The 144,179-nt window shown below is 42.6% G+C and overlaps 1 long non-coding RNA gene across 2 annotated transcripts; it reads right to left on the bottom strand.

The window, feature by feature from the left end:
- Positions 1 to 63,636: 63,636 nt before the first annotated feature.
- LOC138989245 (uncharacterized) lies at positions 63,637 to 84,822 on the bottom strand. Of its 2 annotated transcripts, none has more exons than XR_011465489.1 (5): positions 84,657 to 84,822; positions 75,012 to 76,224; positions 73,029 to 73,105; positions 72,220 to 72,332; positions 63,637 to 65,135 (listed from the first exon to the last, which is right to left on the bottom strand). It is a non-coding gene; the product is annotated as an uncharacterized lncRNA (long non-coding RNA). The 2 variants fall into 2 exon arrangements; XR_011465490.1 differs by having other exon boundaries at positions 75,241 to 76,224.
- Positions 84,823 to 144,179: the final 59,357 nt, after the last annotated feature.

Raw genomic sequence — 144,179 nt, 5'->3', positions numbered from 1 at the left:
TCCCAACCCAAGGATCAAACCCACATCTCTTATATCTCCTGCATCAGTAGGTGGGTTCTTTACCACTAGCATCACGTGGGAAGCCCTAAATTGTGAATAAGCATATTTAATTCAAAGAGTTGTTGCTGAGGATAAACACTATAATGAACGGAAGGCATCTAAAACAGTGCCTGGCACAAATAAATCATTCAATAAATAATAGTGTGTTTGTGTGCATGCTCAGTCTTGCCTAACTCTTTGGGACCCCATTGACTATAGCCCATCAGGCTCCTCTGTCCATGGAATTTTCCTGGTAGGAATATTGGAGTGGGTTGCCATTTCCTTCTCCAGGGGATCTTCCAGACCCAGGGACTGAATCCACATCTCTTGCATCTCCTACATTGGCAGGTGGGTTCTTTACCACTGAGCCACCTGGGAAATGATATTAGATGGTATACTTATTATCATTAGGTTAGACCCAACTAGAGCTGTTCCTCCTCCAGAAAGAATTCTCTGTATGTCTCTAAATCTCTCCTCAAGCCCTAACCTACCATTCCATGGGAGGAATTAAGAGTTCTTCCAAGTACAGAGGTTCTTCATTGACTGAGCTGTGGCACAGTCTTATAGGCTGAGCTCTTTCCAGGCAAGAAAAGGAAGTTTCTTCTTTCTAAAAACTAAGATCCTGGCATCCGGTCCCATCACTTCATGGCAAATAGATGGGGAAACAATGAAAACAATGACAGACTTTATTTGGGGGGGCTCCAAAATCACTGCAGATGGTGATTGCAGCCAAGAAATTAAAAGACACTTGCTCCTTGGAAGAAAAGCTCTGACCAGTCTAGACAGCATATTAAAAAGCAGAGACATTACTTAGCTAACAAAGGTCCATCTAGTCAAAGCTATGGTTTTGCCAGTAGTCATGTATGGATGTGAGTTGGAGTATAAAAAAAGCTGAGTGCCGAAGAATTGATGCTTTTCAACTGTGGTGTTGGAGAAGACTTGAAAGTTCCTTGGACTGCAAGGAGATCCAACCACTCCATCCTAAGGGAAATCAGTCCTGAATATTCATTGGAAGGACTGATGCTGAAACTGAAACTCCAATACTTTAGCCACCGGATGGGAAGAACTGACTCTTTGGAAAAGACCCTGATGCTGGGAAAGATTAAGGGCAGGAGGAGAAGGGGACAATAGAGGATGAGATGGTTGGATGTCATCACTGACTCGATGGACATGAGTTTGAGCAAGCTCCATGAGTTGGTGATAGACAGGGAAGCCTGGCGTGCTGCAGTCCATGGGTTCGCACAGAGTCAGACACGACTGAGGGACTGAATGGAACTGAACTGAACTGAACTGAACTGCTGTCAGCATAGGGCCTGAGAGCCCTCCCCGCCTTCCTTAGCCTCCTGACTATCTTTTATTGACCTTTCTGTGTATCTCTTTTGCAATGTGCGTGCCCACACTGAGAAATATATTGCTACATTTTTTTTCTTGAAATATAATTTAAAGTTTTTATTCTTATTTTTTATTGTATTATAGTTGTTTTACCATGCTGTGTTAGTTTCTGCTGTACAACAAAGTGAATCAGCTATGTGTATACATATGTCCCCTCCCTCTTGCACCTCCCTCCCACCACTCCCCATCCTACCCATTATTTGTAGAGATGTGGATGGAACCTCTCCCTTCTCCAGGGGATCTTCCTGACCCAGGGATCGAACCAAGTTTGCTGCATTGCAGGCGGATTCTTTAACCTCTGAGCTACCAGGAAAGCCAATGGATGGCACTAGAGCCTGTCATACAGAGTGAAGTATGCCACAATTTTTAACATATTATTTTAAACACATTTCTAAAAGGCCATACCTTTCCATCAAGTTTTTGTTTGTTTGTTTGTTTGTTTTTGCCTTAATGCTACATTTTTCAAGTTGTTGTTGCTGTTCAGTCACTCATTTGTGTCCAACTCTGCAAACCCATGGACTGTAGCACGCCAGGCTTCCTTGTCTTTCACCATCTCCCAGAGCTTGCTCAAACTCATGTCCATTGAGTCAGTGCTGCTATCCAACCACCTCATCCTCTGTTGCCCTCTTCTCCTCCTGCCCTCAGTCTTTCCAGCATCAGGGTCATTTTGAGGTAAGGCTCAGCAAAAATCACATTCACAAGACTTAGAGTAAGTATTTGAATTGTTCAATTTTCTGCCATTTATTGGCATTAGTTGCATTTATTTCTTCTCTTCTTATTTGCTTGCAAATTCCCAGGAAACAGCAACCAAGTTTTCATACAACTCTATATCCTTCACAATTTCCTGCACATTATAGTCCTTAGTTAAATATATGCTAAGTGACTTATTGACACATTAAATAAGAGACAAATGATTGAAGTGTTATATATTAGAAAAATATAGTGTTTATCTACATTCAGCTGATAAGTAAGTAGCAGCATTCACTTATCTCTTGGAAAAATCTCTGAAACATTTTGCAAAAAAAAAAAAAACAGAACTTGCATATTTTTTTTTCCTGCCTACAGAATGAACAGCAAACTACCCTGTTCTTTTACCATAAAAAATATAGCGTTAACTGCAGGAATAGACTCTTTTGTCTTTTCAGGATCTCCAGTACATAGGTTGCATGCTGGAAATTATTTTTCTTGATTTCTATCATGGCTTTCTTGTTAGGCACCAGGAGGAATCTTTATAGACACAGCATTTGGTTTCTGTTCTTTGAGAACATGTCTGCAGCAGCTATTCTTAGAAACCTTTGTGGGAGGCCAAGTTCCACCTCTGTGGAGAGTGAGTCACCACTGCCTCACTAATTATGCATTATTCCCACTGAAGATTATGGGTCTAAATAACTACAAAACCAAATCCAAGGAACCTGGAGGCTAATTGGGCTGAAAACATCCCTTTGCTCAAGCCGGAAGGCGGGAGATATGCAGTCAATTAAGCTCTAATGGGCAAACCCAGGAACCACTGCTCCCCTCTCCCTGCAACCGCCAGGCTCAACTTGCAGGCTTCAAAACAGTGTGCATGCATTGTATGCCCCCTTAATTCCCTGAAGCAATTTCCTGGTAAGTTCTGCTGCTCTAGTGTTCGGATTTCCTTTTTAAAAATATTAGTTAACAGTGTTTCTTTCGAGAAATCCTGTTTGTGAAGCACCATGAAGGCTCCTGAGCTTCCCTGGTAGCTCATCCAGGAAAGAATCCACCTGCAGTGTGGGAGACCTGGGTTCAATCCCTGGGCTGGGAAGATCCCCTGGAGGAGGGCATGGCAATCCACTCCAATACCCTTGCCTGGAGAATCTCCATGGACAGAGGAGCCTGGCTGGCTACAGTCCATGGGGTTGGAAAGAGTCAGACATGACTGAGAAACTAAGTATGATGGCTCCTGGGGTGACTAAGAGCATTTGCCGCCCAGAAAACGACCTTCTAGTGAGGAGAAACAGACTTAGACACAAAATTTAAAAGAGCTTCTGATGAAGGATGGGAGGCAAAACAGGGACACATTCAGAACTGGCTAAGCCTTCAACTCCAAATTGTAGCTCTGGGGTCATGGCAAGGGTCCTTTAATTTTTATTCAGGGTCTTAAATTGGTCATAGAGCAATAGGAAACTTCAGACAGACAGTTCTATTCTGCCCCTTTCACCTGAGGTATTGGTAAGGTCCAGAGGTATAAAAAAGCCACAGGATAGATAAGACACAGAACATTAACTTTACATGATGGGTATTTTAAACAGTCTTGCATAGAGACCAACAAGTGTATCTGCCCAACACACACTTGCAGTGTGGTTGCAGGGTTCCATGTAGTCTTCCAGTCACTGAGCATTGAACTCAATCAGCAATGGCCCTGTTCTCATTGAGTATCATTTATAGGGAAATGGGAAGGGACAATTAATGAATAAGTAAGGGAGCATACAGTACTTCAGAAGGTGAGAGTCATGAAATGCAACAGAGAAGATGTAGGATGTGATAAGGTGACCAACTGTGTGCTCTTCCTGGTGCTGAGAGGCTTCCAGGACTTGGGACTGTCAGGGCTAAAACTGGAGAGTCCTAGCCAACCAGAACAAGTTTTTCATCCTAGGCATGGGAGGCATGGAGGAATCAAAGGTGACTCTAAGGATCTGGGCCAATATGAGGACGGACTTGCCACTGAACACAAATAGAGAGCAGAGGGTTACAGAAACAGTGGATGAAGGAGCACAGAACCAGGAGGACTGTTGCGACGTATTAAGTTTAAGATGTTCATTAAACATCCCAGTGGGTGTGCTGGGTTAGTAATTAGATACAAGTCTGAATTTCAGGGGGAAAACCAAGGTAAAAGAAATAAATCTGGCTGTCATTAGAATGTAAATACGTTTACTGCATTAAAGCCATTGGGCTGGATGCAATCATTAAGGGGGGTGTAGTTACAATGGTGATGGAATGATCCAGAAAAGGAGGAAATTTGATGAAAAGAGAAATCATGACTTACAAAAGAGAAATAATGATTTGCAAAAGAGATGGTCATGAATGAGTCAGAGGGGATAGGAAGCACTGCACAAAAGGAGAGATGATTCTAGATGGGAGAAGGAAGAGTTTCGCTTGGTTATAGTGGGAGGGGTGATAGTCTAGATGGCACAGGGAACTTGGAGACAGAAGTTTTGATGTAAATTAAGTGAGTACTAAAAATATTCTTTGAACTAGGAGAGAGAGTAAGAATAGAAGAGAATAGGAAATACAGGAGTTCATTGCACCTAATATGAATAAGATTTTTTTTTTCTGAAATGCATGTGCATATGTATCTTAGTCATGATATATTATTACTTACTGATTGCTCATGGGGGTGATACTTATTGCATACTTCAGTGATATTTCAGAGCTATTTTTCTGTGTGATTATCAAAATAACCATAATTTTAAAAATAATCATAATAATGGTAGCAGCAGTACTGAGAAAAGCATCAATGATTGGAAGTCATAAACTTCAAGGAATGATGGAGAGTGACCCAGGGTTCTGGCTGACTATACCAAGAAAAGGTTCTATATCATGGAGCTGCAGATGGAGGAGGAAACATGACCCAGAGTTGGCAGTGATGACTAAGCAGAATTTCTTCCTCCACTCCAAGCACAGTGGGGCACAGTGTGGGAGAGAAAGCAGCTGTTACTAAAGCAGGCTGCAAGAGAAGCCACACCCTTAGAACAGCGCTGGGATTATGCAGGGAATTGCAAATGCACATGTCTTTTCAAGATAAATATAAGTGGCATCAAAGAAATTTGTCACTTCTAGGTGGAGAAATCTGCAGGATCCCCACTTGGACTGAGAATTACATGTGCTCTCTTTCCCCTGCTCTTGGGGCATGTTTCATGTTCCTTGAATCACTGTGAGAAACGCTGACCTTATGGGAAGCAGGCTAATATGTTTTGAGTGTCTGCTAAGTACTTTATAGTCGTTATTTTATTCTCAGGAAAGCAATATGTGCTAAGATTACCCTAATTTGAGAGATAAAGAGACTGAGACACAGCACTTTTGTAAGACTGTAGAGTAGTAGCAGAGGCACAATTAGAACACGCCTCTCCCTGACTTCAGAGCCTAGGCTCTTTTTAATCATGCCACCTTGTAGGTGTGGAATGTCTCGTGCATGCCCACCAGTTATACTAGATGATTAAGACTGAGAGCTTTTCATTCAAGGTCAGGAACAAGATGGGGTGTCAACTCTCACCACTCTCACCTAACATGATACTAGAAGTCCTAGCCATAGCAATCAGGCAAGAGAAAGAAACAAAAGACATTCAGATCAGAAAATAAGTAAAACTGTCTTTGCCTATATCAGTAATATGATCTTATATGTAGAAAATTATAAAGCTCCATTAAAGAACTGTTAAAAACAATCAACAGATTTGGAAAGCTGCAGAACCCAAAATCAACATGCAGGAATTAGTTGTGTTTCTATACACTAAAAAGGAAATATCTGAAAAATACATAAATGGAACAAGCCTGTTTACAATGACATAATGAAGAAGAAATGCTTAGGAATAAATTTAAGGAGTTGGAAGAAGTTGGAAAACCTGCAGACTGAAAACTATAGGACACTCGGAGCAATTTAACAAAGAAATAACCAGCAAAATATTCCATGTTTATTAGTCAGAAGAATTAGTACTGTTAAAAGGCCCATACTACCCAAAGATAAAGACATCTACAGATTCTACGCAATCTCTATTAAAATTTCCAATGAGATATTTCACAGAAATTTTAAAAATAATATTTGTGTGGAATCACAAATAACCCCAAATAGCCAAAGAAAGTCTGATTAAAAGCAAAGTCGGATCCATGATATTCCCTGATTTAAAACTATACTATAAAGCTATTGTAATCAAACCAGTATGGTATCGGCATAAAAATAGACAAACAGACCAAAGGAACAGAAACAAGAGCCCAGAAATAAATCCTAGGATATGTGGTCAACTTGTAGTTGACAAGAGAGCCAAGGATACTCAGTGGGGAAAGGACAGTCTCTTCAGTAAATGGTGCTGGGAACACTGGATACCCCCACGCAGAGAAATAAAGTTGAAACCCCATCTTACATCACTCATAGAAATTAACTAAAAAATGTTTTAAAGACTTAAACATAAGACCTGAAACTGTAAAGCTTCTACAAAAAACAAACAAATATTGGGTGAGTGCTCTGACAGATTATCTGTAAAACTGTTCTAACTGATGTTCTTGAATGCAAGTTCTTCAGTGGTCCCTTTTCATTTTGACTCTATGCTTGAAAAATAGAACATTTGCAGAGATTATGTAAACAGATTTGAAAAGTGCTTTCATAATTGCATATAAGGACAGAACTCTGCATGTTCTTTGGAACCCCCCCTACCATAGCCCCCCTGAGGAAAACACAGCCGACTTGCATCTAAGAGATGCCTGACACTGCAACTAACGTCTAAGTGTTTTCCAACACCCTAGCTTACACTGAGCCAAGCTCCACACTAGAGTGATGTACTGGCTCACAATAGAAATCAGTCAAGTGATCCCAGACCAGAAAAAACAACTCATCTTAATTGGAAAAGTGGCAGATACGTAAATGTTTATGATTCTAACCCACTGATTTTGCATTAAAAACCTAATAGATACAACAATGTGTGGGGCAAACAGAAGATTATACACAGTTAAAGAGAAAATTCAGACCTAGAAGATCTGAAATCTCCAAAATGTATCAAATAGAGACTAAGAGATGGAAAAGATTAAAGATGGATATCTGCAGGATACATTGAAAATGTGGCAGTTTGATCTCTGGTTCCTCTGCCTTTTCTAAATCTAGCTTGAACATCTGGAACATCATGGTTCATGTACTGTTTAACTCTGGCTTTGAGAATTTTGAGCATTACTTTGCCAGCATGTGCTGCTGCTGCTGCTGCTAAGCCAGCATGTGAGATGAGTGCAATTGTGAAGTCGTTTGAGCATTTTTTGGCATTGCCTTTCTTAGGGATTGGAATGAAAACTGACTTTTTCCAGTCTTGTGGCCACTGCTGAGTTTTCCAAATTTGCTGGCATATTGAGTGCAGCACTTTCACAGCATCATCTTTTAGGATTTGAAATAGCGCAACTGGAATTTCATCACCTTCACTAGCTTTGTTCATAGTGATGCTTCCTAAGGCCCACTTGATATCGGACTCTGGGATGTCTGGCTCTAGGTGACTGTTCACACCATCGTGGTTATCTGGGTCATGAAGATCTTTTTTGTATGGTTCTTTTGTGTATCCTTGCCACCCCCTCTTAATATCATCTACTTCTGTTAGGTCCATACCATTTCTGTCCTTTGTTGAGCTCATCTTTGCATGAAATGTTCCCTTGGTATCTCTAATTTTCTTGAAGAGATCTCTAGTCTTTCCAAGTCTATTGTTTTCCTCTATTTCTTTGCATTGCTCACTGAGGAAGACTTTCTTATCTTTTCTTGCTATTCTTTGGAACTCTGCATTCAAATGGGTATCTTTCCTTTCCTCCTTTGCTTTTCGCTTCTCTTCTTCTCACAGCTATTTATAAGGCCTCCTCAGACAGCCAGTTTGCTTTTTTGCATTTCTTTTCCTTGAGGACAGTCTTGCTCCCTGTCTCTTGTACAATGTCACAAACCTCAGTCCATAGTTCTTTAGGCACTCTATTTATCAGATCTAATCCCTTGAATCTATTTGTCACTTCCACTGTATAATCGTAAGGGATTTGATTTAGGTCATACCTGAATGGTCTACTGGTTTTCACTACTTTCTTCAATTTAAGTCTGAATTTGGCAATAAGGAGTTCATGATCTGAGCCACAATCAGCTCCTGGTCTTGTTTTTGCTGATTGCATAGAGTTGCTCCATCTTTGGCTGCAAAGAATATAATCAATCTGATTTCTGTGTTGACCATCTGGTGATGTCTATGTATAGAGTCTTCTCTTGTGTTGTTGGAAGAGGGTGTTTGCTATGACCAGTGCATCCTCTTGGCAAAACTGTTAGCCTTTGACCTGCTTCATTTTTTACCCCAAGGCCCAATTTGCCTGTTGGGCAAATCTCTTGACTGTCTACTTTTGCATTCCAGTCCCCTATAATGAAAAGGATATCTTTTGGGGGTGTTAGTTCTAGAAGGTCTTGTAGGTATTCAAATAACTGCTCAACTTCAGCTTCTTCAGAATTACTGGTTGGGGCATAGACTTGGATTATTGTGATATTGAATGGTTTGCCTTGGAAACGAACAGAGATCATTCTGTCATTTTTGAGGATTGTATCCAAATCTGTATGCAGGTCAAGAAGCAACAGTTAGAACTGGACATGGAACAACAGACTGGTTCCAAATAGGAAAAGGAATACATCAAGGCTGTATATTGTCACCCTGCTTATTTAACTTATATGCAGAGTACATCATGTTTTGAAATGCTGGGCTGGATGAAGCACAAGCTGGAATCAAGATTGCCGGGAGAAATACCAATAACCTCAGATTTGCAGATGATACCACTCTTATGGCAGAAAGTGAAGAGGAACTAAAAAGCCTCTTGATGAAAGTGAAAGTGGAGAGTGAAAAAGTGGGCTTAAAGCTCAACATTCAGAAAATGAAGATCATGGCATCCGGTCCCATCACTTCATAGGAAATAGATGGGGAAACAGTGGAAACAGTGTCAGACTTTATTTCTGGGGACTCCAAAATCACTGCAGATGGTGATTGCAGCCATGAAATTAAAAGATGCTTACTCCCTGGAAGGAAAGTTATGACCAACCTAGATAGCATATTCGAAAGCAGAGATGTTACTTTGCCAATAAAGGTCCGTCTCGTCAAGGCTATGGTTTTCCCAGTAGTCATGTATGGATGTGAGAGTTGGACTGTGAAGAAAACTGAGCACCGAAGAATTGATGCTTTTGAACTGTGGTGTTGGAGAAGACTCGTGAGAGTCCCTTGGACTGCAAGGAGATCCAACCAGTCCATTCTGAAGGAGATCAGCCCTGACTGTTCTTCCGAAGGAATGATGCTAAAGCTGAAACTCCAGTACTTTGGCCACTTCATTAGAAGAGTTGACTCATTGGAAAAGACTCTGATGCTGGGAGGGGTTGGGGGCAGGAGGAGAAAGGGACGACAGAGGATGAGATGGCTGGATGGCATCACTGACTTGATGGACGTGAGTCTGAGTGAACTCCAGGAGTTGGTGATGGACAGGGAGGCCTGGTGTGCTGTGATTCATGGGGTCGCAAAGAGTTGGACATGACTGAGTGACTGAACTGAACTGAACTGAACTGCATTTTTGACTCTTTTGTTGACCATGATGGCTACTCCATTTCTTCTAAGGGATTCCTGCCCATAGTAGTAGATATAATGGTCATCTGAGTTAAATTCACCCATTCCAATCCATTTTAGTTTGCTGATTCCTAAAATGTCAAATGTTCATTCTTGCCATCTCCCATTTGACCACGTCTAATTTGCCTTGATTCATGGATATAACATTCCAGGTTCCTATGCAGTATTGCTCTTTACAGCATCAGACTTTACTTCCATCACCAGTCACATCCCCAGCTGGGTGTTGTTTTTGCTTTGGCCCCATCTTTTCATTCTCTCTGTAGTTAGTTTTCCACTGATCTCCAGTAGCATATTGGGAGTAGCATCCCAGCAGATAGCAGTAGCTATCTCCAGTAGCATATGAACCTGGGGAGTTCATCTTTCAATGTGCTATCTTTTTGCCTTTTCATACTGTTCTTGGGGTTCTCAAGGCAAGAATGCTGAAGTGGTTTGCCATTCCCTTCTCCAGTGGACCACATTTTGAAGGTATAATGACTGAAAGTTTTCCAAAATTGTTGAAAACATCAATCTTCGATTAATATCCAGTTCAGAATGACTGTGAATCCCAACAAATAAGAAGTAGAACAATGTTAGATCTAGACACACACCAAGTTAAAATGTAGAACACAAAAAGAGAAAAAAAAAAAGATTGTAACAAAGTACAAATTGAGGGGCAATTTACAAAATATCTAGGCTTTACTCTTCAAAAGTATGAAGGTTATGAAAGATAGAGAAAGACTGAGGAGCTCTTATAGGCTAAAGAAGACTGAGGACATAATTAAAAGCTAAAAATATTTACAGCGAAATGATAATAACAATGCTAATTAAAACTCATGAGATGCAGCTAATAAGATACTTAAATTCTCATCATGTTTAATGCTCTTATTTGAAGGTAGAAAGACTGAAACAAATGAACTAAGTATCCAATTTAACTTGTTAAAAATAATAAATAAAAAATAGAAATAGGCAATAAGGGCACAAATGAATGAAATGAAAGTGAAACATAACATTAGAGAGAATCAGCAGAAATCAAAGACTGATTATTTAAAATAACTACTAGGAATGACAAATCTTTGAAAATATTAATCAAGAATAACAAAAGTTAAATTAAAATACTGTTAAAATCAATAAAAGTATTATTTTAATAAAAATTTTAGTATTTTAATAAATTAAATTTTTTATTTTTAATAATTTTTATAAATTAAATTTTTAATTAAAAGTGTTAAGTATTTTAATTAAAAAATTAAAATACTGTTAAGACAAAATTAACAGTATTAAGAATATTAAAGAGAAACATATCTGCAGATATAGCTGAGATAAAACAGTTGTAAGCAAAACTACAAAAATTCAGATTGATATATTTGAAAATTTATGTAAAATGGGTAAATTCTAGAACATTTCAAATTACTAAATCTAACTTAAGAGGAGAAAGAAAATCTTACCATTAAAGAAACTGAATCAGCATGTAAAAATCTTCTCCAGAAATCATTTTCAGACCCAGAGAGTTTTTACCACTAAGTTTTAACAAACATTCAAGAAACAATTATTTCCAAACCTTACCAAGTTCTTTCAGAGAATAGAAAAATAAGTGTTGCCTCTAAGGGTCATTGCAGTCTCGAGGTTTTTTTTTTTTTTTTTTTTTAAAAAGCATAAATGAGGGATGGCAATGAAGAAAATTATAGCCTATTCTTACTTACAAGAAAAATATTAAACAAAATAACATCCAGATTTCTGATGTATAATCTAACGTACCATCACCACACTTCATTTAGTCCACAATACAAAGTTGCTTCAGTATTTGGAAAATATCATAATATAAGCCTTTTATTAAAGAATAAAAGAAACAGCAGAGGAAGAATATTTCTGGGAATAAATTGCAAATGATAATTAAAAAAAAGAAAAAGAAAAGGATTTCCTCAAGTTTAAAAGTTATTGAGTCAGGGGCAGAGAGGTCAGAACTTTAAGAGAATGAGGTATGGGAGTGTGGTTGTCTCCGTTTTCTTTTTTTTTTTTTTTCCCATTTTAGAGTATCACCAGAAAATGAGGCATGAAGAATGTAATTATTCTCAAGTTTCCTAAAAGAGCTCAGGCTGGGGGCTTATCTCATCATAGTCATTGTTGGAGGGGTGTTGACAGCAGCAACTCACGGTGGGCTGCCTGGTCTATAGACCCTGAAAAAACTGCCAGTTAAAAGAAATTCCCTTGAAACCAACTTTTACCCCTAAGATTCCTATTTAAGATTATGTATATCAATTGTTTCCAAAAGTTCTTTTTTTTTCCTTGTATGTGATTATACACCATGTTTTTAGGTATTGTGATAAGCTTTATACAATGAAATGGTGATGTTAGTAAGTGGTGGGTTTTATGTAAGGACTTTCTGAACCAAATAAATAATGGCAGCTGTGTGTTATATTACACTTCTAATTTTATGGGTCCCTGAAACTGAAAAATTTGGGAACCAAAAATATGTACTTTTAATCATAACTCTTAGCACAGTCTTATTTATTTTACTCTTTGTCTTCCCCAAGGAGTTATGGAGCCCCTTGAAGATGCAAACTGTGGCCTGTTTATGCAAGATCTGAGTGGATGCTTGCACACTGGAAAAGCAAAATAACATACTTTCCTAAGGGGTGATACCACATGTTTTCTTTTGTTGTCTCTTTCAGGAAATTTTGATCCATCTAATGAGGAATACTGGGTGATTAGGGAAAGGACATGTTATAAATAATTGGAGTCAAGAGTTTTGCATTGGCTCAGATAAATGAAACGCTGAAGAATGGCTGGCACTATACTTCAGACTCCACAGCAGAATCAAGCCTTAGCCAAAACGTGAAGCACATCCCTCCTGTCTTGTTTGAGAGCGCGTCTCCCAAGGCTGTCCCGAGTACACCTCCCGGGACACCCCTGCCGCTGCTTCTCCAGATCATCCTTCCAGCTTTCTCCCAGGAAAGCAGGCAGGGTTGCATCAGCTGATGACACCGGGGTGGGGAGTATGCTGACATCTCCTGAGGGCTGTGCTCCTGTCACAGTGAACCTATAAAAATCATTGACAACCTCCCTCACGCTGGATTCCTGGTGCTTCTCAGTCTTTATAGGCAACGTTTTTTGAAGATAAAGATGAAACCTCCCTTGGACATCATCCCATGTAGGTACTAGGCAGCCATCTCCTCCTCTGCCATCTCTCCATCTCCTTGTGGTTGCTGTTTAGTTGATAAGTTGTGTCAGACTCTTTGTGACCCGTGAACTGCAGCATGCCAGACTTCCCTGTCCTTCTCTACCTCCTGGAGTTTGCTCAAGTTCTTGCCCATTGAGTCAATGATGCCCTAGAACCATCTCATCCTCTGTTGCCCCCTTCTCCTCTTGCCCTCAATCTTTCCCAGCATCAGTCTTTTCCAGCGAGTTGGCCCTTTGCATCAGGTGGCCCAAGTATTGGAGCTTCAGTTTTAGCATCAGTCCTTCCAATGAACACTCAGGACTGATCTCCTTTAGGATTGACTGGTTTGATCTCCTTGTTGTGCAAGGGACTCTCAAGAGCCTTCTCGAGCACCACAGTTTGAAGGCATCAATTCTTCGGTGCCCAGCCTTCTTTATAGTCCAACTCTTACATCCATACATGACTACTGGAAAAACCATAGCTTTGACTACTTGGATCTAACTTTCATCCCCTACTGTCTCTGCAGATATCCTTCATTGCCTGAATCCATAACTGGATGCCACAAGGAGTATTTACTTGTCCAGAGACATCAGTGTTCCATTCTCTGTGGTGAAAACTCTCCAATCCACCGAGGTCAATAAGAAATATATATTTACTGAAAAGAACTATGAAAATACACCTGCCTTACTTATGTATATTTCACAGACTGTATGAAGTGAGATAGTCCCTGTATGAGCTTCTGTCTCCTCTCTCAGAAAAGAAAAGTAGGTTTCCTATAATGACATCAGTTCTGGTACATCTTCGCCTACACTTCGCTCACAGCCTTCAAGACCGCAGTTCCTGACGGGGCTCCCAGATGGCCTTGCACACTCCCACGCTGCTGGTGGGATGTGCAGGCCCTGAGCCAGATGGGTCGACAGCATGTCTGGAAGTCATACTTCTTACCTTCCTTCTGCCTAGATTGGTACAGCAGTCCATCATCTTCCTAGTTCTTATTTTTTTCTGTATAAGTAATTCCATTCATGTGTTAGCATATCAAAAGTATATAAAGGTATATAATGAAGTTTCCTTTCTGTCTCCTCTCCTATTTGCTAATTCCCCAAACTCCTTCCATAGGTAACCATGGTAACTAATTGTTTTTCAAGACATGTAATAATACAAATATACATTCCCCCTTCTCTTTAGATGCCTAGTGACACAGATACTGTGCACCTTGCTTTTTTCTAGTAGGGATATGTAAATGAGATGATGGCAGAGAAACCTACAAGTCCACAAAGTACATTCTCCCATTTCAGGGTAAGTAGTTATAGCTCAGAGCAGCTGCTCAGGCAGGAACGGGCATTTTACAACCTTTGTTTGATTGAGCTATGGCTGTGGGTCCAGCTCTTTCAGATACAATGTGTTAAGATCAAGAGTTAAGAAGCAGGGATGCGGTCACCATTTCACTGGCTGGACGCAGACGATGATGAAGCTTTGGAGGGAAGTAGGACCAGATGAGGAAAGGAAAAACATGATGGTCTTCACGCAATCTCAGTTAAAGAAAACAAAATGATCCTTTGGAGTTAAGGTCCCAGAATCACCTCGTGGAGGAGAACCCCTTTCCAAAAATGAGAGTGAGAAATAAACTCCAATTGTGCTGATGCATGTGGGCTTATTTTTTTTACAGCTCTCTAGACTACCTTTAGACTTCTCTGGTGGCTCAGATGGTAAAGCGTCTGCCTACAATGTGGAAGACCCAGGTTTGATCCCTGGTTTGGGAAGATCCTATAGAGAAGGAAATGGCAACCTACTCCCGTACTCTTGCCTGGAAAATCCCATGGGTGGAGGAGCCTGGTAGGCTACAGTCCTTGGGGTCTCAAAGAGTCAGCAACAACTGAGCAACTTCACTTTCACTTAGACTACCTTTGGGGACTTCCCTGGAGGCTCAGTGGTAAATAATCCAGCTGCAACGCAGGAGATGCAAGAGACATAGCTTCAATCTTTGAGTCAGGAAGACCCCCTGGAGAAGGAAGTGGAACCCCACTCCAGTTTTCTTGCCTGGAGAATCCCATGGCAGAGGAGCCTGGTGGGTTACAGTCCAGGGGGTCGCGTGAGAGTTGGACGTGATTTAGCGACTGAACAACAACAGCTAGACAACCTTTTACAGCACAGAAATCACACCATGTTGATACACAAAGAACTTCCCTTCTTTCTGTTTTTACAGCCTTTCACTGTTCTATCACTTTAGACTTTCTCCTATTGTAATTGTTCCCAGCTTTTTGCTATTAAACATTATGCTACTGTGGATAGAGGTACACAGGGGTCATCCCACATGGGAAACACCTTTTATACAAATACTTCCTTCTGGAATCAGAAATCTTGTGTCAGTAGATCATTTAGTGTTTATTTTCAGTATACACATGCATATATGTATATACAAACATATGTACATATATCAAGACCTATGCCCTACTAAAATTAATGCAAAATATATACATGCATTCAGTCCCCTTTCAGAAGGGATTATTCCAACAACTGGAACACCGAGAGGCAACCTTACCCAGCCCCTTCTCACTTAAACCAGCAGCCTCAACGATTTGGATTAAAAATGAACCATCTTTTAAGACGGATAACATGGAAAGTCTTGTGTTTTATTATAATCAATTTCACCTGTGCTCACTCAGGACTCTAATTCACTCTCTCTTTATGAACACTCTGAAAATATTTGATCATGTGACACATTTAAAAATTGAAAGTGGCAAAGAATAGAAGCAAGGAGGAAATTGTGGTAAGCAGAAAGAGAGATGGTGGCGAGAAACCAGAACACCATGAAAACCAGACAGAATGTTTCAGAGGCTTAGAATAAGGCCACTTCAAACCAGGTCTCATGTGGCACCATTATATGAAAGCACAGGGAAATAGCTGATACTCAAAGTGAGGACCTTCAGATATCAAGGAACCAGTGAACCATCTTCTGTAGGCTATTAAAAGCGAAATATGTAAAAGTGTAGTATTTTAATTAACATTCCCAATCTAAGTAGTGAGCTCTGGTGGCAGCTCAGAAAGCACGCATGTATAAACCTGTTCATTCTCTACCAGTTCTGGTAAGGTGGACCAGAATATTTTAGGTCCTAGTAATTCAGAACTCTAATAAGTATGGCAAGAGGTGAACTACTAAACTTATCAGGAAATGACATTTGAGAAAGTTCACTTTTAATGGAAAAAAGAGTATGAGTTCAGTTCAGTTCAGTCGCTCAGTCGTGTCTGACTCTTTGCAAGCCCATGGACTGTCCCGCATCAGGCCTCCCTGTCCATCACCAACTCCCGGAGCTTGCTCAAACTCAGTTTCATTGAGTCGGTGATGCCATCCAGCCATCTCATTCTCTGTCGTCCCCTTCTCCTCCCACCTTCAAACCTTCCCAGCATCAGGGTCTTTTCCAATGAGTCAGTTCTTCACATCAGGTGGCCAAAGTATTGGAGTTTCAGCTTCAGCATCAGTCCTTCCAATGAATATTCAGGACTGATTTCCATTAGGATGGAATGGCTGGATCTCCTTGCAGTCCAAGGCACTCTCAAGAGTTCAAAAGAAGTTTCTAGTAAAAAGCAAATGACTTTCTGACATTTGTATTCCATGTGCCTTGTTGTGTGTGACCTGTGTAATATTCTTAAATATGCCCCCTGGCTTCCACCTGAAATAAATGATGTCCCCTGTGTGGAACTATCCTGGCTCATTCATTAAGAATAGTATTTAGCTGGAAAAATAGGTCCAGCAGAGGAGACTCATTAAAGCCATCACAGGTTAGAAATTCAGGCGCAGAGCTGTGGGCTTATCCATAGGTTGCTATGGTCCTTGACTTGCCAGTTCTTTTCCTACACCTCCAACCTCCCAGCTCCTGCACCAAGCACAGACTCAGCGCCTTCCCTGCTTGGAGAGGAGAACTTGAAGGAAGATCCATCAATGCTACTGGTAATCAGGGGTGGGTGCTCATTCTCCAGGGTCACTGCCAAGTGGACATCCAGTTTGGCAGCCTGCAAGGGCTCCTGGAGAAAAGCTGTCTGGATCTAAAACACAGTAAAGGTGAGTTCCAAAATCACTGCAGATGGTGATTGCAGCCATGAAATTAAAAGACACTTACTCCTTGGAAGGAAAGTTATGACCAACCTAAACAGCATATTAAAAAGCAGAGACATTACTTTGTCAACAAAGGTCTGTCTAGTCAAGGCTATGGTTTTTCCAGTAGTCATGTATGGATGTGAGAGTTGGACTGTGAAGGCTGAGCACCAAAGAATTGATGCTTTTGAACTGTGGTGTTGGAGAAGACTCTTGAGAGTCCCTTGGACTGCAAGGAGATTCAACCAGTCCATCCTAAAGGAGATCAGACCTGGGTGTTCACTGGAAGGACTGATGTTGAAGCTGAAACTCCAATACTTTGGCCACCTGATGGGAAGAACTGACTCATTTGAAAAGACCCTGATACTGGGAAAGAGGAGGAGAAGGAGGGCAGGAGGAGAAGGGGACAACAAAGGGTGAGATGGCTGGATGGCATCACCAACTCGATGGACATGGGTTTGGGTGGACTCCGGGAGTTGGTGATGAACAGGGAGGCCTGGTGTGCTGCAGTTCATGGGGTCGCCAAGAGTCGGACGCAACTGAGCGACTGAACTGAACTGAAAGGTGCCCAGCTACTCTGTACACAAGTGAGGCATTTGTTTTCGTTCTGTTTCATTCACGGCAACTGTGTGCTTTATTTCCTCAACACTGTTATGTGAATGCAATATCCTTCTCTATTTTGGATCCCAAATTGCTCTTTAATATTGCATGGGGAACAGCTGCCTCATTGCTCCCCCTGCCCACCAAGTGGGTTATGGAGACGCTGACTGTCTGCAGCGAAGTGAGGAGACTTCGGGGTGAGTGGTGCTCCATAAAGGACAAAACATTAACATGGCAATAAACACCAAGTTCTGTTCTCACTGAGACTGTAATAGGTCCTCACATTTTACAAAGAAACAGATGGGCTAGAACTCCTTCCTTGATCTGGAATTAGCAAATTCGACTTTCTGATTATGCTAATCTGAGGAGAGTTTAGCATAGAGCATATGTGTTTGGATTCAGAATATTTCTTATTTACAAGCAGAACTAAATTTAATTTCTTCTTCCCACTTTCTGAGGCCGTTTTTGCAGGTTTTAAACACTTGTTTGGGGACCTTGAGAAACCATCCACCTCTGTCTCAAATGCCAGGATTGGGCCCACGATTGCTTCACACCATTATCAAATTTGTACAAACACACGTCTTGAAGTTATTCCTTTAAGAATCTCACCAGAGAATCAAATCGGCTGCCCCCAAACATCAACCTTACTCTTTGTAGGTCTGAAACCTACAAAATAATATTTTGTCTAACACCACCCTCAACATGAAAACAGTAGTCTTTTCTTTGCATGATGCTTTATGGTTTATGAAGCATTTTCTCTTTTTTTTAAGACTTTATTTTTGGAATTGACATTGACAAGTCACTCAGTCATGTCCGACTCTTTGCGATCCTATGGGCTGTAGCCTACCAGGCTCCTCTGTCCATGGGATTTTCCAGGCAAGAGTACTGGAATGGGTTGCCATTTCCTTCTCCAGGGGATCTTCCTGACCCAGGGACTGAACCCAGGCCTCCCGCATTGTAGGCAGACACTTTACCGTCTGAGCCACGACAGAATCTAGTCTAAATATTTCTTTGAGCCCCCTTTTTGTTGGGGGGCAGGGCAAGAATACTGGAGCGGGTTGCCATTCCCTCTCCAGGAGATCTTTCCAACTCAGGGATTGAACCCAGGTCTCCCATTTTTAGAATACTTCAAGGTTTACACGTGTGAAAGGAAGCTACAGAGATTATTCCCACCTTCTGTATGCATAGCCTCCCCAGTTATCAATATCACTCATAAGAAAGGTACATTTTTATCAGGAATGAACCTGCTTTAATATCTCTTAACCACCCAATAGCCATAGCTTATCTCAGGAGTCACCTAGGTGTTATGTATTCTATCAGTTCAGTTCAGTCGCTCAGTCTTGTCTGACTCTGCAACTCCATGGGCTGCAGCACACCAGGCTTCCCTGTTCATCACCAAGTCCTGGAGCTTGCTCAAACTCATGTCCATTGAGTTGATGATGCTGTCCCACCATCTCACCCTCTGTCATCCCCTTCTCCTCCTGCCCTCAATCTTTCCCAGCATCAGGGCTTTTCTAATGAGTCAGTGGGCTTGTACAAAAGTATAATGATATATAGCCAACATTGTAATCTCATACAGAATATTTTCATTGCCCTAAAGTCCTCTGTGCTTTGTCTAATCATTTATGTTGTTCAGTTGCTCAGTCGTGTCCAACTGTTTCCGAACCCATGGACTGCAACACACCAGGCTTCCCTGTCCTTCACCTTCTCTTGGAGTTTGCTCAAATTCATATCCATTGAGTTGGTGATACCATCCAACCATTTTGTCCTGTGTCATCCCCTTCTCCTGCTGCCTTCAATCTTTACCAGCATCAGGGTCTTTTCCAGTGAGTGGTCTCTTCCCCTCAGGTGGCCAAAGTATTGGAGCTTTAGCTTTAGCTTCAGTCCTTCCAATGAAATTCAGGGATGATTTCCTTCAGCATTGACTAGTTTGATCTCTTTGTAGTACGGGGACTCTTAAACTCTTCTCCAGAACCACAGTTCAAAAGCATCAATTCTTCCGACCTCAGTCTTCTTTATGGTCTATCTCTCACATCCATACATGACAACTAAAAAAAATCATACCGTTGACTATATGGCAAAGTAATATCTCTGCTTTTTAATACTCTGTCTAGGTTGGTCATAGCTTTTCTTCCAATGAGCACACATCTTTAATTTCATGGTGCAGTCACCGTCCACAGTGATTTTGGAGCCTAAGAAAATAGTCTCACTATTTCCCCTGTTTCCCCATCTATTTGCCATGAAGTGATGGGACTGGATGCCATGATCATAGTCTTTTGAATGCTGAGTTTTAAGCTAGCTTTTCACTCTCCTATTTCACCTTCATCAAGAGGCTCTTTAGTGTCTCTTCACTTTCTGCCATAAGGGTGGTGTCATCTGCATATCTGAGGTTATTGATATTTCTCCCGGCAATCTTGATTCCAGCTTGTGCTTCATCCAGACCAGCATTTCACATGATGTACTCTGCATAGAAGTTAAATAAGCAGAGTGACAATATACAGCCTTGACGTACTCCTTTCCCTATATGGAGCCAGTCTGTTGTTCCATGTCCGGTTCTAATTGTTGCTTCTTGACCTGCATACAGATTTCTCAGGAGGCAGGTATGGTAGTCTCGTATTCCATCTCTTTAAGAATTTTCCACAATTTGTTGTGATCCACACAGCTAAAAGCTTTGGCACAGTCAATAAAGCAGGAGTAGATGTCTTTCTGGAATTCCCTTGCTTTTTCTATGATCCAACAATGTTGGCAATTTGATCACTGACTCTTCTGCTTTTCCTAAATCAAGCTTGAACATCCGGAAGTTCTTGACTTACATACTGTGGAAGCCTAGATGGAAGGACTTTGAGCATGATCCTGCTAGCATGTGAGATGAGTGCAATTGTGCGGTAGTTTGAGCATTCTTTGGCATTGCCTTTCTTTGGAACTGGAATGAAAGCTGACCTTTTCCAGTCCTGTGGCCACTGCTGAGTTTTCCAAATTTTCTGACATATGGAGTGCAGCACTTTCACAGCCTCATCGTCTAAGATTTGAAAGTGCTCACTGGAATTCCATTGCCTCCACCAATTTTGTTTGTATTCATGCTTCCTAAGACCCACTTGACTTCATACTCCAGGATGTCTGGCTCTACGTGAGTGATCACACCACTGTGGTTATCCAGGTCATGAAGACCTTCTTTGTGTAGTTCTTCTGTGCACTCTTGCCACCTCTTCTCAATATCATCGTCTTCTGTTAATTCCATACCATTTTGTCTTTTGTTGTGTCCATCTTTGCATGAAATGTTCCCTAAGTATTTCTAATTTTCTTGAGATCTCTAGTCTTTCCCATTCTATTGTTTTTCTCTGTTTCTTTGCATTGTTCACTTAGGAAGGCTTTCTTACCACTCCTTGCTATTCTTTGGAATTCTGCATTCAGTTGGGTGTATCTTTCCTTTCCTCCTTTTCCTAACTATTCTCCTTTTCCTAATCATTTATATCTTCCCCTAATTCATTGCAAGTACAGATTATTTTACTGTCTCCCTGCTTTTGCCTTTTCCAAAATGTATATTTGGAATCATACAATATATAGACTTTTCAGGTGGTAATGTTTCACTTAATAATGTGTATTTAACTTTCCTCCACATCTTTTTGTGGCTTAATAGCTCATTTCCTTTTGTGTGCATGCTAAGTCCCTTCAGTCATGTCTGTTTCTTTGTAACCCTATAGACTGTAGCCCACCAGGGTCCTCTGTCCATGGGATTCTCCAAGCAAGAATACTGTAGTGGGTTGCCATTTCCCTCTCCAGGAGATCTTCATGACCCAGGGATGGAACCCACATCTCTTATGTCTCCTGCCTTGGCAGGTGGGTTCTTTACAACTAGTGCCCCCTGGAAGCCCTCATTTCCTTTAGTACCTAAAAGCATTCTATTGTCTGGTTGTACCACAGTTTATCCATTCACCAACTGAAGATCATCTTGGTTTACCCCGGATTTGGAAATTATGAATAAAGCAGCTATAAACATGCATTTGCAGGATTTTGTATAAGCATAAGTTTTAAACTCCTTTGGGTAAATATCAATTCCAAGTAGTGTGATTGCTGGATTGTATGGTAAGAATGCTTAGTTCTGTGAGAAACCACCTCATTCATTGTCGTCCAAAGCGGCCGGACCTTTGTGCATTCCCACCAGCAATGAAATACAATTCACATTGCTTCATGCCCTTGCCAGGATTCTGTGTTGTTATTGTTCTGGATTTTGGACATTCTAACAAGTGTGTACATTAACTTCATACCTGCAACCTTGCTATAATCTTTTATTAGTTTCATTAGTTAGATTGATTTTTTTAAGATTTTTTACATGGATAACCACATCATTAGAAAAGACCCTGATGCTAGGAAAGATTGAAGGCAGGAGGAGAAGGGGACGACAGAGGATGAGATGGTTGGATGGCATCACCGAGTCACTGGACATGAGTTTGAGCAAACTCTGGAGACGGCAAAAGCCAGGGAAGCCTGGTGTCCTGCAGTCGATGGGGTCACAAGGAGTCGGACACAACTGAGCGACTGAACAACAGCAAACCATATCATCAGCAAAGACAGTTTTGTGTCTTCCTTCCCAATCTAATAGACCTTCTTTTCTTATGTTGTCGCATCAGAAAAGACTTCCCGTACAATACTGAAGGAGTGGTCACAAAGGACAGCCTTGATTTGTGCCTCACGCTCATGTAAAAGCTTTGGGTTTCTCGCCAGTTAATGTTTGTAGGTCATCTTTATCCAGTCACAAAAGCTCCCCTCTATTCCTAGCTTACTAAGTTTTTATCATAAATGGATGTTGGATTTTGTCAATCTATTAACATGATCATATGAGTTTTATTTTTTAGTTTGTTGATATGATGGAGCGCAATGGTTGACTTGCAGTTGTTGAGCCAGCTTTACATAATTGGGATAAATCCCCTTTGGTCATGGTATATAATTAATTTTATGCTTTTTTGGAATCAGTATGTTAATATTTTGTTGAGGATGCTTATCTATGTTTATGAGAGACATTGGTCTGTAATTTTCTTTTCTTATAATGTCATTCTCTGGTTTTTAAATTAGGATAGCACCAGCCTCAGAGATGAGTTTGGAAGTATTTCCTTTCCTTCTATCATCTGAAAGAGATTATAGACAATTGATATAATTTCTCTCTTACACCTTTGTATAATTCGCCAGAGAACTCATACATCATTATACTTTTGAGTAATTCCAGAAGTGGAATTGCTGGATCATATGGTAGTTCTATTTTTAATTTTTTTAAGACTCACAGTGTGGTAAAGTTCTTTAGTGTGATTTTTTTTTTTCTCCTACATTGAAAAGCTGCAAGAATCAAACCTGAAGAAATGAAGACATGGACAGTATTTTAACTTCTGGGATTTATTATATAATGGAGGTTTTGGGAATTTCAAACTTATTATGTTAAATAACTTTTGTTGCATCTGAATTTATATGAATGAAACTTTTTGAAATTAAAGTTTAACAGTATTATTTGATCAGCTCTTAATGAAGATAAATGAACAAATCTGGTTTTAGTCTCTGTTGAACATGAACTTACAGAGAATACCAATTTGATAATCATTGACAAATTGGCAAGGTAATGTTAAAAAACAGAAATTGTCATTTTATAATTCTTTTCTGTGACAAACAAATATGCCTGTTATTTCCTGCATTACCCCACTTCTGTATATTCCTGAGCAATATCCAATATTGTTTTGAATATTTTAAAGCTTCCTATAAATTGTATCACACTAAAGATATCCTTCTAAACCTGTTTATTCCCGTAATGTTGCCTTTCTGAGTCATCAGCATTGATCTGCATAATCTTAGTTCAGTTATTCTCAATGCCCTATCATGCTCCATGGCAGATTTCTGCCATGGAATGCGTCCTTTCTTGCATCTTCCCGTGGGTGAATATTTATGTTGTCTCCCATTTGCTACCACCGTTTCCCTAGGTTCAACTCATGGCTATGAGTAGGGCAACTCAATGAGAGGATGCGCATTTCTTAAACTTTACTAGACATGCCACATTGTTCTTCAGCATACTTATATAGAAATACATTCTCATGAGCGATGAGTCAAAGTTCCCAAAGTTCCTTTTAAACTTTTTCAAATTTGTGTGCAAAATGTTTTACCACTGTGGTTATAATTGATTTCTCTGATTACCAGTGAGATTGAACATCTTTTCATAGTTTTTTTTGAATTCAGGTTTTAAGACTTTGATCTCTAAATCTCACTGCTGCTTCCGCATATCCCCTAACAACCATTATACTCTTGATATTGTAACTGTAGAAGCTGACATTTATTTATTTGATGACCGTTCTGCTCATCAACAGCCAGTAACACTTAAAAATAGAATAACTTATTGAAATTAATTATGTTAGTTAACCAGGAAGATACTGGTTATGCAGCCACAAAATTAAAAGATGCTTGCTCCTTGGAAGAAAAGCTATGACAAACCTAGACAGCATACTAAAAAGCAGAGACATTACTTTGCCGACAAAGGTCCATCTAGTCAAAGCTATGGTTTTTCCAGTAGTCATGTACAGATGTGAGAGTTGGACCATAAAGAAGGCTGAGCACCAAAGAATTGATGTTTTTGAACTATGATGCTAGAGAAAATCCTTAAGAGTCACATGGACTGCAAGAAGATCAAACCAGTCAATCTTAAAAGAAATGAACCCTGAATATTCATTGGAAGGACTGATGCTGAAGCTTAAGCTCCAGTTCTTTGGCCCTCTGATGCGAAGAACTGATTCATTGGAAAAGACTGATGCTGGGAAATATTGAGGGCAAGAATAGAGGGCGATGACAGAGGATGAGATGATTGGATGGCATCATTGACACAGTGGACATGATTCTGAGCAAACTCCAGGAGATAGTGAATGACAGGGAAGCCTGGCATGATGCAGTCCATGGGATCACAAAGAGTCGGACATGACTGAGAGACTGAACAACAATTATTCCTACAGATATTTACTATTATATTGCACATATATCTCTGCTTTTTCTCTATTTAGAATGATTTAATATGTTACAGTTTCTTGTTAAAGAAAAAATATTGAGAAATACTTATTTTTTGCCACATTCTTCAGTGATACACAGGAACACTTTTAATGTCCCTTGGGACATTAAAATAATTTGACAGAAACTCTAGACAATTTAAACACACATGAAAACTTGTGGAAAAATACAAGTTAATGTGCAGATCTGTGTTCTGTGTTCTGTGAAATCCAAACTTGTTGCTGTTGGCTAACAAGTCTCATTCTCCTGACCTCATGTCCTTCCAAGCTCCCCTTCCTCCCTTGGGGGAAGCTGTCACTTGGAGCAGTCCCTCTCCTGAAAACTGCCCAGCTTGTGTCTCCCCCAGGACACAAAATAGGGGGCGTCCCTGTTCTTGAAATCCCCGCCTGAGATATTCCCAAGGCCCAATTTCTCAACCAGATTAACCTCAAACTGTCTAATCTCTATCACATTCTTTTTATTTTCTTCATATTATTAATACTTTTTCACCATCAGATGTGGCCCCTTTTTACTTTTTACTCTGTTTCATTAGGCAAGAACACAGCTCCAAGAGAGGGCCCTGTGTATCCCAGTACCTGGAACTCCGCCTGGTGGACCAGCGTGCTGGAGAAGTCCTTTGAGGGCTTACCTAGTCAAGGTCATATTAGAGGTCGTGCCCTTCTCACGTTAACACATTAAAACCCATCCACAGCTAGGAAAGTGTGTTAGTGACAACGGCAGTGCTGTATGGTGTCCTGTGTGACAAATGGAATGCTATTCAATGTACTTCCTGTATTTCAAGTGCCAGACCTTGGCTTCTAAGTTGAAGAATGATTCTATGAGACTAAACTAATTGAAAGACATTTGAATTACAAACACTCGACTGTGGTTTTTGTATATGGAGGGGAAACGTGTGAAAATGAAGCCGGCAGGCCATTTCAGAGGTCTTCTTATCTGATAATGATGCTCCTGGAATAGCTGCTCGTGTGCTGCCGGCAGGAAAGAGCCCAAAGTCACAATTATTCAACAAATGATACTCAATTCATCATTCTAGCTCAGTCTAAAATGCAGATGACACAGAAATTCCAGATACAAAATCATCTTCAAGGCTGATTTGTATTCACATTGATGAAGAAACTACTTCACCCTGGATTGGGGCTTCACAGGTACTTTTGAGTGTGAAAAATAAATAAAGCAAAAAGTATCATTAGATGTTGCATATTTATTTGGGTACTTTTTAGAATATGAAAGCAAATGGCCTCTAGTTTTAAATGGCACACATTTATGCGTTAATAACACGAATGTCATAGGCTATGGTGTCAAACCACATTTTTCAGATTATTAGTTTCAAAAAGAAAAAATCACACTCATGATTCGGAGAGCTGTGTGTCGATTCTTTGCGAACATTTTATTCCAGATGTGACTAATTAGTAGTATAAACAAATTTGCTCAGGGACTATTTATATTACTTAGGAAAAAAAGCCTAATTAGGAAAGAAGCTACACAGAACATGTCTCTGGGAAAAGTTACTGATTTGGGTGATTAGCATCTTATTCTGTACATTCTCTAAAGACCCTTTGTGGGGATCATTTGTTATTACTATTTTTTTGCATTCTTTGCATTAATATATAAGCATTTCCATGTATTATTCTTATATGTACATAGTAATTATAATATTTGCTTAATATCACCAGTAACACCACACAGTTGTCAGTGAGGAGCTGAATCTTTGCAAAGAAACTGAGCTTTTTTCTTTTTTTTTTTTTTTCCTTTTAGACTGACTAGAAATTGTAACTTCTTTTTAAATATTTTAAAACATTTTTTATTTTTTGTCGAGGTTTAGCCAGTTAACAATGTTGTGATAGTCTCAGTTGACACTGAAAGGACTCAGCCATACATAGACATGTATCCATGTCCCCCCAAACTCCCCTCCCATCCAGGCTGCCACATGACACTGAGCAGAGTTCCCTGTGCTTATAGCAGGACCACGTTGGTTACCCACTTTAAATATAGCAGTGTGTACACGTCCATCCGAAACTCCCCAACTATCCCTTCCCATCATCCCTTCCCCCGGCAATCACTGAAGTCATAATTTCTAACTCCAAAGCTTGAAGAATTTTTCTACAGGTTTCTGGAGGCCTTTGTCTGCATGTATATTTTGTTGTCCACTTAAACTCATGAGAATTTGGAATCTTTTTATGTTTCTGATATTAATATTTTAAAAGCATAAGAATAGCAATTAGCTTCCCAGGTGGCACTAGTGGTAAAGAATCTGCCTGTCAATGCCAGGCACATAAGAGATGTGGGCTCGATCCCTGGGTCAGCAAGATGCCCTGGAGAAGGAAATGGCAACCCACTCCAGTATTCTTGCCTGGAGAACTCCATGGGCCAGAGGAGCCTGGTGGACTGTGGCCCATAGAGTCACAAAGAGTCAGACACGACTGAAGTGACTTAGGAAAGGAAAGTGAAGTGGCTCAGTTGTGTCCAACTCTTTGCGACCCCATGGACTGTAGACTACCAGGCTCCTCCATCCATGGGGTTTTCCAGGCAAGAATACTGGAGTGGGTTGCCATTGCCTTCTCCAGAGGATCTTCCCAACCCAGGGATCAAACCCAGGGCTCCCATATCTCAGGCAGATGCTTTACCGGCTGAGGCCAGAGAAGCCACTTAGCATGCCCACACGTTTAAAATCCTAGGAAGAGTAATTAATCAGGCCAACTTAGGGGATGCAAGTTGAGTGCAGAGACATTCACTTTCCGTATCTAATTAAAGAATTACTCAGACTGAGTGATTCTCCTTGGCTGACAGCATCCTATCTATGTTTCATGCAGTCAGTTTTGTGCTTATAAACTGGAGATACTAATCTGATGGAGCCAAGCTCATCCGTAAGTCGACTCCTGGTAGATATGTCTTCTAAACGGAGGTTGTTAGGGTTTTCTTTTGACCTGTGAACCTGTCTCAGGCCATTGAACTAGAGCTGATAGAGTCATTGAGGGAATGAATGGATAAAATTTTCAGTACACAATTACAAACTGACCTTTCACCAAAGAAAGTATTGTTGACCAAACCCTAGAGAAGTTGACCAAACTTAAGAGAACAAGTTTAAGTATATAATTAAGGCAAACTTTGCTTCTAATTAAAGCTAAAAGATATTTGGATTATGCACAGAAATCACACACACACAAAAACTCCACCATATCTTACATACCTCTCCCCAAAGACAAGTATATTCCACATGCAATCCTTATCTTTTTAGCCAAGGCGGTAGAGGTTTTGTTTCAGTTCAACGTCACTTTCATTTGACATGCTGGTGCTTTAGTAAAATTCTGTATAAGTCAGACTGGTTATCTATTCTAAAACTTCCAAGTAATAAACTAAAAGCATTTAATATGTTGTTTTAGCCAATTGTGTTTTTGAAAGAAAAAAATAATAAAGCTTCTACATGCAGACAATTATAGTAAAATTAAGGGAAACAGATATTATATTACTTAAATGTGCAGTTTAAAGCTACATATTGAAAGTTACGGCCCATTAATGTAAGTTATTTTGTGGTGGAAATATCTAATTATCTCTTGCAGATAACAAATATAAATGTAAATGTTTCAACCTAGTCATAATCACCTGCCGGGAGAAAAGCTGCACAATTAAGGATTCAGATGCGCCCCAAAGATGAATCGCTTATGAAACTCACCCTTGGTGTCTCCGCTGTGCCATTTCTGGGTGTCTCTTTCATAGATCAATCGAAGGAAATATATTCAGTTTTTGTGTGTTGAAATTACATTTTTATAAGGGTAATTATTTGGGGTGATTAATAATGGCAGTGATTTTTTTAAACTTGCAACTAACATGGTTCTCAGCAAAATGCATCGCCAATAGTGAATGCGTATAAATTAATTTCAAGGATTTTTTTCACCCGCTGATTTCACGCCAGAATTGTTAACCTTTCAGTAGTTATAGGCAAATAAACTATCACAAGCTTCAGACCTAAAATATATGCTGAAGCAGATAATTTTGTAAAACAACTAGGAATTTGGGTACCCTTTAGACAGCAGTCCTGAACCTTTTTTAGTACCAGGGACAAGTTTCACGGAAGACAGTTTTTCCATGGACACTGAAGGAGATGATTTCAGGATGATTCAAGGACGTTGCATTTATTGTGCAGGTTATTTCTAATATTATTGCATCAGCACCATCTCTGATCATCAAGCATTAGATCCCAGAGGCTAGGGACCCCTACTTTAGGAGTTATGACTTGCCCATGCTTCATTTATAGGCATTTTCAGCCTAGGTGCTATATATTTTCTATTTAGACATGTCTGAGCTGACCTCTGTTGTTACAGCAGCAAACCCAAATATCAGGAATACTAAAGTCCTGGATATGTAGCCATGATCCCCAAAGCACCACTTGTTTATGAACATTTCTGACCATTTAGCAAGTCAGGAGCCTGAAAATAAGGGCTTCTGTTAGAATGAGAGTAGAAAATTTTTCCATATAAGTGAAAGAAATAAAATATTTGGTTTACCTTCCTGTCCACCTGCCCTCATTTTTAAGATACACTCTTTTGTTTCAATTAATTGAAAAACACAAAGCTAACATGTATTTTCACAATATCATGCTTCAGAATTTTTCCAATGTCTTCATGTTAACTGAGAAGAAATATTGATCAATCAATACTTTTTGTTCTCTTAGCCACGTGTTTGGATCAATAGTGGATATATGTCCCAAGAACTCACAATCATCTGTGACCATTGTATGAAAGAAGTTTTATTTTTGTTTGTTTGTATAAAGTTGATTAAATGGTAAAGTTCAAGTTTGGAGTTTCTAATGCCAACATTTGTTGCCACACAGGGATAACCAATGTATGGGAACGCCAACACAAGTGTAATTGGAGGTGAGAGAAGGAAAGAAGAATCTGGTAACATTACTGGAGCACCTGGATCAAACCGTAACTGAATGTATACTACTGGGATTTTCCTTTGTGTATGACAATAAATTTCTCTCTCTTTCTCTCTTTTTTGGCTCAAATGAGCATTTTACTACCTGCAATATAAAAAGACCTAACTACAAGTTGTTTAAGCTTCGTGCCTCTTATAACACTTATGCTGTATCACGTATTTTTCCTTCACTAGACTGTTAACTCATGGAAGGCTGGAACCATGTCTCATCTTCATGAGCCAATGACTGATGAACTGTATGTTATACTGTGTTGCTGTTGTTATTTAGTTGCTAAGTCATGTCCTACTCTTGTGACCCCATGGACTGTAGCCCTCCAGGCTCCTCTGTCCGTGGGATTTCAAAGGAAAGAATACTGGAGAGGGTTGTCATTTCCTTCTCCAAAGTATCTTCCTGACTCAGGGATTGAGGGTGCATCTCCTGCATTGGCAGGTAGATTCCTTACCACTGAGCCACCTGGGAAGCCCTAGGGTACCTCAGTGATATATACATGTGCAATGATATATATGAGATTCCCTGGTGGCTCAGCTGGTAAAGAATCCGCCTGCAATGCGGGAGACCTGGGTTTGATCCCTGGGTTGGGAAGATCCCCTGGAGAAGGGAACGGCTACCCACTCCAGTATTCTGGCCTGGAGAATTCCATGGACTATAGTCCATGGGATCACAAAGAGTTGGACATGACTGAGTGACTTTCACTTTCACTTTCAATGATATATACATGATACATACATTTGTCCAAACTCATATTATACATTTATTAAATACTTACTGGACAAATGAAATGAAGATGGATAAACTTTTTTGCTGTTCAGTAGCAGTATTTTCTAAATTGCCAAATGTGTTATTTTGGTTAAAAAAATACCAAATTTGCATTACAACAAGTAACATTTTGTTTTTTAATCAAATTTAGGACTTTTCTCTCTTCAACGTTTTCATACAAAGAATAAAATCCAGTTGAATTTTCACTGTGTTTTCTCAGTGGAAGAGAAGTATCATTTTTCAAGCTTCAGTCTATAGATCCCATTTCAGTGGTTCAACAACAGTGAACAATTTAATAGAGAGAGAAATGAGGTTGATGAGGGAATCAAAGTCCGGATCATGGAGGGTCTCAATTTCTATGCAAAGCAGTTTGGATTTTATTGTGGTTGGCAATTTGGAGCCATTGAGGAGTAACCACCCAAGATTCACACTTTGGAAAGATCATTGGGCAGATTCAGAGAGCAGGGAAAGAGCCAAAAGATCCTTTGATCTAGAAAAGACCCAGCCCGACTGAGTGTAACTGTCCAAACTGCAGAGCAGGCAGTGAGGAGAGACGTGTAAGACAGCAGATGCTGAAATCAGGGGTTGCACGTAGGGGAAGAGGAAACAGATTAAAGATGATGTCAGATTTCTGGCTCAGATGGCAGCCATGCATGAAAATATTTTAAAAGGTAAAATAAGTAGACCCAGAACAGAAATTAATTTGGTTTTTGGACAAATCAATTAAAAAGAGGGAGAGAGAAATAATTTACCAAAAATAATCTTGTGGGCTTCACTTGCCTTTGCCTTTTACCGGCAATAACCCTTTACCATGGGCTTCCTAGGTGGTGCTAGTGTAAAGAACCTGCCTGCCAATGCCGGAGACTTTAGAGACACAGGTTCAATCTCTGGGTCAGGAAAATCCCCAGGAGAAGGAAATGGCAACCCACTCCAGTATTCTTGCCTGGAGAATCCCATGGACAGAGGAGCCTGGCAGGCTACATACAGTCCATGGGGGTCACAATGAGTCGGACACCACTGAGCAGACTGAGCACCTCTCTTTATTCGGCACCTGGAGCCGGGCAGCTGGTTCTTCTGTCATGAAGACGTTCTGTCCACATGCTCTGCCCAGAGGAGTGATCCTTCCGGGCCTGGATCACCTCTGCTGACCTGAGCTTACAGCAATCTTCTGAGCAGGGTGCTTGTGGCAAGCTTCCTGATGCTTCTCCCATGCCCACGCTTATCTGGCACACACAGAATGCTGAAATTGGGCATGGTAACCCACATTCCACTTTATGATCTTCATGTATTTTTTTTTAAGGTGGAAGAATGTTCAAAAGTGCTTTATTTATGAAGTTTACTTAATTTCCAATGAGTCTCTATCATGGTGACTTTTTCCCTCTGCTGCAGAGCACGGGATTGGGAATGCCGCAGTCAGACAGACTGAAGGAGAGCCTTCCTCGCTGTGGGCGGTGGGCCAGGTAGAAATCCCAAGTCGTATCTCATCACTTGTATCTGATTTCTTCCCCTTTGGCCAATAGGTGTCCCTGTAGCAAATGAAAGAATTTTGAAAGGAGTCCAGGGGTGTAATTAAGTGAGACAATACAGATGCCAGGATTTAAACACTGCCAGTTTTATGTAATTTAATTAATACTGTGGAGAGGAAGAAATGCTTGCCTGTGCAGTATTTTGTGAAGTAAAGAGCTTCTGACTGTAGGGCATCATTCTGACAGAATCCAGAGAAATAAAGACTTGATCCATAGATGGCTCTATTCGCTTAGAAAGAACAACCACATGCAGAGTCCTGTTTATTATTTTATGTCTGACATTTTAGGAGTCTGTGTAATGTCATTATCTGGAGAAATTCCAACAGCATGCCAATTGTCCGTTACAGGTGTCCCTGTCTTTTCAGACAATCTTCTCAGACATCTCTTACTCATAGCACCTGTTCCCTTCACGGGAGGACTGGACCCTATGAGGGGCTTTTCCTTACAGATGAGAAGGGAAGGAAGACATTTTGAACTGAAAGGACGGTTCTTCTGCTTAAAAATACACATATGCTGGCATTGGTGTTACCAGCTTTTACTTAGCTTTATTCAGCTGGGACATTTTGATAAATATATATTCCATCTTCCTCAGAGAAGCAGTGGATAATGCTTCAGATGCAGACTCAAAATCAATTTTGGTAATAATGGGGGGAATAGCTCATAGCTCCCTAAATGAAAATCAGGCAACTTGAAAGGAGAAAGCAAGCCTGTGATTTGCTTTCACAGCAAAACACTCAATGAGATCCCACTGTCTCTGGTGGCTCCTCATTTATGGCTTATGGATTTTGAATGAGGGAAAACTATTTGAAATTTCAAAGAGTTTGGGGTTTTAAATTTGTCTTTGTTTAAAATGTTCCTTTTTTCTCTCTGTACTTCATAGTTCTTCTCAAAACTTTCATCCTCAGCACATAGCACACAGTAACACTGTGTTCTGGAAATAAAAACAGAAGATGATAAATGAAAACAAGGAAAAATAAAAGGATATGCTGACAATGAAGGGCAGAGGGCTCCTACGACATGAAGCTCGGTTCTTCACTCTGGACACACCATCCCAAGACTGATTCTGTCTGTCTACTTTCATCAAATATGATTGTACTTAAATGAAGTGGATTAATAATTCTGCTTAGAATATAGATTCAGTAGAATCAAGATAAAATATTGAGGCAATCGATTAGCTTTTGATAGTTTAATAAATGTATGCCAAATAATTCAAGTGTAATCACAGTAAGACATGGCCCTTCTATTTTAATTAAGTATATTTAAAATGCTCATTCAATCATGTTTAGTGTAGCTGAAATTTCAGAAAATTTGATCACTGGCCAAGAACAGTGACCAAGGCATGAACAAAGCTGCTGGATACTGCCTGCTCTTGGTGGGTGATTTATTTCTCCTGGGTAACTACTCCCAAAATTCTGTGGCTTAAAATGACAATCATTTCATCTGTTTGTGTGCCTGTAAATAAAGAATTTAGACTCTGGGCTCTGCTGGGCACTTCTTTTGTCCCCAGAGACCCAGGCTGGGATCACAGGGTTGCAGTCAGGCTGCTTCATTCCCAGGTGTCGCGCTGGAGGCGAGGCTCAGAGCAGGAACTTCCTGTCTCAACTCAGCCAGCTTGGGCCTCTTGACACAGCTGCCAGATCCCAGGAGAGGGTTTCCAGAGGAGCCAAGCAGGAAGCTTCAGATGCAGGCCCAGCTGTGGATGTTCTATCACATCCTTCCACTGCACTGCCTCAGCCAAGTTCAGGCAAGAGGCCAGGTCAGATGCAAAGGGGGGAGCACAGACCCTGTGTGTCCATTATAGGCAAGAATTTGAAGTCACCTGTGTGCGTGTGTTAGTTGCTTAGTCGTGTCCGACTCTTTGCAACCCCATAGACTGCAGCCCACCAGGTCCCTCCATCCATGGGATTCTCCAGGCAAGAACACTGGAGTGGGTTGCATTTCCTTCTCCAAAAGAAACTATAGAAAGAAAGGGAAGTCCCTCAGTCGTGTCTGACTCTTTGCGACCCCATGGACTTTAGCCTACCAGGCTTCTCCATCCATGGAATGTTCCAGGCAAGAGTACTGGAGTGGGTTGCCATTTCCTTCTCCAGAAGTCACCTGCAGTCTATTGGAAACCATCCTCTGGCCATGAATTACTTGCGTTCTCTGAGATGCAAAATACACATTTTCCTCCCAAGAAGCTGTAACTCTCATCACATTGTGGCATCAGGCATTAACACAATTCAGTTCAGTTCAATTCAGTCATTCAGTTATGTCCCGTGTCCAACTCTATGAGACACCATGGACTGCAACATGCCAGGCTTCCATGTTCATTACCAACTCCCAGAGTTTGCTCAAACTCATGTCCATCAAGTCGGTGATGCCATCCAACCATCTCATCCTCTGTTGTCCCCTTATCCTCCCACCTTTAATCTTGCCCAGCATCAGGGTCTTTTCCAATGAGTCAGTTCTTCACATCAAGTGGCCAAAGTATTGGAGTTTCATCTTCAACATCAGTCCTTCTAATGAATATTCAGGACTGGTTTCCTTTAGGATGGACTGGTTGGATGTCCTTGCACTCCAAGGGACTCTCAAGAGCCTTCTCCAACAGTTCAAAAGCATCAATTTTGAACCACATTTCAAAAGCATCAATTCTTTGGCCCTTGGCTTTCTTTATGGCCCAACTCTCACATCCATACATGACTACTATTCCCAGGATCTAATTCTCTGTCAGACACAGATATTGATAAACCTCCTCCCATGAGGCTCCTCAGGTTGGAAGATCCTTGAATTAAAAAACAAAAAAATCTAGTCACTTACAAGACAAAATATGCATGGAGAGACAGGCACAGAATGCCTGAAGTTGACACTCCAATTCAAAGAGGGAAAATGGGAAGCATAGACAGAGTGATTGTGAAACCTAGCCATGAAGGTCCTCAGTGTCTTGTGCTCATTTAGGAAGACCTAGGCCTTCTCACTTTGGCCACATGAAAGCAAAGAACTGACTCATTAGAAAAGATCCTGATTCTGGGAAAGATTGAAGGCAGGAGGAGAGGGGAATGACAGAGGATGAGATGGTTGGAAGGCATCACCGACTCAATGGGCATGAGTTTGAGCAAGCTCTGGGAGATGATGAAGGACAGAGAAGACTGGCATGCTGCAGTCCATGGGGACGCAAAGAGTCAGACACGACTGAGTGACTGAACAACAGCAAAGACCTTCTCAAGGGGAGGAGAACTGGTCAGCATGTGGCTTCTCCCTTTGGACTGTGGGCTTATTCGCCTGACTCTTCCTTGCTTTGCTATAAGAAATGGACCATGTTCATGACACTGGGGAGAAAAAAAGAATCTTCTTTCTGTCTTGTACTTTGGGGACAAAATGATACAGTTTCCTAAATTAAGGTGGGGTGTGCTCAGTCATGTCCAATTCTTTGAGACCCCATGAACTGTAGGCCACCAGGCTCCTCTGTCCACAGGATTTCCCAGGTAAGAATGCTGGAGTGGGTTGCCGTTTCCTACTCCAGGGGATCTTCCTGACCCAGGGATTGAACCCAGGTCTCCTGCGTCACCTGCCTTGGCTAGCAGGTTCTCTACCACTAGCCACCTGAGAAGCCCAGCTTAGTGGGATGCCAGAGTATAAAACCTTTAATCCAGTCCATTGGACAGATGCCATGCCCAGATTTTTCTTTGACACAGGCTTCTCTCTACTTGGGCTATGAGTTGGGGAGTTATGAGAAACCACCGTTAAGTTTCCTAGAGATTGTCATAATTGTCATACTGAGTGAATTTTGAGTAAGACAAAGAGAAATATCATATGATATAATTTATATTCAGAATAAAAAAATCACGTTATACAAATGAACCTGTGAAACAGAAACACGGTTAGGAGGATAGGATGGTTAGGGAGTCTGGGATGGGCATGTACACACTGCTGTATTTAAAATGGAGAACCAGCCAAGACCCGAAGTACAGCACAGGGAACTGCTCACTATTTTGAAACAATCTAAATGGGAAAAGCGTTTGAAAAAGAAGATACATGTACAAGTGAGTCACTTTGCTCTACACCTGAAACTATCACAATATTCTTAATCAATAATATTCCAGTATACAAGAAAAAATTAAAAAAGAAAGATGCTTAGAAGAAATTGTGTCCAGAGTAGGGGAATAACAAGCACCTCTTAAAACTCTGAGATCTTAACAAAGCATGGTGTTCCCACACTCCTGACTTGACTTTAACCCCAGGCCTTGTGTTCCTGGCAACATCTGTCTTTGATCTTTGCCCGAGTCACCTTTTACCTTGAGAAATGTTTGCCCAGTGAAGAGGCATGCAGTGAGAAATAGTTTTATTTTCCAACTTAGCAAGTCCAAAGTTGGAATATTTCCTTTGAATTCTGCTTTAAAAAAAGCAAACCGTTTCTTTTCAAATCCGTCTCTCTCTCAGCGCTTTATCATCGAGAGCTGAAAGAAGCACAACCGTGCTTTCGACATCCTGCCTGGAGATCTCCGCTAGATCCACAAGTTTACCAGACTCGCATTCTATCTTGTGTTCCCACAAGGATGAGTTTGCAAATGTTCTTCCGCTTCCGGTCACAGGTCACCGCTCTTCCAGGCTTGAATGAGAATTTGCTCCATGCATTCCGAGTTTGCAGCAGCATTCTTCTCCCTATTCCTCACCAAAGCTGACACTACCTTGGTTTAGGTTTTTGCGGCTGAAGGATCCCACTTCTAATACTGCTCTTGCATGCTAGGTTGCTTCAGTCGGGTCCGACTCTTTGCAACCCTATGAACTTTAGCCCACCAGGCCTTGTCCATGGGACTCTCCAGGCAAGAATACTGGAGTGGGTTGCTACGCCCTCCTCCAGGGGATCTTCCCAACTCAGGGATCAAACCTTTGTCTCCCATATCTCTTGCATTGGCAGGTGGGGTCTTTACCACTAGCACCACCTGGGAAGCCTGTACTCTGTTTGAATTTTTCTATTGCTGTTTAACAAAACACCTTAAAACAACAACAGTTTATCATAAGTTATAATTGTGTGTCCAGAGAGTTATTCTGCCTTACTGGTGTCATATGAAGTGCTGGGATGACAGAAGTTTCCAGAATGTCCTCACATGGTTGGCAGTGGTACGGATCACTGGCTCCATCCAGCAAAGGCTGGGGGCTGGGGCTTTTCCATCAGAGTTTCTCCACATGGCAGCTTGAGCTTCATCATAACATGGCAGCAGGGTCCCAGCGAAAGACATTCCAGGAGTGGAAGGCAGAAGCTCCAGACCTCACAAGGGCAGCCTCAGAATTTCACAGCGTCATTCCCACCATGTTCTGTTGGCAAAAAGAGTCCAGGAGCAGCCTAGACTCAAAGGAGGTAGAAAGAGTCTGCCTCTTAATGTGGAAACGATGAGGTCAAACTGCAAAATCGTCTATGGAATGGGAGATGTGATTCATCAACCATCTCTGCAAATACTTAGGGATGTTGGGATGGGGAGAATGTGTTTTGTGTGTGAGGAGAACATGGATTTGGGGGAGGCTAGAGGAGAGGGAGTGAACTGGTGTGTCTCCCCAGGCTTACATGCTGAAGTTCTAACCCCCAGTGCCTCAGAATGAAACCTTATTTGGAAACACGGTCACTGCAGATATAATTAGTTAAGAGGGGCCCCCTGCTCCAGTAGCGGTGTCCTTATGAAAAAGAGAAACTTGGACACAGATGGGTACACGGGGAAAAACTCTCTCTTAGGAGAGAAAGGCAGAGATCTGAGTGAAGAGGCAAAATCCAAAGAATGTCAAAGACCACGAGCAAACCCACAGGACTGAGGCAAGAGGCCTGAGACAGACTGTCCTTCAAAGCTCTCAGAAGGAACCAGTGGTCCAGACCGCTAGAGCACATGTCTGCTGTGTAAGCCAGCCGGCCTGTGGTGCATTGCGAAGGAGCCCTGGGAAACTCTTACCAGTAGCCCTGGGAACTTTGTTGAGCACCAAGCCTGGTGGGTAAAACAAGAACAGCAAAATTCCCTTCCCTTCAGTGATTCAGGTTCATAGAAGGACCAGGGTCTTCACAGAAATACAAATATTCAAATAATTTCTAATGCGGATTCATCCACCTTTTGGCACGAGATCTCATGTTGTGCTATAATCAGCAACAAGGCATATCTGTTTGTGACATGTGTGTGTGTGTGTGCGCTGTGATTTCCAATCACAAAATACGGGCATTCTCAGTGACCTGCGTCGGAAAGGCTGTTTTTCCTGGCACCACTGGCGCTTTAACTTTGAGGCTATATACAGAGTTTTTTTGTTCAGTTGCTAAGTCATGTCTGACTCTTCGTGACCCCATGAACTGCAGCATGCCAGACCCCTCTGTCCTCCAGTATCTCCCGGGGTTTTCTCAAACTCGTGTCCATCAAGTTGGTGATGCCATCCAACCATCTCATCCTCTGTCGACCCCTTCTCCTCCTGCCTTCAATCTTTCCCAGCATCAGGGCCTTTTCCAGTGAGTCAGCTCTTCACATCAGGTGGCCAAAGTAGTGGAGCTTCAGTTCTAGCATCAGACCTTCCAGTGAATATTCAAGGTCGTTTTCCTTTAGGATTGACTGGTTTGATATCTTTGTTGTCCAAGGGACTCTCAAGAGTCTTCTCCAGCACCACAATTTGAAAGCATCAATTCTTGGGCCTTCAGGCTTCTTTATGGTCCAACTCACATCCGAGCCTGACTACTGAAAAACCCACGGCTTTGCGCATACAGACCTGTGTCGTATGCAAAGTTTAGACCAGTCTTAAGATTTCAACCAGCTCTTCTATGGAGGGAGCTCCTCCAGAAAGCCAGGATCAGACAAGTAGACAACCGTTCGCACTCAAATCCTCAGGCTCACAGGTCACTGTCAGTTTTGCGAAGAACAGCAGTTTCTTAACTGTTTTATTCCGATTTCCTGGGCAGCTGCTTTGCCAGTCCAGAAAAGTGGTGCTGTGACCTCGTGCCAGTACAGCACATCAAAAACCCAGTACAGATGCTGGAATATGTATGAGGAGATGATGAAGACTGATCTGTCTGCGGGGGATTCAGATGTGAGCATCTGCTCTAATGGCACGAAAAAGGATTAGACTCATCAACTACAGTGATTCATAATGATGGCTGTGTTTGCTCTCCGAATATTAAGGGAATCAACCACTCACTTAATTGCCAAAAAGGAATCTTAAAAAAAAATACAACATCTCTCTCACATTCTCTCAATATATAGATTTTTATATAGATAGATATCCCAAAATGGTCTCACTGGCTCAGGCATAAATGTAGCAAAGAAAAATTAAAATGAGCTAATACCTTTGATTAATGCGAGGTTCCATGCCTGAACTTAGAAGCATAAATATCTCTTTATACGTAATACTGTCTGCAAACAAGATCAAATCAAATTTCAAGGCACTTTGCTAATGAAAAGTATTGATCTTTGTAGCATTTGGATCAAACCATTGCCAATTTTCAGTCTCTTTGAGACCTCTTCTAGCAATGAGGGCTTCATCCTTGAATATATAGATCCTCTCTCTCTCTCTCCTCCTCTCAGGCTAACGTTAGACCTCATGGCTTCTCTCTTCAGATTCTCTTCTGTGTTGATCTAGTTCATGTCTAAAACATCAGCTGTCACTTCCAGGTAGACGACTCCCACGCCATTGTCTTAGGAAGTTGATACCTTCCTTTTCAGCGCCTTGTCCACGTAGCCTGTCCTTTACAATTCATCTGCTTCCTGATGGCTCCCTGCACTTTATTTTCTCTAACTTTCTGTTCAGTTTGCAGCCCCCACTCCACTCCTTCAAGTGTAACTACCCTTTAAAAACTGAGGGATAGCCCTGGTGGTCCGATGGTGAAGAACCCCGCTTCCAGGACAGGGGACATGGGTTTAATCTGTGGTTGAGGACCTGAGATCCTCCGTGCTGCAGGGCAACTAACCCCGTGAGCCACAAGAAGAGAAGCCCGTGCGTTGCAACTAGAGAAAGCCCTCACACAGCAACAGACCCAGCACGACCAAAACTAAAAAATAAAAATAGAAAAATTGAGGTGAAGATCCATGTTATCCATCCTTCCTACCTCCTTTCTGGCCCATCATGACTCAGGCAGTCTTCTTTCTGAACACCGGAATCCATCAGCTGTTCATACAGAGACTGGCTTTGCTCCATCCCCAGCAGTAGAATTCAATGACTGAACATGATATTTTGAGTGGGTACCTGTCGTGGGGCAAGAGAAGTGAGGTAGCTAAAGGAAGTAGGCACAGCCTAGCCACTGTGACCCTTCCGATTGTCTCTAGCAATTATCAGGGTGACATTTATCTCTGAAAGATCACCAGCACTGAAGCTTAGAGTCAGCCTCACTATTCAGTTAAATATTAATCATCCACCATGTGACACCTCATGTTTTATTGAAGATTTCTATTTAAATCTAGTGTTTTTAATTAGCTTCACTGTGTTTATATTTGGTCTCCCCAGCTAGAGGATAACTCTCTAAAGAAAAGGTGGTTATCAGTTTTCTAATACCCCTAAGAGGGTCGAGATCTGCTGAACCAGTATAATAATAAAGATTCACCCAGAAGGGACTCTGTTTAAACAGTTGCCACTTTGATTGATTGAATCAACCATGAGAACCTCTTAATTGATTTGCAATTGTAACTGAAATGGAAATATTTCCTCAGACTAAGTGAGTAATGGAGGCAGGACAAAAGAATGAAAGGAGAAGCTATCACTTGCGGTTTTTTGAAGCCAATAGTTAAATGAGTGTGCTGGAATCAGGCGCTTCTTTATACTCATAAGAGAAAAACAAATGTGTTTAGAAATAGCCCAGATTCTCTCTTCTAGAAACCCCCATATGGATCTGCTTTTGGCAACAGGTAACAAAGATATTGATTTAAACTCACTTCCAGAGTAGATTGCAATTTCTAAAGAAAGCACCCTTTGAAAATGGTAATCTTTATTTGAAAATAATATATAGAGATGGCTTGCCTGACAAATGGTAATGTTCTTGTGTACTAGAGCAGTTGATGTCCAGACACATTCACACACACAGTCATTAATCAGCTCAAATGAAAGACACTGTATCCTGTGAAAGACTTTCCTACAGAAATCCTTGCACTCGGTTATTACATCTGCCCTGTCTCTCCCAGAGACCCTAAAGTAAACCTTCACAACCTAGACACGGACATGAATTGCTTCCTTCCCATGTGTTTACTTTTCTCATCCTATAGCTATGCCTGGTTTGGTCAATTTAACAAAATGAGTTATGTTATACAGTCAACATCAAACAGCCTTTGTTGTTCAGTTGCTAAGTCGTGTCCGACTCTCTGCAACTCCAAGGACTGCAGCACACCAGGCTTCCCTGCCTACTACAGGTTAATCGTTATAGCTATGCCTGGGCTGGATAATAAGAAACAGGGAACCATAAAGTCAAGGTGACTAAAACCAAAGACTATAAGAGAAGAGAGAAAGCAGGAGTGGACTGGGAGGTGGCAGCCAGATTGAAGTCCCTGAAATTTCTGAATCTGAAAGCTACCAGAATCCATGAATCTTGGATGAAACAGGCTGGTCTGGGGGAGGAAGGGTGGTCTTGAGACTTTACTCGACATCGATCCTGTGCATACAGCTGCCAGTCCTTTTAAGATAAATTCCCATCGTTGTTGCTTGAGAAGATGTACAATTGTTGAATACTTATGTGATGAACATGTGTCACTTTGCTCCTTTTTTCCTGCATCTATCTTTTTACGCACTTGGTTAGGCTGGAATCCCTCTGTAATTACAAGCACGGTTGTACCGGTGACTGGGCTGGCGTGCGCTGCCCTCCTGGTGAGATCCTCTGAGTTCAGAGGCTGGTGGAGGCCCGGGGATGCCTGGGCAGAGGTAAATCTCCCAGACATATGGCCTGTTTGCCACCTGAGGCAGAGGGACTATATCTTCCATTTTAACTCTCATAAAACATGCTTTGGGACCTAGACATTTTTGATGCATAAATCTTGGGCACTGAAAGTTCAATCTTGTTCTCTTGACTCTGGAGTTATTTCAGGCCATATGCCACTGCCAATATTTCCAGAACAGCAAACGGTGTGAGCGAGGGGCCAGGGCAGGGAGGGTAGCCGTCGACTCACCCTTGTGGAAAAATACTATGAATATTTTCTGCTTTAAATGTTTGTTATTTTTTTCATGTCAGGGATTAATTAACAACCAAAAGAACATGCCCAGAGACAGAAACTACAAGATCAGTGAATCATGAAATCGTCACTAGAAACCACCACCGATGGAGCCTTTTCTGCAGCAGCAGTGTCTCTGTTGTTCTTGTTGAACCTCAGCTGGGAAAACTCCAGAAATACAGAACTCACCACCTCCCTCCCCCAGCTCATTCTCACATAAGACCATGCTCTGTCTTCTAAAAATATTCTTTTGTTTTGAAACAAAATCTTCCCCTCTTCAACTTTCACATCTCCAAAAGATGGGAATACAGTCTTAACAGTCTTGAAAACACAAAAATGAAATTTGGTGATAAGAAAATAAGAATAAGTGGCCAAAGTGAACAGAACTCAGAAGCTTGCGTTTTAACCGGGAGCATCATTCACAAGGAGCATTAATATCTGCTAATGGGAATGTATAATCCTTTTAATGGACTGCTATCAGAAACAAAGCCTGGGGAAGGAAACATCTCATAACAAGCATGCTTTGCAAATGCCCAGGCTCATTTAGCAAACCCACAGTTTCACGAATAAAAGGTCAGATAATTTTGGCTCTCTCCCACATAGAGCTTATTAGTAGCCCCTGCAGAAATGACTTCCCTTCATTTACATATTAAAATTTTATTGTTTCAGACCTCTAAGCTCACCAGAAAAATTGGTCTTCAGCTCAACTCCTTTAAAAATATCTGTCTTTTCTCTCCTTCTGGCTATCAGGAATTCCTTTATTAAATTAAATTTAATTTTTATTTTATATTAGAGGATGGTTGATTTACAACATTGCGTTAAGTCATACGGCAAAACAAGCCAGTTGCACATATACGTATATCCATCTCTTTTCAGAGTATTTTCCCACATAGATTATCACAGAATGCTGAGTAGCATTCCCTGCCCTGTGCATCAGGCCCTTGCTGATTGTCTGTTTTTACGTACAGTACTGTGTACATCACTGCTCCCACTTCAAAAGGAAAATAAGTACCTGTAAAGGTGCACCCAAGGACCCACCACAGAAACCTATTCCTACAAAATCTAGTTGCTGCTGCTGCTGCTAAGTCGCTTCAGTCGTGTCCGACTCTGTGCGACCCCATAGACGGCAGCCCACCAGGCTCCCGCGTCCCTGGGATTCTCCAGGCAAGAACACTGGAGTGGGTTGCCATTTCCTTCTCCAATGCATGAAAGTGAAAAGTGAAAGTGAAGTCACTCAGTCGTTCGACTCTTCGCGACCCCGTGGACTGCAGTGCACCAGGCTTCTCCATCCATGGGATTTTCCAGGCACGAGTACTGGAGTGGGGTGCCATTGCCTTCTCCGAAAATCTAGTTGGGAAGGGAACAGAGACAAGAGATCTAGGCTGGCAAATTTCTTTTACTCTCTCTGCCCGATTTGTTCTAGTCCTGCCAAGATGTGGGTTAAGTATCAATCTGTTTATGACCACACTCATTTTGAGAGCTCTGTGAAAGTACAAGCAAAATGAACTCTTGTTGCCTCCTTTTGAAAACATTCCAGGCTTGCTGTCTCAGCCTTCTTAAAAATATCCTCAAGGGTATCATCTATAGGTTTGCAATGAAAAAGGAAACAAAAGTTTGTAAATAACTCTGGTTACCAAATGCCGGTTCTCCGAGTGTGGTCCGTGGACCAGCAGATCAGCCTCTAGGGAACTCATGAGAAATGTAGAATCTTGGAACCCCACCCTAGACTTCCTGCAGCAAAAACTAAAGGTGGAGTCGGGCAGTGTGAGCTCTAAGGACCCTCCTGAGATTCCCCTCAAGCGTGAGAACCACTGCTCGGGCCACCGGGAAAGAGCAAAAGGCTTTTCACGTGAAGAGTCTGGACCGACCTTTCGCCCAAAGGCAGGAGTGTGAAACACACAACCGCACAGGACTTTCCCAAAGATGGGGCGGACAGGAAGAGTTAGAAACCTCATGGCCAGTTGCCAAACTTTAAATTCTCACTCTTAATGTTATGATAAGAAAGCTTGCTGCATGGGAATAATAGGATGTAGTTAACTACCCTCAGTAATAATATGTCATCCAGGCTTGATGGTGCAATTTGAAAATATCATTAAAGAAACAAGTTGTAGGATAGAGGATGACAGAAGTGTGATTATCTTTGGAAATTAAATCCTCAAACATCATGTGGCTTCTAAATGTGTGTCTCTTATTGATTTGAAACTCTTGGCTAATAGCTGACTTACTCAAACACTGTTCCAGATACACAGGCATGTGTAACTCCACACAAACATTTTAAAGGGATTTGAAACCAGATGGCACTGGTGGTAAAGAACCCATCTACCAATGCAGGAGACATAAGAGACGAGGGTTTGATCCCTGAGGTCAGGAAGATCCCCTGGAGGAGGGCATGGCAGCCCACTCCAGTATTCTCGCCTGGAGAATTCCATGGGCAGCGGAGCTTGGTGGGCTACAGTCCGTGGGGTTGCAAAGAGTCGGACATGACTAAAGTGACTTAGCACGCATGCAAAAATCTTGAATATCCTTGAAATCCATTGTCTGATTTATTAATAATTGCATATAGCTTTTTTCCCTTACTAAATTTGACACAAACTCGTAGCAGAAGAGGAATAACATATGGGAAGGAAGGAAGAGAAACAGGGAGGGGAGAAAGCTCAGAAGGAAATCGTCTAAAAAAATACAACATAAAAAGAAGCGAAAATTCACCCGAATTCCCATAATTCAGAGAAAAGCACTGCTTCTTCTTGTTCACATCTTCCAGACAGAGGCCTGACGAATAAATCGGCCGTGCGTGAGTGACACAGCAAGTGTACAAAATAGGAGTCGCCCTGCTCACGCTGTTCTTAAATGGGCCTCTTTTCAGTACCTGTCAGACACGTCTTCAAGTTAATAACCATATAGCTACATCACCATTTTTAATGTTACACGGTGTTCCTTTTGCTTTGTATGCCCTGATTTGATGTTATAGTGTGTTCCGTTTTCTATATATGTCATCTTTTCTTGACTACATTTTTATATTTTTGCTACTGTAAACAATATTGTTACAACTATGCCCAGATACTTTGGCATACCTATGCGCTGCCCTTGGGGGATATCACTGGAAATCTGATTTTTAAGTCGAATGATGTGTTGCTTTTAAATTTTGACTCACGACGCTAGACATCTTCCCAGAACAGTGTACCAACATCCACTGTCTCCAGTAATGTGTGTTCACGCATGTTCTTCCAAACCTTCAGATATATTTGCGTCCTCCAGTGCTTTAAATTTTCAGCAACCAGATGAGCGAAGTCATCTATTTTCTTGGTTTTTATGTTAATATTCTGACTCCTTGTCTTACTGAAATCTCTTACTATTTCTGGTAGTTTGTCAGTTGATTTCTTATTTTCCAGCATCAAAAAATCACGTAATCTACAAACAGAAGAAAAAGAATCCTACAACTTTCCTGTACTGCCACTTTTTAATTTATACTTTTGTCAAATTTCCTTGTTTACTTTCCGTATTCCTGGTTTTAATGGGAACGCGGTTAGTGCTTTAAAATTGTCTGCTGCCTTTCAGTTAAGCTATACAGTTTTCATTATGTGTTACCACTGATTTCTCCTATTATCACTTTAAAAAGTATCACATATTTTTTAAACATGGAGTCAATACAGAATTTTAGTGAATGTTACTTTAGTACTTATTGGAGTGAACATGACTTTTAAACTTAATTTTATTAATAAAATTATGAACATGAAAGAGCCATTCTTTCTTAGAATAACTAATATTTGATTTGCAATTTCCTGTCAACTTTTTAAAAAGCAAATATATCTTTGACACGTAGTTTTATAATTGTTCAAAAGCTTAGAATTATTTATATGTAACCAGTTAGCTCCTTTTGCTTTTCTTAAATTAATTTTTATTGGAGTATAGTTGCTTTGCAATGTTGTATTAGTTTCTGCTGTACAGCAAACTGAATCAGTTATATGTATACATATATCCCATCTGTTTTTAGATGTCTTTCCCATTTAGGTCACCACAGAACAGTTTTACAAATATTGAATCAGGGTTTTTTATTTCAAATTATATATGAAATTATCTGTAGTTTTCTTTTGGATACTTGCTAAAGGTTTGGAATAAAGCATTTTATAAAATTTAGACAAATAAAGGCAATATCTTTTTCTCTCTGCAGAAGCTTATATAGAAGATATTTATTATTTGGAGATTTGAAAAAAAATTCACCTATGAAAGCATCTCAGCTTGGCTCATCTTTCTGACATGTAGGCTCTTTGACAATGTTTTTAACTTCCTAGAGGCAGCCTGGATTTTCTTTCTTCTAAAGTCAATGGTGATAATATATTTTCTGAAAAACTTTTACATTTTATCCCAATTTTAGCTTAAATTCTTACATTGCCCCTCCCCCAACATTAGCGATTCTCTCTAGTACTTTATCATTTATCACTTACTGTTTTCTTCTTTTGTTTCTCCTAAAGAATCACATTTTGCATGAGTGTATTCATTTTACTGTACTTTTACCTTTAACTCACTTTTCTCCTTTTATCATTAAAGTGATAAATCACTAAAAGTAAAAAATATCACAGAAAGTACCTTGCTTTTCTGCTTATATTTCCCTAAGTACAGGTATGAATACACTTTATAATTTTATATTGTAACTATTTTATACATAATCTATTATTGCAGTTGCATTTTCTTTATTTTGCACTGCTTATTTTTTGCTTTTTTTTTTTCCCCTGAGACAGAATTTCATTGTGCTCAGGAGTTGAGGACACTTTGTTTCTTCATTTGATAATTATTTTGGGATTTACCTCTCTATAGTCTGTGCTAGACACCTGGTCCTGGCCCCGAGATAGCCTGAATTCCCTTATTCTCATTTCCTCCAGGTCACTTCACCCCACTTCCGATGCATCAATCAGATGGCCCCAGCTGAGGAGTTGCTGTTGTTGTTGTTCAAATGCTAAGTTGTGTCCAACTCTTTGTGACTCCATGAACTGCAGCACTCCAGGCTCCTGTGTCCTCCACTATCTCCCAGGGTTTGCTCAAATTCATGCCTGTTAAGTCGGTGATGCTATCTAACTATCTCATCCTTTGCTGCCCTCTTCTCCTTTTGCCTTCAATGTCTCTCACATCAGGGTCTTCTCCAGTGAGTCGGCTCTTCGCATAAGGTGGCCAAAGTATTGGTGTTTCAGCTTCAGCATCAATCCCTTCAATGAATGTTCAGGATTGATTTCCTTTAGGATTGACTGGTTTGATCTCCATGCAGTCCAAGGGACTCAAGAGTTTTCTCCAACACCACAGTTCAAAAGCACCAATTTTCTGGTGTTCACCTTTCTTTATGGTCCAACTCTCACATCCATACATGACTACTGGAAAAACCATATCTTTGACCATATGGACCTTTGTTGGCAAAGTGATGTCTCTGCTTTTTAATACACAATCTAGGTTTGTCATAGCTTTCCTTCCAAGGAAGGGACCATCCAGGTCAGACCAGCTGACCATCTGGGCTGGGCCTGAAATTGAGAGGTGAGTCAAGAAGGAGAGTGGGAACTGCTTCAGCCCCTGGCTGCAGAACCTGAAGGGTCTGTCCTGAGCCCCCAACCCAACCCCCTCCGCAGAGCTCCTCTGGCTTCTGTCCTCTTGGCAGGAGTGATCGGTTCCTTCTAAGGGACAATTTATGTGGTGTATCCATTTTATCACTCCCATTCTTGCCTCACCCCTCTGATTGGGCTATTAAACATGATACTCCACAAAAATGGCTTATTTCTGCCTGGTATATCATTACCTATTCATTTTTAATTTTCAAAATATCACTGTGATTCAGTTTATTCATGGAAGGAAATAAGATTACATCTTTTTTCCATTTAAATTTTTTAGATATTTCTCATCTTTTCTAATATTTAAATTGGTTGAAACTTTTATGATCAGACTTTTTTTTTTCCTTACATTTTTAAGTAACTTTTTTTTTTTCTCATGGTCTCTGGGGTTCTTTCTGTAATCCTCAAGTTCAAAAGCTTCACCAGGGCACGTCTTCATGATACTAAAGAATTTTATCACATTACTGGGGAACATGATAATTTCCTTTGTCAAATATTCATATCCCTTTATTTCAGAAGAGAGTTTTTTTCCCCTAATATATGTTGGAATAGCTTTGTGTCTTCATCCCTGGATTTGATCATTGCTTATTGATCACTGGAAGCATCAGTATTCAAATCTCTATTGTTTATATGCTTCTAATCATTTTGATTTCTTCGTGCCTTGTGTGATTTTTGTGATGAGAACTCCCCTATACCAATCTAATTTTCTCTTGGTTTCACTATTTACCATTTCTAATTCATTTTTAGTTCCATAATATTGCTATTTTCTGCACAATCTTGACTCATTTATACCAGACTTTTAAAAAATATTTTTCTGCTGGCATCTGATTTCTTAAAGATTCTGTTGTAAATAAACTTCAATGCTTTGGCCACCTGATGTGAAGAACTGACTCATTGGAAAAGACCCTGATTCTGGGAAAGACTGAAGGCAGGAGGAGAAGGGGATGACAGAGGATGAGATGGTTGGATGGCATCACCGACTCAATGGACATGAGTTTGAGCAAACTCCGAGAGTTGGTGATGGACAGGAAGGCCTGGCATGCTGCAGTCCATGCAGTCGCAAAGAGTCAGACATGACTGACAACTGAACTGAACTGAACTGTAAATAAATACTTTTACTGTGGCCTTGGAAAGGTGTTTCTTCAGCTCTCATTGGTAAATTTTACTGATTCATTTCTTGTTCGTGTAGGCTGTTCTGACCTACCCCATCCCGTTCAGTTGGGCTTTGCGTTGCGTTTACCCACTTTTGATGGGGGAGTTCTAGTGAGTCCTGCTATTTGCTGAAACATAATGTAAGTAAAAGCTTCATGAAGCTCCCCCTCCTTTCGTGAAACACCATTTGGGTTTCCCTCTGAGCTCTTGCTGGGGGACCAGACACTGACGTTTTGTGTTTTCTGTCCAGCTGTGTGGTTGCCCAAAGGGGTTGGGAAAACATTATGAGCCTGGAGACAGCTGGGGGCAGGGGGAGGCTTAGTTTGGGGTTTTTCTCAGAATTATCAGAAGCTCTGCCCATAGGTCAGCTCCCAGGTTGGGGGACGGCTTCTGCCAGAAACTCCCCCACATTTCAAGAGGTTCCCCTGTTACAGGATAGGAAGCTAACGATAGTGAAACGAGTTCGGGGGATTCTTTCTCCAGCCACCTTTGAAATAAAGGAAACTGACTACTGACCTTACCCATCTTTGCAGGGAAGACAAGTCAGAGAGAAAAGTTCTCTGACTGTGCTTTGGGGCTGTGCTTAAACTTCCTTTTTTGTCCTAAGCACTATTTGACTGCATTTATTTTTTTTTCTCCCATCTCATACCTGCTGCCAACATGTGCAAGGGAATTCCTCCACACGAGTGACCGCCTCTCCCACCCAGTTAGCCATGGGTCCACAGGGCTCTTTCGAACATGCTGTGCTCGGTCACCACTTGTGCGTCCGGAATAGTTTCCACTGCATCCAAATTGTATGCTCTGAAATTTTCAGTTCGAGTGAGGAATCTTGCTTTATTCTTAGCTATTGGTATTACTTTCTGAGGACATTATTTCTGTGGGTTGAGGAGAAGAGCCAGAGGAGTCTGTAAACATATAATTTAGCTGACATCTTTCCCAGAAGTTCTTGTCATATTCATTTAAATTAACTCAGTGCAAGCAGATTTGATTCCATAATATATAATTTGAATATATGCATGACCATACTAATGACATGTCTCCAGGGGTCCTTTAACATAAATACATGACAGTTTCTCTAAAGTCTTTTCAGAAAGATCTGGAGAAGAATTCATTTAGCTGAAAATCTGTAATTTAGCAAGTGAAAATAAAGGTGTTTTTTTTTTTTTAATCACACAGTCATAGACACTACTCTCATGTTTATCAAATAATGTCTAACAATTATATTCAAATAATTGGATTTGTTTTCAGGACTTGAGTAGAAGATTCGAAATATGTGCTTGTGAAAATAATTGGAATCTTTCTTAATACAAGATTTAGCCTTAATTATGCACATAAATTTACACTGTTCATCATTGCTAACAACACAGGAGCTTATCACTTCCCACCTGTGCAGAAAGATGCAGAAAAAAGAGTGGGAAGTTAGCTGATAGCTGTTCACTCACTCGTACTTCAAGTCAGAGTTACCAACTTGACAGCCGATAGGGTAGCTTATACTTTCTATAAGCCTTTCTAGTCATTGTTTTCATATATACCTGTGCTTCAACATGTAAAATAAGTACCTAATTGCACAGGGTATCAAAGGGACACATTTGCCTGTGCATGCACATGTGAAGGCAATGGCACCCCACTGCAGTACTCTTGCCTGGAAAATCCCATGGGCGGAGGAGCCTGGTGGGCTGCAGTCCATGGGGTCGCTAAGAGTCTGACACGACTGAGCGACTTCACTTTCACTTTTCACTTTCATGCATTGGAGAAGGAAATGGCAACCCACTCCAGTGTTCTTGCCTGGAGAATCCCAGGGATGGGGTGAGCCTCGTGAGCTGCCATCTATGGGGTCGCACCGAGTCAGACACGACTGAAGCGACTTAGCAGCAGCAGCAGCAGCACGTGTGCTGAGTCACTCAGTCACGTCCAACTCTTTGCAACCCTAGGAGCTGTAGCCCACCAGGCTCCTCTGTCCACAGGATTCTCCAGACAAGAACACTGGAGTGGGTTGCCATTACCTCCTCCGGGAGATCTTCCCAACCCAGGGATCGAACCCACGTCTCCTGCATTGGAAAGTGGATTCTTGCCCACTGAACTACGTGGGAAGACTGGCTTTTGCGAATTTCTAGGCAAAACACTTTCCCCCAAACTCAGTCAGCCTCCCCAGCCTCTTCTCCCAGGCTCCTTCTGAATCCCCCACGTGTGACGAGTTCAACAAAAGGAGCGAAGGAAGGCTGCATTCTGTCTCTAACTGTTGAGACTGAAGCAGACGGATTTTAACAGGCGCCTTAATTTGGCACGCTCTGGGAGGGAATGTGGGTGGGGCTACTTCTCAGGGACCATGGCAAGCAGGTTAAAGAACATTACGTGTAGACTCACTCAGGTGAGAGCACTGTTCAGGTCAGTAGCTCAGTCGTGTCCGATTCTTTGTGACCCCACGGACTGCAGCATGCCAGGCCTCCCTGTCTATCACCAACTCCCAGAGCTTGCTCAAACTCATGTCCATCCAGTCGGGGATGCCATCCAACCATCTCATCCTCTGTCATCCCCTCCCCGCCTTCAATCTTTCCCAGCATCAAGGTCTTTTCAAATGAGTCAGCTCTCCGCATCAGGTGGCCAAAGTATTGAAGTTTCAGCTTCAACATCAGTCTTTCCAATGAACACCCAGGACTGATCTCCTTTAGGATGGACTGGTTGGATCTCTTTGCAGTCCAAGGGACTCTCAAGAGTCTTCAACACCACAGTTCAAAAGCATCAGTTCTTCAGCACTGAGAACACTGTTCTGAGGTGCCCACACTCAGTCACAGGGACCAGCCAATGCTCCGTTTGCCCAGCTCTGGAATTCAGGCCGTGGACAGACTATCTCTCCAAGCCCCAGTTTCTCAGATGCAGAGGAGGTAGTATTTACCTCATCAAAATGCTACGACTATAAATTATATGAGCTTTAGAAAAGATGTTTAAAGTCCTGGGTTAAATCAAACGAAAGCTCAGTTAAGTGGTTTTTCTTGTTGCCCTTATATGTATTATATTAAAGCCATAGTGGAAATGTTTACAAGTGGCTACCTTCAAGTGCTTATGTGCCAGGTCCATGCTAGGCCATGTAAGCAATATAACGAATTGAGATCCATGAAACTGTACATAAACATCTCCCCTTGACTTCTTGCGTCCTCCTTTGAGTTTTGGAATCGGCAGGCTCTGCATCCACTGAGAATCTCAATGAATGCAGATAGATGAAGCTCTCTCGTTTGTATCTCATTTCTTGAGTGGGCGCATCAGGATGAAAACTGAGATTTCAAAAACAAAAATCAAAACTGTAAACAAATCACTTCTGAAGAGTTTTCTTGGCAGGATGCAGTTACCACTTACATTTATAGGATGCTTTGCAGTTTTAAAATATTGTAATGTGGACATATTGTTGTCCTACATGTTTATGTGTGTGTTTGCATATCCTACATAACTGGGCTGGACAGAGTGGCATTGTGGACACAGTGGTGTTATCACTCCATGGCATGAATGAGGGAACAGAAGCCAAGACCTCCTGGCCGAGTAAATGGGAAGCTTGAGAGAATGCAGCCATTCCCTGACTGTAAGTTTTCGCCTTGTTCTACCGAACTTCATGATTGCTCCTGGTTTGAACCACCACATCTGTGAAAGCTTCCCAAAGAGCTTCTCGATGCTAAGAGGAGAAAATGTAATCTCTGCCCTCTCTCTTTTGATCTCGCCTAATACTCTCCCTTAAATGCCAAGGTATTAGCAGATAAACCGTGTGGAAATGGGTAAGTAGATGAATTGCTTTTTGTACTGTGTTACATGATGGATTGGAGCGGATTAAAATTTCATCATTCATCTTCTCCTGCTTCCAAACCCACTGTTATTTTTACCATTTTGTTTAAGCCAAGGGGATATGCTTATATGACTTATGCTCTTCAGCTATGAAATCCATTTGCTTTATCCATTATACTTCAGGATGATTGATGCAGTTCAAAAGCATAATAAAAACTAGTAATTACACAGGAAAAAAAAATCCCTTGCCCAGTTGAGGCTAACTTAACAGTGGAATGCAGGACACACATTTTAACTGTCTTGTTCATACATTTTTTTTTTTTTTACTAACATGTTAGAATCCCCAGGGCTTTTTCAGGACAGCAGTGTGATTTGATTGGCTGGTTGAGTAGCACGTTCAGCCTTGAACGAGGCCATCTGTGCTCATGCTGGGTGCCATATTGACTCCTTCTCTTCCCAGGCTCGTCACTGACTAAGTGAGGCATCCATGGAGGAGCATCCTCAGGAGTCCTTTAGGCAGAATGGTTTCTTTAGTATATCAGAGAAGACGTGTAAACTGTTACCTATGGCACTTTGGGAATAAAGAATGTGTGAAGGAATCAGTGCATATCACACTGCTGGAAGTAAATGCATATCTTAGATCTTTAAAAGTTGTTTTCTGACTTGCAAGTGGAGAAAGAACAGATATATCCTCTATCTTGCAGGGTTTCCTTTTAAAATTCCCAACAGATTAATGAGTCAGCCAAACAAAAATATTTTTCCTAACACAGAATGAAAAGGAGCATAGCAAATGTTTACATGTTGGCATTTTGACTTGCTATTGATGAGAAAATAATTTTAGGTAAGCTTGCCATTTTTGAACAATATTACATAAATATAGGAAGTCAGCCAAATGTAGACTTAAAGAAACATCCTGAGAACAATGTTAAGTGCTTCAGACATCTGGATGTGGAACTCCAGCTCTGGGTCACACAGTCATACTGCAGCAGGGAGCACATGAAAAGAAGTGAAACTCCATGTCGCCATCATCATCACCCGACTTCCTTTCGATTTGTCCTATTCTATTTGTCCTGTTGATTCAGACCTGAAGGTTTCCTGGCTCCCATATTCTGTCAGTTAATAGCTCCCAGGTTGGAAGAAACTTCTAAGCTAACTCTCCTTGGAAAAACAACTCTTCCGTCTCTGCCTCAGCTTGTCTTTTATGTCCATTTTGCATATACGGAGGCTACTGTTAGAGCCCTATTGCTCTCCTTCTTTAAAGAACTGCTTGGATTCCCAAGAAGAAACGTGGAAACTCCTATATGGATGGGCATCCTAAGTCCACCCTGCTCTGCCACCGAGGGTTAGAGGGAGGGAAGAAGGGGACTTCAGGAGTGACAGTGTGCATGGGGAAGGTAAAGGGTCCCTCTTCTTTTACACTGTTATGTGTTCAGTCCACATTTGTTTTAATTCAGGCATTCCTTAGGAAAATCACTCCCAATTTCTAAGAGCTTTCTTTCTTCCAAGGGCAATTTCCTCTCAAGTATTTTATAGTTTGGTAGATTTGACACTCAATGTGCAATTTGTCTCTTTCATAAATGTTAATTTCAAGTCTTTGCAAAAGATGTATATTTTGGGAAACACTCATACATTTTAGAAGCAGCTGACAACAGAAGGAAATCACCTGTGTCTATAAATATAGCTTCTGTTTCTGTCATAGGTTCAGTAACAAAAAGGAGGGAAATAATTTTGCTTTGTTCCTGCCAGATTCCCAAGGCTTAAGCATTTCTTCGGGAACGTCCTAATGAGTCACAATTGCTATCCTTCTGCCCAAATGTGGGGTCTCCCTGGCATCTAGAAATGAGGGCACCCTACAGCAGTCCCCCTGAAGGAAGAGGGTCTACTCGAGTTCTTTATGGAAGAGTTCTACTTTCCCTTTCTCACACTGAAAGTGGAAGAGGTGGAATGGATTGAAGAGAGGAAAATGCTTAATTGGTAGAAACCAAAGATCCATCTCCTCTGCTATAGTTAAAATACGAGGAGGAATGGAGTTATATGCTCACAAAAGCATTAGCCTCCGGCCTTGAATTTGCAAAGGCACTAAAAAGAGAAGTTACTATTTTATTGCCATTGATCCAGTGCACTGCTGAGATTCAGAGCTGAGGCCAGATTTATTGTAGGGGGTATCCCCCTAGTAGCTAAATTGAGGGTGCTCCCTTGCACTAATTTATCATTTATGACCTGTCACCAGTATAATCTGTTCATCTTTTAATGCTTCACCCAGAAATATAACTTCTCATTGAAAATTTTATTAATGGTCAGATAGCCGAAACAGAATAAATAGGAAGTATGTGAAAAATTCTGGTGAATTCTCATGAATGCGATAACCTAGACATTAATATAACTTTCCAGACCAGCTTCATCTGCTAATAGGCCGCTTGTGAGCGTTACTCCTTTTTCCTTAACAATCCAGTCTTCTTAATTCACCAGTAGAGTGGTATGCAGAATGAGGTAAGAGGACTCCTGAAAACCAAAAGAAAGTCCCCTGTCAAGGCCTATGTTACTGGTAAAAATAAATGGGAGACTTCCCTGGTGATCCAGTGGTTTAGAATCCACCTTACAATGCAGAGAATGTGAGTTCCAGCCATAGTTGGGGAACTGGGATCCCACATTGTGTGGCAACAAAGCCCACACACCGCAGATAGAGTCTGCAGGCCGCAACGGAAGATCCTGCATGGAAGATCCCAAGTGCTGCAGCTCAGACCCAAAGCAGCCAAATGAAAAGGTTTAAATAAATGGCATCAAAACAAGTGCTCAATTCTAAATGTCATAAATATCATGCATCTATTAAAATGAATACAACCTAATCTCTATCAGTTAACCTGAGGAATTTTTAAAGATATTATTTTTTAGTGAGACAATTAAGATGCTGAGAAGGTCACGTAACACACCCCATTTTGGTGAAGCAGCAACTGTCACCCTAGACGTGCATTTGCACGTTTGCACAAGAGGATATGAGCGAGAAGCAAGATGAGCTAAGACAAAGGGCTCACGTGGGGGCCCTGGAGGGGCCATGTGGGCAGGGAACTGAGCCAAGAAGGGAGCAGCAAAAGGAAAAGCAAGATACAGGAGTCAGGAAGGAGCCATGATGCAATACTCTTTCCGTAAAATTAGCTGGACGCACGCACCCCTGGAGGAACGCATGAGAGCATATTTGCCCAAACAGTAGTGGTGTCTACTTTAAGGTGGCACAAGCTCAAAGGATGCTCCTTTCTTTTTATGCCTTTCTATATTTTTAAAATGAGTATGCATTATGCATTCAAAAAGACAAATTTATTTCACAGTGATAAAAATAACCAATATACTAAATATTCTTCTTAGCATGCTTAATGTCAGATTATGTTGCTTATTACGAGAATGTCAAGCTACTTACCACAAACCAAAATATAATGTAATGTATTTGTAATGCATTTGTGCCTGCACATGTTTTTCTGTAAAGGAGCTGTAAATGCTTAATGCACAGATATGAATTCATATCTGCCTTTATACATGTATGCATGCCTGCACACCACACACACAGGCAGGCAGGCATGCCCAGAGTCATGCCTGCAAATTTGCGTGCACATGTGTGCATGCACAGACATATTTGCACACACACACACATACAGACTACATGCATGCACACATAGGGAAACTTACATGCATACACATGCACACATATAGGGACACATATGCATCTGCAGGCGTATGTGTGGTTCAGAGAAAAAAAACTGGCCCAGAAATCCAGAAACAGAACTCTAAATTCTCTATTCAGAGATGTGTTTCTGAATATTCACAGGCCTCAGTTTCCTTATGTGTAAACTGCAGGTACGAAAATAGTGATTTTCAAACCCAGCATTTTCATACAAGTACTTAAGGAGTTTTACAAATGTGACAGTCTTACAAAGTGATTGTTTTCAAAAATGGAAAAAATAAAAGCAATATATATCAAGAAAATGCTATACGTTATAATTTAACACCCTGAAGGCCACTAATATATCAACTTGTACTGGCCAATAAACTCAGTTTTTATAAGGATCAGTTTACAGTTTTCCCAGATATTTATCTGTGAATGTATTTGAAGTTCTTGTCATCATGTACTTGCTAGAAAGCCTATAACCCAAACTCCTCCTTTCATTGCATCTTTGTATTTCAGTCTTCAAACAAATGCAGGGAAATGCAGTGCCTCTCCCATGGGTGCCAGGCACACCTGGGCAGTGGGCTACAGTCCACACTCACCAGGACAGAGCAACGGACTGTGTAAAATGAGCTTATACAATACATGTACTATGTTCAAAATTTTAGAACTTAGAATAAATATGCATGCTTCAAATATGAGTTTTAATAAACTAAATAGCATGTGTGTATGTGTATTAGTCGCTCAGTCTTGTCTGACTCTGTGACCACATGGACTGTAGCCCGCCAGGCTCCTCTGTCCATGGGATTCTCCAGGCAAGAATACTGGAGTGGGTTGCCATGCCCTTTCTCCAGGGGATCTTCCCTACCCAGGGATCAAGCCCAGGTCTCCCACATTGCAGGCAGATTCTCTATCATCTGAGCCACCAGGGAAGCCCAAACTAAATAGCATGCATTCCATTTATTAAATTATTAACACACTTGGAAATTCAGCTCAAGTGTTAGTATGAAACGAAAACATAAGTTGCAGAATCAATGAAACCAATGTGAATGATTCAACTTTCAGTGAATATTGAAACACAGGCATCTGTGATTTTAAAAACAAGATTGCTACATGCCTCAAAATGTTGTAATACCTTGTAGGCTATTTTCTACCCAAATAGACTTTTTGGCCAACCCAACACCAGGTACGCTTTAACTGGTTAAAGAAGTTGGCCTTTGACTCTCCCCAGTTTGAACACTTTTCAATTAAGGAATGCAAACAGTTTTTAGATACTGTATTTCATCACTCTGAGATGCACTTTTCTCTTTGAAATTTGAAGACTTTTGTCCCCTGAGTAGGGCTCACCATGGGTGTCATTGCTCCATAGCAGGCCACCTGAGCTGGGCTGTACTGGTTTCCACTGCCTGGACATATCTGGTTCTACTGGTGAGACTTCACTGGTGCTCACCACTCTTCCCAGTTTTTCTTGCTTCCTTGGACATGTGGAACAGTTAAACTTAACCATTTCTTTGAAATCAGGGGTCACTATAAGATGTCCTTTGTCCAGTGGGATGTGAAGAGAAGGATCACTTGCCAGTTTCAGGCAGAAGCAGATTTTTTCATACTTTTTTTTTTAGCACATATTCACTTGTTCAGTAACCAGCATCACCTATGCAGAGGAGATCCACAGTGAGTTTGAATAAAATTTATCAAATATACTTGTTGAATATGAAATAGCATTTGTTAAATCTGAAACTCCAGGGAAATAGTTTTGAAGATAAAAGACTTCACAGGATAACCAGATTCTAGAATTCACTCCCTACAAAGCTTCTGGGCTAACCCATTAGGCACATAGTTTCAGAACTAGGTAAATTCACTGCTGTATTAAAATTAACAGCAAGACAAATATGACTATCTTGAAAGGCGAGGAAAGCAAAGAAAAAGGGGATAATGGGAAAAAAAAAAGCCTCAGTTTCTCACAGTGAACTTAAATACTGAAGTCATGGCATACTATTTCCCTGGAGTTTCAGATTTAGCAAATGGCATTTCACATTCAATAAGCATATTTGTTAAATTCCTTCCATGGGTCAGGGACTGAATTGGGTTATAGGTGGTGAGAAAGATAAAACACAGTGGGCTTTCTTACAGAGCAGACAGCTTATCAGGAAAGATGGAAATTCAAGAGTAAGAATCCCATGTGGTCCCACTGCTGGGAAAGGGAGTTCCTTGAGGTGAGTTCTAGAGGAAGAAACAGTTAGGTTGAAACCTGGAGGGAAAGTGTCTGGATGTTAAAGGGGAATGGAGAGATGATTTTCATCAGCAGGAGCTAGACATATGAAAGCTCAGGAGAAGAACACGGCACGTTTAGCCACCAGACTCCCGGAGCCCAGACAGAAGGAAGGCACAGGGGGACTCTAGGTGGCTCAGCTGTGCAGACAGAAATCTGGTTTAGATGCTAATGACTCAGATGCACTTACCTTATACTTTTAAAAACTACCTTGAGTTTCAGATTTCAAAGGGAAAAGTTTGTGAACCACATCTTAAAAGGAGAAAAATGTATCACTCTAGAGAATTTCTCAAAGACTAGTGGAAATAGTAAGTTTTCAAATTTCCTGTAATCTGCAAAGAATGAAAGGCTAGTGCCTCCAAAGCTGAAGATGGCAGGATTTTTTAGCAATTCGCAATCAAAGCTATGCCAGGTTGAAGAGGCATTATTCTGTCCACCTTAATGCTAATTATCCTAAATTTCAGAAACACTTGGGTGCAATAATTCTAGGAAACTTTTTTTAAAAATAAGATAGAATAACTGTGTAATAGAACCGTAAATTCTAAAACTGTTTAAGACACTTAGGAACTGTCCAGTGATCTGAAATGTACCCTGGATAGTTGTGTTAATGACTGCAAATGCTTCCATTGTGCATATTAATATGTGAGTATTCCAGAATCTAGACTGCATCACTTAGAAAATAAGAGCCGTAACTTCCTTGCTACAGCTTCTGTGTCGCTGTCAGAATTTCCTGAAAATCATAAGCTACTAGAAAGTGTGAACCAACTGCCTAATTCTTTGTATACATTTTGACATGATATTAAATACTTAATGATTACTTTTTGAGAGTAGACGATGAGATTAAGTGCCAAAATCATAACAATTCTGAGCCACAGCTCCTCACAATGAACTGTGTTCAACAAATAATAACAAGTACAAAGGAAAGCAGATCTGCAGGAAGTTTGCTCGCATGCTAATTAGCAACTAACACTGACAATTTTCAAACTTTAGCCAGAAGTATATTTGCACGTGGGCTTTGCTGGTAGCTCAGCTAGTAAAGAATCCATCTGCAATGCAGGAGACCCCAGTTTGATTCCTGGGTTGGGAAGATCCGCTGGAGAAGGGATAGGCTATCCACCCCAATATTCTTGGGCTTCTCTGGTGGCTCAGACAGTGAAAAAATCTGCCTGCAATGAGGGAGACCTAGGTTTGATCCCTGGGTTGGGAAGTTCCCCTGGAGGAGGGCATGGCAACCCACTCCAGTATTCTTGCCTAGAGAACCCTCATGGACAGAGGAGCTTGGCGGGCTAAAGACCATGCAGTCACAAAGAGTCAGACAGGATTGAGCGACTAAGCACAGCACAGCACAGTTGCATGTATTCCACAGAGAAAACAAACATCAGCTCAAAAACAGTCACAATTAACCCTACAAACTTTATTTAATTTTTCATATATTTATATTTTAAAACAGAATGTATTTGTCATTTAATGCAAGCAGATATAGTAACTGGGCTCAAAACCAGAAGTCCATCTGAACACTTGAAAAATTCATTTGAAGTGGAGTTTTGGGATTTCAGTTAAAAATGGCACTTATTTGTCTCTCTTTTTCATGTCTTCCTGATAGAATATTCACAGATTTTTTAAAAAAGGGAAATGTTTAAGTGCTTCAAATAGGTAAAGAAAGTGAAGGTGGCTCACTTGCATCTGACTCTTTGGGACCCTATGGACTGTATAGAATGCTCCAGGCCAGAATACTGGAGTGGGCAGCCTTTCCCTTCTCCAGGGGATCTTCCCAACCTAGGGGTTGAACCCAGGAATCCCACATTGCAGGTGGATTCTTTACCAGCTGAGTCACAAGGGAAGCCCAAGAATATTGGAGTGGGTAACCTATCCCTTCTCCACGGAACTTTCCCAACCCAGGAATCAAACCAGGGTCTCCTGCATTGATGGTGGATTCTTTACCAATTGAACTATTGTGAGGGTGTCAATAATGGACCAGAACTTTGGGGTTCTTTCAGGACTTTGTGAAGAAACTCCAACCCCTGTATACCCTCCCTTCCAGTATAAATAGAATAGTTGATCTCAATAGCTTTCCACACAACAGTCCAAAACTACTCTGCAAAGGAAGTAATCTCTGTCGGGGGGAGGGGGTGTCTCTGAGGCCTGGAGAAATAAAAGCAGAATTTGAGGCAAATTAATTCTCCAGTTCTGAAGTATAGTCTCCTTGCACAGGTGAATTTGGAATTCCTTGGATGGAATTCCATCCAGAAGAGTGGAATTTGGAAGACGAAACTTGAGTTCTTGCAACCACTGTAAAGGAAAGACAGCAGAGAGAACACGAGGCATCACACCGAGAATTTAAAATAAGGTTATTAATATACCCAAAGGCATTAGGGCAGACGAGTGTACTAAAAGCAGAAATAAGAGACTGCATGGGAAAGTACTTGACATGAGAAAATATAATAATTTAGATAGAGAACACATGGATGGGGGAAATAGTAGATGGACAGAACCAGGAATGAGACAGAGGGCTGGAAATTCAGGAGAACTGCCCCCAAGCAGTGGGACAGCACAGAACAGACAGCACAGCGGAAGCGAAGCCACACGGGGGATGAAATAGACTTGCTGAATCAAGATAAGAGGGGCTTGAGAAGGAGAGGCAATGGAGGAAGGAGGCAGATCAAGAATCTAAATGAAAATTTCAGATTTCAAGACTTCTCAAGTTCCAAACAGGATAAATAAAGAAAGCTCACATTTGGATATCACAGTAAAATTTGAGAGCAGCAATGATTTAAAAAATCTAAGTCTATCCAGAGGAAAAGTGATAAATAGATGATAGATATTGATGCACAGGAGTTTGAGCAAGCTCCGGGAGTTGGTGATGGACAGGAAAACCTGACGTGCTGCAGTCCATGGGACTGCAGAGAGTCGGACGCAGCTGAGCGACTGAACTGAACTGAGCTGAGATACACATAGATGGGCACGTTCAGACAGATTCATATATACCTGTATTTACACATGCACACACTTACAAAAGAACAGAAGCCTGCTTGATACCAAACTGCCATTGGCCACACCAGATACAAAAAGACAATCAAGCAGTATTTTTTAAAATTACAGGAAAAAAAAGTTGGAAATTATTTTTAAGTAACCATGTAAATGGGTTCAGTCCCTGGGGGTTGGGAAGATCCCCTGGAGGAGGGCATGGCAACCCACTCCAATGTTCTTGCCTGGAGAATCCCATGGACACAGGAGTCTGGCAGGCCACAGTTCATGGGGTCATAAAGGGTCGGACATGACTGAATCAACTTAGTATGTACACGCAACCATGAGAACACGTCCTCTCTGTCAAGGTCTTACTCTCTCCTTCACCCCCACATCCAATCCCATGTTGAATCTCTTGATTCTACCTCCTGAAATATCTCAAATGTAATCCCCCAGTTCTATTTCCAGTGCCTAGACCCTATTTTATACCGAGGTAAGGAATCCTCTGACCAATGGGTTGCGAAGGCCTCTAACTGATTTTCTTGCATCCAGCCTCACCTGCTCAATGCTGAACACAGGTGACCTTGTCTTGTCATATCTGGTTTTGCTCTGATTTCCCAAATGAACAAAATTAAACCTATTTTTTTTTGATCTACCATATGAGTCTTTTAGCAGAGCCAGTGTCAATAACCTCACGGAAATGCTTCTGAATGGCAACACGTTCAGGAGAGACACAGGAATCGTCTTCCCATGGAGGCATCCATCTCCATTAGGTCCTCTGCAAAGATAAGAGCGCTTCTGTAATAAACAAGGCCCAGTGCAGTGGAAACAGGAAGATCTGCCGGGTGGCCACTCATCTGCATGCAGGGGACATGAGAACATGGCAAAGGAGATGTTGTAGATCACCCGGGAGCCCGTGACGGGGCCTCTCGGAAGGCCTGGCTCAGAATTATTAATTAAAGCTTCCTCAAGGCTGGTTTGTTTGCACATCGCTTGAGCTAAGCCACACTGGTATCCCTGTAAATAATAAGACAGCCCGATTAGGCCCAGTCATTAATTAAGTGTCTTCGCTGTGAATAAACAGTGAAATCTTTCAGTCTGAGAGGGCCTATGGCGCAGTGATAAATATGCAGCTGTTGACAGTCGTGGAACACAGCCTGACATCTTCATTCGTTAACTGGAGCTCCCTCCCCAGGGCTGGGCAGCTCATGTCACAGGGAAGATGACACTTCTGCTGCTCTTCGTCCCTAAACTGACACCATAGGCAAGTTTACGAACAACCTACATTGGGAATAAACAAAGGGGAAAACGGTCCAGACCCTTCACTGTGACCCACAACTGTCACATTTAATTGTCAGAGGCAATGGCATGCTTGAAGCACACAAATATGGATAAAAACAATCCAGTGCTTTACTTGTAGGAAAATGTTCAAGTCTGTTATTTAAAAAAAAAAAAAAATCTGGGGTCCAATTGCAAACACTTTCAAAACTTTTAGCTGTTTTCTAACTTTTTTTTTAATAGTTGCAGCAAATGCCCCTAAACTGATGATGCAGTATAAACAATCATCACGTTTCTAACATTTGAAAAACAGTCCTCTCTACAGCAAACACTCATAAATTTCCTCGTACTCGTCTGCCTCTGGAAGTGCTTTGCAAACTCTAAAATACACACCACACAGAAGGGGTTGATTCTTTTTCAATGTAATTTCTCCATGAAGCCATAGTTGCTGATAAGGGTCAGAGTGCAGTGTTAGTGAACCTAGCCAGCGCTCGAGAACCAAGGAATTCTCAAGTTCTCCCGATAATCACCTCCATCATCTCTATCCCAAGGCTGCCAAGGAAGTTATAAACAAGAGCCAGCGTGATGGTGGAGAAGCACCAGCTTGTCAGGAATCATTCAAGGTCAGAAGAAGAGTTCTGAAACAAGTAAACAAACGAAAGCAGACAAAGGAATGCCTGCCAAGGTTGGGGAATGATCAGTCAACCTCTCATCTCCTCTCTCAAGGACTCACTCTGAAACCTGACCTTCACCCCGCAGAGCAGCCTCAACCTGCAGAACATGGGTGGGTGCCTCCCGCAGCTTCAGTGAGACTCCCCTTCACAGCTGACCACGTTATCCCAATGATGATAAAAACACCGATACTAGCTCTTATTTATTTGAGTGTTTAATATTGTCCTGGTTATGTGTTCAGCACTTGAAATCCTTACAGGGGCCAAAGGGTAAAAAAAAAAAAAAAAAGGTAAGATTGGTAGTTTATCCTTTTTATTAGTGAATAAACTCAAGGTTACAAATGCTTCTTAATTTCAAGAGCAGAATTTGAATTGAGGCCTCTCTGACTTCAGGGCCTGCCTTACCTACCCTGTCCACCTACAGGCAGGGGCTGGGCAAGTTGAATACCTTTAATTTTATCTTATGGATCATAGAGGTGAATTATGATGCCTGCTTTACATGAATTTTGTTTTTGATTCCCCTCACAAAAAAAGGCAATTCAACTGTGCATGGAAGCTTCACTCATACTTCATTTGCGTCAATAAGTATAATGATTAAATATTTTACTGTCATTTTAGTGGAATTAAACTTAGAAAGTACTATTGTATGTGTTGTATCTCATTCTACTGCAAAGACAGTTGCCCCTTAAACCCGGGCTGCTGGTACGAGCCCTCGAAGCTCCGGTACACGGAGGGGGCGGCGGGTGGTCAGGAAGGGTTTGGTACCCCCACCTGGCTAACTAGGTAAAATCCCCTTGCTACATACTTCAGGACAGCTGCTGTATTATTGCCCTAAGACATCCTCAGTGGTAGGATCAAGGAAGCAAGACTTAAATTTCCATGACTCTCCAAGACATCAGAGAATATTCCATCTGCAAATTCTCCTTGGGGTCCTTCCTTCTTGCCGACTTCAACTGCACTTCATCCTGTTGGATTTTGCCCTTCTTGTGGTTAGGTAACAGCTGCGCAGCAGTCTTCTATAATTACAAGAATCTGAAGAAATATTGGTCACTGTCTACACCCTTAAGGAGGGTGACATTCCTTTCCTTAAAGCTGATCATCTCCACTGCAGAGATGCCTGAAGTCTCCATCTGAAGATGCAACCTGAGATTTCAAGCACTATATGATGTTAGCAGAAAAAAATCACCAGGCTTTTTTTTTTTTTTCTTAATTTGGGTTTTTCCCATGTGTGTATGCCCATTTTTTTCTAGGCACACGTCTGTGCACTGTCCGTGTCCCACATCTAAAAGGGAAGTTTTAACCAGCAGAATCCGCACACTTTCAGAGCACACAGACTGACCCCAAGATGTTCTCATTTGTTTGCACCAACAGCTTTCCTTGTCACGTCCTTCTAACAGCCAGGAGTCCCAGACACAAAAGGCATATACCCACCTGAACACTGAGAGTTCCATATTTTATTCATCTCGCAGCATCCCGGCACGTAACCAGCAGTCTGTTATAGATGACAGTATTTAATCTACAGAGTTTTCCATCTACAGGATGGATATTGGAAGGAACTGGATATCACAGCAAAGCCAGACAGTTTATGAACTCTTCTTTTTGAGAGACACAATTTCTTCCCAGGGAACATACATAGCAGAGTAAGAGGCGGGTTTCCTTTACCATTTAGTTCGGGTTCACATTTCACATCTCAAAACACAGGAAGAAAGGGGTTCCAATGTTATTTGACCCAGTCCTCACTCCAATCCTCCTGGTATTTATCTCTCTTGTGTATGAAAAGCTTCTTTTGAAGTCAGAACTCCAGGCATGAAGGAAGAAGGAATTCGTCAAGAGAACTGAATTTGGAAAGATTAAAATGTGGAGCTTTAATATAGCTGTAGCTGACACATGTCAAGGAGATAAAAGGAAGATTTTGGATTCTAAGAACAGTGCCAGAACTATGAAGCCCTACTTTTAAAATACATATGATTTTGATTGAAATTTGTAGGGGAAAAAAAATCAATATAATCAACCACTCTAGTAAGTAGATGCATTGAGAAAATGTACATGGTCCTAAAGGGTTCATTTTTTAAATGGGAAAAGAAAACAAGCTTTCACCGAAAATATTTCGGATGTAGTTTCTAACAAGGGATATTTCTAAGTGTACTCAGCCTAGAGAATCTGCGCTCTCCAATTTTATCCGGAGCCATTGTCATGCAAACCATCTTATTAACTTTATATGAAAGTTGACAAGTTATGCCCACTTACCAATGCAGTTATCATCAGATATCAGAGCCTAAGAAGTTTGAATACATAAAAATTTGGAAATGATCAATCTCTCTACAAAAAACAACAATTATATTAAAAATCTACTCATATAAAAAAGAAAGATGAAGTTCTGGGAGATTCATTTCAACATTTATCCCTTCTCACACTCAACGCTCTAAACTAAAGAATGCATTTTAAGGGTGTTGCCCTCAAGTATACGTATGTCAGTGCAGGTATACGTAAGAGACACTTTCGTTCCCTGGGTCAGGAAGATCCCCTGGAGGAGGACATGGCAATCCACTCCACACTCTTGCTTGGAGAATCCCGTACAGAGAAACCTGGCAGACTATGTCCATAGGGTTGCAGAGACCTGGACGCGACCGAAGCGACTTAGCACACACACACACACACCATCAAGTAGAAATCCCTTTATGAATATGCTAGAAAGCCATTGCCAAAAGCTCTAGTCAGCTTGTGTTTTCCCAATCTAAGGTAATCCTGAAATGTTTTCAGGACAAGTTTGCCCTGAGTTTTCTGATCAGGTGTGATTATAATGAAAGTTCAGATTCTAGAAAGAAACATTTTAGAATGTCAAGTAGCATGTTAATTATTATTATTATTAACCATGAAATAATCACCAGAAGAATGAGGTTCCAGCTCAATAAATGTTTTTGCTACTTCATCAACTTGCTGATTAATAAATCATGATTGCCAGATTAAAATCTTAAAGTTGATATTTTACTTTAGAAAAAGAAATAGAGATGTAAGTCAGTTTCTCTCATGCTCACTATAAATGTATACAAAAGACATCAGGGGAGAAATGATCTTAGGGAGAAGTGATGGATTCTACTTTGTCTGGGAGAGGCATTCAAGAAGACCTTGGCAGCTTGCAGTCTGTTGGTCTCTTCTTTTCTGGAACCTCAGAAAAGCAGTGCAGGTTAGGTGTGTGGGCTCCTGATTACTGGGCGCTGGTGGTGACTGAAACTGTAAGAGCTGATGGGGTCACCTAGCCAACAGGTGTAAACAGGAAAGACACAAGGACCTGAGATGGTCAGAGGGGAGAAACCCAGAGTGGAGAGCCAAAGGCAACAGCTGTGCCATGGCATCAGGGAAAAGGAGGGTATTAATTAGGAAAGAAAATTCCACTGTGTTTAAGGTTTCTGGGAAGTCGAACAAGATGAACAGTGAAGATCGACCACTGAAATTAAAAAAGAAAAGGCCATTGGTGGCAAATAATTTGGTGAAAGCAAAGCCAAGTCTCTGGCTTAGATAGAGATTAGGAAGGAAGTGGAGACAGGAAGCATAACAGCTCTTTTGACACTTTTGGTTGTGGAGAGAGAGAACAGATACTTGAGGGGATGTGATGACCAAGGGAGGTTCAATGCAGTTTGTTATGAAGATCAAGGAATATAAGGGATTAAGATACTTTGAAAAGAAGCAAGAGATGGGGTTCAGAGGTAAAGTGTCTGGCCATGTGCTTTGCAAAACGGGAGCGTAGTTATTACACCTACTCTACAGGAAAGCAAACAGGCAACAAAAGAACCCGATGCTTCAGAGAGAGTAGAATCTGGATTCAATTCCTAGTCCTTGGACAAAAGCTTCTTTACTTAGGGTACAGGTGATTATACCTACTGTAAAGAGATGGTATGAGATCTGAATGGGCAAGCATGACGTGCCAGCAGCACAGTGCCTGGCACCCAGGGAGCACTCTAGACATAGCCATGATGCTGGTGGGCCAGTGTTTTGAGAAACTCATGTCCATTGAGTCGGTGATGCCATCCAACCATCCCATCCTCCTCGCCCCTTCTCCTCCTGCCCTCAATCTTTCCCAGCATCAGGGTCTTTTCCAATAAGTTGGCTGTTCACAACAGATGCCAAAGTATTAGAACTTCAGCTTTAGCATCCATCCTTCCAATGAACATTTCAGGATTGATTTCCTTTAGGATGGACCGATTTGATCTCCTTGCAGTCCAAGGGACTCTCAAAAGTCTTCTCCAGCACCATGGTTCAAAAGCACCAATTCTTCAGTGCTCAGCCTTCTTTAAGGTCTAACTCTTACATCCATACAGGACTACTGAAAAGATCATAGCTTTTATTGTACAGACCTTTGTTGGCAAAGTGATGTCTCTGCTTTTTAATGAACAGGATAATAAAGGGATATTAAGAGCATCTATATATCCACAGATTTGATAACTTATAGGAAATGATGAACATCTTCAACGATACCACAGCCCCCCTGTTTCGGTGACAGCACGTTGAGTCTCTTACTCTCTGGTTTTTCTCTACTCTGCATGCTGGACCCTCTTCTTCATGCTTCATTTGCAAATGTAAATTTTTCTACAGTTTGGCTTAGTACCAACCACTTAGGGAGGTATATTCACAGGCTTTTTCAGTGAGTGAGTTTCCTTGAATTTCCATCCTCCGCCCTTCCCTTTCCTCTGTAATATCAGGCCTCACTTATCTCACTATCAGAATTATGACTGTCAGTTCCATGGAGAGAATGTGTCTTCGTATATCTATGTCTTCCATAACCAAAGTCACAGGTTTAGATTTCCATCTGCCTGAAGGCTACTTCTACCAGAGTGGTCCACGCTATCTCAGCTTAAGAGTATATAAGCTAAACTCATCTTTCTTCCCTTCAGCTCCTTCGGACACTCAGGATGCCTGAATTCTGTTCATCAGGCTGTTGTTCACCAACATTAAAGTCTAAAATTTCAGATATCATTCTTCCTTTAAAACTCCCTTAGTTTTGAAGTCCTGGACACTCTTTCTTTCTAATGATCCTGCAATCTACCTCATTTTGTTTCCTTTGCTTCTGGTTCAGGATTTCATCTTTCATTGGACAAAATCAATAGTCTCCTAAAATGTCTTCCTGCTTTTTGGTTTTCCTTGCACAGATTTATCCAGGAAAAAATAAAGAAAAAACATGTCCCATGTCCCAGAGCTAGAGAGAAGTGACCTTTTCAGAAACTGAAGTTCATTTGGTATGGCTGGATTATATCATCCAGCCTTCTTTTTCCCTAGATCATGCTCATACCCTAGCACCTGATTTTTGCATCTTCATTTTTGTTAACTTGGAATAAGCTTCAGAATTTACTTTTAAATGACCAGTTTTCTATGTCCCTCTTATATAATGGAAGTTAACAATAGGCAACTTTCTCTCCAATGAAATGATTTGGGTAGGAAGAATATGTCACGATTCTAGTGAATATGTCACAATTCTAGGGACAAATCCACTTTCATTAAAAATTGCACATCTCACTGACTTGAAAGGACCAATGCCTTTGACTCTAGTGATCCAACAGGCAATTGATTTATCTTTATTTTGAGCTCTTTGTTTTTTCTTTACATATGATGGCACCTGATAGAGATTTTTATGTTTGCCCAATGAATTTCACTGATCATGCCTTCCTCCATTACAACCCTGAAGGGTCAGGTCATTTTTATTTCCTTAGACGGCATAAGTTAAATATTATCTTTTTCAACTGAATCCCAGATATGAATAATATCTGTGCCCTTGGCTTTCATTGGGCGTTATCACCTAGGGGTCTGTGGGAGGCATGAGAAAGCAGTAGAGGTATTATTCATCCCTCCAGAGCCTCACAGAGTGGTGGGGCTGCCCATCGTGTGGCTGCATCCTCTTACTGAAGAGGGCATCTCCTCTTCTGATGGCCCACGTCCTCTCACATCTCCATTCCCCCAGGTGCCAGTAACCACATCCTCTCTCCGCTTTTCTGCCCTAAAGCAGTAGTGGTTCTGCCCACTGTGACTGATCCTGCTGAACTGTACCACTCCTTGCGACCTTGTTGCCACAAAACTTTCCTTATGCCTTTGAAAACCAGCCCTTTATTAAGTGTCCCTCAAACACCAAATTTGAATCTGCTGGACTCTTTCTTTGTGTTCCCAGGTGACTCAGTGGGAAGGAATCCACTTGCCAAGAAGGAGACACTCACTTGATCCCCGGGTAGGAAAGATCCCCTGGAGAAGGAAACAGCAGCCCACTCCAGTATTCTTGCCTGGAGAAGCCCATGAATAGAGGAGCCTGGTGGACACAGTCCAGGGTGTCACAAAAGAGTAGACATGACCAAGCGACTGAGCACAGCACATGCTCCTTTGGGAACCCAGATGGATTCACTGACTTACTATTAACATATGGCCTTATGTCATTTACTTAACTTCTATCAGCCTCCCGTTCATTATTGGTAAAGTAGGAGTCATATTTTTTCAGACCTATCTTTCAGAATTTTTGTGAAAAACAAAAAAGATAACAGTTCATTCTAAGAGCAGGAAACTCAAAACTCCACATAATTACAGTGAGATAAGTGTAGTCTCATAAAAGTACATGTTTGCATAAACAAAATGGGGAATACAAAAGGCAAATTGGAGAACATGCTTGCCATATAAACAATAAAGACATTTTAAAATATCTAAATGAGCTCTCATAAATCAGTGTTATAAAACAGAAAGTGAACCCAATAGAAATATGGCTAAATGTAGTCAGTAGGAGAGAAAAAACAAATGTACTTAGTATTATTAAAAGATGCTCAACTACACATCAAGTAAAAAGAAGTACAAATTAAAATCACGATTTTTTTTTAATCCATTGAAATGAAAAAGATCAAAAGTAGGATACTAAAACCTCTGACTAGGGTATTGGGAAATCAGAATTCTCATACATCATTGACAGGAATATAAATTGGTACAACCTCTTTGGAGTGAAATTTAACAGTATGTCATAAAATTTAAAAGTGCTCACATCCTCTGGGCCAGCCATTCCACTTTCAGAAATTCATTTTCTAGGTGTACTTATGCAAGTGAACCAAGATACAAGATTCCCCTGGAGAAGGGAATGGCAACCCACTGTAGTATTCTTGCCTGGAGAATCCCACGGGCAGAAGAGCCTGGCGGGCTACAGTGTATAGGGTCGCAAAGGGTTGGACACGACTGAAGTGACTTAGCACGTAGAGCTATTCATGACAACATCACTTACAAACTCAAAGATGAAAAGCAACCTCAGTTTCCATCAGGGTGGGGCTAGTGTAGAACTTGGACACGAGAGCCCTGATAAGCTGGAGTGAATTTTCCCAATCCCTTCCTTGCAAAGCTTCTGGATCAGGGCTCACCAAGAGAGACACGCAAGGCGAGCAGAGCAGAAGAGCGGCTCTGGGTTTGCGGTTTGTGTGGTTGGTGCCCTGCGTGCCACACGTGTGTGCTGCTCACCCACAGGAGTCACAACAGCCCCAGCACAAACCCCTGCAGATCTGCCTCTTTGCCCCTCCAGGGTTCAGCGCAGCCCGGCCAGGTGCAAGCTTGGCTCTGCGGTAAGGGGCGCCAGCTTAGCTCCAGTTCCCCTGAATGGTCAGTGACAGACGTGGTGAGAGAGAGATATGGCTTCACTTTATCTTCACGGCTTCCAGGTTGTTCTTCGGTGCACTGTTGAAACTTGGTGTGGCCAACCCCCTGACTTCAGATCCAGTACCATTGGTGGAGTCCACAGACTTCACAGGCTGCCTAACTGACCTCCAGGTCTAATTCTTGTAGGTCACTTACAATGGCTCTGCTCCTCTCTTCAGACCCTACCTGATGCAATTTGTTAAGTAAACCATGAGGATGGTATAGACAACAGAAATGATAAGGTGGTTCTATATTTGAACATACAGCAATGCCTAAGACATTATTAAGTAAGCAAAGTGATGCTCAGGAAAATGTATATTGCGTGCTACTCCTAGGTTTAAAACATGGGAGGGGACTTCCCTGGCAGTCCAGTGCTTGAGACTCGTGCTTTGAATGCAGGAGGTACAGTGTACATTTCTGTGTGCTCGTGCTAAGTCGCTTCAGTCATGTCCGACTCTTGGAGACACTATGTACTGTAACCTTCCAAGCTCCTCTGCCCATGGGATTCTCCAGGCAAGAATACTGGAGTGGGTTGCCATGCCCTTCTTCAGGGGATCTTCCTGACCCAGGGATCGAACAAGCATCTGCCTGCGTTTCCTGCATTGCAGGAGGATTCTTTACCCACTAAGCCACCTGGGAAGTCCTTAGTTCTCTGGTCAGGGGACTAAGATCCCACATGCTTTGCAGTAGGGCCAAAAATAATTTTTTTAAGAAAAGGGAAAATACGCACATACTCAACAGTAATACCTACATATGCCTGCCAACCATGGGCTAGCACTGGAAAGACACATTTAAGAAACACAAGAACTTCTGGGGAAAAGAACTGACAGTGACAGGAAGGTGAGCTTTGACTGGATATCTTTTGTACCGTTTGATTTTTTCCTCCATGACCCTGAGTTAATTTTTTAAATAATAAAAATGACATTGAACAATTGAAATAGCTCACTGACATCTCATGGCATGACTCTCCCGAGCCTACGAGGTGTTCAGGAAACACTGACTTCCTCGAGCTGCTTAGAGCGTGTCTCTCACCTCAGCGTCTATGGAGACTCACCCCGTGTGTCTTTCCTTGGTGAGACGAGAGCAGTGTTGCTCTCGTAATCTGCAACAGTGTCTGCTCTGAGCAGTGTTGCAGACGTAATGAACAGAGTAGATCAGGACCTGAGCAGGCGTGCATTTATGTTAGTCAACCTGGGAGCCAATGGCCCGGCTAAAGATACGGACATTGCTGTACATAAGTTTAATTGCTGAAATAGAAAGGAAAGAGATATGCAATACCTTATTGTTGAAGAAGGGAAGAAAGAGAGGACCTCCTTAAGTGCAACAAGGCTGCAGGCTGGGGAGAAGTATTCCCTCTTGCTGTCAGCTTTCCGTATTTTACTTCAGTTTCCCTGAAAACAGGAAGTTTGACACATGATGTGAAAATTTGAAATGCTGTAACAGAATGAAAATCTCAAATGTTGAACTTTGCCTTATAGCTAAAATATTTAAGAAATATCAGTATGTAGTGTGTGTGTGTGTGTGTGTGTGTACTCTAGAGCCTTAGGAATACATCTTTTAAAATAAAAATAAAAAGAGTTTCCCCAGAAGCCACAGTGAGGAGGATATGCAATCTGGTTTAATGTATATAGGCAAAAAAAATATTTATGGCAGGTTATAAATTTTGAGAAATATTCACATACAAATATAAAACACTCTGGTAAAAATATAACTTAAAAAACTCATTCCTTTGAACAAGGCATATTTTTGGCTAACTGGTTGTAGGAATAAAAGTCATATATTACAGGCTGCAGGCAGAGAAAATAAACTGTCCTCCTACACTCTTGTGGCTTCGAAAACTTGCTCGCTCTTTTCAGATCCCTCTCTCTGAATTATTCCTATGAGATTTCAGCAGCACGACCCTAGGACTCCAGAGTGTTTCTCCTTCCCACTCCACTGAGATGCTCCCACCCCTACAAAGAGTGTGAGATTGCATTTGAAGGGAAGTAATAGAGTAAATGGACGCTGGAGATGCACTGGGAAGAAGGAAAGACAGACAGAGAGGAAGACGTCGGCCACCGAAGCAGATGAGCAGTGAGCGAAATTACCAGCAATCACGAAAGACCACTGCTTTGGTTTCCTATCTGCTTTCAAGGCTTCTGCTCCAGCCTGTCTTGACCCACAGCTGCAAAGGGAATAACAGAAGAGTGATATTTCAGAAATGAAGCAAAAATCCTTTCAAAAGCCTATAATACTGTAATTGTTCTCTATACTAATACTGTAATTGTAAGAGCCAAGTGTTTGATTCCAAGTCTTTGATTCCAGAACATCTAAATAGAACAATGTGTTGTCTTTAGGAAGGGATGCCTGCTGGCTTAGTGGTAATGAATCCATCTGCAATGCAGGAGACGCAGGTTTAATCCCTGAATCTGGGTTGGGAAGATTCCCTGGAGAAGGCAGTGACAACCCATTCCAGTATTCTTGCCTGGGAAATACCATGGACAGGGAAGCCTGGCAGGTTACAGTCCATGGGGTCACAAAGAGTCAGGCAGGACTTAGCAACTAAACAATAACGTATACTCCAAACTTACATCCAAAGACATCAAAAGAACTACTAATTTAGAGCAAACAAAGCTCATCGATACATAATTGTAATCCCTTTTAGACCAGTGTGTGTTTCCTATGTTGATTAGTCCTGGCAAATAGGACATCAAGCTTTCTAGGGGGAGCTCTCCTTTTGAAATATCAGTTGGTCAGAGAGCATTTGAGAACAGAAACAGAAGCATTTGCCTGGCTGGGGTGCCTACTTACCACTCATCACTCAGGAACATCACAATCATTATAACCGCCAGGCATTTACAGACCACCTTTCCTCCCCAATCAGCTCATAAATGGTTTTGCAAATGGATTAGAAACAGCAGATATATGGATCACTTCACACAGCACCAAAGTACAGTCACCTCAAGGGGAAGCTGGGAAACCACTGTATAAATCAGGATAACATTGGTGAAGATTTAGGACCCACCATGAAGAATGGCTTATTTGCTTGAAGCCATGGGGGGAATATTAGGTAAACAGAGGACATTCCGTTCCCTTGGCTGCAAGGTCACCATGGCCTCGTTGGTTGTGGTCTGAGGTTAATGAATCTTGCTTCCAGTTGGCAGTGGTGTTTATCTTCTGGAGAGAGACTGACCAGGTCAGGGCAGGGGTTGCCTGGCTTCTCTGAGTCTTGCCAGCTGGGAAGCACAGACCCAGGAGGGGGATCCTGGGCTCAGGTGACATGACTTAAGGACCTTCGGACGCTCACAGATTCAGCAGAACCCCAGCACCTGCTTTCCAGTGTCTTCTGCAAAGACAGTGTGGGTACTCTCCTACAGGGTCCAAAACATGGCCCACCTTGTTCTTGTGCAAAACCCTGTCAGGCTTGTCAGCCCCGGGTGCCTCACTGGGGAGTTAGTGTAACTTGGAGAGTATTTTCTGTTGATATTAAAATCGCCTCTAAGTCCTAGAGTCTGTCATACAGAGGTATGCACGCATGCATGCTAAGTCGCTTCATTAGTGTCCAACTCTGTGTGACCCGATGGACAGCAGCCCACCAGGCTCCTCTGTCCACAGGATTCTCTAGGCAAGAATACTGGAGTGGGTTGCCATTTCATTCTCCACTACAGAGGTAAGTAAGTCAGAAAAAGGAGCACAAATACCGTATATTAATGCCTAAAAGTGAAATCTAGAAAGATGGTACAGATGAACCTATTTGCAGGGCAGGAAGAGAGACAGAGATGTAGAGAAGCGACGTGTGGACATGGGGGGAGGGGACGGAGAGGGTGGGATGACTTGGGAGGGTGATAGTGACATATATACACCACGTGTGAAACAGACAACTAGCGGGCGCTGACACGCGGCACAGGGAGCTCGGCTCGGCGCTCTGTGCTGATCTTGAGGGGTGGGATGGGGGATGTGGAAGGCAGGTCCAAGAGGAAGGAGGTACATGTATATTTATGGCTGATTCACGTCACTGTACAGTCGAAGCTAACACAACATTGCAAAGCAATTATACTGCAGTAAAAGAGAGAAATAAGAAATGCAATCACCTCTAGAGACGGTGTCGGGAGACGTTCTCCTGAGTCTGCCCATCTCCTGCGAGTCCCACCAACATCCCTAAAGCAGCATTTGAGAAGAACTAAGAATCTCCTGTCAGTCTCGCTTTGCAGAGACAGAGACTCAGTCTACTTTACCTTGTCTGTGGCCATCAGAAGTGAATTTCCTCAGGGCAGTTATGAGGCACGCCAGTGTGTACTGAGACTTGTCCTTGATACTTACTGTGTATAGGTGCAGACCTTCCTCAGAGGGACTCGGCGAATTGAGCTAGAAGGTTTCACCGCTGCTCACAGTGTATTTATAATGATTGTAAGGAGCAGTAGCAAATACACATGGAGTAAACACATATTTTAGAGAATATTCTGGAAACTCAAAAGGTAGCTGTGTTTGTACCCAGCAAGTAGAGAAAGTCAGCTCAGTGCTTGTCAGATGCATAGACTGTTAACAAGCAGATTCTGAGGCATTCTGTCCGGGATAAGGACCAAGGTTCTGCATTTCTGTTGTCGCTCACTCATGTCTGACTCTTTTTGACCCCATGGACGGCAGCACGCCAGGCTCCTCTATCTTTCACCATCTCTCAAAGTTTGTTAAACTCATGTCCACTGAGTCGATGATGCCATCCAACCATCTCATCCCCTGTCGTCCCTTCTCCTCCTGCCCTCAATCTTTCCCAGCATCAGGGTCTTTTCCAGTGAGCTGGCTCTTCGTATCAGGTGCACAAAGTATTGGAGCTTCAGCTTCAGCATCAGTCCTTCCAGTGAACATTCAGTGAATGGACTGGCTTCTGATGAAATCCGATCCTCACCTCGAAGTTCCTGCCCTGAAGGTGCGGACTGGGTGTCTGTTTTGAGGGCCAGCACAATAGCCCCCAGAAGTGGGTAAATAAACAGCTGCTGCAGCTGTTTCTGGAATTTGAAGACATGCTCCCTCCTAGGCGTGACATGACTGAGAACTGGAAGTGACAAAATTGTACGTAACTTGCGATTCTGATCAAGCCTATGTTATCTTTCGAGGCTGTGATGCCTTCCTCTTCATAAAAATGCCCTGATGTTCAAGCGTGATTATTCAGAGCTTCTAAATGGGGTTTCTCCGGTTGTTCAGTGGTGAAGACCCTGTGGTCCCAATGAAGGGGCCCGGGTTCCATCCCTAGCTGGGGAACGGCATCCTGCCTGGTGTGATGAGGATTCTGTGTGCCGCAGTTTAGACCTGGCAAAGCCAAATAAATGAAATTTTAAAAAAGAAGAATGCTTATATCAGAGGCCAACTCTTGCACATGAAACCCAGAAATAATGGCCTGAGATTCATTTCATTTGAACTGTCGTTTCGGGTACAGCTTGTTAGTTTCTTCCTCCTCGGCTCTCCGGTTTCATCGCAAAAGCCCTTTGTTGATGTGCCCACCAAGGAGAGCCAGAAAACATCTTGTTTACTGCCTCAGAAGTTCCTCCCACTACCTTCATCCCAGAACTCAAACAGAGAACTAATCAGCCCTGTAGTTTATGTGGAAGAATGAAATTAGCCTCAATTATTTTCTTAACCGGGAGGAAAGAGGAAAGTTAAAACCCTCCCCTGCTGTAGCAAGCCAAAGTGTGGGGTGATAAACAGCCTTTCTTTCACAACGTACTTCGCTGAAGTTCAAAGTTGTTTTGTTATCACCCAACATCCCCCCAGAGGAATTCTGTAGTTTTGCAGCAAATACCATTTGCATTTGGTCATTGAATCACTCTCAAGTTTCCTGCAGGAGAGCTTCAAAAGACCCTTGTGTGGTACAGGAGCTAATGACTGCACTCCCTGGGAGTCCGCTCAGAAAACATCTTCCCTGCAATGACTTGCAAAAGCTCACAGCCTACCACTTGGAAAAGTCTCAGATGTGATAATTAGAGCAATAGGCATTTTCATATGACAAGGAGGCATACCTCAGTGAAGGGTGTTCCAAATTCTTGTATTTCAGCATACAAATACAGAGCCCTCATGGAAGAAAACTTACCTGCATAACATAAGGCCAACCTGGAATTTAAGAGCGACATCAAACAGCTTTCTAAAGTATGAGTACCAACTTTGGAACTCGTGTCCTTCAGGCCAAAAGCTCATGATTTGATAGAGCAGCACAATACTGCAGAAAGAGCATTTTCTACACAGCAGAGACCAGAGTTGAAAACTACTCTTTGCTCTCTAGTTTTCCAGCAGTGTGTTCTCACAGAGATTATCTAACCTCCCTCCACCTCTGTAATGTCATCTCTAAAATGCACATAATAGTACTATAATATCTATTTCACCAAAAGGATTGAATGAAATATAAAACAAAAGTTTCTTGGGACTTCCTTGGAGGTCCAGTGGTTAAGCCTCTACCCTTCCACTGCACGGTCCATGGGTCTGATGCCTGGTTGAGGGACTAAGATGCCGTGCACATGCCTCGTGGTGGGGCAAAAAAATACATTAAAAATAAATAAAAATTTTCTTACAGTGTATGTAGTCTCAGAGGAAGTTCCCTTTGCTTTCCAATCCTGGACCTCTTCATAATTATTTTAAATTCTTAAAAAAATAAAATAAAGTAAGGTGAGATGGAAATGAAACAACACAATCATATTAATCTAAAGGCCAATGGAAGCATGTGAAGAAAAAATAAGTTGCCTTTATCTAGTGATATAAATGGTGGAGAATTTAAGAGAAACATCAGGTGTCTGTCTTGGAAAGCATGACGTTTGTTTGTCTTGTTTTGATCTTTTTAAGAGCTGGGAATTATTGTAAGGTGATCTAGCACAAATGTGTCCTTCAAAAAATCAAAAACTTAAATTCTGCAAAATTTACCCTGAGCAGTCAGGTTAATAGTCCTGGGATGGAGTCCAGTTTTTCTGATTCACAAACTTCTCCTGGTCCTTCTCCTCCTCTCCTTCTATTAAAACTCCCCCAGGACATGACTTTGAGAATGCCTGATCCTAGGAGATCCATGAAACTCTGAACAAATTGTTGTCCTTACTTTACTACTAACTTTCAGTGTGACTTTTGCAAAACTTTTTTAATGTAGCTGGATCAATGTTCTTATCAATATCCTCTTTAGTTTATGCTGCTGCTGCTGCTAAGTCGCTTCAGTCGTGTCCGACTCTGTGCGACCCATAGATGGCAGCCCACCAGGCTCCCCCGTCCCTGGGATTCTCCAGGCAAGAACGCTGGAGTGGGTTGCCATTTCCTTCTCCAATGCATGAAAGTGAAAAGTGAAAGTGAAGTTGCTCAGTCGTGTCTGACTCTCAGTGACCCCATGGACTGCAGCCCACCAGGCTCCTCCATCCATGGAAGTTTCCAGGCAAGAGTACTGGAGTGGGGTGCCATTGCCTTCTCCAATGGCATCAGAGAATTGGTGCTTTTGAACTGTGGTGTTGGAGAAGACTCTTGAGAGTCCCTTGGACTGCAAGGAGATCCAACCAGTCCATTCTAAAGGAGATCAGCCCTGGGATTTCTTTGGAAGGAATGATGCTAAAGCTGAAACTCCAGTACTTTGGCCACCTCATGAAAAGAGTTGACTCATTGGAAAAGATTCTGATGCTGGGAGGGATTGGGGGCAGGAGGAGAAGGGGACGACAGAGGATGAGATGGCTGGATGGCATCACCGACTCGATGGACAGGAGTTTGAATGAACTCTGGGAGATGGTGATAGATAGGGAGGCCTGGCGTGCTGCCATGGGGTTGCAAAGAGTCAGATACGACTGAGCGACCAAACTGAACTGAACTGTTTTTCATTTCGCATTACCTATTTGTCATCAGAATTTCCTTACAGGGCTAGCCATCCACTGATGGTTATGGCTGGATTAATACAGTAAGGAAACCTGACCCAAGTCCTCCCAAATCTGTGTTTTCATAAGTGATTCATATGTTTCCATATAGGAAAATCCTTTTGGGTTGATAATAGTCCCAAAACTTAAGTAATCCTCTTTTGGGTAGATGTACGATTTCCATCAAGATTTTTGAATATTGATAGTGGTTTAAATTCCTCCAGTATGTTGTCATGATTTCTCACCCAAGTTTGGAACATGCATCCTTAGAAGGTATTTCAGAGAAGTGCCATATGAAAAACGTTCAGCAAAGAAGAGCTCTCTCTGGGTTTGGTGACAAAAATGAGCGTATGGCTACACTGCTGATCAATATGTGAAACAGAGTCAAATCATATTGAGGAGGGTCCCATAAAACTGCTGTGTCCCAAGAGGTCTGTAAATCCAGGAAAATAGCTTCTCTTTATAGCTGATTCGCAACTTACTAGATAGATGCTACAGAGGAGATGCACCAAAAAGATGAAGGGAGTGACTTCTGATCCCCAGGTTCCAGCTTAGCATCCCATGTCCTGGTAACAATACCACCCACTGCAGCGGCCACATCTCTCACACCCCAGGGACTGTCTCCTCTTCCTCAAAGAGTTGGCTCCTGACTCGGTTCCCTGAGCACTTGATTATTGGTGACTTTGAAACTCACCTGGAAGATCCTTCCAACCTCTTAAATCTGTGATCCACTCTCAGATGACCTTCATTAGTACACTCTAGCCAACTCAGTTCCATTGCCAACCCCCAGGCTTTGTCCTGACAGCAACAGCCATCTTTCTACATTCTAAATATCAAGTATCCTACTCCCCAGACACCCTCACTTTTAAAAATCAGTCTCTACACCAGAGAGAGCCTTACCTGATATGTTCACTTTTTGCAACCAAGACCCACAAGCCATCATTTTTATGTTTCCTCTTCCTCTCACCCTTCTGCTTTTTTTCTTGCTTATTCAGCTTGAATTTCATAAGCAATTATTATTGTTGTTCAGTGGCTTAGTTGTGTCCAACTTTTGCGACCCCATAAACTGCAACAAGCCAGGCTTCCCTGTCCTTCACTATCTCCTGAGTTTGCTCAAGTTCATGTCCACTGAGTCAGGGATGCCATCCAACCATCTCATCTTCTGTTGCAATTGTTATAGTTCACCCTCAATCCCCTTCTCCTTTAGGTTAAACCAAACAACGACTAAACCCAACCTGTGCCCTACTGCACCCACATATGGGCCTGAACACAGCTGGAGAAAAATATACCTCCACGCTGACTAGTATTGAAACCTATGGTCACTAACCTCGGGTGTGCCCTTCATAAAGGCTGGCTATACCACTGTATTCCTCATCATTCCCTCTTCCACTCTCCCAGATTGTTGCTTCATACCTTACTGTCTCTCCCCAGCCTCACTGGCTCTCACACCCTCCTTCTACTCCAATAGTCTTAATTCTTGCTTAAGTGGAAAAATTGACTAGAGGAACATTCCCACAGGCTCCACCATCACAAGGACCCATCTCTCTTCCCAGGTGTCTTGCTATGCTGGTTGAAGGGTCCAGACTCAAGCTAACTTGCCTACTTCTATCCTGCCCCCACTTGATAGGGAAGTCTTACTCTAAGTATTTAATTACTCTGCACCTAACTTCTCATTTGTAAAGTGGAGAGAACAGTATCTTTGATTTGGGGATTAGATAGGGAGAATTAAAGCAATTAAGATGTGTAAAACACATACATAGCACCTGGCACAGAGCACACACCGTTTGCTTTTGCTGCAATTTTCTTTCCTGCGTGCCCTACATGTCCTGTGTCTCAGCCCCTGTTCTTGTGAACGAGCAATCGCCTTCCTCTGAGCACAGGGTGATCCCTCCCACTAAGCACAGGCTTTCACCCTCTCACCTACGTGAGGACAGTGCTCCCGCAGTTCACTACTTCCCACTGAATTTTCCCCCAAATATGTAAAATGCTGGTCTTTTCCTACACCCAAATCCCTTGCAGGGGATAGCAATGTCTGCCCGCCTGGGGGTCCTGTGTTCACCAGGGCTCCCTTTTAGTTTACTGTCAACAGAGTGTCAAAGGGCCACGATTCATTATAGTTTTTTCATTCATAGTCACATTTTTCTTTTTTTAATTTACTTTTTTATATTGGAGTACATTTGACTTGTAGTGTTGTGTTAGTTTCAAGTGTACAGAAAAATAATTTAGTTATGCATGTATATACTTCTTGGGGCTTCCCTTGTGGCTCAGACAGTAAGGCGTCTGCCTACAATGCAGGGGACCTGGGCTCAATCCCTGGCTTGGGAAGATCCCCTGCAGAAGGAAATGGCAGCCCACTCCAGAACTCTTGCCTGGAAAATTCCATGGATGGAGGAGCCTGGTAGGCTACAGTCCATGGGATCACAAAGAGTTGGACAAGACTGAGCAACTTCACTGGTTCACTGGTTATACTTGTATCCTTTTTCAGATTCTATTCCCGTTTAGATCATTACAGAGTATTGAGTATGCTTCCATGTGCTGCATAGTAGGTCTCTGCTGATTATTTTGTATAGATCGGGTATATATGTTAACCCCAAACTCCTAATTTATCCCGTCCCCCATCTTTCCCCTTGATGACCATGATTTTGTTTTCTAAGTTTGTGAGCCTGTTTCTGTTTTGTAAATAAGTTCACCTGTATTATTATTTTTAAGATTCCACACATAAGTAATATTATATGTCTTTCTGACTTGCTTCACTTAGTATGATCACTTCTCGATCCATCCATGTTGCTGCAAATGGCATGATTTCATTCTTATTCGTGGCTAAGTAATATTCAATTGAATATATGTACTACAACTTTATCCATTTATCAGTCAATGGGCATCTAGGTTGCCTGCATGGCCTGGCTATTGTGAACTGTGCTGCCGTGATTATTGGGGTACATGTATCTTGGAGTGTCTCGCTTCTTAAAGCCCTCTTGTAGTTTCCCGTATCAGTTGGACCAAATGACAATGGCCTGTGAGACTCCACAATTTTGCTTCCACACATCTGACTTTGTCTCCAGACCCTCCTTCTCGCCCCGTTTCTCTGGCACTGTCCCCAGAACACGCAGGCACATTTCTGCCTCAGTGCTTTTCAAGGCTGTCCTCCCGGCATGGAATGTCCTTACCCTGGTGTCTGAGGTCTGGCTGGCTCTTCTCTGCACCCCCTCCAGGTATTTGTCAGATATTTTCTTCTCATGCAGGGCTGTGTTGGATCGAAATGTCACCATTCACCACCTCAATATTCTCTGCCCCCTCTCCCTTTTCTGTTTTTCTGTGTACCCACTGATGTGTCCAGAGGTACAACATATTTTTCCTACTTGACTTACGTGTGTCTTCAGTAAAGTGGGCACTCCATGTGAGCTGGAACTTTGATTTGTTTATTGCTGTCTCTGCAGCCAGGTGAAAAGGACAAATAAAGGCCAGGTCTTACCACCCAGACCCTTGGCAGTAACCTCTAATCCCTTCCAAATTCTTGAGTGATAGAGATGTCTTAGTCATTCAGAGGGACCCCTTGGTCTGCTAATTTATTCTGTGCTAATACGGAGCTCTTGCTGGCCCCTCAGAGAGAGCAACCAAGTTGTAGTTCTGCCTGCCTGCTCAGTTGTGTCTGACTCTTTGCAACTCCATGGACTGTAGCCCACAAAGCTCCTCTGTCCATGGAAATCTCCAGGCAAGAATACTGGAGTGGCTTGCCATTTCCTCCTCCAGGGGATCCTCCTGACACAGGGGTCGAACCTGCGTCTTCTGTGTCTCCTGCACTGCAGGCAGATTCTTTCTTGGTTGAGCCATCAGGGAAGACAATGCTGGCCCCTTGAACCTCCTCCTAAAAGGAGAGATGCTGGAGACTGAGTTTAATCATACTGGCAACTGATTAGTCAATCATGCCCACATAATGAAGCCCCATTTACTGGACAGTAAAGCTCAGGTGGCCTTCCTGGTCGCCAGCCTCCCAGGTATACTGTCACAAGTCCATGCAGGGAGTCACACATCCTGAGGACAACGGAAGTTTTGCATCTGGAACCTCACTTAACTGCCCTGTGCATCCCTTCCTTGGGCTGACTTTAACATTCCCATTCTTATAATAAACATCGCCATGAGCACAATAGGTTCCAATGAGTCCTGTGAATCTTTTAAACTACTGAGTGTGGGGGTGTTCTGGGGAACCCCCAAATTTGCTGTTGGTTTCAGAAGTAGGCAAGACTTTTTGTGAACTCTTACCCCTAATTTTTCGGTTGAGCCTCCACTCCTTGCAGAGTGATAGGTTCTGTGATGGGTCAGAGTTCTGGGCAGACTTGGCTGCAGCCTTGATCGTGTTGTTGTTGCTGCTGTTTACTCACTAGGCTGTGTCCTGGTGAACTGGGAAGCCCACTCTTAGCCTTACATGTTGGTTAATTCTGGGTTCCAGTACTGAGACCCATTGTTGCCACCCCACAGACATCCATAAATGGGTGTTTGATGAAGAGATGCATGGAACAATAAAAAGATGAGCTATAACCAAGGTTCAAATGTGGAAGCATTCAAAACATAAATTATTATGCTCATCCCACATTCAACACAGTTTTCTTCCTAATTTCATTTGCTTCTTACCCCCTCACCTCTATGGACTCTCAGGGTCTGTGAAGCAAAAGACTAATCTTCACCCTGGACATATAAAATTAAAAACTACATCTTTTTTATTCAAAATTGTCATGCGGCTATTGGCCAATTTATGGACTAAACAGTTTCAGGTATAAAATCATTAATGTGTGCTGAGTGTGAAGTAGAATAGGCCCAAGAATTTTAGTAGGGTCTTACTTCATAATGGATATACAAAACGAAACAAATGTTCAGGTTACCTAAAACACCACCGACACCAACATGAAAATATCAGTTTTAATTTTTAACTTTTTTTTAAGCCCAAATTATTCTAATCCCTTCGAATTATAAATTATCGCTATCATTTAAAAAAAATACTATCTTTCCGTTTTATCTATTAAACCTTTATATTCTTAGAGAAAATAAATCTTAATCTCATACAGAGAGGAATATAAGAGGGTGACAATTTAAAAAAAATTCATAATAAACCCTCTGTTCAAGTGTGCAGAGCTTATAAGAATCGCATGAGAACTTCCAGTGAGAAGATGGCCTTTGCACTTTTAAAAACGTTACAAAATGTTTATCTGCTGATGAAGAAAGTGGAGTGAACTTCCTTTTAAATTAGTGGCAAATAAAGTCTTCCTGCTTCCACTCTGATTTGCCTTCTCCTTGACAATCCAGCAAGGAAACAAGGGGAGGGGTGTGGCAGACCACCCAACTGGAGATTCGGTGCAAGCCGAGTAGGGATTTATGGGAATTTCTGGCAGAAGCTTGAAACACCATTTATACCCCGTGTGATACAAGCACAAGCTCCACTGAAACCGTGATGTCAGTAATCAACAGTGAAATATTAAATTATGGCTTGGGGCTGAACAGAGTCTCTTTATCAATTTTATTACTTTGGGAAATGTACAGACACATTAATATTTTTCAAGTCCTTTCCCAAAACTGCCCAGCAATGAGAAATACATTAAAATCAAAAATAACTTTGACACAGGGTATTTTGGGGTGAGAGAATCTACAGGATCGGGTCTTTCTGAACTTGCCATTCAGCATGGGTCATTCATCTACATTAGAAATATGAGCTGGGATAATGAGATATTCCCACCATGAGATGCGCGCTGAGTAAATCGCATTCAAGATGTAATTTGAATTTAATGCCTGGTTCATAAAAGAAACAAAGCATCATAAAAAGTTTAATGGTACACAGTGAATCAAGAAAAAGCAAAAAAGGGCCAGAAAACTGTTAAAACTCACCAAGAGCCTTCCTCTGTTCACTCAGCGTGGTGTCAGCAGCGCACAGCTCATCACACCGCCTCCGTGCGTCCCGCCAGCGCGGACTTTCTCTGAACTTGCTGGGCCACTTCGAGCTGCTTTTTCTTGTCAGTTTTAAAATCATTTTACCAAGTATCCTTGCTTCAGAGTTGACGCTTCCATCTTTATTAGGGAATCTGTCTACTCTGGGCACAAGGCCTGGGATTTCAAAAGAAGGGAGTTTATTACTCAAGACAGAGATTCCCGAGGAACATTCTTGTGCCACCATTTGGACAGAAAAAAAGACAAAAATCCTCACTCCCCCATTTTGCTGAGGTGAACTACGAGGCTGGTTGGATCTGCTAATCACGGTGCAGGAATCTCTCTCGAACCAAGCTACAGGTGCGTCTTCTTTGTGGCAAACAAATTATATATATATATGTATGTAAATGTATAACCATGTATATATAATCATACAATCATTTGTGTGTATATAATATATACACACACATATGGTTTCCCTGGTGGCTCAAACGGTAAAGAATCTGCCTGCAATGTGAGAGACCTGGGTTCCATCACTGGGTCAGGAAGATCTCTGGAGAAGGAAATGGCAGCCCACTCCAGTATTCTTGCCTGGAGAACTGCATGGACAGAGGAGCCTGGAGGACTATGGTTCCTGGGGTCGCAAAGAGGAGGGCGTGACAGAGTGACTAACACTTCCACTTTCACGTTCGTATATATATGAGCCCACAGTGTACGGGCTTTTAAAATTGCACCTGCCATCATGGACCACCCCTCGCGGAGGTAAGCCACGCAAACACTAGGAACAAATGAGGTATAGGAATTTTCAGTGAGTACAATATTGTAAGAAGTGGGGCAAGCTCTGGAATCTTAAGACTTGAATCTCAAGATTCAATCTACCACATACTATATGGACAGGTGTAGGGTATATAAATTTTAGGGTCTCCAGCTTTCTTGCCCATGAATGGCAATTATAATATCTGCCCCTAGGCATGCTATGCGAAGAAGGCAATGGCACCCCACTCCAGTACTCTTGCCTGGAAAATCCCATGGACAGAGGAGCCTGGTGGGCTGCAGTCTATGCGGTCGCTAAGAGTAGGACACGACTGAGTGGCTTCAATTTACTTTTCACTTTCATGCATTGGAGAAGGAAACGGCAACCCACTCCAGTGTTCTTGCCTGGAGAATCCCAGGGACGGGGGAGCCTGGTGGGCTGCCGTCTATGGGGTCACACAGAGTCGGACACGACTGAAGTGACTTAGCAGCAGCAGCAGGCATGCTATAGGGCTTCCCAGGTGGCTCAGTGGTAAAGAATCCACCTGCCAGTGCAGGAGATGCAGGTTTGATCCCTGGGTGGGGAAGAGCCTGTGGAGGAGGAAATGGCAACCCACTCCAGTATTCTTGCCTGGAGAACCCCATGGACAGAGGAGCCTGGTGGGCTACAGTCCATGGGGGCCCAAAGAGTCAGACACGACTGAGCGACTGTGCATACACACACATAGGAACGCTGTAGAGATGGAAGGGCATGATATTTAAAGGGTTAGTGCTATGCCTAAAACGTGATTCTCAATAAATGGTGAACAACTATTAGCATTAACATACACACAGGACAAGTTTACCTATTTTCCATCGTAACTTGGAAGTCTTTCTTTTAGAATTCAGAGATCATAAGAAATTTTAATAGCTATTCCAAGCTTTGCAAGTAAGAAGTGTTCACCAGATAGAAAACCTGAATCTCAGAGAAGTAACTTCTCCTATATCACAAAAGGAAGTCTTTTTTTTTTTTAAGGTTTTACTGACACAAGGAGGTTCCAGGCTGAAGTTAGAAAAACTGTAACTTCTCTCTCAACTGAGCAGACCCCCTGGGGTTGCGGCTTCCTCCACAAGGTCCGTGAGCCTCCTCTTTTGATGACAAGGCATCCTTCTGATTTGCTGAGATCCAAGACCTGTCAGGCTCTTTCCTGAAACGAAGTGCAGTAGTGGAGCCAGATTGTGAAGGGGAAGAAAAATCACCAGGAGCCGACCTAACTCAATGGTCTATAAATGCACAAGCCCTAAACTCTTAGCTGAGAACGTGGGGTTTCTTCTCTCAGTGAATGGATGTGCCTGCTTCATCGCACTCTACTTTTCTATAAATTCGAGAAGGAGGGGGGGGTGTCTCGGGGGTCGGCAATGTGGGGCCTCTGTGCGCCCCTGCTCTTCCCCTCGCTTCCTCTCTGGCTGGGCGCCCCCGGACGCGCGGAGGGGTGTCCTGGCTGCCTCCCACTTCCCCTCCCCCCGACGCTTCAGTGTTTCTGCTGAAATCCCTCTATTTAAAGGTAAGATAATCAGCTTTTGTTCCATTGGCTTGGATCAAAGACAAATCTCTGAGCTACAAAACAAAGCTTCGCTACGCTGGGGGCGGCCAGCTTGCTGGCAAAGCAGAGGACTGGGGTTTATTCCTTTTCCAGGACTGGAAATTCTCATGCCCTGGAAACCCCAGCAGGAGAACCCAAAATGTTTCCCAAAGACAAACACCCCCATTATGCATGGGACTGGGCCTTGGCAGACACCTCCAGCCTCGGCAGGCACTTTGGCACCGGCCCCTCCGAGGGGAGCAGAAGGTCCCCCGGTCCCATCCATCCTTGGGGCGGGATTGGGCACCGCAGCACCACCCCGGCACTCCGTCAAAGCCTCCTTTCTCCATTTAGAGCTTTCCTCATTGTATTATCCGACTCCTCTAAGAAAGGGCCTGCCTGCGCGGTTCACCGCCCTGTGGAGCGCCAAGCTGCTCTCTGCCCGCCTGGCACAGAATGGGAAGTGCAAGGTCGTCACTCCTCCCCCCTCCCCCAGAGGTGCTTTGGCTGAAAGCAGCCCAAGGAGGTACAGGTTCAGGTAGGGAGACAAGCAAAAGTAGATTTAACTTTTCACAAAACTGCTGCAAAGGCGCGCATAAAATCTCCATGCCTGCCTGCATACTAAGTTGCTTCAGTCGTGTCCGACTCTTTGTGACCCTATGGGCCGTAGCCCGCCAGGCTCCTCTGTCCATGGGATTCTCCAGGCAAGAACACTGGAATGGGTTGCCATTCCCTCCTCCGAGCATCTTCTGGACCCAAGGATCAAACCTGTGTCTCATGTCTCCTGCCCTAGCAGGCATGCTCTATTCCACTAGCGCCACCTGGGAAGCCCTAAAATGGCCATATTTTACACATTCCCTAAAAATACAAATTGAGGAAACTGGCGTGATGATAGCGGCCTTGAGCTCCTGTTTGAGAACCAGACTATCTCTGCTTTGTCAGTTAAGTTAAGTAACTTTGTAAGTTACTTAACTCAGTTAAGTAAGCACTCAGTTACATGCCTCCCTTTTGACTTAAGTAAAGTGAATGCGTTAGTGGGGCAGTTGTGTCCGACTCTTTGTGACCCCATGGACTGCAGCCCACCAGGCTCCTCTGTCCATGGGCTTCTCCAGGCAAGGGTACTGGAGTAGGGTGCCATTTCCTTCTCCAGGGCATCTTCCTGACCCAGAGGTGGAACCCTGGTCTCCTGCACTACAGGCAGATTCTTTACCGCTGAGCCACCCGGGAAGCCCCCTTTTGAGTTAAAAAGAGCACGAAAGCCCCACACCCAACCCAGTGAGCTTTGAGAGACACCTGGCAGCCACGCCCACCCACCAGATACCCCAGACTTCCCCTGGAAAGATGGCATGGACATGTACAAAGCCAGTTTTTGAGAATTCCTCTCTTCCATGTCAAAGGGAAAGCGGAAAGAGGTCTACAAAATTTCTTAAGAAAAGGACCATCTGAGTATTTTCACGTCTAAGCAGTATTCCGCAAATCCACTCACTGCTGATTAGCCCTTGAGGTGAGATTTTCTAAAAATCATTTCTGGCCCCAGATCCTCCTTCTCGGGCGAGCCCGGGTCCTGCTGATTACCACCAAACAGGCTGAAGGTCCTCGTTAAGACCCTCCGCAGTCACCGAGATCTCTGAGGCGCCCTGATTCTGCACGCCCGCTCCTGCCACGGCAGGCTCTGATTTTCTTAAAACAAGTGCCCCATTCTGTGTTGTGCCTCATTTAAAAATAAGATTTAAAGGCTTCCTCTTCCGTTCAGCCCCGTGCTCTCATTCAGCTCCTGGCATCTGTTCCTTACTTCAGTCTGGGAACACAAAGATTGTCCTTTGCTCTCTGAGAATCCTTTCACATTTTCCCAAGTCAGTTGAAAACATCCAACATGTATACCACAGACAGACAGAGACAGCCAGAGAGAGCTCACTGAAAAGGTACAGATTTCTATAAAAAAATAATGACCATGTTTCTAATAGCTTAACCTTCCTGCTTTACCAAACACTCATTATATTTGCCAACTGATCATAAATGTCATCTCTAATTAAACCTAAGTAACAGCCCACAGGCTGTAGAGTAAGAATCATGGCTTTAGGGATTTTTTTTTTTAATAAACATAAATCAATTTATTAAAATATCACTTTAAAATCATCTAAGTTGACTCTAGAATTGTATACACTCTTAATGAGTACCATGTTCTAAGCATCACGATTTCTACACTTTCTCAGAAATTCCTGGGTGGTTGTTAGTCAAAAAAGGGAGGTACAAGCAGCACCTTCACCAGCATCATTAAGTCAAGATGAACATTCTGGAGGAAATTTTTAGCAGTCTGTAAAAAAACTTTTATGGCCCCGTAGAATGCCTCCAGCGATATATGGTTGGAAATCACCTCAGCTCTTTCTATTTCACTGCCTTCTTTCCCCTCTGCAAACACAGGACCTGGCTGTTCTGTTTTTCATTTTCCAGCTGTAATCCAGGTGGGAACACATTTGCTGAAATTTAATCAGAGCACAGGCTCTTTTGGCCATCGCTACCTGTCAGTTAGATGAATAAGAGCATCTCATTGTCCGAGACGGTGAGAAGTGGATGCAGCCTGTGGACAAGTTGTACTCATCCTCTGGGCCGTACCAGTCATTGTCCCAAAATAAATGTGCAGACAGACAAACAGATGCATCCCTCTGCCCCAATTCTTTTCTGTCAGTTATGACCTTGTCACAGATTCTCAGGAGGTAAAAATAGCAACGTTCCTCAAAACTGAGTTATTTCCACTTTCTCGGTGTATTCAAAGTACCACCAACAGACCTCAAATCCAATTCCATTTCTTCTCCATTACAGAAAATTCCCCTCTCTTCATAAACTTGTATCTGTGCAATAAATGGATGAACCAAAAAAAAATCATTTTTTATTTGGAAAATTCAGAATAGATCGATTGACCAAAAGAACAGACCTGTGCACATGTCTGATTCAAAACAAAAGCACTTCTGTGGGGCAGTGAGGTGGGGAAAGTTCTCTCCAGCAAACAGTGCTGGGTTCCCGGGCTACCTGCATCAGAGAAATGGATTTGAACACCATCCACAAAACCCAATTTCTGATAGATTTCACATCTCCTTGGGAGAGATTAAAAAATAAAGCTTCTAGGGAAAATAGAGGGAGGTTTTGGTGATACTTAACTAGGAAAAAAAAATTTTAAACAGTACATAAGTAATAACAATAGAAGAAGAAATGATAAGTGGCTTCATGTTAAAATTAAGAAGCTCTATTCTTCAAAAGACACCATTATGAGAGTGAAAAGGCAAGACACATTCACAGTACAAATGTCTGACAAAGGATTTACATCTAAAATACATAATGAGCTCCTGCAAGTTGATTGAAAAGGCGAAAAATACAGGCAGCCCAAGAGGAAAAAGTAAGTAAAAAAATAGAACAAATTCTTCACAAAAGAGGACCTCCAAATGGCCAATAAGCAACTGAAAAGGTAGGCAATTTTATCAATGTCGACAAAAAAGTAATCAATAGTCAATCAAAGAAAGAAATGGAAATTTTTATACCAGCCAAACTGAGGATTGTAACCTGAGAGACTCTCTCGGCGATCTCTGAGGACTGTTACCAGGAGATAAGGTGGGGCCATCGTGGAGGTGACTTTGGTGAAGAGAGGAAGTGCGTCACACAGGCATCTCAGTAGGAGGTTGCTGCTGGTCACAGAACAGACGTTTTAGTAAACGGTTTGGGCGCTTTTGTAGGTATGGGAAGAGGTAAGAATCCAGGTTCATACAATTCTTCTCCTGAGAATATCTGTTATCTGAGGCCTGGTTCTGCCAGTTCCCCCAGAACCCAGGGGGCCTCATCCTGACCTTCGTCCTGGCTTCCTTTCAGGGTGCAGTGAAGGTCGGCAACTGCAGCGGCCAAAGATGTCATTCTTCTAGAACTGGATGGTGGGCAGCATTCTTTAGTTTGCAATCCATTCCCTTTTGATTTTGATCTCAACCGAGGTTTGGGAGGCCTTTCAGGACTCATTTGCCCCAAGGCACTATGAATGCCCATCTCCAGGTCAGGTGAGGGTTTTGTTGAGAGGCTCTGCTGACAGCAGCCCAAAGCCTGTGGACCACCTGCCTTACTCATCTGCTGTGGTCCAGGAAATATGGTCCAGCAGCCTCTTGCTGCTTCTTCCCTTGTCTAGAGTTACACTGTTACAATCACTGCTCTTATAAGGCTGTATATTTGATCAATCATTTCAAGTCACCATAATCATCATTCATTTTATCTGAGGCTCAGTCGCCTATTAGGTAATGCAAGAACCAATAATCTTGTGAAAGAGGCAGAAAACAAACAATATAGCTGGTAACACTAATAAGGTCCTAAATAAGTATTTAAGCTAAGAACTTCCATTAGGTGGGATCCCGTGTCTGCCCAGGTTGTCCGGGCCATGTGCTCTGCACCAGTACCTGTCTTTAAAGGAAGTGAGGTATTGGCACTTGCCATTAAAGTCCACCAAAAATGTCTGTAGGTACAAGGCTATCAGTGGGTGATCATGACCCCTTGTAGGATTGAGCAAGGAGTGTTATCTTCTATGGAGCCATATAGTTGATGCCAGAAAGATAAAAATTGTCCTTATGTTTGAGCAGGTATTTCTGCACTGGGGAGGTCTGGTTTTTTCTTACATCATCAGTCACCATGGAAATGCAAATTAAGGCCAAAATGCTATAGGTTGCATAACCAACAGAATGGCTAAAATAAATAGATGTAAGTACCCATGTTGGCAAAGACATGGAGTGACCGGAATTCTCATATACTGCTCCTGTGAGGCTCAAGTGACGCAACTGTGTTGGGAAAACCTAGGAGTTTTAGATAAACTGAGTTTACAGCTACACTCTGAGCCAGCAACTGCACTCCTAGGTCTTTATATCCAACAGAAATTCCTGCATACATACTCACCAAAAGTCATGAATTAGAATTTTCACAACAATATTTCTCATGATAGATCAAAACTGGCAGCTATCCAGATAGTCATCAGTCAGAGACTAGGTAGAGAAATTGTGCTACATACACTTATTGAAACATTATGCAGGACTGGAAATAAACAAGATTCAACTACATGCAGCTCTGTGAATAAAAACATAGCATTACAGAACGAAGCCAGACACTAAAGAGTACACCCAGTGTAACCATCTGTATAAAGCAATAAGTTAAGCCCCTCACTCTATGCTGATAGGGGTAAGAAGGGTGGGAGGGCCAGCAGAGACTGGAAGGGAGGGCAGGGAAGTTTCTGGAATGAAGTTCATGGTTTCCTTATCTGGATGGTAGTTACCCAGGTGTGTTTAATTTACGGACATGCATTGATGTGTATACTCTTCTTTATATTCATGTTTGATGCTTTTTAAAAGTAGAATGTACCCAGTTACAGTAAGTGCTCAGTCGTGTCTGACTGTTTGCAACCCCATGGACTGTAGCTCACCGGGCTCCTCTATCCATGGGATTGCCCAGGCAAGAATACTGGAGTGAATTGCCATTTGCTCCTCCAGAGGATCATCTCAACCCAGGGATCAAAACCACATCTCCTGCATGTCCTGCATTGCAGGCAGATTCTTTACCACTGAGCCACTGGGGAAGCCCCATTTACAGTAGAGTATTTAATAAAAAGAAACGATCACAACATCAGTGATGAGCCTCATATTTCCAGAGCTTACAAAATAGTTATAACCACATTTCATTGCATTTTTAAATTTCACAGTAGATGAAATTGAAGGGAAGGCCTTTCCAGGGGAATCTGCTATGACCCAGCTGGAGAGGTTGTCTTCTTAAGACGGGGGCAAGAGGTCATCCTCCCCTAGCCTCACCTTCTCGGTGCACACATCTTTCTGCCCCAGCCTCCGTCTGATCCTGAAAACACTGTGTCCACCCCTGGGACAGACCTAAGTTCCAGAGCACTAACCATCCTTGGGACCCATCCTCTAGATGACTGACCCAGCTCCCTCGTCCCTCACGTGAGCTTAGGGGTGGATGCCCACAAGACTACCTACCTTCCTCACCTCACGTCCCCACATCCCTGGCAGGTGGCCATCACCTCCCCAACCTACTTCCTGTACACCAGTCCTTGTCTGAGGATCTGCTTTTGGCAGCAATTCAAATAACTACAATGTGACTGAAAATGAAGACTTCATCTATTTACACTCAAGGACTAACCAGATGTAAAAACAGTAGGAAGTGATGTTCAAGATGAAGAGGAAAATGGGTACGATGAGAAACTAAAATGTGAATTATAGTCCAAATAAACAGCAGCTGGGAGCAAAACAGACTTTGGAGAACCCAGCTGAGGGTATGAGAAGATTTGTAAAGCTCTCTCACGGTTGAGGAAGAAAGAGAAGCGAGATTCCACTTAAGGATAAGAAGTGTTCCCGAGGAATTCAGGGCAATTTGGAAAAAGCAATAATCACATAAATTACTAAAGAAACTGCTTCAGAGATGCGAAAAGGCAAGAGGAATGGAGAGAAGTTTTGATCTTTATCTGAATTGAGAAGAAAGCTGTGCATTTTCCTTTTCTGGCACATTTTATGGTTTATAAGTATGAATAAAAAAAGTGTTACAAACACCCAGGAAAAAACAAACAAGCTTCTCTCCAAATAGAAAAGGAAAAGACATTTTTTACAAGATGAAATGCAAGAAGAGATCTTCAGACTTGCCAGACAGAGGTTTCTCAGAAAAAGTGCATGATGTAGGAATGTTTTTAATTCTGCTATTACCCAAGTGAAAGGCAAAAGAAAGCTTTTCACCAGAAATGCATGGGGTCAGAAATATTCAATAAATATGCCCTTCCCAGATAATCGATTGAAGATAAATTCCAAGAACCAGGCAAAAAAATTTTTTTTTAAAATTGAAAACACAAAAACAGAGATGCCATTGAATAAAGTGGTGCTTGACTTACTTGTTGAAGGTTCATTGTTTAATGAACAAGCTTTCATAAATGGCCATAGTGGAATTCCCCGAAATAAACCAGAAGATGCTGCAGGAAATTGGAAGGGTTCCTATGGTCCTGGCACCCAAATAGGCGTTGAGTGTAAATTCTTTATGGAGAGAGGAGACCTCTGGTTGTCTCTCAAAGCCACCCCCACAAGGACAGAGAAAGGAAATCAGTGTGGCATACTTGTCTACTACATCCAGGAAACGGTTCCCCCTTGCTGCTTCTTCCTGCAGCTAGAGTTACACTATTACAATCATTGATCTTATCAGATCAGATCAGTCGCTCAGTCGTGTCCGACTCTTTGCAACCCCATGAATCGCAGCATGCCAGGCCTCCCTGTCCATCACCAACTCCCGGAGTTCACTCAGACCCACGTCCATCGAGTCAGTGATGCCATCCAGCCATCTCATCCTCTGTCGTCCCCTTCTCCTCCTGCCCCCAATCCCTCCCAGCATCAGAGTCTTTTCCAATGAGTCAACTCTTCGCATGACGTGGCCAAAGTACTGGAGTTTCAGCTTTAGCATCATTCCTTCCAAAGAAATCCCAGGGCTGATCTCCTTCAGAATGGACTGGTTGGATCTCCTTGCAGTCCAAGGGACTCTCAAGAGTCTTCTCCAACACCACAGTTCAAAACCATCAATTCTTCGGCACTCAGCCTTCTTCACAGTCCAACTCTCACATCCATACATGACCACAGGAAAAACCATAGCCTTGACTAGACGAACCTTTGTTGGCAAAGTAATGTCTCTGCTTTTGAATATGCTATCTAGGTTGGTCATAACTTTCCTTCCAAGGAGTAAGCGTCTTTTAATTTCATGGCTGCAGTCACCATCTGTAGTGATTTAGGACTATATATTTATTTGATCAATCATTTCAACTTGCCTAATCATCATTCATTTTACTGGAGGATCAGTCACACATTTGGTAACACAAGAACCATTAACTTGTAAAGCGTGCAGAATTCAAGTAATACAGCTAGTATCACTAATACGATCATAAGTAAGTAGTTAAGCTAAGAAGTTCCAATAGGTGGGGCCCAGCCTCTCCCCGAGTTGTCTGACCCCTCTGCTCTGCACCAATCTGCATCTTTAAAGGAAGCAATGCGTTGGCATTGGACATAGACTTCACCAAAGACATCTCCAGGTTCAAGGCTGGCGGTGGGTGACCCCTTACAGGGTTGAGAAAGAAATGTTATCATCTAAGGAGTTACATGGCTGACACAGAAGGAGAAAAATTGATCTCTGTGGCTGAGCCAGTATTTCTGGCATTGGGGAGGTCTGGTTAATGCAAAATGCAGACACGCAGTGCAAACTCGAGGGGAGGGTGGAGGCCCAAATGGGCAGAGAAGAACTGTATGCCTAGTCTTGCCTTAACATGTGAGTTTTATTTCATCAGCTTTCAAGTGATAATTAAAGCAAGGAAGATTGAAATGTTACTATTTCCCATAGGATCCGTGAGGATACCACCTTGGTGATATTTTGTAAAACTTAGGAGTTGGATGGAATCTCATTTTTTAGAAGCAATTTCCAAGCAGCACATCATTTACATTAAAATACATCACTAAAAAACAAACTATGGAAAATAAAGTGATAAAACACACATCAGAAAAGGACGTTCCCATTTATTTATTTTTTAACCTTCTCTATTTTTATTTTCTTTTTTTCTTTGTTTTCTTTTTTTTTTTTAAACTTTACAATATTGTATTGGTTCTGCCATATATCGAAATGCATCCGCCACAGGCGTACACGTGTTCCCCATCCTGAACCCTCCTCCCTCCTCCCTCCCCATACCATGCCTCTGGGTCGTCCCAGTGCGCTAGCCCCGAGCATCCAGTATCGTGCATCGCACCTGGACTGGCAAGGACGTTCCCACTTAATAACAAATCTCAGATATTCGAAAAGCTTCCACGAGTCCACTAACCATGATAGAATTCTCACCAATTAAGCATTTTGTAATTCTGTACAACTTTTGCTGTGCAATCATATCAAATACACATAAACGGTTGTTAAATTATATCATGACATTTAATGTTAAATTCTATATCCTATAACTTCATTTCTCCTCAATACATTAAGTTTTGAGTTCATACCATATGTCCTTGCAACAAGTTACTTTTAAACGATTCTGTTTTAATCTTTTTCGATCCTTTAGAAATAGGATTCAACATTGAATATGATAAATTCAATGAAATTATTCATTTATGATTTTTAAGAGATATTATGTTAGGTTTGAGTTTTTATTCATATTGTCTTAAAATTATTCTTAGAACGTGGGTACGAAATAGAAATGTTTCCTTTCCATTTTCATGAGTGCTCGCTCTCTGAAGAACTTACCAGCTAAGAATACCCGTGTAAAACCCCTGAATTTGAGGTGCCATGGGTAGTGCTGCACTCCTCAAGAGCACAGAGTTAAGAGACGTCCAGATGAAAGCTGCTTTGTGAAATGCTTGTCAGTTAGGGTTATTAGTGTAAAGATAAACGGCTATATTGACATTTCACCTTTGGAGATGAAGAAAAATTCATTTACCTTATTTTGTTTTCAGTTTTACTTATGTTTAATGTTACTATGTCGATAGATATCTTTACAGAATATTGTGTTAAGAGGAGCAATAAAATGTGTTAGAAATTTTGGAGAGGCTGAGAGATAAAAACGATAAAATTTGGAGCTCACTGAAATAGGGTCTAAAGTTAACCTTGAAATACTTCCAAGAGAAAATAAATTCTGGCTTCCCCCTACCCCCGGCCTTAATTAACTCATTTCTGCAACAGGAAAGAATCCAGCCTTGGTTGCAAGACCTTACACGAAATGCAGGTCTCATGGGAGAAGAGGCGCTGCTTCCTCCCAGGCTCCTGCACAGGGTCTCAAGGTCAGCTTGCTCTTCCCCTTCACCTCACCACCTAATCACCCTAGACAATCCTTGGAAAACACCAAAGGAACCACTTGTCTTCAGGGCAGCCCTCCTTTCCCTTCCATGGCCTGTTGTTTGATTGTTTTGAGCCAGAGTAGACTGATACAAATAACTCTCTTAGAGGATTAAAACAAAGTGGGAGGGACTGTGCAAAATACCTCAGGCATTACCACCGCGAGGCAGTGTCATCGCTGTTGGCAATGATTTTCCTGACCGTCTCCCGTCAAACCAAGTTTTGCTTGCTCTGCTTGTATCCGTGGATTTCCATGCGGTGCCTTGGAGAAACACTGGGGTAATTATTTTTTCATTTTAGTGTCACGTGCCCACCAGATGACAACTGTTGATCCTTGGCGGCACAGACCAGTGCCAACTATTCCCAGATTTTCACTTGAATCTGTGACTCTAAAGAAAATTAATTCTTTGTCTTTTAAATTGGACTCATGACTAATTCTCAATCATTACTGAGACTTAAAATAAAATTCAGAGGCATTTTTCAAAGTATCTTTAAATACCAATCTCAGATAAGAGCAGTTGGTTTTCAAACACTTCAATACATTTTCTGCTCTTCTGTCAAAGAATAGCTTTGACTTAAAATAAAATTGCTTTTCTTATCTGAAGCCTCTGTGAAGCTTGAACGTAGTATGTCCATGTGTTCTACCTGGAATGAAGACTTTCACAGTTTGCCTTCAAATCATCCACCGATCAGAATCATAGCTTTACTCGTCATGGAATTCTTCAGATAAAAGCTACCCAATCAAGCTACTTCTGTCTGTCACAATTATTGATACAAGCTAGATCCCCTGCTTCTGATCTTTATCTAAACAGCTCACTTCTTGGCTGTATTATTTACCATCTTCACATGCCATAACACTATTTACTTTACCCAGCTTGGGGAAGAATTAAATAAATAACCATGTAAAACTCTTAACCTGCATATACCAAGCCCTTAATAACCTCACTGCTCTCAATAGCGTTATTAAAGCCATCAATATTGTGTGTATAATATAATCCCATGCCAAGAGATAGAAGGATTCTGTTTATTAATCTCATGATGACACAAAATGAAATGAAATTTGGGCAAAGATAAGATTTGCCATTTCACTCTAACACCAGAATAGTGAAGTACAAATTTTTACATTGCTTCTAAACTTCTACAAAATCTTTACTTCCCCCTTTTTTTTGAGACAAGAAAATAAAAATGATAAAACTTAAATAGTCTAATGAACCCTCATTTTAACATTTACTGGCTAGTCAATGAATGGAAAATAATTGCTTCAGTTTTTAGACACTTGAAGATGTTCCTTCGGCCTTCAAATCGCACACTAGCGCGGCCTGCACTTTGTTGCACTGACTGCCATTTTGCCTTCCTTTCGTGTGTTCTCTGTCTCACCCAGATTGCCCTTCCTCTTCTTTAGCACACAGAAGAAACAAAATATAGCATAGATAATGTCAAATTTTTTCCAGATCCAATTTGAAATTTTCCAAAAGTTATTTTTTTAAATCATTGTAATTATTACCAAATATTTTCGTGGCATTCATCAGTCTGAAAAGATGTACACAGACAGAGTTTAGGGGTTAAGTTTTAACCCTGTGCACCCATTGTAACTTCATCACAAGCCAGGTTCTGGCCGTATGAAGCTGAACACTCTTCTGGCAGAACAAAGTCTAGTTGCAAATGTCATGATGAAAGGCTGTGCCTTTGTCTCTTTTGCTTAAGTCTGAATAATTTCATTCAACTTGGGTTGATTTTATGCTTGTCTATCCTCCTTAACAAATTAAAAATTAAGATTCTGCTTCTGTTAAAGACTTGGTTTTTATAATCATGAGATGTAAGAGGCTTTGAGTCTTCATTCAGCTTATGAGACCTGTAGCATCTAGCAAACTCCTTTAAGCCATTATGCTAAGACAAAAATCTTTGAATATAGAAGTGCGTTTTGTTTTGGTTTGTTTTTGTTTAAAGGATGCTAAAAATTCCCATAAAAAAGGAGAAGAGGGCATAGCGGTTAGAAATAGAGAATGCAGCACCGAGCTGCCCAGATAACTAGTGGGTGCATCTGTCCTTGCCTCAGTTTCTTTCTATGAAGTGGTAAACAGTATTTTTCCATTCCTCACGGGTTTGCAGAAGAGCTAAATGAGTTGATATGTTAAAGGTACTGAGAATAGTGCCTGATACCTAATAAATACTATAGTGTTAGCCATTATTATTACTTAAAAGAACATTTACTGTGCCACAAACCGATGTTGACGTTAAAAGGATCTTACCTTTGAGTGTCTCAAGGTGAGTGGTGATGATGGTTTAAGCACTCGGTCGTGTCCGACTCTGTGACCCCATGGACTGTAGCCCACCAGGCTCCTCTGTCCATGGGATTCTCCAGGCAAGAATACTGGAGTGGGCTGCCATTTTCTCCTCCAGGGGATCTTCCCTACCCAGGGATGGGACCCTCAGTTCTTGCATTGCAGGCAGATACCTTACCACTGAGTCACCAGGGAAGCCCTATCAAAGTGAGGGGGCAAGCAGAAAAGCACCCCAATCAGGAGGCAAGGAACCAGACTCGGAGGGCATAGCTGTGCTTTGGCTCCTTCCTGTGTGTTTCATGGCCCAGACTCTAGTACTTGCACAGACCTTTCAGCAGAGGCAAATTGATTTTCTGGAGAGACTGTTGAGCCTCCCTCAGTCCATAGGGTCGCTACAAGTCGGACATGACTGAGCGACTTCACTGTCATGCATTGGAGAAGGAAATGGCAACCCACTCCAGTGTTCTTGCCTGGGGAATCCCAGAGATGGGGATGCTTTTTTAAGAGAAAGCTAGAATCTGTAGACCTACTTGTGGGATTGGCAATAATGGATCTTCAGACACATGAACGTAGCAGACTCCTTCATTTCTTAATTCCTTCTTAATTTCTCACAATCATTTTTAATTTTTACTATAGAGCTCTTACATACCTTTCATTAGATCTAATCATATTTTGATTTTCTGAATGGCAATTTAAATAGTATCATTTAAAAACTTTCAGTGTTACTGGTACATATACAAAAATGAAGGTTGTATAGTGACATCCTATCCAGCAAATTTACTGAGTTCATTTTTTAATTTAAATTTATTAATTTTTAATTGGTTGGTGAATGCTTTACAATGTTGTCTTTGTTTTTGCCATATATAAACAAGTGAATTCATTTTTTAAAAATTCTAATAATTTAGAATTATATCATTGTTCCATTTTTATGAGTTTCTCTTTTCTTACCTATTCCAATGTCTACAATCTCCAGTGCAATTTTATTAATAAATACAACTAGGCCTGAAAATTTCTTTCTGGGAGGTTTTAAATCACATGTTCAACTCAATTAGTAGAAATGGAATTACTGAAATTAAATTTCTATTTGTTTCTTTTTTAGCCTTGGTAATTTGTATCTCCCAAGAATTTATTCACTTGAAGTTTACTGACATCAGTTCAGTCACTCAATCAGTCCGACTCTTTGCAACCCCGTGGACTGCAGCATGCCAGGCTTCCCTGTCCATCACCAACACCCAGAACTCAAACTCATGGCCATCAAGTCAGTGATGCCATCTGACATAAACTTTATTACTGACATAAACTTTGTTTATTGTATCCTCTTAGCATTTTTTAAAATCTGAAGTATTTATAGTGTTACACCATGTTTTATCCTGACACAGGTACATTATAAATTTATTAGTTTTTTTTAAAGGCTAGTACATTGTTTTGATCTTTTGCTTTATTTTCTCTATTGTGATAATTTCATTTTGTTAATTATTGTTCTTAAATTATTATTTTCTTCGCTATATCTTATTTAAGCCTAATTTGCTGTTCTTTCCTAATTTTTGAAGATGGATACTTATATTCAGATTTCCTTCTGATACATGTTTTAAAGATATAAAAATTTCTTTTAAGTACCACTTATCTGCATCCTACTAATTATTACATGTCTTATTTTCTTTAGCATTCCTCTCAAAAGACTTACAAATTTTCATTATTTTGCCTGTCACTTATTTAGCAATTTATTGTGTAATTTCAGGATTTTGAATTTTCTTATTTTATACTCTTGCCTTATATCTTGATTCCAATGTGGTTGGAGAATGTATTCTGAATGAATTCAATAGTCTGAAGTGTTCGAACATGCTTTATCACCCAATTATAGGTCAGTTTTGAGAAATGTCTTTTATCAGAAATTTTTGATATTTGAAGATTTAGCATCATATATATGTTAATCTGTAGTTTGTTTACTATTTTGATCAGAACTTCTACATCTATACTGACCCTTTTTCAGGCATATAACCTGCTTTGAAAATGATATGATTTCTATTATGATTGTGGCTGTGTCTCTCTTGACTCTTAGTTCTATCAATTTTTGCCCTACATATTTTGCAACTATGTGTGGGGAGCATAGAAATTTAAAATGCATACATTTCCTTGATGGACTAATCTCACTGCAATCTGTAGTCACGGTTCTTGGCTCAGATTTTCCTCTCTGATGGGTCTTGATGGCTAATCTTTTTCTTCTGGAAAGCACAAAACTATTCTAGATTTTAGAGACACTGTCCTAAAATTCGTAGCCCTGACTTGGTGTGGCTTTGTTCCAGGGGAGCACAGGTCAAGTGTCAGGCTCTCTGGTCCTTTAGGCATCAGTTCAGTTCAGTCGCTCAGTCATGTCTGACTCTTTGTGACCCCATGGACTGCAGCACGCCAGGCCTCCCTATCCATCACCAACTCCTGGAGTTTGCCCAAACTCATGGCCATCGAGTCAGTGATGCCATCCAACCATCTCATCCTCTGTCGTCCCCTTCTCCTCCTGCCTTCAATCTTTCCCTTTAGTCTTAGTGGGATCCTGAAACCTTGCATTTTGATTAGTTGTCTTTCAAGCATCATAAAATTGTCAGTCTCTGCTGATGTCTTTGTTTCCTATTTACCACCTTCTGCCCCAGCACTTTGGGTTCTCAGAAATATCCCTGACACTACAGTTGGCAAATACCTCAAGGAAACCTCTGCTGTAAAATGCGGGCTTACTTCCTGGTAGTAACCTGTTAAGCCCTGGTTGATGCAGAAACTCTGTTTTAATTGATTTTTTCACTTGCCAGTGAAAACTGTGGTTTATTACAAGTCTCCCATCTGAGTCAGAAGTGAAAGTCGTAAGACCCAAACATTTTTGAAAATCTGGAACTTTTGTGATGAAAAAAATGTGTTAGTTACTCGGTCGTGTCTGACTTTTTGAGACCCTTTGGACTGTGGCCCACAGGGCTCCTCTGTCCATGAAATTCTGTAGTCTAGAATACTGCAGTGAGCAGCCATGCCCTTCTCCAGGCAATCTTCCCAACCCAGGAATTGAACCTGGGCCTCCCGCTTGGCAGGCAGGCAGATTCTTTACCATCTGAGCCAGGAAAACCCTTTTGGGCCACAAAAAGAGAAGAGTATCATTTATCCATGAGGATACCAGCAATCACACACTCATTATAGGAAAAAAAATTGTGTGTGTGTTTAGCCACTCTTTTATCTTTTTTAAAGTTTCTGTTCAATGCTAGAATACAACTAAAGACATAGAAGGTACGAGTGCTATTACAGGACTTGTCTCTTGTATTAATCTTTTCTCCACATAAATAGTATACGTAGTTTTGCATTTATTAGATCGGTTGAATTTTAAATTTTTAACTCATTTTGCAAAGTGTATTGCTTTCAGGAAATGAACACACATAATACTGAACAAAACTCCCCAAAGGTTATTAAATGAGCATCAAGCCTCAAAGAAAAGTCGCAAGAATCAATGAATGTTAACTGAGAGAACCGATTTGGACCTAGGCTATGCATTATTTACAACAGAGCTAATTTCAAAAATGTCTATTTGAAATATCATATCAACTAGTCAAAACTAAAGGCTTAATGGGTGTAACACTGAAGAAAGATGTTTATGCACGGAGTTCGGCTTTTTCTCCAAGACACTACCCAAACTTGAAGAAACTGCATTCAAGAGGATGTCTCTTGATGAGAACACCCTATAGAGATGGTTACTTGCAAACCCAGTCCACAGCAGTACCTGACTCATTTCCAATGTGCTGTAATTAAAAACAATACTAGTGTCGTGCACATTCTATTAGTCACTGGAACTTTCTTTTGTCCCTGTTCAGGCAATCTCTTGTGACCAGAGGCCTGCACACCAGTGCAGGAGACTTTTAATTAAAACTACAGATTGCAATAATTGTGCTATGAAGTATTAGTGGAATGAAACCCCATGAATTCCCTGAGCATGCCCACTGTAATACATGTAAACACAGTGATTTCACAAACAGTCTCATTCACCCTGGCCAGGCTGCCAATCACGTGCGTGCCTGCTCACCCATGTCAGTCATGTTTGACTCTTTGGGACCTCATGGACTATAGCCCACCAAGCTCCTTTGTCATGGGATTCTCCAGGCAAGAATACTGGAATGGGTTGCCATTAACTTCTCTAGGGGATCCTCCCAACCCAGGGATCAAACCTGTGTCTCCTGCATTGGCAGGCAGGTTCTTTACCAGCAGCATCACCTGGGAAGCCCCAGATGGGAACCATTTACCTGGGATGGAATGATGGCGGGAGAATGTCCAGTCTCAGGAACTCCAGCAGCATCACAAAATACCTGCATTCATGGCACAGTGACAACCAATTATCTGCACAGGAGACGTGCACATGGATGAAGAGAAAGCTTTTAGTCCACTGGGAGGAAGGCAGGCAGAGGAGGAGGAAGGCCTCAGGTTCCTAGGAAAGTCTTAAGCATCAGTGTACAAATGAAATGTGGGGCACAAACGGAATTTTGAATTTTTATTAGCTGCATTAAGAAAGTAAAATATAGTAAAGTTAACTTCAGTGATGGCTCAATAAAGGACAGAAATGTGGACATAACAAAAGCAGAATATATTAAGAAGAGGTGGCAAGAATACACAGAAGAACTGTACAAAAAAGATCTTCACGACCCAGATAATCACCATGGTGTGATCACTCACCTAGAGCCAGACATCCTGGAATGTGGAGTCAAGTGGACCTTAGGAAGCATCACTACGAACAAAGCTAGTGGGAGTGACGGAATTCCAGTTGAACTATTTCAAATCCTAAAAGATGATGCTGTGAAAATGCTGCACTCAATATGTCAGCAAATTTGGAAAACTCAGCAGTGGCCACAGGACTGGAAAAGGTCAGTTTTCATTCCAATCCCAAAGAAAGGCCATGCCAAAGAATGCTCAAACTACCACACAATTACACTCATCTCACACGCTAGTAAAGAAATGCTCAAAATTCTCCAAGCCAGGCTTTAGCAATACGTGAATCATGAACTTTCAGATGTTCGAGCTGGTTTTAGAAAAGGCAGAGGAACCAGAGATCAAATTGCCAACATCCACTGGATCACTGAAAAAGCAAGAGAGTTCCAGAAAAACATCTATTTCTGTTTTGTTGACTATGCCAAAGCCTTTGACTGTGTGGACCACAACAAACTGTGGAAAATTCTTCAAGAGATGGGAATACCAGACCACCTGACTTGCCTCTTGAGAAATCTGTATGCAGGTCAGGAAGCAACAGTTAGAACTGGACATGGAACAATGGACTGGTTCCAAATAGGAAAAGGAGTACGTCAAGGCTGTATATTGTCACCCTGCTTATTTAACTTATATGCAGAGTACATCATGAGAAAATGCTGGACTGGATGAAGCACAAGCTGGAATCAAGATAGCCGGGAGAAATATTAATAACCTCAGATATGCAGATGACACCACCCTTATGGAAGAAAGTGAAGAAGAACTAAAGAGCTTCTTCATGAAAGTGAAAGAGGAGAGTGAAAAAGTTGGCTTAAAGCTCAACATTCAGAAAACTAAGATCATGGCATCCAGTCCCATCACTTCATGGCAAATAGATGGGGAAACAGTGGGAACAGTGGCTGACTTTATTTTTGGGGGCTCCAAAATCACTGCAGATGGTGACTGCAGCCATGAAATTAAAAGACGCTTACTCCTTGGAAGGAAAGTTATGATGAACCTAGATAGCATATTAAAAAGCAGAGATACTACTTTGCCAACAAAGGTCTGTCTAGTCAAGGCTATGGTTTTTCCAGTGGTCATGTATGGATGTGAGAGTTGGACTATAAAGAAAGCTGAGTGCTGAAGAATTGATGCTTTTGAACTGTGGTGTTGGAGAAGACTCTTTAGAGTCCCTTGGATGGCAAGGAGATCCAACCAGTCCATCCTAAAGGAGATTAGACCTGGGTGTTCATTGAAAGGAGTGATGTTGAAGTTGAAACTCTAATACTTCGGCCACCTGATGCAAAGAGCCGACTCACTTGAAAAGACCCTGATGCTGGGAAAGATTGAGGGCAGGAGGAGAGGGGGATGACAGAGGATGAGATGGTTGGATGGCATCACTGACTTAACGGACGTGGGTTTGGGTGGACTCTGGGAGTTGGTGATGGACAGGGAGGCCTGGAGCGCTGCGGTTCATGGAGTCACAAAGAGTCAGACACAACTGAGCGACTGAACTGAACTGAATGTATTTTATTTAACCCAATACGTCAAAATGTTTTTATCTGAACACATAATCAATAAACCTTACTGACATATTTTATGTAATTGCTTTATACTAAATTTTTACACCTGGGGTCATTTACACTGACAGCAGGTCTCATTTTGGAAGAACCACTTTTCAGGAGCTAAACGGCCACATTTGGTTGATATCTCCCTTCTGTGTGTGTGTGTGTGTGTGTGTCTCGCTCATTCACTCAGTCGTGTCTGACTCCTTCCAACCCCATGGACTCTACCCTGCCAGGCCCCTCTGTCCATGGGATTCTCCAGGCAAGAATACTGGAGTGGAGTGCCATTTCCTTTTCCAGGGCATCTTTCTGACTCAGGGAGCAAGCCTGCATTTCCTGTGTCTGCTGCAGTGGCAGGTGGATTCTTTACTCCTGCACTATTAGGGAAGCCCTAATATCCCCCATGCTGGAAAGCATACATATAAAGCCACACAGTTTCCTTTAAAAGTTGTAGATGTTGGTACTTCCTTGGTGGTCCACAGGCTAAGACTCTGAGCTCCCAATGCAGGGAGCCTGGGTTCGATCCCTGGTCAGGAAACTACATCCCACATGCCACAGCTAAGACCCACTATTTAATATTTAATAAAATATCAAAATATTTAATCAATATTAAAAATTATAGATGTCAATAGATTGAAGTCTTTGGGAAAATAGCTAATGACTATATCCAGGAAACACAACTGAGAAATTATAAATTATCCAGCTTTTTATCATTTCAACAAGCATGTTAATTTCCTGATTGCTAATACCTTTAACACATGAAGCATAGTAAATACTTAAGTATGCACAATAACTCTATATACTCTATATACTGTTGATGACTAAGTGAAGTGAAGTGAAGTCACTCAGTCGTGTCCGACTCTTTGCGACCCCATGGATTGTAGCCCACTAGGCTCCTCCATCCATGGGATTTTCCAGGCAAGAATACTGGAGTGGGTCGCCATTTCCTTCTCCAGGAGATTTTCCCGACCCAGGGATTGAACCCGGGTCTCCCGCATTGTAGGCAGATGCTTTACCATCTGAGCCACCAGGTAGTTGATAACTAAACATGTACTCAATTAAAGCTTGAAAATACGAGCATGGAGAATATACAGAAATTTCAAAATAGAGTTAGTCCTAGGAAGAGAGGGAAACATGTATTATGTGAGTAGAAGCTGTAAAACTTTTAAAAGATCTTTTTTCAAAAGAAACCATGTTGTATTTCATATTGCTTAATGTCACGCATCTTTCATTAGAGTTTATTTCTTTTCCCCATGTAAATGTTTCTCTTGTTAAGGCATAAAGTAAAACACCAGAAAATTCACATTTATAAATTGCCTTACTGGTGGCTCAGATGGTAAAGAATCCGTCTGCAACGCGGGAGACCCAAGTTTGATCCCTGGGTCAGAAAGATCCCCTGGAAAAGGGATAGGTAACCCACTCCAGTATTCTTGCCTGGAGAATCCCACAGACAGAGGAGCCTGGCGGCTACATGGTGTCATAAAGAGTCAGACATGACAGAGTGACTAACACTTTCACTTTCTTAAAATATGAAAATCAGAAGTTTCAAAAGAAAGACTTCACACATTCCATTAGGTGAATATATGGATTCTCAACAGAAACTGGAGAGTTCAAATACGCTGAATGGAAGAGAAGAGCAAACACACCTAAGGCTTGCCCTAGCGACTGCAGATACGGCATCATGACACCACCCTTCACAGAGACCTCGTTGCACTGGGCTGCCTTGTCGCTTATCAGTACAAATCCAGGATCATTTTCTTCCTTAGGACCCAAACACACTCTTGATGGCCCTGGAAGATTTTCATAGTCTGAAGTAATTTAATTTGTCGTATTTCCAAGTGTGTTGATGTTCCCCTCATGTACAACTCATTCTCTGGGCAAAGTGTACTCTAAAAAGGCAGATGGGTTTCTCAACACTAGCGCCTATTATTGGTTTATTGTTAAGTGATCAAAAAACTACAGACAATAAAGACTAAGAGAGGATTGCAGCATTCCTCAAGGAGTGAGAATCCAGCTTTTAATATCCACCGCCTTTGCTCTTATTCACAGGTGCAGAATTGCATATATGTAAGTTGCCTTGGAAAAGACCCTCATGCTGGGAAGGATTGGGGGCAGGAGTAAAAGGGGACGACAGAGGATGAGATGGCTGGATGGCATCACCAACTTGATGGATGTGAATCTGAGTAAACTCTGGGAGTTGGTGATGGACAGGGAGGCCTGGCGTGCTGTGATTCATGGGGTCGCAAACAGTTGGACACAACTGTGCGACTGACCTGAACTGAAGTTGCCTTTGCAAATCATTCTCTTGGTAAGCATCTTTTTGTTTTTGTTTTGGGGCCAGTGCACAGCTTGTGGGATCTTAGTTCCTGGACTAGGGTTCGAACCCAGGTCCCTGGCAGTGAAAGCATGAAGCCCTAACCACTGGACCACTAGGGGATTCCTGCTCAGCGTCTTTTCAATATTATCAGGAATACCTGAGTAGATACTAGCCATGTTTCCTTTATAAAAATCAGTGCTGAATACTCAGACCCTCTTTTCTCTCACCTCATCTTAGACAGGGGGCATCTTCCACGCTTTGGGTACTGAAAAACTCTATAAAAGTAGTTTTCAAAGTCAAGAAGTAGATGGGAAGAAGGTGCTGTCATTAACTTTAAGAACTAAAACCCTTGGGAATGTGGGCATTTATTTACTTATATTCAGACACTGAATAGTTATCCTGCTAAATGATTCATTAATAGCAATCAAAGTTTTCATAAATCAAGTAAATAATTTCCGGCATTTTAGGTCTTTCAGCATCATAACCAACCTTTCCCAATAACAATTTATGAACTAAAGTATCCCTGTGTTATCTCTCCTTATTATGAGTGTCCATCAGGGGAGACAGGCTGAGTGTCAGAAAAGGTAATGGCAGACAGGACAAAAGGCACAGCGCTCAGACGGAGGGTGAAAGACGGGCGCTGGCAAATTTCAGGATAGCGACAAGATTGCCTCTTCTCATCTTTTACCTGGAAATTTATAATCTGTTCTGTGGAACAGAGTGAAACCATCAGATCCCTGTGTGCAATTTCTGCTCAAGAAAAAGAAAACTCTTCTATTTTATCGCTTCTCTATCATCCGAGTCCCCTTCAGATGGCATGAATAAAAATATCTACATTAACCACACATACTTGCAAACTCAACAAAGCTCTGAGCCACATGTCAGGCAGGGTCACCCAAGATGGATGGAACCTAGTGAAGAGTTCCGACAAAACGTGATCCACTGGAGGAGGGAAGGATGATCCACTCCAGTATTCCTGCTGCAAGAACTTCATCAGAATCTGAAAAGGCAAAAAGATCGTATTTCAGGAGATGGTGGAAGATGGAGGAGCCTGGCGAGCTGCGTCCATGGGCTCACAAAGAACAGAGCATGATTTAGTGACTGAACAACAGCAACAAAACCATACAAGCAGGGGGGTCTTGACTCTCAGGAGAAGCCCCCACTTGCCCAAAGAAATCCTAACTCAAACTCATTCCAAAGATGGAGAGAGAGAACAAAAGAAGGAAGGAAGAAAACTGCGCATCACCCAAAAGCAGCACTTACCTCGGGACATCCCGGAAACCTCAGAAGGATAAACAAAGCCAAACAGGCCTGGAGTGGACCAGGCGGGGCCAGACGGAGCCGCCGTCAGGGACATCCAAGGAAGAGCGTTTGAAATTAATATTGGAAATGTTTAATTGTCAATGAGATAAGAGTTCATGGGGAGCAGCTTTCCAGGAATGAATCAATCAGGATATGGTTCCCTTCGTGGATCTGAGACATCAGTTCAGTTCAGCTTCTCAGTCACGTCTGGCTCTTTGCGACCCCATGGGCTGCAGCACGCCAGGCTTCCCTGTGGATGGTCATAACAAGGAGTGATAACCCAAGGATACTTTAGTTCATAAATTGTTACTGGGAAAGATTGGTTATGATGCCGAAAGACCTAAAATGCAGGAAATTATTTACTTGATTTATGAAAACTATTATTGAATCATTGGAGAAGGCAACGGCACCCCACTCCAGTACTCTTGCCTGGAAAATCCCATGGACAGAGGAGCCTGGTAGGCTGCAGTCCACGGGGTCGCTAAGAGTCGGACACGACTGAGCAACTTCACTTTCACTTTTCACTTTCATGCATTGGAGAAGGAAATGGCAACCCACTCCATTGTTCTTGCCTGGAGAATCCCAGGGACGGGGAGCCTGGTGGGCTGCCGTCTATGGGGTCGCACAGAGTCAGACACGACTGAAGCGACTTAGCAGCAGCAGCAGCAGCATTATTGAATCATTAAGTTATTTATCAAAACCAGACAGCATCAGTATTTCCAAAACCAGACAGCACTGGGGATAGATGAGGATGCATCCTTGTCCCACTCTTGGCTTGACCCCATGAATCTCCAGGTAGAATCCATAAAACCGCCTCAGGGTATTTTATAACCAATAGCGAAACGGCTGCACTCTCCCGTGTTGATTTTCATATCAGAGTTTCTTCCTGTTTGTTTTCTCAGCACTTCCCATGAGAACGGCAGACACAAGAGTGACCTCCCATCGGGTGTTACCCATTTTATGTTCAGCTAAATGAATAGGAGGCAGTGTTTGTCTCATTTCTTTTAGTGCATTCAAAATGCAGTTTTCAATTAAGGAGATGGAACGCAGAGGAAGGTTTCTTTTCAATTGGAGGTCAGATAATGTACAGTATTTTAGAAGAGAGCAAAGCCAGTATGATCAGTAATGAGATAGAAAACAATTAACTGGTGCTCTAACAAACCAATAGTCACAGTAAGCTGCTTTTGTAGAAAGCTATGGAAATAATTGATTTAAGGAATTGCAACCGTCAACAATTAAAACTGTGTGATTCTTTTGTCTGGACTTCCAGCTGAGGAACAATTTACATCAACAAACTAATTATTTTTTCTTGAGTTTTTAACAAGTTTATATATTAATTTATGGGTGTACTAAAAACCACCAAATGGAAACTTGTGTGAAGCAAAAATATTGATCTCTGTTTTGAAGGCAGCAAGCGCACTCTGGGGATTGAGAATGAAAACAGTTCAAAGGCAATTGTCAGGAGCCTCCCAGGGTCAAGGCTCAGAGTGCAGTTCGGGGCCATTCTGGCTATGAGAGATTTTCCACTTAGGTGCTATTAGGAGTCCCGCATCTCTCAACATCGGAGGGTTGTAGAGAAATCCATCCCCCTCCCTAAAGGTTAGACCTCTTGAAAGAAGACAGAGAGCTCTGTTTGGTGCGTGTCTGTCATGACACAAAGCATTATTTATGTCTGAAGCATGATGTGTGTGTGTGTGTTAAAGACTTCAGGACAACAATTATTTATATATTCAATGAGTAAAACAAAATAATTGGGTATAATCTCTGTCCCCCTCCCCGCATTTCAGAAAGGCAGCGATGAATCAGTTGTTCACGGTTCGCTCTCCGCCGTGTCCAGCTCTCTGCGACCCCATGGACTGCAGCCTGCAACTTCCCTTTCCTTCACTATCTCTAGGAGTTTGCTCAAACTCATGTCTACTGAGTTGGTGATGCCATCCAACTGTCTTATCCTCTGTCACTGCCTTCTCCTCCAGCCCCCTCAGTCTTTCCTACATCAAGGTCTTTTTCAGTGACTTGGCGCTTCGCATCAGGTGGCCAAAGTATTGGAGCTTCAGCTTCAGCATCAGTCCTTCCAATGAATATTCAGGGTTGATTTCCTTTAGGATGGACTGGTTTGATATCCTTGCAGTCCAAGGGACTTCAGGAGTTTTGAAGTCAAGTGTCTTCTCCAGCAGCACAATTTGAAAGCATCAGTTCTTCAGCGCTCAGCCTTCTTTATGGTTCAATTCTCACATCCAGACATGACTACTGGAAAAATCACAGCTTTGACTATACGGACCTTTGCCAGCAAAGTGATGTCACTGCTTTTTAATAGACAGTCTAGGTTTCTCATAGCTTTTCTTGCAAGGAGAAAGTGTCTTTTCATTTCATGGCTTCAGTCACTGTCCATAGTGATTTTGGAGCCCAAGAAAATAAAATCTGCCACTGTTTTTGCTTTCCCCCATCTATTTGCCATGAAGTGATGGGACCAGATGCCATGATCTTAATATTTTGAATGCTGAATTTTAAACCAGCTTTTTCACTCTCCTCTTTCACCTTCATCAAGAGGCTCTTTAGTTCCTCTTCACCTTCTGCCATTAGGGTAGTATCATCTGCATATCTGAGATTATTGATATTTCTCCCAAGAGAATGGAAACACTTTACATGGGAGGATCTTGGGAACAATCTGGTTCTAGGTGCACATAAGGGAACTTTGGTGACAGCACCATTTGCATGATATATACACACCTTTACCCAGATTGTCTGTTTGTTTGGGGTGGCTTGGGAGTGAAGAGGTGCTTTACCAATGTTTCATGTGTCAGCCACTCAGAGAAATCTAAAATTGGCTGTTTTAGAGTTGACAGCGATCTTCATAATCAAATCTCAATTTATGGAAGGCCAAGGTCCCAAGAATCAAGCCAACCAGAAGCAGACTGGGTCCTAACTCCAGGCGTTCTGCCCTACCTTAGGGTCCTCCTAACACGGAGGTGGGCTTTACCTCCGCCCTCAGTCTTGTATCTGTACTCTCTCGAGGTGTTTTAGACCAAAGTTGCAGCCTTGCAGTAACGGGGCCCTATCCTAATGCCCATGAGCTTGCTGGGCCCATGCCAACTGGTTCTGGACAGGACCCAGATCAGGGACCTATGGCTTATGGACCACATGTCTGCTCGCCAGGTGACAAAGAGAGTGAGCGTGGATGGAAGATGTGGTCACCTTTGTATGAGTCATAATTTTGTTTTGCAGGGAACAGAATCTCTCCAGGAGGGGTTACATAATTGGTAGACTCAGTACAAAGTGGAAATGAGGAATCCATAGTTCAAAAGGCTGGAAAAAAATCTGTGAAAATTCCTAAAACATAAACTTTTGTCTTTTCCTCAGTGACCTCTCCGGAATAGCAGTGATGTTCATTTTGCTTGTTTTTAATGACATCAAAAGTAAAATTACTAACACAGACTTTACCATTTACCTTTATATCACACAAAGTCCGTTTTAATTGCAAGTCAAAACTTATTTGATAAGAATGATCAAAATTGCACATTCTATGCATTCCATAGCATGTACCGACATATTGAATGTACTTTGCTCTTACCAGAACAGAAGAAATGCTTCAGGAAACGAACTCAACTGTATTTAATTCACTTTTTGCTATATGCACTTTCTGCCACACTCTCTGAACGCAGTGAGTGCAGAGGAAAGGGAAAAGAATTATGGACTCCCTTCTCTTTTTCTCTTATGTCCTTATTCGCAGTTTTAGTGGTTGGTTAGCACAGGAAACCAGTGCTAATAGGAAGGAATATGTCAGATTTCCTTGGCTGCTCTTTTTCATAAAATGTCATTGCCGCCTTCTTTTTTTTTTTAACTAGTCAGATTGTATACATTTTAATTTATTATTCATTTTTAAACTTTTCCGGCCACAGTGAATGGCATGTGGGCTTAGTTCCCTGACCAGGGATTGAACCCACGCTCTCTGTGTTGGGAGTGCGGAGTCTTAACCACTGGCCCCTCCAGGGAAATCCTCACCTTTGCCTTCCTTTTGTTTTCAAAACAAGTTCTAGCTCAAAAGAAAAGCGTGGCTTCTAGGAGCCGTCAGTGCTTCTTACACATTCACAGACTTCACAGGCTGACCTGGTACTTACTTGGATTCTCTCTGAACCCCCACCCGTAGTGAGGCCACAGAAATTCTTACACCAAGATACAAGTGTCATATACGAACGGAGGAGTGGGTCAAGAAGGACGCACATGTACCGCATGCACTTCCTCTGTTCGTACACAAAACACAAGTTCAAAGACAAAACTGTTAGGACTTTCAGACGGCAACAGTCACACTCTTCTGAACATCTGTGGGGGCAGGGGTGGTGGGGTCTGGGCTGCTGCACACGTCACATACCCTCGAGGCCACGTCTGACCTCCCTACAGCATGTGCAGGTGGGCTGTGTCTAAAGCTCCAAACAGAACTTGGAAATCCATGTGTCTTCAGTGGTGACTCAAACCCAGTCTACAGAAACCAAGTAAGTAGCTGTGTGTTGGGGAAGCAACATGTGAAGACCAGGGATGAGATCGTTCTGCCCAGCCATTTCATAAATAGGCGCTAATCTGTCCTATCATATCAAAGTGTTGAAATATAATTAGTCTTAGAGTCACCTCTTTTGGGAAGAGACCCTAAAGATCAAAGCCCACTTGCTTTGGCAGAGTAGGGAACCCAAAGTAATCGAAAGCTTCGCCCAAGGTCTCAGATGCATTAGTGATGGATGAGAGAAGCCCTCCTCCAATGACCTGGTCCAACCCTCACTTTCTACTTTAGGGAATCCCTTATTCATGAAGTGAGAACAAACGTTCTCAAGGAGGTGATAAATGTATGACAACAAAATGATCTCCAGTCTTTGGTTCCGTGAAAACGAAAGCTGAACAGTAAACTACGCAAACCATCCTGGAGAAGGACGTGACAGCCCCCAGTACTCTTGCCTGGAGATCCCACTGACAGAGGAGCCTGGGAGGCCACAGTCCACGGGTAGCAAAGACTCAGACATGACTTGGCGAGTTAAACAACAACAAATGCAAACCATCCGATTTAGAAATAAAGCACTTCTCTTAAAATTAGCTGTGTGTGGTCATCTTAAAAGAAACTATGTGAAATCTGCTCCTTTAGTGTTTTGGTTTCACTATATTCTTTTAATATCTCATCTTCCTAAGATAATGTTTTGTATTTGCATTATTTTAGATTTTAAAAGAAAGTGCAGAAGGCAGACACAGTGAAATTTTTCTAGGAGAAAGTTTGTCAATAACTCTAGAAAGGAAGGAGTTTTTGGCTTGTTTGTTGCTAATACAATCCTTTGTGTTGGGTCAGGAGATTTATCCTAATAATTAAGAATTGTAAGCTGGTTGAATGAAACAAATACTCAGCTAAAAAAAAGAGCCCATATGTATCTAAATATTTACTGTCAGTTTGAAATCCATAGGGTACTGATTAAAATCTAAACACGAACAAAAAGAAAGTTCAGAATCTCAATGCTCAAGACTGCAAAAAAATAATAAACTTATGCAAAAGAATGTTAGAAAAAAATATATCCTTTTCTGTTCTTATACAATGGATCAAGTATTTTGAAACAAAGCAACTGTTAACTTGAATGGGAATAGCCCAGCAGAGTAAAATGGAGAACTGATCAGACTTAAGATGGAAGCTACAGAGAATAAATCTAAAAGTTGATCCTGTAACACACTGTTAGGACACAAGGAAGTTTTGAAATAAGAAATTTGAGTGATTTTATTTTTTTCAGATAGAGATATGGATTTTCCAGCTGTCTACTCCCACTCAACTCTACTGCAAAACATTTCCCTTCCACCTTTTCAAGAGGGTCAAGAAATCTTCCTGTCAAAGGAACATATGTTTCCTGAGATACTGGGTCCCTGAGAACAGTGAGGAGAGGTGGGATGCTCTTGTTTTCAGGCAACAGACAGAAATGTCTTCTGATGACCCATGTGGTCTGTGTGAGCAGTGGCTGATGGAACACTCATCTGTGCACGCCTGCTAAGTCACTTCAGTCATGTCCAGCTCTTTGCGACCCCATGGATGGACTGTAGCCCACCTGACTCCTCTGTCCATGGGGATTCCCCAAACAAGAATACTGGAGTGGGTTGCTGTGCCCTCCTCCAGAGGATCTTCCAGACTCAGGGATCAAACCCATCTCTTACATCTCCTTCACTGGCATGTGGGCTCTTTACCAGTAGCTCCACCTGAAAGCCCAATGGAGGACTCGTACTTACAGCAAATGGAAGACAAGCCAAAGCAGTTCCTCCAGACATGTGGTGCTATCTGCCTATTTGAATGGCAAGTCACAGTCTACAGGTGTTGGCTTGGTTCCATTTTTCACAAGAGTTCTTTGCAGGCTAGACAGCATATTTAAAAGGAGAGCCATTACTTCGCCAACAAAGGTCCGTCTAGTCACAGCTATAGTTTTCCCAGTAGTCATGTATGGATGTGAGAGTTGAACCATAAAGAAAGCTGAGTGCTGAAGAATTGACGCTTTTGAACTGTGGGGTTGAAGAAGACTCTTGAGAGTCCCTTGGACTGCCAGGAGATCCAACCAGTCCATCCTAAAAGAAATCAGTGTTGAATATTCATTGGAAGGACTGATGCTGAAGCTGAAACTCCATTACTTTGGCCACCTAATGTGAAGAACTGACTCCTTGGAAAAGACCGTGATGCTGGGAAAGATTAAAGGCAGGAGGAGAAGGGGACAACAGAGGACGAGATGGTTGGATGGCATCACCAGCTTGATGGACATGAGTTTGAGCAAGCTCCGGGAGGTGGTAATGGACAGGGAGGCCTGATGTGCTGCAGTCCATGGGGTCGCAAAGAGTCGGACACGACTGAGCGACTGAACTGAACTGATATCCACCTGTGCCCCGGGGAAGGTGCCGCACCGTCTTCCTCAAGGTGGTACCCTAACCCAATCACCTTCCCCAGCCAAAGAAGAGAGTGCAGGAGGATGTACGTACCAAGAGGTGAAATAAAATCAGGCGAGTGAGTGCAGTTTCCCTGTTGTGGTAAGAACTCATGCAGGGACCAGCCCTGAAATATGAGTGTGTGGTTTCTGTGGCCCCACAGGAAAGTTAAATGCTCTTCTGTGTAACATTATGATTGCACACTATAAAGATGAATGGTAAAATTCATGTTAATGCTTTAAAATATTTTTTCACTTAGAATGTCATCAGATAGCATATAAAAAGGCATCAAACATTTCAAGACTACAGAGTGAAGGAAAAAGCATTGCATTTTAGGACCTGCCCTGGTACATTTTCCTGAGTCTTAGATGGGAGTCTCCACAAATAATCTGAGTGGCCCTGGTCGGAATCACTGATCAGATGCTGAGGCAGAAGAGGAGTTAGCCTCTTCTGTGGTAGGTGGTTTAAAGAACGCACTGAAGACTTGATAGGGCTGCTGGGAATAATACAACAGCTATAGAGCAAAGTAGCATAAAATAAACAGCATTATGGGGAATGGGACCCCGAGCTGATCAGGGGAGGACCGGACGATGGGATCTCTGCAGCTATGCTCAGCGCCCCGACCTGCTGGAGAGGGGAGATTGGGGGATGGAAGAGAGTGTAGGAAAGGAGGTGGGACCACCGAGAATGCCGCAATCACGTGACTCAGTGTTACAACGTCAGCGTAGCCTGTAGAGGGGTAGGTGTGCACGGTGAAGGGGGCCATGTCCTACAAGGAAATAGAGGAGGCAAGCGTGTGGATTCTTCCTTGACTGCAAATGAGGGCGAGAAGGGGCATTTTCCTGTGACCTCAGTCTCTTCTGAGGTCCACCGGGTAGAACCAGAGTGTTGAGTGCAGACAGCTGCTGAAGGAAGGAGACTGATCGCCTATCGGGAACTCTCTAAAGGGTGATCCCCTCCCCAGACACAAACAAGTCCCTAGACCTGACTCACTGTAAGTCTTGCTCTAGAAGTCAGAGGTCCTTACAGAAATACGTCCTGTACCTTTCTAATTCCATGCAATCCACTTAATGCTACTTGTCCCCAAAATTTCTTTGCCAACTCAAACTCTACATTTGTTTGGCATAGCTCACCATTCACAGCTTCCCCAAACCCTTTCCATGGCTATTTCTTCTCGTTCTTCATTCTTTCAGCCTTTCCACAGACGTCTCTATCTCTTTTATTTGAAATTCTCTCCACACGTAAGTGTATAGAATGAATTCTGAGGACAGAATTATATCCTCTTTGAAGTGAAAATGCCCTTTAGTCTGCAGTCAAACTGTGGCCTGGCATATAAATCAATTGGCAAAACCCCAGTCACATTCATTCAGTTGCTCATTCACTCACTGATTCATTTGTTTAGATTCTGCTTAAATAATCTGGTAAGCCATTTATTCATTTCCAAATAAACTTCACTGAATGATTACTATGACCTAATGTGTGAGAATATAAAAGACAAGATAAAACTACTATCCTCAAGAAACTTGTAGCCTAGTGATAGTAACACACACGTCAACAATTTCAATGCAATAGGCTGAGACACACGTTATCAAGTTTGCGTTATTTCCAATGTTGATATCAACTTTTGACAACACAGAGGCACCTATCAGTGACTCCATTTTGATGTAAACTCATCTAAATGTTGGTGTCTCTCTATGGCAAACACCCAACACAATTATGCATCAATCAATAAAACCAACTTCCTGCTACCTTTAAGAAAAAATAAGTAATGCGAAGATAATATAAAATTCAACCATAAATGTGAGAAAGATATTATCATATAATAATATATCGGGCAACATAGTTCAAGATTATTTTTAATTTTCCAAGAGGGGATTAAAAATAAAATGTAGCACTTGAGCACTTCCTGGTAATTAAATTTCCTCAAGGAGGTCATGGTCTCATTACTACTGTACAAGGCAGCCCATTCAGTCATGGCAGCTTTAATTGTGAGAACATCCTTCTTCCCTAGAATGAATGGAAGTCAGTTCTCTGTAACTTTCCCCACTGATACCAGTCCTGCCCTCTGATACTCTCAGAATGAGTCTAATCCATCTTCCATGTGGCGGTCCTTTAAGTATCTCAGGGAAGCTGTCATCTCCTCACTCGGTCTCCTTGAAGTCTAGTTACCACAATCGGTCCTGTGCATCAACAAGTTTAGTTCATTGATCAAACAGAAATTTGGTCCTGAATATCCTTAACCCAACAATGTCCTGTGAAATGCTGCTCTTCACTCTACATCTGTTAAAGCAAATGAACAGTATCAGTCTTAGGTTAGGCAACCTCATATCTGCATCAAGGTCAGGACAGGAAACACTTTAACGCTCTTTTACTCATCCTGCTCTTTGACCTCTGGGTTCCACAGCCATGAGAATAAATGTCTGTTGTTTCTGAACTATGCAGTCTGTAGTGTTTTGTTATAGGGGCCTAAAGGGCTGAACTAAGAACTCAGATTTGAAGCTCCATCTTTGACATCAAAAGCACAAACTTAACAGAACAGTCAGTCTGCTCATTAACTTGAATTTTTCAAATGTTTTCCCCATTATTTAGTCTGACTGCTTCAACTCATGTCAACTTTGCTTCAGTTGTAACCTATTATGGCCATTTTGAATTAGTCATAGTAGGAGGGCAGGTCTGCACACACAAAAATTTGGGAATTTTGGGGGGAAAAAAAAACCTTAAAGAATCAATCAAAAATGCATTACCCTCCACTTGGATGAGGGCTTTGGGATGACGATTCCTTCAGCTCAAACAGAATAAATATACCCATGATGAGTGAGCAACTGGCAGTCTCAGAAAAAGAAGTGGGATTTCTGAGAAAAGTTATTCTATGGGGATGTATAAACGAATGATGTTGACAAGTGGACTTGGGGCTTTTTCTACACTTGAGATTTTCTCATAATGGGAGAAATGAGACAGAGTTGCCTGAGGTGAAAAAGAACTGAGAAGAAGGCCAATTCTCAACAGAGAAATGGAAAACCAAGAGAAAAGGAGAAAGGGCTTTAAAAGGAGACTGAATAGGACGAAAGAGCCCTGGGTCTCTGCGTGGAGCAGGCCCTTCAGGTTCTGAGCCCCGACTATCTGAGCAGATGTGGTTAAGATGCCCCTGGGGATCGCTTCCCCAAGAGTGTCTTCCTTTGATACAATAAATTGTGAGTAAGGAGAGCAAGAGACATTAACCAAGAATTTTTTGAGGTAGAAAACCAAGACTATCTGACCATTTAGTTTGTTTTCTGGCCTAGGGGGGGAAAATAACATTCTCACAAGTAAAAACATAGGCAAATATCTCTCCAGACACCAATGCAAACAAGAAAAGAACAGAAGAGCCCCAAGCTTAAGAACTAGACTTCATGGGAAAACTAAAGAATGTATAAATCAAATGTGATATTTTTTCACTCATCGCCTTAATTTTAAGAGACTCTGTAGCCTAATAGCTTTGCTTTGCAAGAACCAAAGACATGAGATAGGCTGTTAATGGGTGCCTTGGGACTTTGCATGAGTTTAAATCCTCCTTTCAACTTCCAACCCAACACAAAATAGCTTGTTACTGACTCTTCTTTTTCTAGATTATATCCGTCCCTACTATGTTAGGGCTTCCCTGGTATCTCAGACAGCAAAGAATCTGCCTGCAGTGCAGGAGATCCAGGTTTGATCCCTGGGTTGGGAAGATCCCCTGGAGAAGAGAATGGCAATCCACTCTGGTATTCTCTCCCAGAGAATTCCATGGACAGAGGAACCTTGCAGGCCTCAATCCATGCGGTCACAAAGAGTTGGACATGAGTGACTAAGACTACAATGTTATTTTTTCAACAAATTGTTTAACAATTCATCTCTTACTGATGCACAACCACTCTAAGGAAATTCAACAGTAATAAGGGCTTTAAATCATCAGTTAAGAAGATATTGCAACTATTTGAAAACATGCACCCCGATATTCACTATTAAATAGCAGTACTACTTACAATAACCAAGACATGGAAGCAACCTGTGTCCATCGACAGAGGAATGGGTAAATGAGATGCGGCAATATATACAATGGAATATTATTCAACCATAAAAAGAATTGAAACAATGCCAACTGAGCAAGTAGGTGGACACAGAGATTATTATACTAAGTGAAACAAATCAAAGACAAATCTCATGACATCACCTATAGGTTTATATACGCAGAATCTAAAAAGGTGATGACAATGAACTTATTTACAAAACAGCAACAGACTTAGACTTTGAAACAAACTTGTGGCACCAAAGGGGAAGGGGTAAATCAAGAGTTTGGGGGTAACATATACACACTGCTATATATAAAATAGATAATCATCAAGGACCTACTGCATAGCAGAGGGAATTCTATTCAATATTCTGGAATAACATGTATGGGAAAAGAAGCTGAAAAAGATGGATCTATGTATACTGAATCACTTTGCTGTATACCTGAAACTAACACAACATTGTGAATCAACTGTACTCCAACATTAAATAAACACCACTGTGTAATATTGTATTTGTTATACCTGTGAGTATTTAACCTCAGTGTACCCAATATATATAAAACCCATGTATATCCCAAGATATAATCTATTTGGTTGGCCAAAAAATTTTTGTTTTTCAGGAACATTTTAGTTATATCTTGAATAAATACAGCAAATATGGCCCCATGTACCTAAACATTCACTTGGTGATCTCTATAAAGACTCTCGGTTATGCTGTTTTATCCTGGTTCAACTTTTTCCTGGATAACTGGAAGAACCACTTAACTGTGATCTCCTTTATTCCTGTCTTGATCCCACAGTGAACTTCTTGGAGCAAAAATCCAATCAGGGCATATCTTTTCTTAAAGTTTTTCATTGTTGTACTTGCTAAGTCATGTCGGACTCTCTGTGACCCCATGAACTGCAGCATGCCAGGCTTCCCTGTACTTCCCTATCTCCCGGAGTTTGCTCAGATTTGGGCCCACTGAGTTGGTGATGCCATCCAACCATCTCGTCCTCTGTTGCCTCCTTTTCCTCCTGCCCTCAACCTTCCCAGCATTCAGGTCTTTTCCAATGAGTCGGCTCTACGGATCAGGTAGCCAAAATACTGGGGCCTCAGCTTCAGCATGGATTCATCCAGTGAATATTCAGGGCTAGTTTCCTTTAGGATTGACTGATTTGTCAATCTCCTGGCTGTCAAAGGGACTCTCAAGAGTCTTATCTAGCCCCACAATTCAAAAGTAACTGATACTTTTGGCACTCAGCCTTCTTTATGGTCCAAATCTCACTTCTGTACATGACTACTAGAAAAACCATAGCCTTGACTCTATGGACCTTTATTGGCAAAATGATGTCTTTGCTTTTAAATATGCTGCCTAGGTTTGTCATAGCTTTTCTTCCAAGCAGTTTAACACAGAGTAAAATCCACACTTGTGTGATCAGGAATCTGTGAAAACCATTAGCTGAGAAGTGGCCCCAGTAGCCTGCACATTATGGACCGACATCTTCATCCAACCTGTCAACCTCACTTTGGGCAGCTTTCCACTGGCTGCCTCTTCTTGTTGGGTCTTCGAAAAGCCCGGCTGCGAATCCCATCAGGACCGTAGCCAGGATGCTCTATCCCAGGTCTCACCAGAACCCAATCCAAATGTCACCTCCTCCAAGAAGTCTTCCCTGATCATCCTACGCAAAGTAGTTCCCTGCTCATGGCCAGCATCACTGGTGTAGGACCAGCCCAGGTGAGGACGCCCTGGGGCTCAGAAGGCCCTGCACTCAGTTTTGTGCTCTGTCTGATCATCTTCAAATCTGTCACAACTTTTGAACAAAGGCTCTGCGTTGCTTTTTCTTTTAATACTGACTCTGCAAGCTTTGCTGCTAGCTCTTCCCTCACCCCAGACTGCGTTGTCCCATCCGGGTTTTCTCCGTGGCACTTCCATTATTCAAAGGGATCTCTTTTGTTCATCTATTTACTGACCTTTCCCCTCCAACGATGTGAGCTCCAGCAGAGCAGGAACCTCGCCAGCCTGGCTCACCACCATGTCTCCGGCCCCTGGAACAGGGCCAGGCGGAGGGTGAGTCTCAGAAGCACATGGTGAATTAATGACCAAGGCAGAGCACTAAAAATACAGCCAGGAGTGCAAAACACACAGAGACTCCAGGAGTTGATGGTAGCTGGGCTTTCTGCCATGGCTTCAGACTCATTTCCCCAACACCAGTTATCCTACCGAGGTGAGATACTGATTAATAAAAGATGCTTGTGACATCCACCAGTAAATTCATCCCGACAGGTCAAGAACCAAGATGAAACTTAACCGCTGAGTTCTAGCACATCCTGCCAGGAGGCGCATCCCGGCGCTGCACTCTGCCTCCTCTCTTCCGGAATCCGGGGCTGTTCGGGATCCTTCCGCCTGCCATCTATGTTCCTCCGGGAAGTGACCTCAGCCCTGCTCCAGCGGCGGACCTGGCTGGCCTGGCTACCGCTGGGTTCACAGGTGGAATGTTGAGACAAAGGAGCCTCCACCGGGGATGCCAAGAATGTTCTTCCCCGAGGTTCCGGAAGGGCTTCTACCCTTCTTCGCTAAAGATGGCCTGCCCTCAGGGGGCCTCAGGACTACTCAGTCTTTGCTCACCATCCCCTCTCCCCGCTCCGGCCCCCCCCCCGCCCCCGCCACGAATCAAACCCTCCGTGGAAGGAGGGCAAGCCCAGAGCTGTGAGCTGTTGGAGCTGGAGTCTTGGACTGAGCAAGTCTGAATCCTGCCAACTACACATGGCCGATGCCCTTCCTGTTGAAGCCAGTTTGGTCCAGTTGTACACGACTGAGCGACTGAACTGAACTGAACTGAACTCTGATACTTGGAGGCAGCAACATCCTTACTGATTTGTAATTATAACTTTCTGCAGAAAGAGAACATCAGTGAGATAGATCTTCATTTGAATTTGCCATGAATGTATCTTCTCCTGTGTTCCACAATAGGCAGTGTTTTAAAATAAATTTGACTTTTCTGAATATTTCACTATCTTCATGGTTGAAAACAGAGTTGTTGTTGTTGTTCAGTCTCTAAGTTGTGTCTCTTTGTGACCCCATGGACTGAGGTCATGACCCACCAGGCTCCTCTGTCGTGGAATTTCCCAGGCAAGAATACTGGAGTGGGTTGCCATGTCCTTCTTTAGGGAATCTTCCCGACCCACGGATTGAACCCGCATCTCCTGCTTGGCAAGATTATTTACCACTAAGCCAAAAGGGAAATATTGAAAACAGAGACTTGAGCCTTTCATCATAGTTTGCAGTTATGACCATTAAGACAGAACTTACCTCGCAGAGTCTTTGTCAAGACGGTGGGACTGACTGACGGTAGTGAGAAAGCAATCTGTGTTTAGGATCACAGTCCTGGGTCCGTCCCGTCCTCAGCTGGGACCAAGACAAAGGCCCTGTGCTCTCTGAGTCCCCAGGCCTCCTGCTGTAAGACAGCGTCCTCTGATCACTGTAGGGACGTTGACCTCAGAAGGTCACTGTGAGGATGTGGGACACTAATGCACGCAGGACCAGGGCCCCCCAGGTGGTGAGAGGCCCACACGGACTCACGTGGACCATCATTGTCACTTTTGCTCTAGCCGAGGGAGAACAAAGGTACGTGGCTGGTCCCTGCTCGTGAGAAACACTAATGTCCTTGGGGAGATGGGCTGAAGGTGGTTACAAAAAGAACTAGGTGCTAACGAGGATGAATTGCAAGTTCCAACGGTGTGACAAAGAGCAAGTGTCCACAGGGCTACGGCAGAAGGACCTTCTGGTGAAGATGGGCGCAGGTGGGCAGGCAGAGGACCAGACCCAAGACCGGGTCTGACACCTCCCAGGGAAGCAGAACAGGAGGGAGCGGGGAGGGGAGAGTGCACCTGGTGGCCACAGAGGGCAGGCTCGGCTCCAACTCAGCAAAAGAGACTAAGAAACCCCCACAAGAGGCAGAAATGGGCGTTTCATGAAGGGCTCCACCTTCCAGCTACATCCAGAAGGCCGTTGTCAATATTCTCCGAAACAAAGCAATAATAAAAAACACACAAAAAGCTTTAAAGACAATTTGGCTTAATTTTAAGACAGAGAAGTAAATAAGGATGAGAGGACAGAATCCTGAAGAGACCATTAAAGAGATGTTTTTCCAAGTCTGGTTTTGAGAGGAGATCCAGCCAGTCCATTCCGAAGGAGATCAGCCCTGGGATTTCTTTGGAGGGAATGATGCTGAAGCTGAAACTCCAGTACTTTGGCCACCTCATGCGAAGAGTTGACTCATTGGAAAAGACTCTGATGCTGGGAGGGATTGGGGGCAGGAGGAGAAGGGGACGACAGAGGATGAGATGGCTGGATGGCATCACTGAGTGGATGGACGTGAGTCTGAGTGAACTCTGGAGTTGGTGATGGACAGGGAGGCCTGGCGTGCTGCGATTCATGGAGTCGCAAAGAGTCAGATACAACTGAGTGACTGAACTGAACTGAACTGAACTGATGTGGCCTGATTGCGGGGGGCGGGTAATACGAGGATGATGGTGGTGATAAAAGCACCTCCACCGTCTCTGTCTCTCTACCCAATTCATCTTCAAACTAAATAGATAACATTTTTCCTTTTAGGAATTAGTGGGAAAGGCAAAAACAGAGAAAATGTTAATACTATAGTTCTTAAAAAAGCAAGGTTTAGGAAAAGGAAACAGTCTGGCCACAGCTCTTCCGACCACAAGAGGGTGCTGCTGGCTCCAGGAGCAGAGACATGGAGACCAGCAACTAGCCAGAGGGCTGCCCGGAGTCCAGTCAGAAAGGGGTCGCCTGGGCAGTGCAGAGTGGAGGCCGCCCCTGGCCTTTACCTGTGGCCTGTGGCATCCATGTCGTCCTGAGACCACAGAAGGCATGGAACCCTGATCACCCAAGGCCTCTCAGACTCATGCTGGGCACGTCAGGACTGGGACTTGTTTTAAAAGGACCAGTCACTGCTCAGGCAAGCAGGGAGGTCCTGCCCCCGCAAAACCGGGCCGTGCGATGGTCTCTGGCTGTGAGCTCCACTCAGAGAAGGATGTAGTCCCCCACGGCTCCCAGTGACACTGTCCAGCCAAATTCCATTTCCCGACCCAGCAGACCAACTAAGAGAATGCCCGAGCACCCAAGATTAAAAATAGGATGTTGCCACTGGGTGCCTGGCCGGCTGGCAGAGACACAGGACCTTGGGAGAACCTGGAGCCCTGCCAGGCGGCTGTCCTCGCGCTCAGCCACCCCCCGGGAAGGGAGGGGGGTGGAGGTTTACAAGGAGTCCTGCCAGGAAAGGGCTGGGAGCAGGGGAAGGGTGGAGAAATGGTTTTCCTGTGAGTCAAGGGACAACAGCTGTCACCACGGAGGCAGAGGAGGTCGGAAAACTGGGTCCAGCCCTTCAGCGGAGCCGTGGCAGCTGAGTCAAAACAAGCAGTCAGAAACCTGAGGCCCTTAAAAATACAGTAATTCATGCGACATCAAAGCAGTGATTAGCACAGCTTCCTGGCTGTCTCCCTCTGTCTATATATAGCACATTACACATTTTAATGCTATTTTCATAAGGTGCTTCAGCTGCTGCGGTGCCATATTTGGGAGGCCGAGTGCCTGAGAAGCGCTACAATTAACAGCACCCCAGGCCCAGCCACACAGGAGCCTGGTGTCAAGCCCAATGACAACAGCCTCCCAAAAGGAGGCATGGAGGAGAAAGTGTCCCCAAGGCTCCCAGTGCCCTGTGAAGCTGGCTGGACGAAGGGATGCAAGAGGGCAGAGAGGAGAGGGGAGGGAAGGAGAGTGCAACCACCAGGTTCGTCTGGATGAGTCCTGTGGGGAAGACGGTCAGACCTCAAGCCTTTGCGCAGAGCCTGCTTTTATTAGGGCACAGAAACTGGCCCTTTGAGGGTGGAGTTGTTCACTGAACTCTGGAGTCCACCCCCTCCCCCCTCCCCAAAATAGCTCTATTTTAAATGTATTTGAGTTTGTATCAAGGTCAAGGATGGGAGGAGGAAGGAAAGGAGAAAAGTCACAGGAAACGTTCTGATTCCTCCCAGGAACTTACTTTCTTTGACCAAAGGTGGATCACTTAGGAAACAGAACCGCTCCATCTCATATCAAATAGACAAAATGCACTCTTCCTGCAGATAAATTTAGTAGCAGTGTCTCCAAGTCTGACTGCGCTTTACGATTAGTCCCCTTGAAAAATGCAAGTGGGTGTATTTGTGCCATGGGAAAAATATGTCATCTCCGCATCCAGAGATAAAACAGGTGGGGGAAAATAATAGGGGGTCAAGAGAGCAAAGGGACAAGACATGGCCTGCACTGGCCCTGTGATGAACACGTGCCCCTGAACCATCAGGACCCAGCCCACGATTCGAGAGGCTGTTTTCAGATGGATGGATGTTCAACACCGTATCATCACAGCACCAAATTCAGGGTCACAGTTTCTATTGGAAGCATCGATTCTCTCGTCAATGCACTTAATGTTTATGAAATGTCAGATATCGGCAAGCTTCCAAAATCTTCAGTGTCTGTTTTTTTCCACCCAACCATTGGCAGCTGGCTTCCTTGCTTTTATGTCTGAGACCACTACCCAGTGGCCCTTGTCCGGGCTGGGACATCTTTAGGACCCTCGGATCCATCTGAGGACTGATCTCCCACAAAAGTTTCCGAGACCACCGCCAACATTCTCGTATCACACCTGTCCTCTAGGAACTGGGCTTGAGCCCGAAATGCGGCTCACACAGGCCACTTAAGGGCCGTCCCAAGATAACTTGGGTCGGAATTTATCCAGCCCCCTACAAATAAAGCACATCCCATGACTCCACTGTGGAGGCATCCGCTATTCCAGAGCCTCTTATTTCTAACAGTTGCATCAGCCGTAAACACGCACCGTGAGCTGGTGCTTGCTGAGTAAGATCTCAGCAGATAGCAATGTCTTTCTCTATAGTTCTAAAACTAAATCAGTTTGACTTTGGCACACTCTTGAAGCATTCCCTTCCCAAGACAAAAGCTCAGGGAAGTGTACATTTGCCGTGCTCTCCTAATCCTCCTAACAACAGCTAACCTTTATGGAGTATCAGGATGGACTGTTCATGGCAGGACCCCCATTTTAGCTGTTAATCCTCAGAGATGCTCTCAGGTGGGTAAATCACACAGATGCAGGCCCCGAGGGACAGTGGTCCAGTAACTTGCTGAGCCCAGGCAGCACAAGAGCAGACGTTGCCCTCCATGTGTCCACCCCACTCCCCAGGCCCCTTAACCCAGCAGAGGGCCCAGAGGTCATGTCTTCATGAGTGAGGGCACGTCCCCGCTTCTTTAATAAGAGCAACCGTGTTCAAGAGAAAAATGAAAATAACTCATTTCTAATTCTCAGTACAAGTAAGGCAGGTCTGGAGCTGTGGTATTCCTTGTTAAGTCTGAGGATTATTATGGTTGCTTCTGTCATCTTGGCCTGTTTCATTGGTAGTGCTCTTTCTTATGGTCGTTGGAGAGCTACGAGGGTGAAAATAGGTTCCCTGATATTGACGTAAGATTCAAACCAAGATATCAAAGACCAGAGCTGGGGAGGGTATGGGTGCCCGTTCCAGTCCCAGAGTTAAGGCGTCTGTTCCTCACCTTCTGTGTCCAGACACCTCATCAAGCCAAGAAACACCGACGACAGTCTGGAAAACAAGAGACCAGGGTGAGCTCCCTGTTGGGAGGTCTGACTTACAGATGGAGATGTAGAAGGCATTTTCTCCAAGACAGCGGAGCTCGCGGGCAGCCTGTGGTGCATCTGGCTGATGGGATAAAGGATGCCAGTGTGTGTGGGGGCACCCCCAGGAGCCCTGGACTGTGGGGTTCTAGAGAAAGCAGGATGATTTGAGGTCTTAAACACTCTGCCTGGTATTAGGAAGCACAATCCTGGATGAGGCTCCACCTGCCACCAGGGGGAGCCTGGGTTCCGAGTGTGCCCACGTTCTTAAGGTCCCCGGACCTAGATGGAATGAACCGCCCCACAGCTGTTGTCACACCCTCACACCTTCACACACAGCGGAGCCAACTCCAGATCATCTTTATGTGTCCTGGAGACAGATGTCCCTGGGAAGGATCCAGGCTCCATCTTGAAATAAGGAGCCCCCTCGGACCCCCAGCGCAAGGTGGCCAGATGGGCCCCCGGAGACTTGTTAGCAGAAGCAGGGACCTCAGAAGTCACGTGGCTCAGCCCCTCTGGCCCCTGGCCTCAGCTTACTGCATTCTCTAAGGGAGCACTTCCTTAATTATTATGTATTATAATGCATTATACCCACCTCTTCAGTCAAAGAAGAGCATGACGTAAACGCAAGACCCAGATTGACAGTATTGACCCATCAGGCCCCTAACGAGTCATGCTTCTGCCGGCCGATGTGACAGGAGCGCCCCCCCCGCCCCGCCCCCAAGAGAAAGACACAAATTCCCACTGTCCTTGACAGACAGCATCAATTTCCGGAGCCTGCAGATTCTTCCCTGGCAGATTTAGGACACCAAAGAAAACAAGGGCCCCTGATAGTACCTCGGGGGGATGGGGGCGAGGGGGGACAAAACCCCTGTGCTCACCAGTGTTTTCATAATGATATCTCGGCGCTTATGCTACCCTGACCGCACGGGTCTACTGGGGCTGTGTGTATGGACGCATCGGCCCAGGCACACAACAGAAAAACAAGCCCGTTGTCCGCCCTTCCCCGCCCTCTGCAGGAATTTGGCTGGAGATGAAGGTTTGATCTTTTAGTAATAACATTCTCAGTGTCCAGCAGCGTGCAGCCAAGGGAAATAAACACATCAGCTTCTGAACCTGGTTGTGCTGTGGATTGACATGGCCGCTGACAAAGGATTAACCTCTTGTTGCCTCGGGGCCCTGCCCCACAAAAGATGACCTATATTCTCAACCCAAACAGCTTCTCTGCATTAATACTTAATGGCCACAGAGCACAGGGCAACCATGGGAGTGTTTTGCCAAGGTCACACTCTTTCACAATCGGTGCTATTTTGGTTCTAAGTGTGCATCCAGCCTGCACAGTTACATGGAAATTAAATACCCCTTGACGGGGAAGTAAAAGAATGGTGTCTGCACAGCGGAAATCCAGCCTCACAGACCAGGCCTTCAGGGGGCCTTGGAGAGTCTGAGGCAAATACTCTGAGTCATCGTTCGATGTACTGGTTCTGCCTTCCAGCTAATGTACCCAGTTCTAGCCCAATAGTGCAATTACTTGGTCCTGTGGCCTCAGTCTTTCACCCAAATTATTTCAGAAATAATTTAGGATTGAGTGTCTCCAGCACAGCCCCCAAACTATTGTTGCTGTTGAGTTACCAAGTCATGTCCGACTCTTTGCGACCCCATGGACTGTAACCTGCCAGACTCCTCCGTCCATGGGATTTCCCAGGCAAGGATACTGGAGTGGGTTGCTATTTCCTCCTCCAGGGTATCTTCCCAACCCAGAGATCGAACCTGCATCTCCTGAATTGGCAGGCAGATTCTTTACCTTTGAGCCACCAGGAAAACCCCCCTCCAAATGATATGCTACCCTAGAAAATGACCCAGAGGCCAGTAGAGAGGAACAGTTCATCTCTGGAGTCACATCTTTCCCCTGACATCTTGGGAGAGTTTGACTATAACTGCCCAGGACAGCAGCTCTTAAATAGGATTGGAATGAAACAGATTCATCGCCACTGGTCTGAGGGAAAATTATTATCTGAAAAAGAAATTTCTAGAATTCCGGTGTAGTCTGTATGTTCCAGAAATAACCCATATTGACTTTGCATCAGCCAGCTCTTTACATCTGGAACAAAATTTAGTGGATACATTCCGTAGGGACAGACCAGCTGTTGTAAAGAAAAAAAGAAATATTCCCCCTAATTTTCCTGGCTTAACACTGGCCTATGTATCAGTTCTTCCCAGGTGGCATTAGTGGCAAAGGACCCACCTGCCAATTCAGGAAATGACACAGCTGCAATCCCTGGGTCGGGAAGATCCCTTGAAGGAGGGCATGGCAACTCACTCCAGTCTCCTTGCCTGGAGAATCCCATGGACAGAGGAGCCTGGAGGGCTACAGTCCATTGGGTCACAAAGAGTCGGACACGACTGAATGACTAAGCACTCAGGCACGTATCAGTTCAGCAGGTGAGTTCTTGGTCTGTGAGCAGACTTCAAGTCTCCTTCCCCTAACACTGAATGCTTCACTAGGGCCTTGCAGTCTTTAGTCTCCAGACGGAAGATGGAGAAAGAAAGGGATGAAGAAGACTTACTGGCTCCCTAACTGTTGTGGCGTGGAAATGACAAACATCACTCCTGCTCACGTTCCAATGGTCAGTCAAAACTAGTCACAAGACCCCAAATATACACAAAGGAGGCTGAGAGTTGCAGTCCCCAGCTGGACGGCCGTTTCTTGGTGCCAAGTCTGTACTGTGGACAGGAGGGGCTACATTTTGGTGGCTGGGGAGCAGTCTCTGCCACGTGGCCATCCAGTGCTGGGGTTGACCCCACGCCAGGACAGTTGCAGTAGCGTACATGACAAGGCCATCAGTCAGTGTCCTGGGAACCCTGCCAGAGACCAAGAGCTCCCTACTTGGCAAGGAAATCTATTTAACTTTTTGGACGGCACTAACCAATGATAGAGCTTCCCCGGTGGCTCAGTGATAAAGAATCCACCTCCACCCCTGGGCTGGGTGACTGGAGAAGAAAATGGCAGCCCACTCCAGTATTCTTGCCTGGAGAATCCCGCAGACAGAGGAACCTGGCGGGCTACAGTCCACGGGGTCGCAAAAGTGTCAGACACGACTTAGAAACTGAACAACCTTAACAACCAATGATAAGAAAGTGCTGACACCGAGTTATGAAATCATCACACAATTCCATCTGCCGATCTTAGTTCTCCCTTCTAGAATCTCACAGAAGTTCTACTCCTTCCACTTGACCAACCATCAGAGAGAAGACCCACCCTGTCTCCCTAAAGTGATTCATTATCTAAGCATGCTCAGCTTGCTGATTTCCACTCCATTTATGACACTGGCCATCTTTCTTGGGATACTCATGCAACTCTTCTTGGCCACCTTGAAATGTTTAGCTCAGGACTGAAAACAGGGCATCAGGAGAGCAGAAGGAGACAGGATGGGCTCCATGAGAAGGACCCAGTGTGTTTCATTCTGGCAAAACATTCCTGGGCTGCTGTTTCTCCTCTCTCATCAGCTGGGTGGTGGGCCAGGAGAGACAATGACTCTGGCTCCTGGATATGAGTCTTGGGGGGACCGAAGCCTTCCCCCTCCTGTTCTTACACAATGAGAGAGTTTCACTGCGAAGGGCTCGTTTCAGATCAATGCATTTTAAAGCTTAAAAAGAAAAATATGGCTGAACTAAAACGATAATAAAGAAAGCTCAAGATAATGCAGCCTTTTATGCAAGCTTTATATCACATGAGCCACTCTTTAGAGCAATCCTGGAGATGAGCATAAATTAGACACAGAATCTTTTAGTTTTTAAAAAAATTAATAAAGTTTAGGTTAAATATTAAAGAGAAAAGATGTAGTTCATTCTTCCTGGATGAAGCCTCAGAAAAATGAGGTTTGTTACTCTTCCTCCGTTGAGGCTGGCATGGCAAAAGAGTCTCCATAGAAATATTTTTTAAATTTTTAGAAAGTTTCTTAAATTAATTTTTACAGTTAAAAAGTATATTATGGGAGAGACTATTTTACCCTGATTGGGCCATTTTGTAAAAAATTGATCCAGAAAAGCAATTTGTCTCAATTATATTTTATTTTGCTCTATTTTGATAGGAAAAAGGAAGGGTGGAATTGCAAGCAACCTTTTAATATAGCTTAGAGACTTAATGGGGAATGGGCACTAATATTGTAATTACCAGTTTTCTTTTATCAGCTACAGTTCTTTTTGTTGCTCCTGCTATTTAAAGTTACTGTTCACACACTGTGGCTAATTCCCTTTGTTAAATTTCACAGTGAATGCAGCTTCCTGAATATTTGTTATTGCAGTCCTATGGATACAGGCTTCTCAGATAAAGGAGGAACTGGGTGCATCCATCTGTAGGCAAATTAAAAATGAGTTTAACCCCATGGCTTCCGTGACCTGGTCCCCTTAGGCAGAATGTGCCTTATGCTTTGGACTAACAAGATGTAAAACTGAACGAACACATGCTTTATTTTTAGCAGTATTTGGTAGAACATCAGGATACATCTTTGATATGTCCCTATAGTCACACACAGGAGGTCTGGGGAAGGAATCCAAGGGCAGGGCTGGGAAAGAGGGCTGTGGGGTCTGGAGAACAAGAGAAAACAGTAAGATATTTTTTAAAAGAAAAAAAGCCTATTTTTGTTATTCAAGGTATTGTTGTTGTTGTCCAGTCCCTAAGTCCTGTCTGCCTCCTTGCAATCCCAGGGACCACAGCACTCGAGGCTCCTCTGTCCTCTACTATCTCCCAGAGTCGACTCAAACTCGTGTCCGTTGAGTTGGTGATGTCACCCAACTATCTCATCTTCTGCCGCCCTCTTCTCCTTTTGCCCTCAATCTTTCCCAGTGTCAGGGTCTTTTGCAACAAGTCAGTACTTTGCATCAGGTGGCCAAAGTAGTGGCATACCCCCTAACAAATGAAGAGCTTATCTGCAACTGGATTGGAAGGTTTCAATCATGGTTAAATCAACTCCTGGGGGAGAGACTCAGGAAGGGAGGAAAGAGGGGAGGGCGGCCGAGGCAGGTTGGTCAGAGGGTTGCAGACCACTTGGGGATATGGGGAGTCTCTTGCTAGTCTCTGGTCAGGACCCTTGGCTTTTGTGATCATTATTCTCCACTTCTCTCCTTTCAACAGGATTGCCACTCATGGGCATCTGTCCTTAGGGGCAGAATGCATATTTGGTTTTCTGCCGTCTATTCTCTTGTAATTTTCAATGAGAGAGAGAGAATAAGAAAGTAATTGACATTTCTTTCTGTCTTGATCAATCTAATATTGGAAAGAGAGAAGAGGGAAAGGGTCTAGAACACACAAGAATAGACTTTGCTTTGTCACTGAGGGTGGTACCATTTATTTATTCATTCAGTGAGTATTTGTTGAATGCCCACCATGCGGCAGGCTCTATTCTGGGCTTGAGTAGGAGGAATGAACCAGTCAGAGACGGTCTCAGCTTTCACAGAGCTATCTTCTGGTGAAGGGAGATTGTAATAAAGTTGAAAACAAATAAAAATGATGCAGGGGAAGGAGATGAAGCGGGCAGAGGCAAGACGCTGGAGGCGCTCGTTTGGCTGGCACTGGTGTCTGGTCGGGAAAGGACAGTGATATCTGATCAGAGCCCAGAGGGATGTGAAGGATCAGTCCCATGGAGAGCTGACGAATCAGGTTCCAGGCTGAGGGGAAGGCAAGTTCAAAGGCCCTAAGAGAGGAAGGACCACCCTCTCTTCTGTTGGAGAGGATCAAAGAAGCCATGGTGGGCTAAGGGTCCCCGGGGAGTCTACAGATGAGGATGGAAGAGTCCACAGAGCAGGTCGAGCACCTGACTTGGATTTTTATCCCGAGTGCAGGAGTAAACAATGGAGGGCCTTACTCACCTATACTTTGTTTGAAGTACATGGATGATCTGAAACATACTCAAAAGTGTAGAACAGAGAGTCATGCGTCTCAGACAGGCATCATCAGCTTCAACAGTGAACAACTCACCCTGTTCTTATTCCCACCCTCCACCCAGTCTTCCCATCTCAACCAGGTTTTACTGAAACTTCCAGATATCCATGCATTTCTTTCATAAGTACAAGAGCACATATCATGCCTGAACACTGAAGAATAATTCCTAAAGAGTGTCAAATAAATATCATCAGCTAACGTGTCCCTGTGTAAAAGTTTATGTGTGTATAATTTTTGTTTTAGTTTTTTCGAATCAGGATCCAAATAAAGTTCATATATTGAAACTGGTTGGCTTGAATATGTCAATCAAATCTCTTTAAAGTTACAGCTTTACTTTCAGGAGAGGATTTAAAGCCAGGGAACATCATGACTTGTCACTTTTTAAAAGACTTCTCTAGCTCCACATGGAAGATAGAGGGAGTAGGGAGTAGGAGGGCAAGATGCAAGAAGAGGAAGTGGTCCCAGGAGAGATGATGGTTCTGAGGGTAACGGTGAGATGCAAAGTGTTTGGATGAACATTGGGCTTGCCAATTTTCTGTCTCATTTTCCAGTTCAAGCTTGCTGCTGCTGCTGCTGCTGCTAAGTCGCTTCAGCTCACCGGATGTATTTTTCACAAATGGTGGTCTAATCACTAAGTTATGTCCAACTCTTTATGACCCCACAGACTGTAGCTCACCAGGCTCCTTTGCCCATGGGGTTTTTCAGGCAAGAATACTGGAGTGGGTTGGCATTTCCTTTTCCAAGGGGTCTTCCCCACCCAGGGATTGAACCTGGGTCTCCTGCATTGCAGGTGGATTCTTTATCAACTGAGTCACCAGGGGAAGCCCCTCCCCCTCTCCCAGTTTTTTAATATAGCCAACTAAAATTTCAGATTATGGATGCATGCATGTTTAAATGATGAAAAGTAAAAGTGTTAGTCATTCAGTTGTGTCCAACTCTTTGTGACTCCATGGACAATAGCCTGCCAGGCTCTTCTGTCCATGGAATTTCCCAGGCAAGAATATTGAAGTGGGTTGCCATTTCTTTCTCCAAGGGATCTTCCCAACTCAAGGATCAAACCTGCATCTCCTGTGTCTCCTGCATTGCAGGCTGATGCTATACCTGCTGAGCCACTAGGGAAGCCCCATACTGCTTAACAATACAAAATAATTACTATTGCATATGATGAGCATTTTGCTGTGTGTCAGCCACTGTGCTAAACTTTTAACATGAGTTCAGTTCAGTTCACTTCAGTTGTGTCTGACTCTTTGTGACCCCATGAACTTCAGCACGCCAGGCCTCCCTGTCCATCACCAACTCCCAGAGTCCACCCAAACCCATGTCCATTGAGTCGGTGATGCCATCCAACCATCTCATCCTCTGTCATCCCCCTCTCCTCCTGCCCTCAATCTTTCCCAGCATCAGGGTCTTTTTAAATGAGTCGGCTCTTCACATCAGGTGGCCAAAGTATTGGAGTTTCAGCTTCAACATCAGTCCTTCCAATGAACACCCAGGACTGATCTCCTTTAGGATAGAACGGTTGGATCTCCTTGCAGTCCAAGGGACTGTCAAGAGTCTTCTCCAACACCACAGTTCAAAAGCATCAATTCTTCAGTGCTCAGCTTTCGTTATGGTCCAACTCTCACATCCGTATGTGACCACTGGAAAAACCTTAGCCTTGACTACACGGACAAGTTATCTCACTTAATCCCATCAACAACTGGTGAGATATGATCCCCATTTACTGTAGGGGACATTTGCCATTCAGTTCAGTTCAGTTCAGTCACTCAGTCGTGTCTGACTCTTTGTGACCCCGTGAATCGCAGCACACCAGGCCTCCCTGTCCATCACCAACTCCCAGAGTTCTCTCAAACTCATGTCCATAGAGTCGGTGATGCCATCCAGCCATGTCATCCTCTGTCGTCCCCTTCTCCTCCTGCCCTCAATCCCTCCCAGCATCAGCATCTTTTCCAATGAGTCAACTCATTCTCATGAGGTGGCCAAAGTATTGGAGTTTCAACCTCAGCATCAGTCCTTCCAATGAACACCCAGGACTGATCTCCTTTAGGATGGACTGGTTGGATCTCCTTGCAGTCCAAGGGACTCTCAAGAGTCTTCTCCAACACCACAGTTCAAAAGCATCAATTCTTCAGCACTCAGCTTTCTTCACAGTCCAACTCTCACATCCATACATGACCACAGGAAAAACCATAGCCTTGACTAAACGGACCTTTGTTGGCAAAGTAATGTCTCCGCTTTTTAATATACTGTCTAGCTTGGTCATAATTTTTCTTCCAAAGAGTAAGCATCTTTTAATTTCATGGCTGCAGTCACCATCTGCAGTGATTTTGGAGCCCCCCAAAATAAAGTCAGCCACTATTTCCACTGTCTCACCATCTATTTGCCATGAAGTGATGGGACCAGATACTGTGATCTTCGTTTTCTGAATGTTGAGCTTTAAGCCAACTTTTTCACTCTCCTCTTTCACTTTCATTAAGAGGCTTTTTAGTTCCTCTTCACTTTCTACCATAAGGATGGTGTCATCTGCATATCTGAGGTTATTGATATTTCTCCCGGCAATCTTGATTCCAGCTTGTGCTTCCTCCAGCCCAGCGTTTCTCATGATGCACTCTGCATATAAGTTAAATAAGCAGGGTGACAATATACAGCCTTGACGTCCTCCTTTTCCTATTTGGAACCAGTCTGTTGTTCCATGTCCAGTTTGCCATTTGCCATTAGGGAAGTTTAAATCACTTGCCCAAAGTCGCTGAGCAGAATTATAGAAGCATGGGTTCCTCATGGCTTTTATTTTTCCATCATTCTGTCTTCTGGAAAATTAGACCCACTTTAGGCCTAGTAGTCCTAGCTTTCTGAGTGTGTTTGAAACTTCCTAAATCTCCTGTGTGTGTGTGTGTGTGTGTGTGGTGTGGTTTGTGTCGTGTGTATGGTGTGTGTATGCGGTATGTGTGGTGTGTGTGTATGTGTGTGTGTGGTGTGTATGGTATGGTGTGTGTGTGTGTGTGTGGTATATGTGTGGAAGGTATGTCTTGAGTGTCTTTGTGGGATGTGTGTGCAGTTGTGTGGTGTGTATGTGTGCAGTGTGTGGTTTGTGTGGTGTATGTGGTGTGTGTGTGTGTGCAGTGTGTGGTGTGTGTGTGATATGTGTGTGGTATGTGGTGTGCATGTGTGTGGTGTGTGGTTTCTGTGGTGTGTGTGTGGTGTGTTTGAGGCTGTGTGTGTGTCTGTGGTGTGTGTGAGGTGTGTGCTGGAGACTTATTGCTTGACTGAGCTCATTTTCTTCTGTTCAGTTTCCAACTCTACATAATAGCATTTCCTCCTTCTAGGGGGAAGCAGAAGCTGGGAGAGACGAGAGGAAGCGCCTTCACGGAGCTTCCTGTTGAGGGAAGCAGGAAGTGCTGCAGAGTCATGAGGAAACCTGCCGGCAGAGATTTCTAGGGTTGAAAGGGCAGGGCCAGGGGGCCCAGCGTGGAGCCTGGAGCGTAGCTTAGAAGTTGATAGGAAAAGGATGCCTGAACTTCTGTGTTTCCCTTTCCTACAATCGTATCAAAAGCGACTCTTGGCAAATACTGAATGGCTAAAGTTTAGAGAAAGCCCGTACTTGTTGGGCCATCTGCACCAACTCAGAGCAAAATGCCAGCTCACAGGTGATTCAAAGGGCGGTGAAGAAGCAGTCAAAAGTGGGTGAAAAATGCTCGGTCCTGTTCCAAGACTTCCACAGTGGCATATCATTGAGAGGCCCTTTTTGAATGAAATTCTTGAGTGCAAAGGACCAGTTAGAATTAGTAAAGCTAAAGTTTGGTTGGGAAAAAAAGTAGAATAGAACAGAATGATACAAATGCAATATGCAAAAAAAGTGGATTTCCTTGGTGGCTCAGTGGTAAAGAGTCTGCCTCCTAATTCAGGAGACGTCAATTTGATCCGATCGATCCCTGAGTCAGGAAGATCCCCTGGAGAAAGAAGTGGCCACTCCCTCCAGTGTTCTTGCCTGGAGAATCCCATGGACAGAGGAGCCTGGCGGGCCACAGTCCATGGGGTCACAAAGAGTCGGACACCACTGAGCGATTAAACAACAACAACAAAATTAAAAGGAAAGAAAAATTTATATAGGATATGGAAGCAGAAGAGATCTATACAAGAAGTTAAAATTCAACCTGCAGGAACTTGTTTTAGTTAGTGAACAACCACCTTCCATTGTTTTTTAAGCAGCCTGAGGAATTTCTGGCTAATGAACAAAAGACTGGAGAGTAATACCCCCTCTCAGGGTACCCGCGTCCAGAACAGACCTGTGTGCTTTAATATTGACCAGTTTGGCACCCGTGACCCCTGATCCTTGGGTTTCATCCCTCATTACAAGATCATCAGTGACACCTGAGTTCTTAAATGGATCCTTTCTGGACCTTGAAGCATTGGCTCCTCTGAAACATTTGCACTGTTGGGCATTCCTGTATTCTTAGAATACTTTTGTATCATTCACCTGGTCTTCCTGAATTCCCTGTTCTCCTGGTTTTCCTCTACTCCTTTGGCTGTGTCTTCACCTACAGGCTTTTCTCTCCCCACCCACTTATGACATGGTTTTGGGGATGAGGGCCAGGATTTCATCTGAGCTGTATCTTTACTCACTTGCGGAAATGCAGGCACTCTTTTGGCTTTAATTATTATTTATTTGCTCACAACTTCTATTTTCCTGTGTAGAACTTCAGCTCTATATGTCTGAAAACCTTCTAGAATCCTCTGCCTAGAAGTCTCAGCAGCATTTCACAGCTGTCAAGCTCAAAACAAAGTTCCTTACCTCCTCTGATCTGCCATAGTCCATCGCAGTGCGGCCCTCATTATCCTCCATTTATCCAAGTGGTGAGTCATCCTTAAGCCCCGCCTCTTTTCCACATACTATAAATTATCTAAGGTTGTCTTCTTCTTTCTAAGTATCTCTAAAATCTGTCACCTTTTTCAAGCCTCCTATGAGGAGGTACTGTTAAGTAATCTTATTTGGTGACTAGATGGACCTGGAACTAAGATCAGATCATAAACTCCAGCTCAGTGCGCCCTGGGGTTCCTGAGGCCACGTCCAAGTGATTCAGTTCCAGTCCCCACGTGGTTTTGTGCCCTGAGAATGCCACTTTCAGAGCTGACGAAAGTATGTTTCCTAATGTGCTAAAACTCCTCTGTGGTTCTGACTACTGGAGGATTAAAAAATAGCAAATATTTGTGGTCTGCATTCATGTGAATTTATGCCAATCAGAATAATGTGTGGTTTCCTCTATTTCTATCCTTCTCCCTTCTCCATTTGGTAACCTACTTCTCCATTAACTCCTGCAGATCAAATTTCCATTTTCTGACACCTCAGCTTCCTGGACAATCAGTTGGTTATTTTACTACTAATGCTCATTTTCATCTAAAATATGCCAAGAAAATGAACATACACTTGATATATGTAAAAAGGTAGGTAGATAGGTAGATGGATACAAAAAGATATTCTCAGGAAGACAGCGTACACCGACCCTGTTTATGACTTGCAGGAATATTATGAAGAACTCAGTTTCTATGACTACATTCAAAGGCAGAAAGATAAACAACCAAGAGAAAAATCACTTAAGCTATTTAAAAAGTAGAACTGGAAAGATATGAAATCTTGGAAACAGATGGAGAAAGGAAGTAAAAAGGAACATTGATAACAGGAGGCAAAGTCCTAGGATATCCAAGGTGAGGAGAAAACGGACAAAGCATTCAGACAAGAGCTAATATAATACTACCTTTCAGGCACAAACCACTAAATTGTAGGGGTTTTACACTTTAATATGTCCTCCCACAAGAAACACAAAATAAGATATATTCTTGGCAGAGTTTGTAAACTTTAATTTTTTTCCATTCTTCTCTGAAGGCCTTACCCCTTGCTGTAGAGTTAATGAACATAATATGTTCACACTGGTGTGCATGTTCTCAGAGAGAGGAAGGATTTGTGATCATTTTCATCAGCCTAAACATAACAGAAATACTATTAAGAGATTCATACTGCTCTCATTGCAGGGCACAAAACATGGGACTCTTCACACATGTTATTCTTTATGCACAACTGAGATTTCAAAATCAAAAGTCATTTCTGTAATTGCCCAATTTAGAATCAGAAACTCTGAAGAAAGAGTCAGCAAAGAGTTTTGTGATTGCTGACCTTGAGTCTGACAATGCTTTGGCTGCCACAGCTTGTCCCCGAGGCCCTGACCACATGCCACGGATGCCCACGTGCCATTTTCACATGCTCACCACTTCAAGACTCTACACATGGTTGAATCAAAAGGGTATTACATGGGAATTGATGGGGGGTGGGGGAACAAAAGGATTTTCTCTCCTTTGGTCTTTATTCATTGCCTTTCCACTTTTACGGGGGAGAAATGAGTCAGTGAATTCTTTTCATCCTGAAGGGACGTCCAAGTTTAACTCGTCTTCAGTTTCAAACAGTGGCAATCTCTCAAATTCCTGGGGGAGTTTGAAAAGCTGCTGTGGTGCTAATAGTTCTTCAATTCCGTGGATTTCCAAAGTTGATTTAGTCATTAAAGAAGATACTTCTTGATCAGTTCCCCGTCGTCCTGAAAGGACTCATTCCTGCTGTACAGAGCTGCAGTCCCTCACTAGGATGGAAGAAGGTTCAGCGAGGACCTCCCTACTTTGGAGGGGATCCTCTGAAGACACGCTTTTCTGTGTATTCCAGTGACCTGCCAGGTACACGGAGACACGAAGCTCAGTAAATACTACGTTTTCAGGAACAGATAAGCTGCTACTCCAATATTTTAGAAGATAGAGGATGAGACAATTCACCTCTAGAATGCCAAGATCCTAAAGCATAAATCGACTAGTCAAGGCTTTCAATTCAAAAGTGAATCAGGACCACTTAGTTATGGGATCAGTGTGCTTCTTAAGGCAGTAGGTAGAGAGGTTGGCAGGGCAGCTCTTCTCCCAGGAAATAAACTCAACGCAATAGTCACAGGTCAGTTTTTTTCCCTTAAAGAATGTCTGATCCTGCTGGGTTTTTCTGGTAGTGAGACCATCACACAGAGCAAGAGGCCCAGCTTCCAGACAGGAACGTGTCCCGTTCCTGTTTGTAGATGAAAAGGAAAAAATTGTCCAAGTTCATCCCCACATCTTAGTGTGAGTGAAGAGGTAATTATGCACCTGCACACACACGCATGCACACACACACATAAGACACAGAAATGCGCACAACCCCTGCTCTTTCTTTTCCCAGAGACCAGGGTCCCCTGGGGTCACCATGTCAAAGGGGATTTTCCAGGAGAACCCTTTGCCAAATGTGAATTTGGAGGAGACCACATTTACAACTCTGGTTCCATCAGTAAATCCTAAGAAGGAAACAAAGTGGGGTTCCGAGGACCTGATAATTTTGCATGAAAAAATACGAAAACAATATATCCACATGTGCTCCCATTCTGTTATGAACCTGTGACTGTGCCTGTAGACTCGGACTGATTTGCAGGCTCCTGCGCATTAGATGGTGACTGGTCTCAGCATCACTGTACCCTCGCCACGCCTCCACCCCCTGCTCTGAAACGTGAAGATAACAATCCCCTCCTTTTAGTGCCTGTCAGGAAGATCAATAAGTTGTAACAAAAATCAACGTGTGCCCTAAAATGTCTCATGCACACTTTAGGGGTTTTTACTTCCATTACATTCTCAGATAGTTTTAAACTACTGTTTCCTAAACGAGTAAATGAAGGTAGATACGGACCTCTGACCCTCCAGTAGCAGCAAGATACCCTGTCAAACTCAGCCCCTGGGCTGCCTCGTCTTCATCTTCTGGAAGCCCTAGAAAAGTTCTATGAGATCATTTACTTATTTATCTGTCTATTACCAACCTAGTCTATGGATTCTGCTTTCTTCCATGTTTATAATTCAATACCATCCTCAATTATTGTGGTGCTCCAACTGTGCAGATTGATTAGAGAAAGGTCCTACAAAATGGTTTCTGTGTCCTTGCAACAAGCTGTCCATCGCTTTTTGAATCTTTATCTTCTGAGCTAATGATGTACTTCAGGCTCATCTTGTACCTTCCTTGACCTGGCACTGGAATCAGACATTTCTCTGGGAAGCCTGGGTTCCCTTCAAAGGAGAATGGAGCTAGACACCCAGCTCTGCATTCCAAGTGCGCACATTGCTTCTGGGCTGCCAGTGCTGTACACCCTTTCAGGAGACAGAGGTGTGGGGGAATATATAAACACACACACAATATACAAACATATGCTCATATACCTATGTAACACATATGTATGCATTTCTATATCCTTATCTTAGAAACCTTAAGCTTATACCAATGTTTTAAATTGCCACTGAATTCACTCCAATTGAATTTGAATCAATTCATATGTATCTGCAAGTATTATGTGTAACACATTCCAGGTATATTTTGTATATCATGTGTATATAATACATACATGTGCTCATTAATATATAGCATCTTATTACATCAACATCAAATATTATTATAAATTATAATGGCAACATGCAGTATATCATTATATATACACACACTCTGTACTATACTATCTATATCTTCATCCTTTTACAATAAGAACCCTGGTTTCCAGCATCTTTGCATTTCCTGATTTGCTCAGCCCTATAACAGATAGGACTTCCCAGGCCGCACTAGTGGTAAAGAACCCACCTGCCAAAGCAAGAGATGTAAGAGACCCAGGTTCGATTCCTGGGTTAGGACATTCCCCGGGAGGAGGGCATAGCAACCCACTCCAGTATTCTTCCCTGGAGAATCCCATAGCGAGAGGAGCCTTGCGGGCTACAGTCCATGGGGTCACAGAGAGTCGGAAACGACTGAAGCGACTTAGTAAAGGCGCATAATAGATGCGCTCAGCCAGGCAACGACTAGAAGCAAGCACCTGAACGAGAGCTGAGGATTTGTTGGCGGTTACTTGCCTGCCCCACCCCCACCCATGCTGTGATGCGCGGTCCACACGGCTCACAGGTTATTTGACAGTCTCTCCCTTTCCCCCGAGGTGGCTTTGCTGTTCATTTTAAATAATATTGTATCCATTTGTTTCAGTTTGCTTGCAGTACTATTCCCCCCTTTCCTTGTTTCAATTTTGTTTTTTAATTTTTGATATTTATAATAGTAAGTTATTTTCAAATCTCAAAACTATATAAAAAGGTAATCTCAGAGAGGTTTACTTTCTGTTGTATTACTAGAAATATATCCTTAGGGTAAATTTCTATAAGTGAGATTTCTGGGTTGAAGAATAAATGCATATGTAGCTCTGTTTGATTTTGCTAAATCCCCTCCATAGGAGTCATTTAAATTCCCACCAGTGATGAATGTGAGATAGCCCTAACAGCAGAGTAAACTGTCAAGCTCTTAAATAGTGTCCAAATAGATGAGTGAGAAATGATATCTTAGTGTAGTTTTAATTTACATTTTTTCTTATTATGAGTAAATTATCTTTTGCATTAAATACATGCTATTTTAATATTTTTCTGTCAATTTTTCTATTCTTGAATGACTTGCATCCACATTTCTGTAAGATTTTTTTGTCCTTTTCCTCCAGTATATCCCTGGGTTGGGAAGATGCCCTGGAAGAGAGCATGGCAACTCACTCCAGTGTTATTGCAGGGAAAATTCCATGGACAGAGGAGCCTGGCAGGCTACAGTCCATGGGATCACAAAGAGCGGGGCATGACTGAAACGCCTGGGCATGCACGCTGTTTCTGTACAGCTTCCTGGATGGATGGTGTTGCCCTAGTGGTGTGAATCAGGACAACTTCTCCCAGCAAGAAGATAAGATTGTAAGAAACCTGAATATAAACTTTAGTAATAGAAGAAATGTAAGACCAACTTACCTGCCTCCTGATAAATCTGTATGCAGGATTTCTCAATACTTTCTCAACACTCCAATATTTTGGCCACCTGATGCGAAGAACTGACTCATTGGAAAAGCCCCTGATGCTGGGAAAGATTGAAGGCAGGAGGAGAAGAGGATGACTGAGGATGAGATGGTTGGATGGCATCACCGACTTGATGACCATGAGTTTGAGCAAGCTCTGGGAGTTGGTGATTGACAGGGAGGCCTGGACAGGGAGGCCTGGTGTGCTGCAGTCCATGGGGTTGCAAAGAGTCGGATATGACTGAGAGACTGAACTGAACTGAACTGAGTGGAGGAAATGGAGCTCAGCTACAAAGGTAGCTATCCATTAGCAACTATTAGTTTGTATGCACTAAAAATGGGATAATATCCTATCCCAGGGTACTGATTGAAACTAACCAAGGCAATAAGCTTGAAAGCATCTGAAACAGAGTCAGTTCTTCAAAACATCTGTCTTCACTGTAGCCAGTCACTAGAAAATGTCCTTCCAGGATCCCAGAAGATGAATGACCTTGACTTTCTTTGCTGACATTTTTTAGGGGTGTGTCTTTAGAATCTAAGAGGCAAAAAGTTAATAACTGCTTCAACTTTTCACTTAGCTAGGAACCATTCTTCAAATAAAGTGCAGTTATCCCCCTTTATCCACAGGGGATCTGTTCAAAGTCCCTCAGTTGCTGCCTGAAACCAAGGATGATTCCAAAC

The sequence above is a fragment of the Bos mutus genome, chromosome 9 (assembly GCF_027580195.1).
Source record: "Bos mutus isolate GX-2022 chromosome 9, NWIPB_WYAK_1.1, whole genome shotgun sequence".
NCBI lineage: Eukaryota > Metazoa > Chordata > Mammalia > Artiodactyla > Bovidae > Bos > Bos mutus.
Note: the sequence above shows the minus strand (reverse complement) of the source record. Positions and strands in the feature narration are given on the sequence as shown.